Source organism: Lemur catta, chromosome 11 (assembly GCF_020740605.2).
Source record: "Lemur catta isolate mLemCat1 chromosome 11, mLemCat1.pri, whole genome shotgun sequence".
NCBI lineage: Eukaryota > Metazoa > Chordata > Mammalia > Primates > Lemuridae > Lemur > Lemur catta.
Window position 1 is genome coordinate 36,343,267 of NC_059138.1, and position 121,474 is coordinate 36,464,740.

Below are 121,474 nucleotides of genomic sequence, written 5' to 3' on the forward strand. Positions count from 1 at the left end.
GCTTATTAAAATGCCGAGCACTCTACACGGCAATGTATATACATCATTCCCATCCAACACTCTCACCAATCCCGTGAGGCAGCACCGCTTTTCTTTCCAAAGACCACACAGCTGTAGAAGAGATCTAGCATATGATCTCAAGTGTGTCTGACTCTAAAATACAAGCTCTTTCTCCCTTTAAATGATTTCTCTTTGAATCTAAACTACAGAAAATTAAAATCTGATGTCCAAAACAGGAGAAGAGTAGGCCTATGGATCTGTCCAGTTGTGAAAGACTAATATTTAAAAATGAAAATCAGGCTATTGTTTTTAAAGGCCAGGAGACTCTCAGTCAAAAGGCTATGAAAAGGAAAGACATAGAAGTCTCTGGACATGTGAGTTTAGAGCTGTCTACCTACGCTTGGCCCCACATTTATGTAAGAGCAGAGACCCACATCTTTCTCTTTGAGGATGTTAGCATGTAGAGCACAGCATGAGGACAGCCAATTTCCGAGAATCATCCCAGCTCATGAGGCTGCCAGGTGCTCTGGAAGGCAGAGCCAAAGCCTCCTCAGCTTTCTCCAGACTTGCAAGTTGCTTCATAAAGTCCCTAAACCTTGTTAGGACTGGTTAGAGGTTGTCATGGGTATGTCATGATTATTATTTTCTATAGAGATGGGAAGGACACAATGAGAATGTGAAAGTCATGCCCACCTGGCTACCAGCTCTGCTCTGTGGAGCGTGATCATAGCAGACAATGTCTCTGGGATCTCAGCTTTCTACCCTGCTCACCCACGCTCTGTCTTCCTTCTGTCTTGTGTGGACAAAGAAAGGAAGAAGAGAGGCCAATTTCTGAGGTCGGGATTTGCTCCTCTGCATCTAGTTATTCCAAAAGAGAATGAATTCTTCCATCAAGTAATTTTTACATCTTTGGGCAGACAGCTAATGTCCATTGTTTCGGGAGGACTGGAAGAATGCAAACAGTGATCTCTGCACCAAGGCACTTTCCCTTCAGAGCAATTAGAGAACTAGGTGATTTTTCTGCCCAACAATTAGAGATCTAGGACCATGCCATGGTAGTATAAAGACTATAATTACAAAGAAGGATGTCAGTATGGGCTAAAATAGAAGAGTCCCAGCAGAGGGCCTTGAAAAATGAATGGAATTTGGAAAGGAAATGGAAGGAAAGAGAATATGGTAGACAGAATAATGGTCCCCAAAGATGTCCATAGCCTAATTAACCCCTGGAACCTGTGAATATGTTATGTTATATGGTAAAAATGACTTTGCAAATATGACTAAGAATCTTGAGATGGGGATATTATCCTGGTGGGCCCAATAGAATCACAAGGCTCCCTGTAAGAGGGAGGCAGAAGGAACAGCATTAGTAATAAGAGATGTAACGATGGAAGCAAGAGGTTTGAGTGACACAGAAAGAAGCAACAGAATTTGAGAAGCCTCTAGATGCTGAACAAGGCAAGGAAATGTAATCTCTCCTCAGAGCCTCTGCAAAAAAACAGGTCAGCTGACCCTTGACTTGAGCTTTATGAGACTGATTCCAAACTTCTACCTTCGTAACTGTAAAATAATAAATGTGTGTTGTTTTAGGCCACTGTGTGTGATGATTTGTTACAGCAGCAATAGGAAACTAATACACTAGGGAGCATTCCATTAGAAAAAGCAACAAGGTCAACAAAACCAAAAGGTGTGAATTCTAAGTGATAACAGTCCCATAATCCCACTACTGGGGTTAGGAAGAAGAAAGAGGAAAAGTGTGACACCATGCTGTTAGGTTGCTAGTGCTGCCATAGCAAAGTACCCGCAAACTGCGTGGCTCACACAGCAGGATTTTATTGTCTCACAGTTCTCAAGCCCAGAAGTCCAAGATCAAGGTGTCAGCAGGGCCACGCTTCCTCTGAAGGCACTAGGGAAGGATCTGTCCCAGGCCTCTCTCCTAGCTTCTGGTTCCTTGGCTTGCGGCAGCATCTCTCCAATCCTCACATGATTTTCTCCCTATGTGCATGTCTCTGTGTTTCCAAATTTCCCCTTTTCATCAGAATACCAGTCATATTGGATTAGGGGCCCACTCTGCTCCAGCATGATCTCATCGTAACTTTAATTACATCTGCAATGATCCCATTCTTAAATAAGGTCACATTCTGAAGTCCTGGAGGTTGGGACTTCCACATATGAATTTGGAATAAGGGGTAGAGGACAAAATTCAACCCATAACACAGGGGTAAATGGGAATCTAATTCTCCCAATGCCATTATCTCCTGTAGTTTCCCTGATATACCAGATGTAGGAAGGTTGCAAAGGGACCAGAAAGAAGGTCACTGCCTTTGAGAAATTGACATTTGTGCGTAGGCCTATAGTAGGTGGAGGTGGCGTAAGACTCCACACAGTTTCAGGTCTGGAACCAGAGAGTTCCTAGGTCATCCAAGTGATGACAAGTCCTCTAGAAAGACAAGGCCAGAGAGCCACACCTGAAGACTGAGGAAGAGAATCAGCAGGTTCAGGAAAGAGTCTACGCCAGTTTGGGGGGCACTTATAACAGTGCAATGCTGAGCTCCTTAAAAGTACTTAGAGTTTTCCACAAGTCTTGTTCCTAACCACATTTTCATTCTCTAAGCTGTTTTGGTGACCTAAATCCCTCATTGATACTTGAACATTGCTCCTTGGCTTTCCTCACCAAGAGTACCTTCTGGAAGTGGAAATGCAGAGCAGCACAAAGAGCTACCAGAAAAAAAAAACTGGACTACAGAGGGTATTCAGCTCAAACATATTGAGCAATACAGGATGCCACAGGACTGAGGGCAAAGTTTCTTGGCATGCCAAGAAGGACAAAGCAGAAAAACCAAAGAATTAATGGAGACAGAAAGATAAGCAGGAGCCCCTTTGAAACTCATGGAAGAGAGGATAGGTGGAAAACAATGACAAACATACAACCGAGAGTTGTGCAATTTGCCCATTCCTGCCCAAGTCGGGACGTCAGTGAAAACTGGCCAGTCTTCTGGGACTGTTTAAACCCGCGCTCCCCGCCAGGCACAGCCCACCTTCCCAGAGCACGGTCACTGTGTTAAGTCCCAACACACTGGTCCCCACTATTTCTATTCCCACCGCTTCTTGGCTATATCATTTCACTTCTGAGGAATTAAAGGAAATATTGATTTATGTCATTTTATCTTAAAAATAGGTTGATAGACAGCCAGTTGTTAAATACCTATTCAGAATACTGTGCTATGCAAATACCCTTGCAACCCTGTACAAGATGAAACATTCATCCAGCAAATACTGAGTGCCCATTATGTGCCAGACATTATCTCAGGCACTGGGGAAGCAGGGGTGAGCAAGACACAGTCTGTGTCCTGGAGGGATTCATAGACAAGGTGCGGAGGTATAAGAGGCAACTGCTACAGTCGATGGACGCACAGGGCATTATGTGCACCAGAAGGGGAACCCCAGCCTGGGCTGCAAAGATAGTGTCCAGGAGGCAGTGCTGAGACTCAGCGGCATTAAGTAGATCATGAGTTAACAAACTTTTTCCATAAAAGGCCAGACATAAATATTTTTGGCTTTGCATGTGATTTGGTCTCTTACAATGACTGGGCTCTGCTATTGTAGTGTAGACAATGCAGCTGTAGACAACAGGTAAACAAAGTAATATGAGACACACGGGCACATTGAGGAATGCCAAACAGATGTTAAAGTTTAATATTTTTAAAAGGTAAAATCCTGACTTTCATACATATATAAAACAAACATGTGCCAAAGATTTTATTCAATTCATTAATTAATGAGGGAACCAGGAAAATGTTATAACCAAATCAAAGGAGTATTTTTTTAAAAACATACATACAGAGGCCATCAGAAATGCTAAAGTCAATTGGCTGATATCTATATGTATTGCTATCTATACACAAATAATCAGTTGCATCTCTACAGGGCACAATTTGCATTTCCATGACAAGAACATTTGCATTACTATCAATATCCTAAGACTTATGGAGTTGTAAAATAGCTCAAAGACAGTGAAAGACAGAGATAAACAGGAAGGATGCACTATACAAGCTACCCAGTAATCTTTTTCTTCATCTCAAAGACTTTCACAATTTTTCCTGGCACAGTTCAGCATGACAGGACTAAAGGCCTCTGGGAGGGTTGGTTCTGCCACTCATACCTAATAGGCCCCGAACACCTGGGCTTTACTACACCTCCCCTGCTTCCTTGCTGTATCAGTTCATTTCAAGACAATTAAAAGAAATGTTGATATCTGTGCGATCATGGGCAAGTTATTTAACTTCTTTGTGCTTCTGTGTCCTCATCTATAAAATGAGAATAATTTAGTACCTACCTCACAAGATTGATGTGGGAATTAAACTATTTAGTACACTTCATTCTCCTATAAAACATTCCCATTTCCCCGGATTCCCTGAAGCCTTCAAGTGTGCTGGTGTGACTCTGTCACAAAGCCACCACACCAAAGAATGAAAGAAACATGGCCATCCACCCTGAGCTGTTAGAGTGGCAAAGATGAAAGGTGGCTGTGGGCTAATGGGCTTTCGCTGAATTACTTAACTCCCTAGATTTTAGTTTCCTTATCTCTAGGTTAGAAGTATTGCATATAATTATCTCCGAAGTCCTTGCAGGGTCTCACATTCTATGACTGTGTTAACAATTTTTGCACAGTAATGATACAGCTTTTACACATTTATCAACAACTTTAGAATCTGGCACATTTTAGCACTTTCCTGTAAATATGGAAACGCATTTTTAAATTCTTACAGGAATTATAAAAACAAATCAATGCACTTGAGTGCCCTACTCTCTCCTAAATGCCATGCGAGCTCCGTCTACCTCAGTCTCTGTAACTGGAGCACACCAAGGTAGCTTCTGAGGTGACAATGCCAGGGTAACGTCAGGCCCAGGCCACTGTAGGATGTGTGGGTCCTCTCATCCTTCTCTGTTAGGGGAGGAACTGCGAAAGTAGGTTATAAGAGAAACCAAATGGTAGATCCCTGGGGGTTCTCGCCAGGTGCCAATGGGCTGTCTGCCGGGGGTCGCTCTGAGGTCACCCAAGGGGGTTGGCAGCAGTCCTGTCAGGGAGGGTTCTGCCGTTTCCTCCCTGCCCGAGGACTTTGTAGGCAGGCCCATGCCCACCTGTGCTTTCAGAGGTTGGGCAGCTTGTGGCAGCTCCCTTAAGCACCATGATCTTAGCTTCATTCAGGTTCACTGAATCTTATTAAAGGCTGATTAGCTGTTCCAACGTCCTCTTCGCCTGACTAATCCCCCACACATCCTGTCCAGACTTGCTAGGCTCCTTGTGCCTAGTGAAGACTCCTTAGCCCTCATCCCTGGTGAAATCCCCCTGACTCGGGCAATCTCCCTGACTGAGGGCCAGTCTCTTTGGGTGCAGTGTCCTCGGCCCTGCAGTGAGGTGGGCCACCAAGAAGGAAAGGCAGGCAAAGCCACCGCCAGAGAAAGCTCATTAAGCTGTTCTGGGTTAAAATGAGGCTCCACCATGGAGTTTCTTCCCAGGCTGCCTTCCGAGGAAATACCCCGTCCCACGCCACGAGATGAAACATTCACTTCTCTCCAACTCAGCTTTAGTTCAACTGAAGGCATTAAACTGTTTACGTACGACAAATGGAGTTTGACATGTAAGTTATACCTAATGGAATTTGCCAGTTTTGAAGGTTCTGTGAGCAAAGAAATGAAGGTAGGACTCCACGCTTCTGACTTTGGGCACTTGCTCCTGCTCTTCAGCCCATCCTCTCTCTGTTTCTGGGAGAAGAGCGAGTCAGCAAGAACAAGAGAACAAGGGGAAGGAGAGATCTAGAAAGATATTCACCAAAAAATTCTAGGCTTTCAGTTGATTTTTGCTTCTTCATTTGTTTTTATGTTTTATTTAGGATAAATGAGCATATATTTTTCAGGAAAAACAATAAAGCTATTTTCATTTTGGAAAAGAAAAATGAGCGATACCAAGACTTTATTTAAGAAGAGCTTTACTGAGACTGCTTCTCACCACTGTTCAATGGGCAAATTATTTTTCGGGAAAATATCTCCTGCCTGACAGCCTCCAGGCCTAGCCCCAATCCTAAGAGACAGTTGAGCCTTTCTGAGATGGAGGCGGATATAATAAGACATGGCATCAATTTACAGGCAATATCCTACAGCAACATATTCTTTCAATTGTTCGAAGGCAAACTTTTGAAATTCAAACAATGTTGGCACTTCAATTTTCATTATAAAACTGCAGATACATATATCAGGGGAAAAACAGTGAAGATATAATAAAATCACTCAAAAATGCAGCAAGCTTTTTAAATTTACATATCTCAAAAGGAAAAAACTTGTTATGGAATTTCAGTGTTTGAAATATTTTAAAATATAAACACATAGTGCCCAGAATTTATGTTTTGAACAACAATTGAAATATCTAAAGGAAAAAACAGTATTTGACTAACAAAACAGATCACAAACCCATTCATCGTACAAACTGAAAAGTCCCTAAATTTCACTCCCACTCCCTGCTGAAGTTTCTACCTACAAACCAAGTACTGCTCCTTGGTTTCCTATTACCTCATGCTTTATGGATGCTGCTGGTTTATATAAAGAAATAAAACAAGTTAGTTCAGTAAATATTGATTGCGAGCTTCCTTGATACTTAGCCCTAAAAAGGAAAAGACATGGTTCCTGCCTTCTAGGAGTTTGCTTTCTAGAATGTCAGAAGGGAGCAGACGGACCTGACCCGTAGGAAACAAAATTAAAAACAACGGTGGCATCAAGTTAAAACACAACAATAAATAAAAACACAAGCAACAGGTAAGAACCACTAAAAAAAAAATCTCTGAAAATGCTTAAAGGTCTGTAAAACTAATGTGGGAGGAATGTTTGTTGAATCTGTTCCTTGACTTGTAAATGTGGTGGAAAACTGCATGTCTTCTTTTGGCTCGGTTCACAGCTATGACTCTTCCACCAGGGGATTATCCTCCATGAGCCCTAGGAATCCTGCATGTGTCTTTTCAAGCAACCAGTAAACTTACCCACTGAAACCGCATAGATTTGAAATGGATATTTTAATATACTGACAGGTGAATACAATTTAAGACTCTTCCTTAGTTTCACTCCTATCCTATAAACCTACTTGGTAGAAGAATGGCTTTCCAAACCACTTAAACCTGCAGTTCCCTCAGGGTTATACTTGCCAAATCACAAGGTACACAGAAATGTGCAGGCCATTAAATGAACGGAGCCTTGAGAACCCAGAGGGAAGCAGATCGGGGTGGGGCCAGGGTCTGTCATTTCTAAGAAACAAGCCCCTCTACTTAAGCACATTTTATAGCTAAGCATCAAGGTGACTAAAAATGACCCCTGCGACATGAACTAGAAAATAAATAAATAAACAGGGAACAAAATGTCTCTGCGTTATCTATGGCAATTAAAATGGGTTTTAGAGAAAACGAGAACATTTGCTGTAAAATCGAGCTCTGTTTCCCTCTGTATGCAGAGTGTGCGCGTGCATGTGCTTGTTAGTCAAAACCTAAGGCAGGTAACTTCACAATCATCTTTTTGGCAGGTTTTGGAATAGCTCTCATCTTTCTTTTCCCCCTACTTTTAGGTGCCTCAGGGAGAACATTTTCTACTTAAATTGACTCTCACTTTCAGGTGTGTCTTCACACGCCCTGTTTGCTGCCTGAACCTCCAACACAGACTCTCGAGTCCCGGTGAGTCTTGCCTGCTGTCTCACTGGTAAATTAGAATTTTATGGATTAACTGAAGGTATCAGCAAGTTCAGAATTTGGGGGGTACATGGGGAGTCAGCATAGAGTAAAAAATACAGTATATAAGAGCATAGATTATAATTATTTTTACAGAATGATAATCAGATGACATGTGTACAGAAGATAATTGTAACACAAAACAGCATCCAATGGGAAAATTGATACTTAAGGCATAGTGAGTTACAGCCAACGATTTGAGCCTTTCTGTACCTTGAAGAAAGCTTCAAATGATGTAGTGTTGAAATGCACAATTTTAAGTTGTGTGCTCAGTGAATATGTATTTTTGTTATGGGGATACAGCTTGTGACAATTTAGAAAAGGCTCAAATTCTTTAGAACTATATTTTCAAAATATTTTTGTTACTATCCTAGATATTTATAAATATTAAGTTTTAAGAAAAATGTCTGCTGTAATTAAAAGTAAACTTTATCTCTGCATTCTGCATCCCTCATTGTGATGCAATTTAGGCAAAACAGTTGAAATCTCTAGTGATATAATCTCTAGTGAAAAAAAGTTAAACAAGAGAAAGTTAAATATAAGATTCCTATGAGAACTGTCGCTTTGGATGTATAAGATCACCCATATGAAGCATGCCAGAAAAAGTCTTAAAGATTAATATAAATATGTTAATTATAATTATCTGCTGTGTTACTGTACAATTTGCAGAAGAAAGGAACAGTAGTAGAAACGGGAGTGGAATGCATGCCTTTCTTGTGGATGGGCTTTTATCGAACACTATGTCCACCTGTGGGATCAGGAGCTGGGCAGTTTGGCATTATTTGCCCCTCATATTTGCATCTGTCCCATCCAAGTTGTTTTGGCAAAAAAAAAAAAAGAAAAAATAAAAAAACCTCTTTGACAAGATGTTGGACAGGGAGCAGGCTTCAAGTGAGGGCAAATAAAACAATGTTAGTGAACAACAGTCAGTAAATTAAATCAGTTAGAAATGCCAGAAAGTTATTGTTTAATATATTTTACTGTTTATTGCAATGCTTAACTCATTTTAAGACCAGTGTCAGCTAGCATCATTCATTAAACAATTACCAAAATGCATCCGGTGCCTTTGGAAATACTTTTATATACGCTTTTCATCCAAAGAAGGAATAATGTTACATTTATTAACCCCAATCACTTTTACATATATCACTCAAACTCGCCGATGAATCTAGCATGCAAAAAAATGTCATGTAGCTCTTGTGAGTTTCAAAATGTCAGCTCTGGTAAACCAACCAGAAAAGCCATACCAATTACATCTGCAGTTTGGTGAAGGAAGGGATTACCACAACCCCTGAAACTGGGCTATCTGTGCAGCTACAGGTTTTATAATGACTGGGTAGGTGATTTCAGATAACAGAACTTACAGAAGTTGCCAGACTCACTATGATACTTACCCAGTGTGAAGCTTACCTCACCAAAAATGGGAAATAAAAAACAGGGAGGAAGATTCGAGGTGAGCAATTTGAAGAAATGAAGGACGGGAAGATAAGGCACATGGCTAAGGGCACTGAAGCCACTTACAGAGTTTCTCAAGCTCCACACTATTGATATTTTGGGCTGGAAAATTCTTAGTTGTGGGGACAGGGACTGTCCATTGCATTGCAGCATATTTATTGTGGCAGCGTCTCTGGCCTCTACCCACTGGAAGCCAGTAGCATCCCTCTCTTCTACTGTGACAGCCAAAAATTTCTGCAGACATTACCAGATGTTCTCTGCTCACCCCAGCACCACAGCCTGGACCTGCAGTGTCTGACTGAGGAGTTGTCAGGCCACGCAGACAATTATGAACCTGCTGCAGAGTGGGTTCTCATTAAGTGTTAGCTGCCATCCCTAGGAGCAGCAGTAGCTCTGAGCTTTACAGTACAAAGGAATTACCTAGGACCGTGGTTCTCAAACTTGAGCATTTATCAGACTCACCGGTAGGGCATGTGAAAGCAGAGTGCTGAGCCTGTCCCCAGAATTTGTTAATCACTAGGTCCTGAGCTGGGGCCCAATCACTGGCATGTCCAACAAGTTCCCAGGTGATGCTGCTGGTCTGGTAGGGTGACCAACCTTCTGGCTTTGCCCAGGACCGAGGGAGATGCCGGGACCTGAGAACTTGCAGTGCTAAAACCAGAAAAGTCCCAGGCAAACTGAGATGAACTGGTCACCTTATTAAGTCCAGGGACCACACTTTGAGAACCATGGTTTAAGGAGATAAGATCAAATGGGCTTAATAAGAATTTAGATTTGAAGGGTGAGAAAAAGAGGAATCAAGGGTGACCTTCATGTTTCTGGCCTGAGCAAGTTGGTCCATGGTTATACAGCGGGTCTCAAATTTTGCTGCCCACTGGAATCATCTACAATCTTTAAAAATACTGATGCCAGGACCTTACTCCAAGATATTCTAATTTCATTGGTATGGAATGTGACCCAGGCAGCAGGATTTTTAAAAGCTCCCCAGGTGACATTAATGTGCAACAAAGTTTCAAAACCAATGGGTTTGCCCTTGTTTTAGAATGGAATCCAGGAGGGGTGGGGGGCAAATTAATGAGCTTTAGGTGTCCGTGAGCCTTCAGTGGTTCTCAGCTCTGGCTGCTATGAGAATCTGGAGAGCATTTTAACATGTTGATATCGGGGCCCCACCCCAGAGATTCTGATTTAATTAGTCTGGGTTGTACCTGAGCGTTGGTGGTTTTAAAATCTCCCCAGGTACATACAATGGAATATTATCCAGTCTTAAAAAGGAAAGAAATTCTGACAAATGCTACAATATGGATGAACCTTGAGAACATTATGCTAAGTTAAATAAGCCAGTCACAAAAGGACAAATAGTGTATGATTCCACTTATGTGAGGTACTTGGAGTAGTCAAATCCACAGAGACAAAGTAGAATGGTGGCTGCCAGGGGCTGGGGGGAGGGAGACATGAGGACTTGTTGAATGGATACAAAGTTTCAGTGCTTGGATTCAAATTGCTCATAGAGAATGGACCTCCCTAAGGCTCCATCCCCCTGTAGGTCTTCACAAGGTTTTGTATATGATCATTGGTCCAGGATTACAGACTTTCTAACAGGTAGAGCTCGCTTTCAGATGCAGATTCTGCAGGAAGACTGTTTCTCAGTGAGTCATTTTCTTATGACATTGGACTTCCGAAATGAACCCCAGGCTATGTAAAGAGCTTGAATCACAGAATGGGAAATTTGCCTAAAATGAGGCATTTCAAAATACCCTAAAAAGACTTCACGGAGAGGCTGCCATTTGGGTATAGGAGGGTGGCATCTCAAGGCAAAGGAAACAACCTTTGTGAGGAGCATTCAGAAAGCAGCACCTGGAGCGCTCAGACTGAAAAACAATGGATGTGAGAGTGGAGGGGTTAGGAATGTGGAACTAGAAGGATAAACAAAGGATTTCCCAGGAAAAGCCTTGAAGAATAGAATGTCAAAAATATTCTCACCTGAAAATATAGGAAAAATATTTTTTTATACTTCTTACTATCCAAATAAAAAATTAAAATAATGATGAGGCATAATTTTTTCTTTTATTAATGGACAAAGATTTAAAAATTCATAATATTGACAAGGGCTCGTGTCAACTGTTGTTCCCATTAGACTGTTGTGAGAGTGTAAATTAGGACAAACTGTTTGCATGGCAATTGGAAAGTGACATCAAGACCTTTATATAGGCCGGGCAAAGTGGCTCACGCCTGTAATCCTAGCACTCTGGGAGGCCGAGGCGGGAGGATCACTTGAGCTCAGCAGTTCGAGACCAGCCTGAGCAAGAGTGAGACTGTCTCTACTAAAAATAGAAAGAAATTATTGAAACAACTAAAAATAGAAAAAAAATTATCCGGGCATGGTGGCACATGCCTGTAGTCCCAGCTACTTGGGAAGCTGAGGCAGGAGGATGGCTTGAGCCCAGGAGTTTGAGTTTGCTGTAAGTTAGGCTGATGCCACGGCACTCTGGCCAGGAAAGAGAGTGAGACTCTGTCTCAAAAAAAAAAAACAAAACCTTTATATATGCATACACATTTATACATGTAGTATGTGTATTTGTGTATATGCATATATGTACATGTATGGATATATATACTCTTTGTATACACATGAATGCCTGTGCGCGCACACACACACACACACATATATACTCTTTGGTCCATTGTTTCCACTCCATTTAATATATCCTAGGGAATAATTAAGAATATAAACAAGATTTAGCAGAAATATTTATAATATTAGAAACAAAGTATACATCAACCAATAGGGAATTCATTAGATAAATTCAGTTTCCTACAATCAGAGGAATACTGTGTAGTAATTAAAAGGACGGGTGCAGGAAAGAAGTTCACCTTCTTTCCTCCCTATGCGCTGAGGTGCATATATACTCCCATCTCCACCAGAGCACCCCAACAACAGTGACTGTGGGATGGAGGGAGGCGGCTCTCTCGAGGGCATGACCAAATCTACAAAGGGGAGAGACACGGGTTTAATACTGATTTTAAAAAAATTTGTTGGTACAGAAGGATGTCTGGGATGTATTGATTGAAACAAGAAAACTGTGATATTATTTTTTTTAATTATTTATATGCAAGGAAAGAAAGTATGGAAGAACATACAGCAAGATATTAATTGCTTTCCTCTGGGTGGTAATACTATAGGTGATGCTTTTCTTCATTTTGCCTGTGTGAATTTTCTACTTTTTCTACAATGAGTATGTATTAACTGTAATTTTTTAGAAAAAAAATTTCTAAGTAAGAATGGGCAAAAAAAAAAAAATAGGTTAAAATTAAAATACGCAAAGGAGAGTATATTTTTTCATCTTATTTCCCACAAGTTATTGAATCCTGTCACTTCAAAAAATAGCAACATTAATAGTAAACAAATATTTGTTAAAATTTTATGCACTCTTATTTTTTAAGGAAATGCACATTGTAGGTATTTTATATCTCAAAAGCGTTTAAGAACCATTAGACAAGTTTGAGGGCTTTTAAATAATATGTGATGCCGGCAATTATTGATTCTGTCAGTTACTGACTTTAACCTTTTTTTAATCTAGAAGAATTGAATTTAATCATTTCCTGACAAAAGAATGCAATTTCAACTGACCCTTTTTTTACACCTTGGTAAGTATTAGTTGTCTAAATCCATTTCCTGTTTGTATTGAATTGTCCTAAAATATTCAGTAGGGATAGTTTTTAAACACATCCAAACTTCTTTCTTCTATACTGCTATATATTTGCATAGCTATTTTGTTGTGTAATTGTGTTAAGCAGTTGTAAAATTCCATTTAAACGTGTTTAGTTTCCACATGCACCTATTTCTATCACTCTTTAATGGAATGTCATCAGCAGATAAGTCTAGTAAGGTACTAAAGAATGGAGAGAATAGTTTCAGATTCTTCATACACAAATATAACGCATTTAATTTTTTAAAATAGCTCTGCTTTGAAGGTAATATTTGTCCCAGTGATGAGGTCTTATGAGGAATTGATAGGCAAAATACCCTCTTCTAAGTAAGGAGCAGCTCTGAGCTAAAAGGCCAAATTCTCCATGCTTCTGCTGTTTTTAATAAGCTAAGAATTATTTGCATTAATCATAGAAAAGATGTTTCCAACAATTACTCTCTTTGATCTGAGTTTTCTGTATTTATAACAGCCCTGCCTTTGGTTACTGAGTGCTAACTAAATTGCTTAGAATCTTCTCTTCAAAAGTTTGTGCTGAACTTCTTCACAGTAGCAAACTTTCAGAATCTTGCCTTTTAATTTTGCGATTTCCCAACCCTGAGGTAATTTTCCAGTTAGATCTACTGCTAACGGGGGAAAGATCAGCTCCAGATCGTAAGAGTTCATTTGTTCTCTGTTGAAAATTCTCTGCGTTGGAGAGGTGTGAGCCACCGCCCAGAGGGAGCAGAGACTCATGTTCATAACTCCACACCCCAGGACTGGGAGGCTTAGATCTGGCCTCAAATGGTCATAAAAGAGTGATGTTGAACTATTAATACACCTGCCTTGGATGTTCTCTTTCAAACTAAACAAGGATCCAAAGTCAGAAAGATCCACTGAGGATGACTCCCTCTTTTTCCAAGCCTCTATGTTGAATACCTTACTCACATATTGCAGAAGTTCTAAGCCACTAAGAACCCTCCTCAGATAGGGGATCTTTCTCTCTGGAGGGAAAATCTTCTAAACAAAATTAGCTTAGGTAGAAAAGGCTTCACTGTAATCAATCCTGTATTTCTTAAACCTAAGCTTACCCTGACCTAAACCAGATCTCTAGGGTAGCTTATGGTCAAATTCCCAACCAAGCTAACCACACATCACCAGCTTGGGCACTTTCCCATTGGTAGTTTGAACATCAGCATTTATATAGATACTGGAGCCTATTTAAACACTTCGTTTTGCATTCTGACTGAGGAAGATGAGAAAGAATCGTAAAAGGTGTATTGGCCCACAGGTTTGGGGAACTTAATGCCAAATGCAAACTTTATCTAACATGCATTCTTCATACTTTTTCTCACCCGTAAGAACTAAACGTGTGTGAAAACATCAATGTTTGTGTATATTCACATCCTCTAAGCTTGATGTGAACTCTAAAGTATGAGAAAACATCTCATGTGTTTAAGAAAATTATATCAATATGCAAGATTACTAAATAAATTATATGATAATAGTTCTACAAAATGATTCTTTACAGAAATTTTCTTTAAATGACCAGATCTCCTAAATTCATTTTAAATATCATTCTATCTTCATGTTGTATGTCATTTTTGAGAAATGCATTGATTGTGAAAAGATATAAACATCTTTATTCTCTGAATCAATTCCAACCTATCGCTAATGTTACTTGGCATTTGAAAGCTTCAGCCCAGGAAAGATACTGCTGAGTCTATGTTCAGGCATGACACTTTATTTATGTTTCTAGCCACTTTTTGCCAAGTATTTTAGAAAAGAAGTTCATATTTATACCTATAATATTACAGGAATAATAGTTCAATTTCCCTAAGTCCTGGAATACTTTTTCTGAAAAGTATACAACTGATCAAAACAAGTTAGGCCAAGTCAGGTTATAAAAACATGTGAAATCTCTAAGGCAACAACTCCAATAAAAGAATTCAGGATGGAACTTGTCTAAAAGAATAAACAAATCCCTGGAAGGGAAGTCTTAGTTAATCCACATATAGCATCAGCAGAATTGTTACACCTGACCTTGCTTTTAAAAAAACCTTTGTCTACTGAAGTCTAAATTTCTGAATAGTTATTTATCTCACATGCCAATTCCAGAAAATAAAAGGAGATGTGGATTTGGGTTGCTGGGGGAATTAAAAAATTCATGTTAACCAATCTAGGATCATTTATTATACCACAAAAAAATAAGTGTATGATGGAGCTTTCTTCACATATCTATCTCAAAGAAAGAGAAAGAAACGTTTTGCTTTTGATTTAGAATAAAAATCTTTACAATGAGGTTGAAGATAGAAAATTTCCTGTTCAAACTGACGTTTGGTAACTTGTGGGGGTAGAGACATTATGTATGATATTCTTAGCTGTAGAATTTATGATCTATACATGTTTCATGCCTGATGATGATCACAAAATGACCAGATTAATACAATAGTTCATATGAATAATATGTACATAAAAGAAAGAACATGATTTTTCAATAGCCATATCGGCTATTTTGGGAATCAAGTTGAAGGAAAGAAATTCATTAAATGTAAAACAAGTCATGAAAAAAATTTATTTATTTATATTTTTACAATTGAGAAAACTGAGGAGAAACCGAGCTTATTTCACAGTATGGTAATTATTTTTATATTATAGGCCCATCTGTCTACTGAAATAAGGGCTTGGCATAAATTTTCATGTCTTTTCATGTCTCAAGGATAAAGTATATAAAAACTGCTGGAACATGCCACGTGTGTATTTTGAGAGTGTGAGATTTACTTGGTCCATCCAGAGGCTAATGGGGTGATTATGGGGTGGGGGAGAGAGGATTGTTTGTTTCACTTTTTATTTTGAGATCATTGTAAGTTCATATGCAGTTGTTTGAAATAATACAGAGAGAGAGACATACACCTTTCACCCAGTCTCCCTCAGTGGTAACATGTTGTGTAACTATAGTACAACATCACAACCGGGAAATCGACATTGATACAGTCCACTGATCTTACTCAGATTTCACCAGTTATGTGTGTACTCATATGAGTGTGTATTTAATTCCATGCAGTTTTATCACCGTAGAGATTCGTGTGACCATCACCACAGTCAACATACAGAACAGTTCCATCACTTCAAGGATCCCTAATACTACCCTTTTATCTGCCTTCCTAAGCCCTGACAACTCCTAATCTGTCCTCCATCTCTATAATTTTGTTATTCAAGAATGTGATGTAAATGGAATTATGCAGTACATAGCCTTTTACACTCAGCGTTATTCTTTTGGGATCCATGCAAGTTGTTGCATGTGTCTGTGATCCACTCCTTTTTATTGCTAAGTGCTATTCCATGGTACAGAGGTACCACACTTTGTTTAACCCTTTACCCAGTGAAGGACATCTGGGTTGATCCCAGTTTTTGGCTATTACAAATAAAGGTGCTGTGGATGTTCAAATACAGGTTTTTGTGTGAACATAAGTTGTAATTCGTCTGGGATAAATACCCTAGAATGTAATTGGTGAGTTGTATGATAAGCACACACTTAGTTTCATAAGAAACTACCATACTCTTCCCCAGGGTGCCTATACCATTGTACGGTCCTGCCAGCGATGTATGAGGGATCCAGTTTTTTTCACACCCTCTCTAGCATTTGGTGTTATTCCTATTTTTTATCTGAGCCATTCTGATAGGTGTGTGATGATATCTCATTGTGATAAAACTCAAAAGTTTTTAGTTTTAATAAGGTCCAATTTTCTAGTTTCTCCTTTTATGAATCATGGTTTCATTGTCAATTTTAAAAATCCTTCCTTCACCTAATCCTAAGTCCCAAAGATTTTCTCCTGTGTTTTATAGGAGTTCTATAGATTTATAGTTTTATATTATACCCTTAAGTCCATGATTCATTTTGAATTAATATTTATTAATTATCTTGAGGTGTGAGGTTTTTATTGCAGTTCATTTTTTGCCTATTATGTCCAATTGCTCCAGCACTATCCATTGAAAAAGCTTTCCCTTCTCTACTGAATTGCCTTTGCACCTCAAAATTCAGTTGGGCATTTTTATGTAGTTCTATTTCTGGGTTCTCTATTCTATTCCATTGATCTATGTGTCCGTTCCTCCACCAATATCACACTCGCTTGTTTATTTACTCATATATAGTAAGCCTCCATATTGGGCAGGGCTATTTCTTCCCCTTTATTCTTTTTCAAAGTGTTTTAGCTATTACAGGTCCTGTGCCTTTACATCCAGAGGCTATTTTATTTCCACAAAATTACCTTGCTTGTAATTTGAGTTATAATCAAGAGAAAACCAGTGCCTACATTTGGCCTCCAGAATCAAACAGGATTCTAACCCTTTAATTGAATTAACAATGAAACTACACTGTCCTGTTCAAATACACATTTTAAAAGAAGAAATACAACCATTTCTATAAATAGCTATCCACAAATATTATAGTTGACTCTCATTATACATGCATTTAAATTTGTATGTGTTCACTTCAAACTTTAACCCCCAGTAAGATTCCACTTCATTCTATTCAGTCTTCTCAACAATTAACATATATTAATACATTATCGTTTACCAAACTGTAATACCTACCATGAGGAAACAAACCCTGCAGGCAAGAAGTAGCTCAGGTAACCCTACTCACCCCATGAGCACATATAGCAATTTAACAGTTACCTTAACTCAGCATGATTCGAATGCTCACCCCTTTGCACGTAGCTTTTCCTTCGTTCCCTTCCTTTATCTGACTTGATGGTTCTCAAACACTATGTTGAGGATTATGGTTAGGATTTGTGCGTACAAAGCCATGTATCCTGTGCTATATAGGCAATTTCCGAATTTTTTCAAAGTAATTTGATTACATATGACTTATACCTTAAATCAATTCCTGAGATTTAACTTTAAAACCAATCTTCAAGTAAGACATAGTGACCCCCTCACTTCCAGAATCACAGGATTTTTCAGGCTGGAAGACACTTAAATAAAATTGAGTTCAGGATTTCCCAAAGTGTTTTACTAGTATTGTACAAAATGTTAATCTGATTTGAATAAAAAAATGCCTTGCATAGTGAAATAAATTTGGGAAATACTAGATTAAGCAACTTTAAAGAGAATTACTTTTTATTTTGTTTTTTTTTTTCCATGAAAGTGTTTCTCAGGGACTTTAATATTGCTGGTGTCCACTGTAAATACCCAAGAAAGGGATGTAGGGTGCAGCATCTCCCACATCCTTTTCTGATGGAGAATCCTGCTGATCTCGAGTTCAGTTCATCACATTTTGGAAGAATTTATCTTTAGTGCAAATCCATATTTTGAAAAAACAGACTCAAAAAGTTATTATACCTAATCCCACCCAGTAAGCAAAGTTGGGGCTGTTCGTCATATATTAATAAACTTAAAAGTCTAATACATCTTCAGCCAGGGTTAAATAAATATATAAATGTCCAAATACTGTTATTAGCTGTGCCTAACTATACCTAGGTATTTACCAACCTCTGCATTCTGAGTCACTCAATAATTGAACCTGAATTTGTGTGTAAGGGTTTTATTTCAGACTTGAGTGAAGCGGTATTTTCCTAATTCAGTGTAAATCTTTCCTGAGAGTCAAAGACTTTAGAAATGTACGATGATGGAACTATGGTTTAGATTCTTCCAGAGGACTTGATATCAAAAGGATTTATTGCTGGTGTTTTCATCCTTTGTCTCTAGTAAGAGATATGTTTGCCTGAATGTTTATAAATGACTTACAACCTGTCCAGATTCTCTGCTTAGAGCTTCTGATTCTTTTTGCCATTATATCAAATTTTTTTAAAAAGAGGAAGTAATAAAATGGATACCCTATGGTTGTAATTTTTTCCAATTAATGGAAACTGGCTTCTAAATCACATAAGTTCTCTTCCACCCCTTCTCTATCTCATATCTAGGATTTATTTTGTTTTATATTATTTACTACTATTACTACTACTATTTAGCAATAGTTTAGGAAGCCAACATTTTTATATGCTTATAATATACTTCTCATTTCTCCAAAGAACTTACCCCTTCTCCAGAACTTAAAATTTTAAAACAAATAGAATTTCTAAAACAATTTTTAAACAGAGACTTAAGGATGCTATCTCAGAGGCTACACATGAAAAGTGAAGTAGAGAATTGAGGTGACAATTTAGATAGTATTGCCCCTGCAATAATAATCTTCTCACACTTGTGACCAAATGCCTTCATGGCAGATCAGTTGCACAGCATGTTTTGAGGCAGGATAAGTGTGCTATACAGACTAGAACACAATCTCTCACTGTACCCAATGGAGCAGGATTGTTCGTTTGAGTATCTGAACCCAACAATTCAGGTTATAAAGGAGCTTGATTGAATTTATATATTTTAAGAGAAAGTTATTTCCCAAGCATTTCTTAAATTCTCCAACTTATTTTGTTGGAATTGGTGTAACAGGCAGGATTTGGTCTCTCCCTCCTCATACCTATGTATTAGTTTCTGTTATTTGCCCTAAAATGACACACAAAGAATTCCCAGTAAATCGAAGCTGTCTCAAATTAGGTTTCCTCAAAGCAGAGCCTGAGACAGGGATTTGTGTGCAAGTGATTTTTTGAGGAAGTATTCTCAGGAGTACGGGAGTGAGGAAATGGAGACAAGTGGGGTTCTAGCTGGAGTCAAGCTTCAACCTTCAACCAATGCCGCGAGGAGATTCTGAGCATGAATCATACCATGGAGTTGATCCCAGTCTGAGGCAGTGGCGCCAGCCCTTTGAACCTGTATCCATCAGTCATTGGCTACAGGCTGCCCCAGGAGGGGACAGGGGACGCCGAGGGTGTAACCTCCCAGGCTAGGAGATGTCCATCAGGCTGAGGCACCAACGACATCCACAACCAGGGCCTTAAAGATCAACAGAACCAGTATTTAAAATAAACTGACTGTTAACTTTCTAGTTTAACCAGTTCTTCTTTCTGTCTGTGCTCCCTTTAGACTGCCTTCTGTGTAACTGTTTGTGTTGTGTTCAAGGGTGGCTCAGTTTCTCGAAGGCTCAAGATGACTGCAGCGGGGGTGCCTGTCATCCTACCGCCGGCAATCTCCTCGTGGGCCGTAACAGGCAGCTTACAGCTTCTTCCACCTGCGGGCTGAACGGAGCCCAGAAATACTGCATCCTCAGTTACCTGGAGGTGGGTTGGCTCTTTGTTTACTTGCTGGAACATTATTTAATCAATGATGCAGATTTTTCCAAGTACATTGGGGGCTACTCAGACAACATTAAAGGAGACAATACTCCTTCCTGAACAATGGAGACACAGGGGCAATTGTCCCTGGGTACCCCAGGGGGATTGGTACCAGGACCCTTCTCTCCATACTAAAATCCATGGATGCTCTCAAGTCCCTGATCTACAATGGCACAGTATTTGCGTATAACCTGGTTGAATCTGAAGACATGAAACTAACTGGGGAGCCAACTGTGATATAATTCAAAGTCCAGGAAACCTTGGGCTTTTCAGGTTTTTTTCCTCCCCAAGTACTGGCAGTAGAACAAGCATCCAAGGTCATCTGAGTAGTATACCTACGGAAAACCCTGAAGCAATGACACCAACCCCTTAAATGAGAGGATGTGCAGGAAGGAAGCTGGACATAAGCCCAACATTAGTGGCCCAGGCTTTTCCATGTATTGTTCATTTAAGGCAACCTGTTTAGGTCTCTGGGAAATGCTTTGTATTCTAATTGGTTTCTAGTAAAAGATGATGATTAAATAAGTGGACACAATACTTGGGTGCTTAGCACTATTCTAAGTTTGGGAAGTACTTGTGCAAGAAAGCAAATTCTCCACGTGTGCAAGGAAATTACATGGTGGAAGTTCTGCTCAATTCTAGGCCACATGGGATGGATGCTCTTTAAATGATTTTACAGAGTCCAGGTCCTCTGGACAAAGAAGTAGTTCTCAACTCTAACATTTGAAACTCTCCAACACTAACATCACCCATCTTGTTTTCAACCACTGACATTTGCTTACTGTTGTCAAGAGCCAACATAGTCTGACAATAATGAAAAATTGGCGTTCCTATGTCTCAAAGTTATGGCACCAAAAAGAGAAGTAAATCCAACTGCAGAGGCTTCTTTTGTCTATAGAATGAGAGAAATATTAGAAAGCTTAGAGCTAGAAAACAACCTCAAAATGTTTCAGGCTGACAAAGTATTACAGGTGGGGCTACAATCACTAGTCTAGATAAACATTCATGCAGCATGAAGGATGATTTTTTTTCCCCATCCAATGTCTAAGAAACATTTTCTTCAGAAGCTTCCAGTCAACACTGACCTATGTGTTGCCCAAGCTGGAACTCCCACATCTAGTGGCCACAACTAAGCACCAGCCCCATCAAAGCCTATGCTTCTAAAATGTTTTCAGAAAAATGGCCCGTAAGCCATTTTTGGCTTATGCATTTTACCCAATAATTAAGCTAAGCAATAATTAAGTTAAGCATTTTACCCAAGAATGTCCATAGTATGATTGGAAATACTTTGAAGATTTGACGTCATTTGACAGAAGCACAAGGCTTCTGCTACTCATTTAGAGCAGTTCTGGGGCTAGCCTTACCCCTATGCAGAACTGACCCAGCATCCATCAGGCCTTCATTTTCAAAGGACATTTTGATTTTCTTTAACAACCAGGCCTACGATGACCAGCGCTTCTAAAATGCACTGATTATATGGATCTCTTGAAGGGTTGGATCGCTTTGACAGACTCTAGCTGAAATGATTATTAAAACTATCAGCCGGGCGAGGTGGCTCATGCCTGTAATCCTAGCACTCTGGGAGGCCAAGGAAGGTGGATCGTTTGAGCTCAGGAGTTCAAGGCCAGCCTGAGCAAGAACAAGACCCCGTCCCTACTAAAGAAATAGAAAGAAATTAGCTGGACAACTAAAAATGTATAGAAAAAATTAGCCAGCCATGGTGGCGCATGCCTGTAGTCCCAGGTACCCGGGAGGCTGAGGCAGAAGGATCGCTTGAGCCCAGGAGTTTGAGGTTTCTGTGAGCTAGGCTGACACCACGGTACTCTAGCCCAGGCAACAGAGTGAGACTCTGTCTCAAAAAAAAAAAAAAAAAAAAACTATCATGCATTCATTTCACAAATTTTACTGAGCACCTACTATGTGCCAGGTACTATTGTAGGTAATATGATGCAGCAATAAACAAATCCAAGTCCCTGCCCTCATTCAGCTTCACTTATAATTATGGAGACAGACAAAAAACCAACAACTATATCATGTGGTCTGGAGTAGTGATGAGGGCTTAGGAAATACGTAAAGCAGGGCAAAGGATAGAGCATGGCAGAGGGGAATGGGGTAGGAGATAGTGACATTTTTACATAGGATAGTCAGGGAATGTCCTTTTGAGATGAAGTCATTTAAACAGAGACCTGAAAGAAGGGAAGGAGCAAGAAATGAGAATATTTGGGAGATTGAATAGCTTGTGCCAAGACTCTAAGGCAGAAAGTTTCTTGGTGTGCTCGAAAAATAGCAAGAAGCGAGTGTAGCTAGAGCCAAGAGGGAAGGAAGCCAGGTGGACGTAAAGGCAAAGAGGTGGCCCTGCTCAGATCATGCCAGGCATTGGAAGCCACGGTAAGGACATGCAATGAAACTATGTGCGCTTTATCCCCACCAGCTGAGTACCTATCCTATTGAAGGTAGTTTCCAGCATGGAAGATTATAATGAACAGCCCCATCTCCTGGAAACTTTGCAAAAAAACTCCTTCAGAGTCCCACAAGGATTAGCCAGAAATAACTATGCAGGCCACTGACAATGCTTTGGAAATCTTTGTAAAGCCCCTTAGGAGTTTTAAGGACAGCTGCAAATGGACACATGAAATTAAACAAGCTCAAAGGCTAGTCTTTGCTGTTGTAACCTGCGAAAATCCATGCTAAGCAAAACTAGTTCCTCTAAGAGACTAAAAGTTCTTAATTGTAAATTGGAAAAGATAAGAGAGTGGGCCTCTTTATTGTGAGTCTGTTGAAATCTTTTCCTAAGTACACACATATAATATAAAGGCTTTGGTCATGGAAGCTTTTCTACCAAAAATTATCTGGAAAATCTGAGGAAAAAAGATGATAGTTGCAGATAACTTAGTGGCCAACTGTTTCATTAATTTCATGCCAGATTATCCTTTTTTGGGTAAAGGAATCAGTTCTAACTCAAAAAGTGCATCCTAATTATCTGTCTGCAGTTTAAATTAACTTCCAGGTCATCTACCTCTTATATGAGAAGAAATTAATTTCACATAAATTTGCATTTTTGCCCTGAATGTATAAATTCATAAAATTTCTAGGTCATATTTTAATTTAGTTATTATATTTAGGCATCTATTGATGGAAAAATTGATGTCTTGTTATTTCCTCTGCTTTTTATTTTTAGCCAGCTTCAAAGACAAATATAGTAAGCACAGCTTGTTTTTAATTTAGATCAACAATAAGTAATTATAATTCTTTATTTTTAATTTTAACGATGGTGTTTTCCAGGAGGAACAAAAGTGCTTCATCTGTGACTCCAGATTTCCATATGATTGGTACACCCAACCCAACAGCCACACCATTGACAATGTCATTGCAAGTTTTGAACCAGACAGAGAAAAGACATGGTGGCAATCTGAAAATGGTATAATTTAAGTTCCTTCACAGCTTTTTATTTCTTAATATTTTAATAAGGCATCTTCCTCTCTGTGTGTGTCTTAATAATATCACAATAAGGTATTACACTGGACTGGAACAGTATCCACCAAAAATGTAGAGCCTAACATAAGAATGAAATTTATTTTCTTTTAAACAAAAAAAAATATTTTCCTCTACAGGAAAATCAAAGTGTATTTTAAGCACATAACTCAGAATGTTTCACTCTTTCCATGTGAGGGAGAAAATATCTCTGCATCCTTTCATTCTTTGTGATAAATAAGAAATTTTATGAAGTGTTGGTAAATTAAGCCTAATACAAAACACACTGATGTAAACTGAATGAATAATACCAGGGGAGGGCTGAAAGTTAGCACCATGTGCCTTTTCCTTCTCCAACACATGAAGGGAAAGAGGAAAAGAACATTCTGCTTCTTACTGCAAGCCAAAGATTTCAATATAAAATTTGAATCGAAAGGATAGTTGGCTCCTGACTGAAGTTCTTTCCTTCCTGGATGTGAGCCCTTCTCTGTTCATGAGCAGTTGTGACCCGCACTGGCCCTGACCATCCGTCCACATTTCCTGGGCGCCTGCCCTGAGCGTGGGCCTGATCAGGGATCCCGCATGTGCCAGCGCCAGCCGTGGGCCATACGTGCCCAAACGCACGTCCCCGCAGGCTGGGCTTTCCCAGTGTGTGTGCTCACCCCAGTGGCCCCGCTGCAGCACGGGCCTGGAACCCCTTCAGTTTCCTTAACCCCCACACAATGACTCCGTTCACCACGTCTCTACCACTGTGGGCTAAAATCTCTCCTCTCTTCAGACTCCGAACCACATTTCCCTCAGGGGATCCGAGACCGTGACAAGAGTGGGAAGAGTCATGATATACAAGGTAGCTTAGGGCAAGTACAGCATGAGGCCGTTTTTTCAATGTCATCCACTTGACACGTGATCGATCGGTGTCTACTAAATGCCATTTCATTTTGGGTCCTAGTTATTGATCTGTAGCTGGACTCCCCTTAATGAGCGGGAAGTGGTTGTCACCGCAGTCACCTCTCCTCGTGATGAGTGCCGCCTTGTTTTTTAACAGCTGCTTCGACCCCCACGTCCAGCGTCTGTTCCACATCTCCTCGCAAAGGGAGTGTGCCTCTGTCCAGGCTGATTTCATAGAACAGGGGTTCTCAGCCAAGCACCTTAGAGAGGGAAAGTAGATCCCCTTCTAGAAAGGGTGGAGAGGCCTTGATGTGAAGCCTGGAATGCGGCCGCCCTCTCAGCAGAAACGCTGCCCCGAGCCTTCCACCCTGGAACTCTCAGCTAAAACCAAGTTCACTGAGGTCCCGACGCTGCTGTCCAGAGCCACACCGTCCAACACCGTGGCTACTGGGCACTTGACACGTGGCCCATCTAGATTGAGATAGCCTGCAAGTGTAAAACATCCCAAGTTTCTAAGACTTAGTTTGGGGGGAAAATGTATAATAAAGAATTACTAATTTTTAAAATATTGATTACATGTTGAAATGCTAACTTTTAAATATATCGGTTTAAGTATATTATGAAAAATAAATATACCTGTTTCTTTTTACTATTTTAAATGTGGCTTCCAGAACATTTAAAATGACATACGTGACTCCTATTTCTGTCGGGCAGTGCTGTTCTAGAGAGACCGAAGCGTCCATCGAGTCTGGGTTGGGCTCCCCGATCTCTAGATGGATTGGGGCTAACTAGCTCAGTGCAAAGTCCTGCCCGGGGTACTTCTGCCGTCTCCTCAGCCACAGAGGAGCCCACAGATCCCCACTCCAAGCTTTGTCGTTTTCCAAGCGACAATAAAATGCTAGTTCAAATGATGGTTAGCAGCTGTTGAAAGAAAGGGATGTGTTAATTTTTACTGAGCTCTGGCTTGCTAGCTCATGTTTGTGTATAGTCAAGATTTGAGTACAAGGAAATGAACCCTCTCTTTGCACTGATGGGAAATGTCTCTGAACTCTCTTGGTAGTATGTAATGCTGCCACACAGTGGCCATGGTGTTGCCACCAAAATGTGGATGTGGGCACAGTCGGTAAAAATAATCCCATTAAAAAGTGGGCAAAAGACATGAACAGAAGCTTTTCAAAAGAAAATAGACAAAAGGCCAATAAACATATGAAAAAATGCTCAATGTCACTCATCATCAGGGAAATGCAAATTAAAACCACAATGAGATATCACCTTACCCCAGTCAGAATGGCTTTTATTAAAGCCCAGAAACGACAGATGCTGGCATGGATGCAGAGAGAAAGGAATGCCTCTACACTGTTGGTGGGACTGCAAATTGGTACAACCTCGATGGAAAACAGTATGGAGATTCCTCAGAGAACTAAAAGTAGACCTACCATTCTATCCAACATTCCCACTACTGGCTATCTACCCAAAGGAAAAGAAGTCTTTCTATCAAAAAGCCACCTGCACCTGAGTGTTTACTGCAGCACAATTCACAATTGCAGAGATGTGGAATCAACCCAAATGCCCATGGATTTGTGGATGGATGAACAAAATATGGTATACGTATACTATAGAATAATACTCAGCCTCGAAGAAGGATGAATTAAGGCCTTTTGCAACAATTTGGATGGAACTGGAGACCATTATCCTAACTGAAGTATCTACAGAATGGAAAAACAAACACCACATATACTCACTAGTCAACTGGAACCAACCAGTGAGCCCACATGTGCACAGAGGGAAGTAAATAAACTCAGCAGAAATCAAGCAGGGAAGAGGGAGGAGGAGGGGATGGATGAAAACCTACCTAACAGGTACAGTGAACTCTATCTGGCTGATGGGCACACCTATAGCATTACAAAAATGATCTATGTAACCAAAAACATTTGTACTCCCTTAATATTTTGAAGTTAAAAAAAAACCAACCCATACTGCTCTCACATAGATCTGCTGGGCTTAGAGTGGCATGGGATACCACTTCAACAGATTGGGGAAGAGTGTTGGTCACCAGCCATGTGACTTCAAAGGGACTTCATTATAGACAAGCCACAGTGGGGGACTCACAAGAGAAACAGAGGTCTCTCAAAATCACTGATTTTCTTCTTTCTGCATTTTTCTTTAGGTCTTGATCGTGTCAGCATCAGATTGGACCTAGAGGCGTTATTTCAGTTTAGTCACCTTATCTTGACCTTTAAGGTACAGATATGTAGGCTGCTGCCCTTCTCCTCTCTAGATGCTCAGTGTCCACCTGGAATTTCACTTCCTTCGCAATAAACAAAAAGCAGAATAAATTCAGACTGAGTTTTATCATCTAGGTTTTTGTTCTTAAATGAAAAGAAAACCACGCTGGTTAATCAGTGACTATATGATTAATGAAAATAAATCTTAGAAGACACAGAGAAAAGGAAAACTCCAAGTACAGGGGTGATAGTGACCATGAGAACTAGAAAGGTAATTTTCAGGAAAAAAGGGCAAGAACTGGAAATTATTTAGGGAAATATGGAAAGATTGTGATCACGAGGGGGAAGAAAAATTAAAGAGCCTTTACTAAGGTTAGTCAGATGCCAGAGCAAATCATTGTACTGTAGTCTATCTTTAATCATTCATCAAAATTTTAATTTTGATGTCAGGCCTAATGCTAGTTTTGGTAATAAAAAAAATGAATAGAAAAGGAAAAAACACTCTTTGCCCCCAAAGAACTCACAATCTAGTCATGGGTACAAACATATAAGTAGAAAATTATAATACAAAGTGATAAGTGCAAAAATAAAGGTGTGATTAGAATGCTGGGGAATTTAAACAAGGCTCTTAAGAGGCTAAATCTGCTCTGGAGAATCAGAATAAACTTCATGGATGGGTTTTGAAGGATTTGTAAGTTTGCTAGAGGAAAAGTATTCTAGGCAAAGAGAACTACAACAAATTGCTGTAAATATTAATTACATAGCTTTTCGGTTTGTATGTCATCTTTCTTCAATTAATAATTCACATAGCCATAAACAGTTTAAAAATGAAATTAGATTACAGGGACAAAGTATGTACTCGTAAATACGTGCCCACTTATTGGAAAAAGATTCGGTGTATTTATTGTATAGTAGATTTTAAAAGACACACATAAAGTTTTAAAAAAATAGAATATGTAAATATTCAATCTGAAGTAGATAAAATCTGCCTTAGAGAAACATTTCAACTTTTACTCATTTTTTTCACAGACATTTAGGCCTGCTGCAATGTTAGTTGAACGTTCCCAAGACTATGGACACACCTGGAAAGTGTTCAAATATTTCGCAAAAGATTGTGCTACTTCCTTTCCCAACATCACATCTGGCCAGGCCCATGGAGTGGGAGACCTTGTTTGTGACTCCAAATACTCGGATATTGAACCCTCAACTGGTGGTGAGGTAGCATTTCCTTACTTGTATTTATTTTACTTAAACTGTTAAAAATAAGATTAGCTTAAATGAAAAAAATTTATTAATGTTTACTGGAATGTAACTTGAGCTGTTGGCTTCTTAAAAATGAAAGTGTCTAAATTGAAATGAGTCCTGAATAAGAAATAATAAACACATTATTAGGAATAATCCTATACAAGAGTGCCTAGCTAAAGGTAAGCTGGCGCTAAAATTTAAACTGGGCACCATGGCTCAGGACACCCCGAGGAAGGAACGCCCATTTCTAACCCTTGCAGAGGAGCCCTGCAGGCCAGCAGCAGCCCTGCCTTAGCTATCTCATTCTTGCGCTCTGTAAACCTGCAGTCCCCAACCAGTCTGCAGCTAGTTAGGGACTTGGCCACAGAGCTCCACTGCCCCTCTCCCCGGCCCCGCCCTGTCAGTGGCAAAATTGTCTTCCATGAAACTTAGGAAGGGGGCAGGGATGCACAGGAGGAGGTGAGAAGCAAGCAGCTTCATCTGTATTGACAACTGCTCCCCGTCACTCGTATCACCTTCTGAGCTGCCTCCCCTCCCCCCACATCCCGTGGAAAAATTGTCTTCCATGAAACCGGTCCCTTGTGCCAAAAAGGTTGGGGACCACTGCTGTAAACCACCACCCTAGAGGAATCTGCCAGGAACATCCCTCCGTGCAAGGCTGAGGACTGGCAGAGGGGCAGGGTGGGTGTGGGGTTGTGGGGGAAGGTACCATTTTATCAGGTAGAGCAGAAAGAATGGGTGACAGAAGGCAGCTCCAGAATTCTCTGCCAGATCCAAATTGATAATGGCTTACTGGTCCATCACTCCATCCCATCCCAGCCCAGGTGCCCTCTTTACCAGTCCTATTACCATTTCCGTCTATTTCTGCTTGTGCATAAACAGCCAAAAATGACTGATTAGTAACTTTTATTTGTACAAATGTATGGGGTACAATTGCAATTTTGTTACATGTATAGATTGTGTATTGGTGAAGACAGGGCTTTTAGGGTATCCGTCACCGGAATAGCATACATTGTACACATTAAGTCATTTCTCCCCATCCACCCCCCTCTCACTCTGATTAATTACTTATATTCATTTTTGTTCTCAGTACTTTCATTCATATGGTAACCCAAATGATAATCTGTATCCTATACCAAATGAGACCCAATGGCTCAGCCTTCTTGTAAGGTCAGGATCGCTGCTTTAAGACTGCATTTGACAATTATGTTTTGGGATAATATACTATAAATTACCTACATTTGTTTTACAGGTTGTTTTTAAAGTTTTGGATCCTAGCTTTGAAATTGAAAACCCTTACAGCCCCTACATCCAAGGTATGAATTCCCTTATATTTTTCACATTAACTCCTTTTTAAAAATTTTGTGTTTGGCATACTCCTTGTAATTGTGTTTCTTTTAAAAAAAACTTTTTAATTTTATTTTTAATTGATATATAACAATTTTACATATTTATGGGGTACATAGTGATGTTCCAATACATGTAATGTGTATTGATAACATCAGGGTAATTAGCATATCCATCATCTCAGAATTTATCATTTCTTTGTGTTGGAAACATTCACTATCCTCCTTCCAGCTATTTGAAACTATATAACATATTATTAACTATAGTCATCCTACAGTGGTAGAGAACACTTGAGCTTATTGCTCCTATCTAACCGTAATTTTATATACTTTACCAATCTCTTTCTGTCCCTCCCTTCCCCCTTCCATTCCCAGCCCCTAATTTCCTCTGTTCCACTTTTTACTTCTATGAGATCCACTTTTTTTTAGTTTCCACATATGAGTGAGAGGATGTGGTGTTTAACTTTCTGTTCCTGGCTTATTTTGCTTGACATAATGTCTTCCAGTTCCATCCATGTTGCCACAAATGGTAGGATTTCATTCTTTTTTTATAGATGAATAGTAATCCATTGTGTATATATACCACATTTTCTTTATCCATTCATCTGTTGTTGAAACACCTAGGTTGATTCCATATCTTGGCTATTGTGAACAGTACTGCAATAAACATGGAGGTGCAGATGCCTCTTCAATATACTGATTTTCTTTCCTTTGGATAAATGCCCAGTGGTGGGATTGTTGGCTCATATGGTAGTTTTTTGAAGAACCTCCATACTGTTCTCCATAGCGGCAGTACTAGTTTGCATTCCCACTGTAGGAGTGTCCCCATTCCTCTACCATACTCCAGCACTCTTGCCTCCACACTCCAGTCAAATCTTAGGTGTTTATTCATTGCTTTGGTCCCTTCTTGTGCACCTGGCATCTCTAGTCAGCCATCTTGCTCTGTAATTGCATGTCTATAGGCATTGAGGGGCTATCTGTCAAGGAGGGTGCCTTGAACTGACACAGCTGGTGTGCACTTTGATTCATTATTTTCATTATTTTCCTTTGTGTAGACCTTGTGACATTGACAAACCTGAGGATAAACTTTACCAAACTCCATACCCTTGGGGATACTGTGCTTGGAAGGAGGCAAAATGATTCCCTTGATAAATACTACTATGCTCTGTACGAGATGGTTGTTCAAGGAAGCTGCTTTTGCAATGGCCATGCCAGTGAATGTGGCCCTACGCAGCAGATGCGGGGAGATGTGTTCAGCCCTCCTGAAATGGTGAGTTATGAACCCAAAAAGCAGTTGGCTCTCTGCCTGCCTTTCACTGTCCTGGTGCTAAGTGTAGATCAGATACTCTATGTGGAGATCAGAGAACCAGAGTGCCAGCTTTGCGTTGAAGCAGGTGTCATTCAACCTAGCCCGGCAGGCCAGTGGCCTTCCAGTTCCTCTAGACAGAGGTCCTTCTGGATTCTGCCTCATATGAACATCATTGAACTCCTGAGCAGAATTTATAATTTATGATTTCAAGATAGTCTACTTTGCCTTCTTTTTGCTTGTTTTGTAGAGAATAGAAATTTGTCAAGGAGGAACTATAATTCCACATTCATTCTCTTGCAAAAATTTACTGAAGGCCCATTGTGTGCGAGGTCCTGTGGTCAATGCTAAGGTGTTTCAGCGATATCTGATATTGTAAAAATGGTCAATCCAAGTAACATTTTTACACTATGAATGTCTGTGTTTTAATACTATAGATCTCTCTCATTTTGAGGAATAGCCTTAAAAGATTAGTGTAGTAGAAGAATTGTATTTTTATGCAGAGCCCCAAGATGTGTCTACTAAAAAAATTTAAACTACTTATTAGGTGTAATGATATAAGGCTTGGTGTTGAGGCTATTGGACCTTCCCACTCCACAGCCTTTCACTGGACATAGAGCTTCTCTCTTTGAATGTGGGCCATTTAGAGCATTTTGTGAGAATCCAAAAGAATCACATGCCTTTCTTCAGCTTCCTTCCCCTCTCTAACTACCTGTTTTCCCGTATGTTCCTAAACCACCCCTGACACCCCCCACCCACACAAACCCCCCCACCCCATCCTGTCCCTCATTTTACCAAGGGCTGCAATGTGCTGCCCTGGAACTAGAATTCAGAAATGCCAAAAAAATATGTTGTCACTGAATATATCAAACTTTTAAAAATTTAAAAGCTAGTTAAGTAAATAATAGAAGATAATCAAGGTTGGTATTGTAACTTACACATGGGAAACTAAGAATGAGAGAGGCCCCGTGGCCCTGGTATTTCATTTTCCATTTGAAGAACCCCAACATCTTCAAAGATAAGCCCTCTTTGAATTCTCTTTTTCCTTACTGCACAATGCAGGTCCATGGTCGGTGTGTCTGTCAGCACAATACAGATGGTCCAAACTGTGAGAGATGCAAGGACTTCTTCCAGGACGCTCCTTGGAGGCCAGCTGCAGGACAGCAGGACAACACTTGCAGACGTGGGTGAAAATAAGTTCTCTGCATAAACTGAGTGTAAACTTATCTCAAAGAACACTTAATGCATTTTTGTGGGGCTGCAGGCACCAAAGTAGTGAAGCTATGGCGCCCAACTCCACCGCTTCCTAGTGTGATACCCTGATATCTCTCACATGGGGGAATCACCAACTTCTCAAATTCTCACACCACAAATTAACTTTCATTTTAAGAATGAAGCGGTATGAATGTTGCGTGGCACCCTGCAAGAAGAGGGACAGAGCCATGGAATGGCAATGGCAATGGGGACCGTGCAACTCCAAGAATTTGGTGAACACTAGATTTGGTGCAGAAATCTCTGCCGCCTTCCTGAATAACCACACATTCCACAAACACGACCTTAAACCCATCTGTAGGATAATACTAGAAATAAGGTCCAGGATTGAGTTTGACAGGCTATTGTATTTTTAAATTAAATATTTAGGTGAACAAGATGTTTTCATTTTGAGTAATATGTTTGCTGCCTCTGAATTTTTGATGAACTTCCAAGCAAACTTGTTATTCTTCCCAGTCTTGGGAAAAATAGGATTTAAGGGAATGAAAGGTCTCTAGAAGAGCTCTAATGAAAAACCCCATCTGTGAGAGTCACAGTAAAGGAGACCAAGCAAGATGCAGCCTGGCCCTTGCTGGGAAAAAACCAACAAGACAAAGAGCATAGACATAGAGCAGACGTTACCATGAAGACAAACAAATGTCTCCAGACAGACTGCCTCCCCCTCAGTCCTCTGGCTGACCCCAGATGAGAGAAGAGTGACCTGCAGCTCTTGCTGCTCTTCTGCCCTATGGAAGGAGAGAGGCCGGGTGGCCTCAGCTCTGACATCTTATCTGAGAATCTCAGAGCATGCAGAATATTGCAGTAAATTCTGACAAAGCATAGGTCGGTAGAAGTATTCTTTATTACGAGACCCTACCATAAATACTGCACTCTACGGCTTCTAGAGCACCTAAATGGTTTTTTGTTGTTGTCCACTGGATTTTTAAAAACTACCTATTAAACGTTTCAGGAACACATTTTATATAAAACACACGAGCAGACTCAAGGCGCTAAAAAGACCCTCTGTGTACTTGGTGCGTGTACACAGAGCGGCGGGAGGTGGCGGAGGACGAGCAGGTCCGTGGCCAGCGGCCCTGAGGCCGGGGCACAGCTCTCGGTGACTCTCCTCTCCTCTCGCAGCGTGTAGCTGTAACGGCCACTCCGACCGCTGTCACTTCGACATGGCCGCGTACCTGGCGAGCGGCGGCCGCAGCGGGGGCGTGTGCGAGGACTGCAGGCACCACACCGAGGGCCAGCACTGCGACCGCTGCAGGCCGCTCTTCTACAGGGACCCCCGCAGGGCCGTCTCCCATCCCTACGCGTGCGTCCGTAAGTCCCGCCGCGACCCTGTCCGCTGTCACAGCTGGGTCTCCCTCAGCCGCCAGCCCGCGCTGCTTAACAGCACCTCCAAACTTCCCGGGGGAGTGGGGGATTGCTTAACAGCACCTCCAAACTTCCCGGGGGAGTGGGGGATTGCTTAACAGCACCTCCAAACTTCCCGGGGGAGTGGGGGATTGCAAACTCTTCCGCTGTCAGAGCTCTTCCCGCAGACCAGCTGATCCACATCCTCCACGTCCATCCCGCTAGTGTGGCAGGAGGGGCTGATGCGGGGGAATCGGGAAATCGTTCTGGATTCCACCAGGATGCCACGGACATCCTGAGTATCCTGGAAGTCAGCCCAGAGAAGTGATTAAAGTAGTGAGATTGGCTAACACATTTGAGTGAGGGGACGTATTTACCTTACAATCAATCAATCAACCTTTAAAAATCTTTTACCTTTAATCTCAACTTTTAAAAATGAAATATTCTAACCGTATACAAAATAATAGAGAACAATATGATAAACACCCTTATATCCACCACCAGCTTTGTTCAAACTTAATATCTTAGGACTTTCTTTAACAAAGTAAGACAGGCACTGTTGATGTAGCCGGTGTACCTCTGTCCCTACTCTCTTTGCTAGAGGTAAAAGCTCTCGTGTATTAGGTATTTATCATTACTGTGCTTGTTTTTACACTTTCACATATGTTTTTATTCAAAACATTATATGTTGGCATGTTTTCAAACTTCAGATAAATGATACATGTTGTATATATCCTTCAGCAACTTGGGTATTTCATGCAACTTTATATTTTTGAGATTTTTCCATATCAGGTAGCCCTAATTCTTCCACTTAAATTTCTATATAGAATTCCTTTCTATAAACATGACAAAATTTATTTGTCTATTTTTCTTCTGATGCTACAATAAACATTCTTATATATGTGACCTTAGGGCACATGTGCAAAAACTGTCCCTAAGAGACATACCTAGGAGAATAATTTCTAGGCCATGGGGTATGGATTTCTTTAAACTGATTAGATAATACTGAATTGTTCCCTAAGTGGGCATGCTGATTACCACTCACACCAATAGTGTTTGAGAGTTCCTGTGGCTCTATATCCTTGCTAACACTTGGTTTTCTCAAACTTCAATTTTTGCTAATTTTGGTTTTATTACGTTTTCATTTTTGTCAATGAAATGGTATCTCATTGGCTTAATTTGCATTTCCATGCAGGACTGGGACTAGAGTGAGGCGAGGAAAATCCTTGGGTCCCACGATTTAAGGACTCATTCACTTTCAGGGTCATGGAAGTGCAAAGCTGACACTTGCCACTTGCACCAACCTGAGAGTGAGTCCCTTCTTAAATTTTGTGCCTTGGGCATCTTGCTAGCTCACTCTCATCCTATCACTGCTGTACATTATTGCCCAGATAAATACTCCAATCTAATTTCAAATACCCAGAGTCAGTAACTGGGTCTGAGATTGTATTCTACTTGCAAAACTAAGACGTTAGCCTGTTATTGTTTCATGGATACTGGCAGAAGATGTGAAACTCCTGGGCCAAAAATAAAAGACTTTATAACATATGGCATACCAAGCAACAAGATCATTGTATTGTCCTGGGTTCCCATGTCCCCAAGTCCCATAGGAGGCAACACAACGTATACCATGTGGATACTGCACACTTAGTGATTTTACATCACAGTTGGAGAACACTGAGCTTGGAGGGTTCGTTGATTGCTTTATAGCAAGTGGAAGCCAGCCTGCTTTTTGTCTGGGGGAAGATGCTACCTCATGTCTCAAGGTTGCTTGCTGCAAAGACAACCCTGAGAAATGGCCTGGGGAAAGATCAGGCAGGGCCTTTCACAGTCGGCACCCAGCAGCCATGGAGGACTGCTCCTCCCTGTACCAGGATCCGGCCTCTTAGGCTGTATCATCAATGTAATGTTAAGGTGGAGTGGGAGGGTGTCTGCTATAAAAAAACGTAACTTCAAATTTCATATAATCATGACACACAAAATGAAGTCTTATACAAAAGTAATTCAGTAACCATCTGAATACATTCAGTGTCCTGGATTCCAAACTTTAAATGATCACAATATAGAAAAAGCATCAATGAGGTGTTTTTGCTCAGATTATTTAGTGGATATCTCATTTCATAAAATTTATCTTACATGACTTGTTCAAAATTGATATTAAGAACTGTATTCTCAGAAAATATGTTTCTTTAGAGCAATTTCCTGTCTTCCAATTTTTACCAGAATCTGTAATCATACACACCTTCTGTTCTTTTTTGGTTGTTTTTGTTTATTTGTTTGTTTGTTAGAGACAGGATCTTGCTCTGTTGCCCAGGCTGGAGTGCAGTGGTGCGATCATAGCTCACTGCAATCTCAGATTCCTGGGCCTTGGTCTCCCCAGTAGGTGGAACTATAGATACATGCTACCATGCCCAGATAATTTTTTTTTTTTATTTATTTTTTGTAGAGACAGGGTCTTGATATTTTGCTCAGGCTGCTCTTCAACCCCTTGCCTCAAGCCATCCTCCCACCTCCGCCTCCCAAAGTGTTAAAATTACAGGCATAAGCCACCACTCATTGGCCAACACCTTTTATTGTTTTAAAAGCTCTGAATTTACAAAAGAAGTTGAAATTGCTCTCTTGGGTAGAGTCAGGAAAACATGGTGTTTTGAAACAGATAATCTAGGAATCTGGAAAGAGATTTTGAAATAATAAACCAAATATTTTGAACAAATCAGCCAGTCTTTTTCCTTAAGAACAACTTAGTATTAAGTTGACAGTGCTTTTGAAAGAAACCAAGGAAAGAAAACTTGTACACCTGATATGAAATTAAGAAGTCATTCTAGAAAATAAAAAAAAAGAGAAAAAAACAAAAACAAAAGAAGATTAAAAAAAGAAAAAAAAGTCATTCTTTGTAAACAAGGAATTTTTCCATAAAAGGCAGATGAGGAGCTTACAACAAACTCTGGTCACCAGACTCCCCAGTTTCCTCCAGGTTACCTAAGCACGTGTTTATGTCTCTGTATACAGATGATGTGTATTAAGAAGATTGACTAGCATTCTCATATAAATTGTCCCTAAGTTGTCCTTGTTTAAACCTAAATATTTACATAAACAGATTCCAGGCATAAGAGTTGACTAATTTGGGGTTTTCTACAATTAACACAGTTAAATTTGATACAGAAAAACAAAGATTTGGTAGACTCAACCACTGATAATAAAGTTGGCTGGAACTAAATTATGTGACAGCAAGAGGTTTTATTGGACTTCTAAAGGCTGTGACACAGGTTTTATTGGACTTCTGAAGGCCTTACGTAAGTTTACTTTTACTTATTTCCAAGTAAAGTTACTATCTACCCTCTCACATCCCTTTCCCAGAGGATACTTCTGTGCATAATTAAATTATACTCTGGGACTCAATACTGATCCTTTGGAATATCTCCAAAATAAAGCTAAGCTTTTTCCTTTTGGCAGCTTCTAAAATGAATCCAGCTTATTCCCTTCTTTCTAGAAGCAACTGGATTTAATTAAAAGAAAATTGTGGTTTTTCTAAACTAAACAGAATCCAATGCTGTTTTTCCATAGTAAGATTTTATCACCAGTCACAAACCAGTAACAAGCAATTGAAACTTGAAAGATTCTGTCAGACAGCTAAGCCTGTTTGCTTCCGTGACTCCAAACAACTGGTTAGACTGGATTTTTTCCACTAAACTCGCTAACCTAAATGGCTGTTATATTGACATAGACTTGAGAGTTTTTTTAGTAATCCAAAGCAAACGTGTATAAATGTGAACATGATTGTTCCTTAGAATCAGGATATTAATTTTTTATGTTTATTGCATTTCTTAAAAGCAGAATCCCTTGGAAACACAGGACACAAAGGTACAAGAGACCCGGGTGGCCATCTAATGCCCACGAGCACACTTGTCCTCTATGCCAAAGCCACAAGTGCCATTTCAGCGTCTACCGGATACCTCCAATGATGAGGGGCTCACTGCCGTATTGGGCAGCCCTCACTGTTACAGAGTTCTTCCTCATCCTCAATCACTTGCTACTTGTTGTGACTTCTACACTCTAGTCCTTGTCCTACCCTCTGGAATTAGTCATACTATCAGCATTCTTTTTCATATGACATACCTTCCTTGAGATGTTCACATTTCTACTTTTAAAAAAAATGGGGTTGCTACTTTTGTTGCTCCTCTGCTACAGGTGACTGTTCATTCCATTTTTCAGAATCTCTTCACCCAAGCTTTTATCCCAGCAGCAGATTTCCAAAAAGAGAACAAGGACATGAATACCTCTTATTGTTCCCTCCCTTTCTTTCTTACAGGTGTTCCTTCCAGGAAGAATCAAAAAGAATGTCACTTTTCCTGGTGACATGTTTTTCTGTGGTAGAGAAGGAAAGACTTCCCTTTTAACTATGTTTCAGAGCTTTGGTAGACATTTTCTGTGATTTCTCTTTCTTTCTCACATCCCTTGTAATGATACAAATATGTCATTACAACATCCCACTCTTGTCTCTTAGCCTTATTTTCACCTTTAGAGTTGTTTTCTTTTGTTCAATCTATTTTTAGGTGAAATTTATACCAAAATTAACCATTTTAAAATGAACAATTCACTGGCACAATGTCATGCAACCACCACCTCTATCTCGTTCCAAAACATTTCGTCATCCCCAAAAGAATCATTCTATTCCTAACATCCAGTTTTCATAATAGAAGTCTTCCTCTGGTCCTCTGACTTTTGAATCATTTGAAAGTCTTTTAAGATATAGATGTGTGGAATTATTCAACATTTTCCAAGGCCAGAGATCTGGGATACATTTCCAAACAGCTGGTCTAATTATTTAAACATACTTAATTATTTAAACAAAGTAAGATAGTTATAGTGTGGGTAAAATGCTATGCTTATATTTCAGGATTCCCACGATTTGCAACTAACTGAGACAATACATGTCTGTGTTCCCAGCTTGTGAATGTGACCCTGATGGGACCGTATCTGGTGGCATTTGTGTGAGCCACTCTGACCCTGCAGTGGGATCTGTGGCTGGCCAATGCCTGTGTAAGGAGAACGTGGAAGGAGCCAACTGCGACCAGTGCAAGCCCAACCACTATGGCTTAAGCGCCTCCGACCCCCTGGGCTGTCAGCGTAAGTCCACAGGGGCTGGGCCGCCAACCACGACACATTTTAAAAGCTGGGGTTGTCTCTGTCAGCCCATAGAATTGGGTAATTGTAAATACATAAGAGTCCCCTGCCAGCCTTTGGGTTTTAAAAAGTGATACAGTAACTTCTACAAGTTTTAGGAACTTAGTGGAGAACTTTGTTCCTTGGTTTGCTGAGTTTATCATAAACGTCCGGCAGGGGCTGTTCACATTTCTCCCCCTGGAACAAACAGGGAAAGTGTCAAGAATTGTAATGCCAAGTTGTGAAACCTTTAGAAAAATGGCCCCCACTAGGACTCTACATACAAATTCATTAAATTGTATTATACATTTCTGCAAGATTGATGTCTTCTTAGGCAATTTTCAAGTGGTGGTTTCTTTTCTTTTTATTTTTTTAATTATTTTTTCTCTTTCTTCTCACACCCCTCCTAGTATTGGTCCATGTGTTGTCTGACAAAGAAAAGAAATAAGTTAAAGAGCCAAGGGGAGGGGAAGGCTGGAGGGGAAATAGAAAAAAAAACCTCAGCAGTTTTCTGAGGCCAAATGGGCAGACCCTTGGCTATAGGATCACAGAAGTTCATAGCTGCTTGGGGCCTCATGGAGCTGCAGATTCCTCAGGGAATCTGAGTAAATAATTCCATCTGGTCACAGGATCATGCTCCATATGTTTGCCTGTGTAAGGAAGTATGGATTATTTGCATGTTTAGAGAGCATCAGGCTGAATCTTTCTGTAATAAAATGTTCTTCTTGGTTTGGTGGCAAAATGAAATATCATGAGAATGAATAATACAGTTAAACCGATTTCCCATCACACCTTTCAACACTCCACACATCTTCCTTGTTCGCTGACTAACCCGATGTCCTCCAAGAACAGGCTAACATTATTTTGTTTTGTTTGTGTTTGTAACAGCTCTCTTGAGATATAATTCATGTACCATACAATTAACCCTTTAAAGTATACAATTCAATGATTTTGAGTATATTAAAAGTTTTGTAACTATCACCGCGATCAATTTTAGAACATTTTTCTCACCACAGAAAAGAAACCCCACTTCCGGGTATAAACCCCAAAGAACTGAAAGCAGGGTTTTGAAGAGAGATTTGTACACCCATATCCATAGCAGCAGCATTCACAATGGCCAAAAAGTGGAAGTGACCAAGTGTCCACTGATGGGTGCTAGATAAGCAAAATGTGGTCCATATACACAATGAGATATTATTCAGTCTTGAAGGAAATTCTGACATATGCTTCAACATGGATGACCCTGAAGGATATTATGCTAAGTGAAAGAAGCCAGTCACAAAAAGACAGATGCTATATAATTCCACTTGTTTGAGGTACCTAAAGTAGTCAAAATCATAGAGAGAGAAAGTAGAATGGTGGTTGCCAGGGCTTGGAGGAAAGAGGAATGGGGAGTTATTGTTTAATGAGCACAGTTTCAGTTGTGCAAGATGAAAAGAATTTCAGAGATTGCTTGCACAACATGTGAATGTACTTAACACAACTGAACTGTATACTTAAAAATGATTAAGATGATAAATTCTATTTTTTTTTAATTTTATTTTAAACCCCATACCCTTTTAGCTACCACCTCCCTATATCCCATTCTTCCAGCCCTAGGCAAACACTACTCTACTTTTCTGTCACTATAGATTTTCCTATTATGGACATTTCATACAAATAGAATCCTATAAGGTCTTTTGAGACTGGCGTGTTTCAATTAACATAATGTTCTAGAGGTTCGTCTGCGTGGTAGTTTATATCAGTACTTCATTTTTTATTGTTGAATAATATTCCATTGCATAGATATATCACATTTCATTTGTTCACTCATCAGTTGATGGACATTTGAGCTGTGTCCATGAACACTGGTTTTCCTGCAGGAGAAGGAAATACCCTGCTCTAGTAGCATAGCTTCTTAGACTTCACAATGCAAGCAGGACTCAGAGGAGAAAAAGGAGGGGGAGAATAAAGAGAAAAAGTTAACAAGGTAGTAAGAGAGAAAAGAGAAAGGGGAATGATAGATGCATCTGCCAGAAAAGAAGCCGTTGATAATAACTGTGACACTCAGAAATTCTTGCTCCGGAGTCACACGACCTGGTCAGCATCACTCAGGATAACTGTGCCAGTACTCCAGCTTGCACAACTTGCTACTTACTTGTCTCCTCCTAATTGCCATCCAGCAGAACTAAATCAGGCTCTGGAAGGGTCTGACACAGGATTTCCTGTGCAAGGTTATCGGCAGTACCATAATCATGCAGCCAGGCAGACAACGAACCTGGCAGGGCAGGCTGTTCTGTGTTATTGTGGCCATGCTTTTTGTGTGGTATGAGCTATTAGGGGAATTGACAAGAGCGGAGGAATTAAGAATGAGAATAGCTGTGTATGCTGTGCTTTCAGCCTGCAACTGTAACCCCCTTGGAAGTCTGCCACTCTCGACCTGTGATGTGGATACAGGCCAATGCTTGTGCCGGTCATATGCCACTGGACCACGCTGCGATGAATGCGCTGTACGTATTTGCCTACAATTTTGCTTTTATAAAGTGATGCAGAGTTCTGTGGCCATTGCATAGAAGAGACTTGGCCTTGTTAACCTCTTTCCTTGTCCTATTGTATTTCAATACTTCTGTGGTATGAGTATTTAACTACAGAAATAGGCAAACGTCAGCCTCCCCCGACCCCTGCAGAGAGCTGGCTATTAAACATTTACCAGCACAGCACTGATTTGGACTGAACCAACCCAGGCACAGATGTCAATGGGCCTACCCATTGTTTCCTGAAAGTGCCAAGCAGTAAAACAGAAGAGCATTCATCTGCCCACTTTTTTGGCCCACCAGACCATGAGGCCTTTCTTCTGTCTGTTGTACACAATCCCTACCTTTCCCTGCTTAAAAAATATTTTGGATGAGCTCTTTAAAAAAAAAAAAAAAAAACAGCAACTGAGGTTTAAATGTATTTCAGATTCCTGTGGGAAATAAACTCTTGGATTTCTCACAGACTTCACTAAACACACGAGCATGTATGTTCTAAAATTAGTAAAATGAAACCATTTTACTCCAAAAGAAATATGTCATGCAATGGGGGAGCTCAAACCCAACTCTCTTCTTTGTTCTCCAATCTTGGCAGCCCACCATGACATTTTAGAAAGGAAAAACAAAACAAAAAAAAACTTAACCTAATAAAAGAACAGTGACCTTGATGTGTCTGAAGAAATGTAGCTGATAAATAAGAAACATATGCCTATGAGGACATCGTTTTGTGCTAATAGTTTAAGTCATTTTAGTAAAAACAGGTTGGGACAGAGAAGGTGGGGAACAGAAGTAAGGAAGGACAAATGAAGAAGGGGCTCTGTGTGAGACAGGTCAGGGATGGAATAGTTTTACATAAAAGAGGCAGGTTGACCACACCAATCTCTGTCACACAAAGAAGGGTGCATAGTTGGTCACAGGATCAACAAAGATACCAAGTCAGAAAATTCCAGACAAACCTTCAGCTCAGGCTGACTTTTTTCACTGGCTGGCTAACTGTTATGTGTGCAATGCAGACTCAGTTTTACCTGCAGGAGGGAAATAGCTGGGCAGGGGCCGCCCCATGGGGAACTGTCCATCCCAGCTAAGCCCGGGCACCCACGAGGTGCTCCAGATCCACGTGCATCCGATGCTGTCCTGGGTCTGGCCTGAGGTGGCCAACAGGACAGCAGACTGTGCGTGGCCTGGAGGGAGTTTTCACAGTCACATCCTGAGGGAAGCAGTTTATGTGCCTTTTTTTTTTTTTTTTTTTCTCTTAAACTGAGGTTTGGTTTTGGGAGAAAAATCAAAAGTCCTTTGTTTCATTGTGTCCAAAGACATCAATGTTTAATGTTTAAAATCTTTCTGAGTAAAATCAAGCATAGAATTTTGTCAAGATAACAAAAGGATATGCATACTTAACAAGACCATTTCAAATAAGAGTCTTGTGCTGACTAAAATCTAAATTTTATCAGAGCAAGTTAAATGAAGATTTGAAGGGGAAGTATTTTTCTGAGCATTCTATGCTAAATGTTATCAGACTTGAAAAATAGCTGTTTGTATCTCAGCAGCTATTTACATTGAATAACGGTCAAGATGTTGCAGTGATGAAAAAGTCTTCAACAACAGAGCTGACTCTCTCAGACGGGTTCACATTGTGCCAAACAACTGACTCTTAGAAGCAAATGACTCTACTAAATGGTGATATTAGTATATCTCCAAATCAGCTTGATTGATTTTTCTACCTCCAAACTCTTCAGAATTGTGTACATAAAATACCCGGAGATTGTTCTGGTAAGGGGACCTATCAGTTTTATTAAAGCACTTGCAGATAGGCTGGTAGAAGAACTTCTCCAGGAAGGACTCAGTGACCCAGCTTGAGCATAAACTGATGCTGTTAGAGGAATCGTGTGGATTCCATGGCATTTCCACTGGACCCGATACATGGACAACCTGCCTGTTCCCTTTACTTCAAGTCCTGGAGCTGGGAGATGAGTCCACGGAGATCATTCACCAAGTGTGCAGTCAAGGAAGGCTGCTCTGTGATTGTTCAGGTTGTTTAGCTATGTGCTCTGTGGCAATTGCATTGTAGTGATTATCATATTACACCACAGAGCCCCAAGTATCTTTACAGCTGGAATCAACTGGCCCTTTTTTTCTCTGCAGGTTGGATACTGGGGCCTGGGAAATCATGTCCACGGATGTTCTCCCTGTGACTGTGACACTGGAGGTGCTTATTCTAACATGTAAGTCAGTAAAGTGAGTGATGAAATTCTATAGAAATAGTCCCTATTTTCACATAAAAGCACATTTTATTCTAATACGCTCATAGTCACAGGTGAAGAATTTTATTCCACGACAAGCAAAGATCTCGAGGTGTTAACCACAACTGCACTGATTTCTTTTACTTCAGATATTTCCAAGGGTGAGGTAGACAATCTTCCTGCCTGGGTATCCCACGAGCTGCTGGGATAGATACCTGGACACACGTGACTTGACCTGCCGAAAACACCAGCTTTTTGCCACCCTGTAAAGTGAGGCCCTAATGCTCTCGTTTCCCAGTTTTTAAAGCAGAACCAGAGAGCCACCGAGGAAAGAAGTGGCTGCCTGGATTCGTGTTCAAGACCAGTGTTGTTGAGCCCGTGGCTGCTCCGCATCCGCCCACAGGACTATTGATGGATCCATTCCAAGAATTGGTCCAAACTCGGGGGGCATTAGCCCAGCACCCCCACACCCTCATTTTACACTCACCTCCCTGTACGTTTTTTCGTGCTGAATTGTTTTTCCCTCAGGTGCTCACCCAAGGATGGGCAGTGTGAGTGCCGCCCACACATCGTTGGCCGCAGCTGCACCGAACCAGCCCCTGGGTACTTCTTTGCTCCTTTGCGTTTCTATCTCTATGAGGCGGAGGAAGCCACGCCGCTCCAAGGACTTGCGCCTTTGGTGCGTATTTCATTGACTCTCTGCAGACTTCATTTGATGGCACGTCAGTGAATACAGACAGCAACACTCGAGATCGTGGTTAAAATACCTAGAAAAGAGTGCTTTTGCCCACAGATGCAGATCACAGTAGAGTTTGTTGTATCTTGCAACTGCAGGTTATATAAATACTTGAGGGAAAAGTGTGTTTTGTCTCTTAGTATCCCAGTTCTGGCACAGAGCCTGGTGTATATATGTGACTTGGACCAAATTGTGATGAAAGAGTTTAGTCTTGCCCTTTCAGTGCAACCATCAGATAAAATAGATAAAATGTTGTTTTTTAGAGACAGGGTCCCGCTCTGGTGCCTAGGCTGGAGTGCAGCGTTATGATCATAGCTCACTGCAGCCTAGAATTCCTGGGCTTCAAGTGATCCTCCCACCTCAGCCTCCCTAGTAGCTGGGACTACAGGCACACGCCACCACGCCCAGCTAATTTGTTAATTTTTTGTAGAGATGGAGGTCTTGCTATGTTGCCCAGGCTGTTCTTTAACTCCTGGCCTCAAGTGATCCTCCCACTTTGGCCTCCCAAAGTGCTAAGATTATAGGCCTGAGCCACTGTGCCTGGCCCTAAAATAGGTCTATTGAGCATCTACTTTTCTGTCTTCCCCATGACACTCTAAGCTATAAAGGAGGGAGTGGAATGTGTATGGCATTCATCATTGTTGCACTAGTGCCTAACACAGTGTGCCTGACACGTAGTAGGAGCTTTATGGATATTTGCTAATGAATGAATGAATAAAGTATATAAGGTAGGTTCTCAAGAGTGTGACTCCAGCCACAGACAGGAATATGCAAAGGAAATATAAGTCAAGGTAAAGGTCTTTAAGGAGAGAAAGCACATGGAAATCTGTTCTAAAGACAGGATTTGGATAGATAAAGAAAACAGGGAAACCCATTCCAGGTTTCTATGACCAAGTTGCTCCTGGAATCTCTTTCCTGTCTGGGCACTGTTGGTGGGAAGGAATGAAAATAGGAGGCTTGGAATTTGCTCTTTTACTGATTGGAATTGAGGCAAGAGCATGCGACTTTCACTGTCCCTACTTAGACGTACACCTGTGGTGGGTGGAATCAAAATGAAGCAATCCTAAGTCCGGATTCTTCTTCATGGTCTTTAATATTGCATCTTTATGATGGTGGCCAAAAAGATAACTTTTGTAAAGAAACATTGGTAGTTATATCTTAAGCCATAACTAGTTCCCATTTTTTAGATAAGAAAATACAAAAAAACCCCATAATTTTCTAAAACAGAAGAACTGTTACTTAACATGTATTCAGTATAGCTGTGTGGGGCAGCACCCACCCACAGCACACACTGAATAAATGTTTATCCTGTTATCAATTAAACAGGATAGTATTGAGAACGCTAACACAGCTCTGAACCAGGGCTTATGAGTAGAGTGTCTGTAACAACGTTGGTTTCATTTGTTAGCAGGTCATGTCCCTCATGACATGAATCCTTATTACTCCCTCCATAGCTTAAAGAAAAATATCGAGGATACAGAATAGCTTTAAAGGGCAAGTTAAACATTCTTAAAAGATTGGAGAGTAATGCCTATGACAAAAGAAAGGAAATTCAAGGTGGGATTGATATTGGATGCTTAAAAGGCAATACTGTGAATAATTTCCTCCTCTGCTAAAGACATTATCTTTAATTGTATTAGAAAAGATGTAGGAACTATTTAATTATTTGCACATTCATTTAACAATTTTTGGTATGCTTTCGATGCTATCACTGCTGTTGTTGTATTATGATTTCATTTATTTACTGCTCTGTGATTCACACTTTATATACATTATCTCATTTAACTCTCCAAACAACCTAAGTATTATCATTCCTAATTTCCAGATGAGGGAAAACGTTAGCAAGGTTAAGTAATTTGCCCAAAGTCATATACCTGGTGGATAGTGGTGGTGGGGAGAGTGGTCCCGGATTGAAATCCAGGTGCACCTGGTTTCAAAACTCTTACCCTTGTTCCAGGCTAAGGACAGTATAGCAAAGGATTAGTTAGGGTCCCTGGTCCAGGGAGTTTTTACTATAGCTAGTACATTTACATAGCTCAAGATGGCAGAGGATGGGCCGTGCCATATGACAAGGAGAGTCAATAAGTGTGTTAGGATTTCAGAGCCAGGAGTGATGCCTTATAAATGGGCTTAACACAAAGGTAGAATAATGTAGCCAGAGACTTGAAAACAGCATGATTGCGATTGGTGAAATAGATGAGAAGACAGTCTAGCCAAAGTCTTAAAAATAACAGCTCAGAAGAGAAACAATACAAGTATATTCACAGTTAGAGCAGGGAGTTTACATAGGGAAGAAGTATTGGAAAATAAAATTACACTCTCCTACTCAGGAGGCTAAATTTTATTCTTTGGGCAATGAGAACTCATTGAAGCTTTCTGAGCAAGAAAATGGAATGATGTCAAGAAGACTGTTCTCAGTGTTCATGCAAACTTAATCTAACAGAAGTGAAGCCCAGGTTGGAGGGAAGAGCCGTCTGCAATAGTCTAGACGGGAACAGATAAGGATCTAAGTGAAGTGGTAGCAGAGAGAAGAGAAAGGTTGCAGATGGAAACAGGAAGGAACATAAAACCAAGACTGCATCTTATGAATAATTGTTTTAATACTCTAATTGGAGAACAAAGAAGAATTACAATTAACTTCCCTGGTGGCTCTTCCAAAAGCAGTGTATACCTTTGCTACTGAAAATGCAGTCTGCTGACCAGCAATATTGAATCACCTGGGAGCTCATTAGAAGCTCAGACCTACCTTTAGGCTACTGAATCAGGCCTGCATTTTAACAAGAGCCCCAGGTGATTCCTGTGCAGTTGGGGAAGCACTGGTTTACTTTCTTACAGGAACAACTTGTAGAGGAAATGTGGTTTAAAGTCACAACAAGCTAATATTGATTGAATTTAAGATAGTATAGAATTTAATGTAGTACAGTATAAATGCCAATTCCATAGTATATATTTTCTACATAGTATCAGTGAAATAGTTTATAATTTTGTGTTACAAGATGAACACAGTGGTGGAAGAAAGGGACACAGGGACATAATCCTAGAACGGCCCATCCAAAGGGTCCTCACCAGAGAGGCCTGGGAGCTGCGCAGAGAGCATGGCTGAGGGGCAGAATAGTAAATGCTGAAATAAACCAGGTTGCTGAAGCAGGCTGCAGCTGTCCTCCAGGCTGCACGCTCATGACAAACAACCAGGGTGCCTGTAAAATTAAAAATCTTTTCTATAAAACCAACAGTATTTCCATTGACCGGGGAGATACCAATATCCAGGATGCAGTGAAAACTGGGAAACGGAACAACTGGAGATTTTCACTGGGTTGGCAACTGAGTGACTAAGGGAAAGATAAAAAAGAAAATCCCATAAAAACCAGTGTTTTAAGGAAATCAGAGTTGCATGAATGCGATTTCCCTCTCATTTAGTTTGGCTGGTGGAATTTGGCTATCCTGAAAGCACCTCTCATGTGAACTTGTAAAACCAAAATCTACAAACAGAACTGGGCTGGAGAAAGTTACACTGTCTGCTAATTTTTTGAATTTCTATGCCATGTCTGTTGTTGGTTTTCTTCAACTTCCTTCTTGACATCTAACATTTAAACATGGCATTTATACTTTTTTAAACATCACAAAACCAGTATGTAAGAATTGAATGTTTTCCCAGTTTAGGATTTTACTAGGATACTTTAAAAAGAAAACCCAACGTACAGTCTTAGGACCACCAAAAATTTCCCCATTTTCACAAAAAAAACAAAAAATTATAAATTGTCTGCATTACTTCTTCCAATGAGAATCATGATTACCTGGAATTGATACTTTTGATGGTTATATTTTAACTGTCTTTTCTTTTTAAGATATTAGCAACAGCTTGGCCTAAATGTGATGTGTATTTCCAGCAACAAGGAAATGATTTCATAATTGACAAAGGAAACATAATACTGAAGAGAAACCAGAAGCAAAGCCTACATGCTGGCGAGCAGAGTGAGGTAAACCATTTATTAATGGCTGCCGTGACACGCCATGATGAATAACACACTTAGAGCCTGCCTGGCCTGTGTGAGCGCTCACAGTAAGCTCTTGTTACCCTCATGAACAGAAATGGAGGGGAGGAAGAGCCAGCTCAGAGTAATTAGAGCCTCTGGGGAAAACGTCAATAGCTTTAATTCTTTTCAAAACGAAAATTTCTAGAAAGCTGGGCTCTGCAGGGTTGGTGAGTCAGGCGCTGGGAATTCACAATTTCTAGTCATTTTAGTGAGGAGAGGTAAAGTGCTGAGCAATGGCCCCACTACTAACTGGAGAAGAAAAGATAAGCTGATGGCCAGTGGGATGATGCTGTGGCCATGCCTTGGACTCCAAGGCAGTTGAGGTTGGTCAGTACTGGTGTCAGTGCCAGAATGATGCCACCTCCCCAAGGCCTGGCTCCCAATGGCTTCAGGAGCCCAAGGAGTCCTGAAGACCTTGTGACCATCGAACTATTATTCATGCAAAGTAGTGACTGCCGTAGGCCTGTTTGTTCATTGGTCCATTGCTTCATTTATCAGTTGCGCTGAGATCTTTATTGAGCATTCCCTGGTATATATGCACAAATGGCTGTGCTGGAGCAGTGAGTGAAAGCACACCTGGTTGTCTTGTTCACAAACCCAGCACCTGAAACAGTTCCTTACACATAAGAGACCTTCCTGAGTGAGTGAAATGGTTGAATGAATGAAAACAGAAACACTGGCCTGCCCTTAAGCTTGTTGTGGAGGAAATGAGTCCTATTCACACACATCTACTGCATGGCAGGGCGGGTTAAGCATCATAAAAGAGCCACATATAACGTGACATGGACCTCAGATGAAGGAGAAGTACCTCCAACTGAGAGGGTCAGAGTTCCTGCTGCATGGTCCGCACACACCCATCATCATGGCTGTGCTCTTTCTTGTCCTTGTTTCTGTGGCCACGCCACATCCCTGTTCCCACGCCACCTCCCCATGAAGGCTTCTCTGACTTTCTAGGCTGGAAGTAGCTCTATTCAAGCTGAACTCCACCTAAGAGAGCACATTGGGGAATGGGTCACTATTGACTTCCTCTTATCCCTGTGGCACGGATCAATGATCCTCAAATTTGACTGTGTATAAATATCACCTGAGAATTTGTTTAAAATGTAGATTCCAGGGCCTGAGCCTGGAGATGCCACATCAAGGAATCTGAGCCTGGCTAAGAAATGTACACGTTTGCTGAGCATCCCAAGATGATCTGATACAAGTGGTTCATGACAGCACTTTGAGGAACCCTGCTCTAACACTACATGCTCTCCTAACTCTTGCCTGAAATCTCCACCTGTGTGTTATCTATTTGTAAAACTTCAACTCATCCCTTACGATTCAATTCGGACTTATCTTTCTCTGACATTCCCTACCCTGACATCTGGACATCATTCATTGTTTCCATCTCTGGGGTCCTGTAGAGCAGTAATATTCAAACTGCAAGTCATTCCAGTCAGTAAGTAGGCCATGGAATCAGTTTAGTGGGTCTGTTTAGTACAACAGAAGGAAACATAATAAGGTCATATTTTGTGTGAATTTTTTTTCCAGTTTTATATAAATGTGTGCACACACATGTGTGAGTGTGTACTGAGTCAGTGTCTTAGGCTGAGTTTCTCAAAGCAGATTACAACAGGGATTCAGGTGCATGTGTTTTATTGAGGGAGTGCATATCAGGAACAAGCTGTGGTGGCATGAGGGAGATAGGCTAGGAAATGAGGAAAGGTGAGGCAAGGATGAGGGCTGGGGTAGAGTCTAGCTTTGGGCGCCATCTTCCAGGGAAGCTCCAAAGCTTAAATTGCACCGCAGAGTTGTCCCCCACTGAGGCACAAGGGCCGGCCTGCTGTGTTCCCTGTCAGCCAGTCATTGGTTGTGTGCTGCCAAGGCAGATGTGGGTGACCTCCCAGGCGAGGTGGCTCTTGTTGACCAAGGGCAAACCTCAAGAGAAGGGGGAAGTTGTGAGCCTTAGCAGCCAACAGTCCCAGGAGCTGGCAGATGGTTGCCCTGGCCCAGTAACGGGGACCCGGCTGCAGACCAACAGCATCTACTAACGCTCACTCCTTTCACACTCAGACCCACCTACAGGGCCCCTCTTCAAAAATCAGGAAAAGAGATATTGAAACCACTATAATATAAAGCTTTTTGCTTTCTTTCATGGTCTTTCTCTCAACCTGCCATAGTATTTTATTATTTGCTGATTTAATGTCATTCTGTATAAAATAGAAAAAAATTTAAATTATTAGCATGAATTTTACTCTGCATCTTTATATCATGCAATGCCTATTATAACTGCAAACTTAAGAGTATTGGAATCACTGAAATTACCAAATTTGTATTCCTATCCACATTGTCAACTTGTAGTCACACATACATATGTTTTTTGTTCTTACCAGAACACTAGGAAGCCTGCAAAAAACTAAATCCACTGTTTTTATTTCACTTCTTGCTATGTGTTCTATCAACACTTTACCTTCAGCCTACTGATGAGTACAGAAGGGTTGAAAGGAAAAGAAACTGTGGGTTGCCTTATCTTTCTCTTTCCTTTTTGTCATCGTTCTCAGAAGAAGTAGTTGGCTAATACAGGGAAGTCACATGAATAAAAAAGGATGCAGTAGGGGGCCTTGGTGTTTCATGTTTCTTAGAATGCCTTTGCCTTTTTTCTGCATTCCAGGCAAGTTCTTGTTCTAACAGAAAGCTTGGCTTCTTGGAGCTGTTGATACCCCTGCTTAGACACACACATACCCCTCTTTTGGTCTCACTGAACCATCGCGCATAGTAAGTCCTCTAGAATTCTGTGTCCATGGGCCATTGTGTGTGCTATATGTAATGGGGCCACAAGGAAGCAGACATATGTGCGTATCTCTTCTGCTTATGTGCACATGCCATTGTCCCAAGAGACTTCACTTATAGAGCAAGTTCAAAGGAAAAGTATTAATTATTTCAGGAGAGTAGCAACAAGGCATTAAACCAAGCATAGAGCCCTTTTGAGTATGGGGTGCCGGGCAACTTTGCGGGTTGCGCGGCCATGCAGCTGGCCCTGTGCATTTTCTTCTTATATTAAATTCACTGCATGCAGGCATAGCTTCTCCAGGATTCTGACTGGTCGTAAGTCCTGGGGAAGTTTACAAAAGGACATTAGTAGGACAAATTATAGCCTCTAGCTGCTATAGTTGGTACCAAGGCTACAATTGATACTGTCTCCCTCCCACCTCTCCACCCATTCTAGATTCTTCTTATTCTCAACTAGCACTTCTGGGTGAGATGACTCATCTCAGGGTTTGGAGCCCCTGCTTACCATACCCTTATCAGGCCACAGGTATAAGAGATGCCCCAGTGGATCCGTCTATGCCATAAATATTCCTCATGTCCACCCATCAGTTATGGTATTTCCTTCCTGTGATTGCTGGTCTCCTGGCATGAGTAGCCCAAGTGACCAGCAGCCATGACTTTAAGGTTAGTGGAACTCTTTGTCCTCATCCAAGAATCAAGACCTCTAGATCCACAGAGCCTGATGTTGCAATGACAAGAAGCCCAAATTCCCATGGTCACTGGGAGTGTTGGTGGGCATGGCTGATCCTACTTGGTTCCCAAACCCATGTGTTCTACCTGCTGGGACACAGCATCACATAAAGGTCATGGATTTAAGGAATACATAACATCCTGAAGAATGCTGCCCCATCTCACAGGGTGCCATTTCTAAGCTAGTGAAGCTGATGTGTCAGCTGCATCTTTAAGGGGCCCCATTCCATTACCTTTTCAGGTCAGCATCTTCTGGGTGGTATGGTTTGTGTAGGAGCAGTGGATCCTAAACTCACATGACCACTGCTGAACTACTTCCATGCAAAGTGGGTCCCTTGTGCAGAGGAGATGTTATGTTTTCCTACCTTTGTGAATTAGACACTCTGAACCCTCAAAGTAGTGCCCACCAAGGCCACAGAGTGTTGATTCTCCCTGTGGGAGACCACAGAACACCACCTTGGGCAAAGGGACCCACTTCACTAGCCCTCAACATAGGGGATTAGTGTGATATTTTGTAGAATATCTGGATGGTTCGGATCCTTTTAGGCTCTGTTGTGACAGAGAGAAGGAGCATTAACATAGCCCTGGAACAAGACTGTGAACGCTCGGTATTGCCAATCCCAAATAAATACAAACTCCTGCTGTTTCTTTTTCCTTATAGGTATGGAAAAGAATACATTTTTGCACATCAATATCTGTACAGCATGTACCATAGGCTGTATTAATCTGCCTAGTGAAGATACTCCATCTAGCACAACAACTCCTAGTGGGGCTACAATTTGGTTAAATTTGTGGTAATTCACTTCCATCTACCAGTCATCCACCGATTTTTTCAGGAACAAGACTGGTGAATTAAAGGGGCATATGATGGGAACCACCCGTTCCCACTTTAAGTCTTGAGAGTGGCACTTTGAGGATGCCCCTGATTTGCAATATTGCTTTTTATGTACTATTGTGGCTTGGGGGTGGGTAGGTTGGGGGCTCATTTCGCAGGCTTTGACTTGGCTTTTCTTACTATAAAAGCTCTTACCCTACAGGTCAAAGAACCAATGTCAACTAAAAAGCAGGTCCATTCCAATTATATATTCAGGAATTTGAGTAAATTATCAATAGGTGGCTCTGTAAATCCAATGAACTCACTATGAAAGGGACCTGGGCCAGCACTCCATTTATTCCCTGACCCACATATGCCCTATTCTAACAGGGCACTCTGGTGGCACTTTGGGTACCTGGTTATCAGCATCAACTCATATCCTGTATCCACTAACACTGAAAGATATGAGTCTGTCTCCTTCCCCAATAGACAGTTAGTTACTCAAGTAAATAACCGTAGATCTCTTTGGAGAATGAGTAAGAGAATCACACTTGCTGTGATGTTGAAGAGCCCTTCCTCACTGGGACCTGGCCTCTTATTCAGTTAGGGGGTTCTGGGTCTGAGAAGTGGCTCTAATCTAGAAACTTGGCAAAAGATCATGTCTTTCCATGGTGCAGCTGACCTCAGCCTTCTGCTGATTCATGCTTGCCCACTTGTGATTATATACATTAAACAATACTTTTGTTTACTGATCATCGATCTTGCTCCTAGGAACACCATGTTCTATTAACCATCTCCAAAGAAGATTCCTGTGGGTCAGTCCCCCTTATCTCTCATTCTAGCCTTGCTGCCCAGTATAATAATTATACCCATCTTGCTTTCAAGAGTTCAGTACTACTTCCCAGATTTTGATGGTCTAGTGAATACCCAGCTTCTCAGTAATGCTGGTGGTCCCCTCCAGTTCATTCCTGCTGTCTTGGTAGATGGAGTATCCTGTGCTCCTCTCCCACCAGGAACATGTTAGCTGGTGGGTTTTCTGGTCTTGTACCTGAGATCCATTCTAGCATCCCAACTTCTTTGAGCCTTGTATCCACTCTACAACCTGCTACAGCAGTTCTGGTATTTCCACTTTATTTCTTCTGGGCCATGACTGTTGGCAAGCTTCCAATACTTACTCAAGTAACATATCAGATCCATCTCCCAGGGCCCTTGTGAGGCTACTAAATCTTACAGCACAGGTGGCCCCAAATTTACAAACTCCCCCTTATGCAGTTTCATATTCTGCTCCTCGGGATCCATACCCAGCCATTCCCTCCCAGTTGCTAATGGTACATGTTAGCCAGATCCCACAGCTCCTTTGGTTATAATCCCTTTCAAAGGTCCAGTACTTTCCCACTCTGACATGCAGAGACTTGACCCTAATTATTGGGCAAGTGGTCAGGTGGGGAGCACAGGCAGATCCTGAGGAAGGCATGCATTTTCTTATAAGCCTCTTGCATCCTTGGAGGCTTCTACATTGTCTGCAATGTGGTAGAAGTAGAATGGTGGCTCTGTTTTCCAATACGAGCAAGCGGGTTCCATCTGTAGTCTAAGAGTGCTGAGGAGAACCTGAGGCTCAAGGTTCTCATGTGTATCAACCCATGTCTCCCACTGCCTCCCTGTGAGGAAGCATGCCTCTGTTCCCACACTACAGCCCTATGGAGCCTTCTCTGACTCTATGCTGGAAGTAGCTCTCCTCAATCTGAAGTCCACCTGAAAGGGAAGAGCAGGGTATGAGTCACTATACCCCTCCCCTTATCCCAGTGGCACAGATCAGTGATCTTCAGATCTCACTGTGCATAAGCATTACCTGGGGAGTTTTAAAATGCAGATTCTATTGCCTGACCCTGGAGATGCTAAATCAGAGAATCTGGGCCTGGCCAAGAAATCTGCATGTTTGCATAGGTAATTTAGCTAGGCTGATACTTTGGCCTTCTCTGAAGTTCTGCAACTCTTACAGCTAAGTCTCATGACTAGTCTTCAGGTCTTCCTGCCCTTAAGGAGATGAGCATCTCTTTAATGAGCATGTCCCCAAACAGGCCCTCTGATTCTCATACTTTGCTTTAAGTTGGTGATTGATTATCCTGAGCCTGTCATTTTCTCTCATCAAAGACATTCAACAACAGCCACTCATTTCCACAGTCCTTATAATTACTATGTCTTGCATATCTTTCAATGCCAGAGATACTGCTCAAGTCAGTATTTCCTCCACTTCCCCTTTTATCTTATACCAATTCTCCACAGGTGACAGTTTTAGCAATCACACCACTACTGCATGCCAGGGATCGTCAGTACATGTTGCATACCGGGGTCCTCACTGCCAGCTGAACAGTAAATTATCCACCTCCAGAATTGCATCTTAGGATCTACTTTTAGGTAAACTGGTATCAACTGTTTCAGGTCAGGTGCCCTAGAAGCAGAGCCTAAGATGAGATTCAGCTGCATGTGATTTATTAAGAAAGTGTTCTTCAGGAATACTCTTTAAGACAGTGAAGGAAACAAGACAGAAAAAAAGGGCAGAGTAAGAAGTGGTCTCGGGCAAAATAAATCTTGGATTAATACTCAGAGGACCTCAGGAGCATAAACTGCAGTCCAAGTCGTCCTGCCCTTTGAGACAACATGGCCAGCCGTTTATACTCTTGTATCAGTTAGTTATTGGCTGTGAGTTCTCTGAGGGATGGGTGTGCAGGTTGGGGAGATGTGAGAGAGCAGTTCTCCAGAGCAAGGGTCAACTGTGAACTGCTAGCAGCCACACGCACAGCAACTAGGGGGTAGGTGCACCAACCAGGTAACAGGGACCTGGGATGGGAATGTAGAGTGTCTACTGCAATTTTGATGGTATGTCTTAACTGTCTGAAAAACATAAGGATGACTTTACATATGCCTGTCTATTAAAATCAAATGTGGTAGAACAGTTGCTTATTTACATTGCTCTCTTTACTGCAAGATTCTAAACTCCTCTATGGCAGGGGCTCCATCCTATTTATCTTTGCATTCCTAATTCAGAGGCTGGCACTTAATTGTTACTAAACAAACATCAAATGAAGAACAGTTTGGTGGGGATCACAAAGCAACTTGAACTCCAGGCTAAGGTACTCGAGCACTATTCTATTGGAAGTTAGAAAGAGTTTGAATTGCTTTGTTGGCAGAGGTATGTATTCATAATATGTATTGGACCAGGGAGAGAGAGGAGAGCAGAGCCAAGAGACTGTTGCAGCAGCAAAGGCAAAAGAAAGAAGAGGAGGAATTTGAGCGGAGGCTGTTGAGGGTGGAGAGGCAGATGCAAAAGTAATTAAAGAGGTATTATCTACAGGGTCCAGATGGCCTCAGGCTGACGTCCAGTATAGAGACCATCAGGGATTCTCATCAATCAAGTGTGTTAGGAGGTTTGTACTTATATGCCCCCAAGCAGATAGAAGAGGAGCATTTCTCCCGTGTTTGCATAGGAGAAATAGCTAGAAAATAAATCCGTGTGGGTTTTCTCATTGTCATGCATGATTATGCAAAATCTGTAAAGTAGGCCTGGGACTATTCTTTTCCTTCCATATTTTGGCCAGAACTCCACAATTGTATCTGAGGACACCCAAGGTCAGTGTGGGTTTTGCTCAGTTCATTAATACATGGGGTATTTAAAATTAAAGTGGCTTCTAGTGACACTGCTTTCCAATCAGTCATTCTATACAGTAACGTATGTTCCAAAGCTGCAGTTTCAGCACATTGTTCTCAGCTGGATTCTGGACCATATCCTGGTTGGAATAATTTATCCGCGACTCACATGAATCATATACACACCAGGAAATATGGGGAGGAGGGTAGTGGTTTTTTTTGGTTTGGGGGTGGTTTGTTTTGTTTTGTTTTCCTGCATTCTTCTAGGCCTTGGCTGTAGGCAAAGCTATTTACATTCCTCTCCCATTTTAGAGCTTGGTGACTTTTGGCCAGGGGCCTGCTGTTCACACTGTTTTACGAGAGCCAGTTCCTGGGAACCCTGTCACATGGACTGGACCCGGCTTTGCCAGGCTTCTCCCTGGGGCTGGCTTGAGATTTGCTGTCAGCAACATTCCCTTTCCTGTGGACTTCACTGTTGCCATCCGCTATGAAGCCCAGGTATCCTTGAACTGCAAGTTCTTTGACGGTCAAAACTGACCGAAAGGAATTCTCAAACTAAATGTTTTCATTTCAGCCTTGCTAGAAAAAGTTCATCATAAAATGATGTGCAAAAAGTAGAACATCTGGAGAGCATTACAAACCAAAGGGTTTCCTAGAGATATTGAAGCAACACAGTGAGCCGTATGCACACGTTCTTGATCCCAGGGAGAGAAGCTAAAACTGGAGTTATTATGTATATTTAAGGTACCAGGTTTACGGAAGTGGTGACTGAATATTTGTATAAGAACAATAAACAACTAAAATAACATGAATCCTGTCCTCCTGGGACTTTTCTTCCAAAAATTTAATAAACCAACACATGTATGGAGACTCACAGACGACGCAGCAGAGACATTTACTTGCATTTGGATCCTGCCCTGCAACAGGAGAAAGACTAAAAGCAGACACCCCCGCCCCCCACCTCCCACTCCCACCTCCCGCCTGTCGAGAAACATCTAAGACAGACCAGAAACCAAATTAGAAAAATACTTGATCTAGAGCAGTGGTTCCTAACCTTTTCTTTGGTCATCTGAAACCTACCAACCATCTCCCTTGAAAAATATTTTCCACAGCTGGAGGTGGGTGTGGTCTTAGAGGCTCTGAAGGCCTGCTAGAGACCATATTTGCAATTCTGCATATAACATAATTCTCTATTTCTCACTTACAAATGAAAGCCAAGGGAGCTTAATGTACTTTGACTTGGTGAATATAAGAAAGCCATTAAAAAAGAAAAAATAGATTAATTTATCCATGGAGACAGTATATCCCTGACAACTTTAAAAAGCTTTTCCAAATTGTAAGGCATCCAGAATATAGCTAATTTACATATTTCTCTATGTGTGTATGTGTGTGTGTATATATATCATATATATATATCTTTCATATATATATATATCCCTTAGTGAATGATGCCAAATCATTATTATTTGTTCTGCAATCTCAGACATGATGAATTAATCAACTCTTTGGGAGACGGAGGTTGAAAATTTAGACCTATCAGGAGGGTTAGGGTATTTCCAGGCCCATGAGTATAGCTATACCCAGAAACAATGTTCTTTCTGCCTGGATCACAATTCAGACACGAGAGTTGGGCCCAGGAGCAAACCTCTAAGACCGCTTTCAACTCCAAAGCTCTATTTTCCAAGTAGCATGTGGGTTGCAAATTCAGTTTATGTCCTATCCATTAGGTATATATGAATGAGTGTAAAATAGTTTCCTGCACCCTCATCATGATGTGCTTTCGTGTCGTGCCTGTCTAGTCTGCAGCTGACTGGGCTGTCCAGCTCGTGGTGAACCCCCCCGGAGGGCACGAGTACTGCACACGCAGGAATCCACAGCCAAAGCCTCCATCTTTTGCCTTACCAGCAGCTGCCAGGTATGCTTGGGACCTGACCTCAGACATTGAAAGTTTCTTGGGATTTCATTCCTGAATCAATAATTTGTATCTGGGAACTAAGTGGAAAAGAAGTGTTGAAGGAGACTATAACATTTATTATGCACTTACTGTGTGCTGCACTGTATCTTCATAACTTGGTGAGGTAGATTTTGTCTTCATCAGGTGAAGAAGAAATTGAGAAGAAGCATACTTAAATGACTTGCCCGAGACTCATTACTAGTGTGTAGCAGAACCAGGATCCCAACCCAGATAGCCTGACTCTAAATCCGGAATGTTCCTTTTCCAGTCCCCCAAATGGAAATGTGAAAAAGTAAAATGTTACAAGAATAAGAACAAAATATTCAGCTTGAGTAGTCTTAACAGCTGAGAGTCTATGAGGTTAAAAGCTACTAATTTTGAGGCCACTCACTGTGCCTCATCAGAGATTTGTGGCAAAACAAAACAGAGACCCTGTTGGTAACAGTGTGACAGATAGAATGAAGGATATCTATTCCATCCTTTCCCTAGAGCTGTCATGACAACCCATGGCCAATAGTTTCTAAGACTTTGCTATTTGTCACAATCCTGTGGAAGAGCCACTAAGGATCTACGTGTGAATTCACCACCCAGCCAACCCACCTGTGCTGGTCTTGACCTAGACCTGGCCTTAGCCCCACAGTGGTGCCCACTTCACAGCACAGGGGGAACGCTACCAGGTACTATGGCCACTCAGGTAATATAATTGGTCTTTTGTCACTGAATTTTTGCTTTATTTCTCTTAATACAGAATCATGCTCCTTCCTACACCCATCTGTTTAGAACCAGATGTACAATATTCCATCGATGTCTATTTTTCCCAGCCTTTGGAAGGAGAATCCCACATTCATTCACACATCCTGGTTGATTCTGTAAGTATCACAGAGCTTTGTGGATGCTTCGTTCTCAGCTGAGCACCGTTATAATTCTGCTTTTAGACTCCCTGGTGAAATGTTTCTGGAAAACTATAAATGCATTTGCTTAATTATAAAAGTTATCTAATAGTAATTACAAATCTTATATAACAGTATGTCCCAGTAATGGTTTTAAGTGTTTTACATATTATTTAATTTTCACAGTGACCCTGTGAGATAGCTACTATCATGATTTTACAGGTGATAGATCTGAGGCGCAGGGTCACGGGGCTGGTGAGTCAGGAATGAGAACCACACTGCCTGGTTCCAGATCCCTTCTCTGAGCCATTGCAACATGCTGGCATTATAGAGCGTTTAGGGTAGAAATCCAATCACTTAAATTGTTATCATTTTGTAAGTTCCCATTGTGTACATCCTATGCTTTCATATCATTGTAATCAGCGTGCCCATAAAATTATGTATATGGATTTTTTCACTTCACATTTTATCATGAGCATTTTCTTATGGTGCTTATGTAGTCTTCTGATCACTTTTAGGAACTGTGCAAAATATTTCCTAAGTGACTTCTTTCAGCATCTTTCCCCAGAGTTGGGCCATAAGCATTCCTTCCAAACCTCACTCTGGGCAGCCCTTCAGACCCAGGCTTGTCCCTGGGCAGAGTTGGGGCATTCAGTACATTGACTTAACTTATTCATCTATTACTCTATTCGTTGTTGTGTAAGTTGCTTCTGTTTTTTACTACCATGTATATTTGATACATATTTTTAAAATATTTTTAAATGTATTCCTTACTTAAGGTTTTATGACTCTTGAAATAATTTGTCAAAATGTTTTCTAGAAAGCATTCCCCAGTTAATTTTCAGGATCACCAGAAAAGTATGAAAGTACCAGTTTCATCCCACCTTCAACAGAATTGTATAGAATTTTGGGGGGATTATTAAAAGGTAACTTCATGGATAAAAATCAAATTTCTTTGTTAAAATTGCATTTTTGAATATTTGTGAGAATCTCTAATATCATGACTTAATTGGGAAACCGTAGCCCCACAAAGTTTTATTGGAATATGGCCAGGCCTGTGTGCTTACATATGGCTGCTTTCAAGCTAAAACGCAGAGTTAAAAATTTGCACAGAGACCTTATGGCCACATTTTAGCAGGCAACCTTAAGCAAAGGTGGTCTACATCCTGCACATGGAGGGCTGTGGAAGAGTTGAGGTGAGGTTCTTCCATATTATGGCAGAAGTGAAGTAGGAAGCAGAAACAAACTCTTCAATGGGAAATTTAAACTATCATGATTTCCCTATGCGTATAATTCGTCTTCTCTACTGAGCAGCTTTAAATAGAACTGCACTCAAGAACCAACAAGTGAGTTGCAAAAGGAAGCAAATCAAATCCAACAGGTTTAATTTAGGGGAAAAAATGCTAAAAGTTGGGAACTTAGGCAAAGTAAAGAAAGGTTCACAGTGCAGAACATAGTGAAATTAGTGAAGAAACCGATGAAGTCCTAGGTCATTAAGGGATGTTATAATAATAATGAAACTCAAATGTATAAGAACCAACATACCTCTCATTTTAAATCCATATCCCAAATATTTTTAAACTTTGAAAATTCCAAAGATTATCACTTGATGCTATATTAAATGCATCTGTACAAATTATCCATTCATCGCCTATTCACTGAGTGGACACGGGCCAGGCTGTGTGGTCCTGTGGTATGAAATTTGGTTCTTGTCCTCAAAGAATTCTCAGCCTGATACAGAAGACAGACATGTAAATAAAATCATTACAACGATGTTTGATAGAGGCAATAAGTGAATTTGAACTTAAGTTTTAAATATATCCATTTGATCAGTTTTCAAGCGATCATTCATTCCCTTACATATAGCTATGGAAAACCCTGAAGCCTGGATAAAAATTGAGGGAGCAATCTGATCTTTGCAAACTGTCAGAAACCTCAGAACAGGCCCTAGACCCCTGTTTTAGGTCAGATTCCCTAAGAACAGAAGCTGAGATTCAGGTGCATGTGATTTATTGAGGGTGTGTTCCTGGGAGAAGAGGAGTGAGGGAAATCAGAGAGGACGGGAGAAGGAAGGATGTCTTACTGCAGCATGGCTTCAGTCTGACCTCACAGGAGCTCGGGAGCAGGGTTTGCACCACAAAGTTGAACCCACCTGGAGGCAGAGGGGTGGGCCTATATGCACTGAAGTCATTGGCTACAGGGTCATCACCACCATCACCTGCACCCCCACCCCCCACCCAGTGAGTATATAAACTGGATCCGGTGTCTGAGTGAAGTTTTCTGAAGGGGACAGCTGTGAGCCTTTTAGGAGCCAATGCCACAGCAGCTGGAGGATGGATACACCATCCTGCCATAGAGGATCCAAGCCGGGCACCTCCAGTGTCCACTGTAGTCCCCAACCCAAAATGTCCAGCAGGAGAAAGTCATTGCACATTTCATTATTACAGACCGTTGTGATTAATGCCACACCACCGCTTTGGCTGCTCTGGGAAATAAGACACTCGACTGCTTGGGTCTTGGCCCTTTCAAAGTTCATTCTCCTCTGCAGCCAGATTAACATTTGCATCTAAGACCGGAGTATATGACCAAGAAGACCAAATGAAACCTATGTTCAAACACCAGCACTCCTTTTGCACAAATGCCTTTTGTTTGACAAGCATAGTGAGGCAGCTGAAATTTGTTTTTAGTTGTCCAGATTACATGCTATGTGCTTCTATAAAACTGTGTTTAGAGTCAAAAGTATATTAGGCATTCTAGAATATAAAACTGCCATTCTTCTTTTGAAACTGGAATGGACTGCACTTGGTAAACATAAAGTACTTAGAAGTTTCTAGGAGAATAAATGAGTCATGCATTACAAAATCCTATAGCTGACAGGGACTCTTGTCAACTGGTCCATCTGCTGAGTTCCAGGAATGGCCGGCTCCAAACCGGCTCAGACCAATAGCTGTAAATAATCTCTGGTTGGCTGCCCTTGTCCCCAGCCCTAGCCCATCTGGCTTTTTTCTTCTCTTCTCACTTGGTTTGTGTTTGGAGAATGCACTCCTTTTAGTATCAAGTTAAAGATACAATAGTAGAAATGTAAATATTCTTCTTTATTGAGCAAATTTTTATGAAGCACTTAGTATAAATTAGATTTGGTAGTAGGCATAGATGTTAACAAGACATGCACCATCCCTGCCGCCCTGGGGCTCACTCTCTGAAGGGGGGATGCAGACAAGCAGGTGGTGACAGTGTGGGGTGCGAGGTCCTGGGAGTAGTGGCAGGGACTGACCCAAAAAGCTCAGTGTGACTCGTGCAATGGTTCTCAGCCTCATCTGCCCCAACCTCCCCTTTTGATTACAAATATTTTCTAACATTCTTTACTACCCTGAAATGAAATTCATAGCCTACCTGTACCTATAACTTCCAAATAATATCAATGTAAGGTGCTAATATTAATACAGAGGAAAAATCAAAAGTAATAAATAAATCATCTGGACTTCAGTATGTATATGGACAGGCTTGGAAACACCAGAAGATATAATGAAGTAGGAAGATGCTCGTAGATGTCGAATCACTATCTATGAGACAGCCATGAAAGCAGCTGTGTTATAAACATGTTTACATGTTAAAAAAAAAAAATAGGCTCCCAGCTCAGACCATTAGGAACAGGATTTTCTCCTTCATGGATGTTCAGTGAAACATTCAAACGCTGTTGGGGACATTCTGTTTCGTGAGAATGTCTCACATTTCTGACTCCCACCTGCTAAATGCCAGTACTGAACACCACCCAATCACTGTGACAACTAAAGCCACCTCCACGAATTTCCAAAATGCTCCCAAGGGGGGAGGTGCCTCCCATATTAAGAACCAGGGACCTAAGAGGATGGGAGCGGGGAGAGGAGAGCATCCTCTCGGTTTAGATTTTATCCTGAGGCAATGGGAAGCCGCGGAAAAGTTTTACGATGGGGATTATCTGAACAAACTGCATTTAAAAAGATCACCGTGACTGTGGTGTAGAAAACTGATTGGGAGTGCAAGAGTGGAGGCTGGGACATCTGTGGGGCTGCCACTGTGGTAACGCAGGTGGCCTGAATTCGGGAAGCAGCAGGGGAACAAAGCAATAAATGCCTCCTAGATACATCTTAGAGGCTGTGACTGATTTGCTGCGGGTGGGGTGTGGGTTAGGTGGCAAGTGCTGATGGCCAGGAGGCAGGTGTCAAAGATGACCACCTTCAGTTATCTCCACTGAGCAGCTCAGCAGAGGGTGGCACAGAAAGGAAAGCGGGTTTCGGGCATGTTTGGTTTGCAGAGCCTGTGGGACAGCCAGCAGGCAGTTAGCTCAGTGCAGATCCAGAGTGCACCACGAAGATGGAGTCGTAAATTCCACCTACACATGGCAGCACGGTGTTGCCAGGGTCCCCTAGGAGGTAGTTGTGGAGTAAGAAGGGGGCTGATGAGAGAACCCTGAGGGACCCCAACATTCAGGGATGGGTTAGGGCAGAGGTACTGTATCATCGTGAAGAGTGAGGGGAGAGGAGGCAGCAGGAAATAATGTTTCAAGAAATGTGGCTGTCCCCTCTGGGAGGCCGAGGCGGGTGGATCGCTCGAGGTCAGGAGTTCGAGACCATCCTGAGCGAGACCCCGTCTCTACTAAAAATAGAAAGAAATTATCTGGACAGCTAAAAATATATGTAGAAAAAATTAGCTGGGCATGGTGGCACATGCCTGTAGTCCCAGCTACTCGGGAGGCTGAGGCAGAAGGATCGCTTAAGCCCAGGAGTTGGAGGTTGCTGTGAGCTAGGCTGACGCCACAGCACTCACTCTAGCCCAGGCAACAAAGCGACACTCTGTCTCAAAAAAAAAAAAAAAAAGAAAGAAATGTGGCTGTCCAGGGGCAGAGACGGGGGCAGTAACAGGAGGAATGTATGAGATCAAGGAGGTGATTTTGCAGATGCGAGAGACTTAAGCCCATTTAAATGTCAGTCAAGAGGCAGAGAGCAAAGAAGAAAGCATTGGGCACAGAAGGGTTTCCGGAGGGCAGAGGAGAAGCAGTGGGGACAGCTCTTCCACTTAAGCACTAAGAGCCCGGGACAGGTGGTAATTCCTGTGAGACTGGAGTCTGGGGCCAGGAAGTAGGAGGCACCAGTCCCTTTGCTGGGGTCTATTTTCTCTATGAAGTAAGAGGGAACGACATGTGCGGAGAGTGCAGGGAGAACGGGGTGAGAGGCTGGAGGAGCAGGGGGCACTGTGAATATGGCCGACCCTTCAACAACGTGGGGGTAAGGGGGGCCAGCCCCTGCCCGCAGTTGAAAATCCATGTATAACTTTTGACTTCCCCCAAATGTAACTCCTAATAGCCTATTGTTGATCAGAAGCCTTACCAATAAGTTAAAACAGTTGATTAACACATATTTTGCATGTTATGTGTGTTTATATACTGTATTCTTACAATAAAATAAGCTAGAGAAGAGAAAATGTTATTAAGAAAATCATAAGGAAGAGAAAATGTATTTACTCTTCATTTAGTGGAAATGAATCATCATAAAGGTCTTCATCCTCATCATCTTCACGCTGAGTAGGCTGAGGAGGAGGAGGAAGAAGAGGGGTTGGTCTTGCTGTCTCGGAGTGGCAGAGGCAGAAGAAAATCTGCCTACAATTGGACCTGCACAGTTCAATCCTGTGCTGTTCAAGGGTCAACTGAAGTCATCTAGGGTTGAAATTGCGCCAGCTTGGAGTGTCAGAGGACACTTAGGGAAAGACTGGGGAGGGCTGAAGCAAAGAGCCATGGAAACTAGCTTCAGGATGGACAAAGCAAAAGGACGACCAGGGGAGATTTATCTGTGCTGCCAGGTTCATCCTCACTTGACCTGCCAAATTAAAACCTATTTTCTACGCTATTTGTAACACCAGGTATTCAAAATGACGAACTTGATGTGGTCAATATGCTTTACCAACACATTCTGTATTGTATCTTCCAAAGCCATTAATAAGCATTTTAAGTAGTATTAGGTCATGACGTAGATAAACTCTTCTTAAAACATATACCTGGACAGCTTTTCTTCACATAGGTATTAAACTCTAGATGATTTTTATTTGAGAATAAGCTTATAACAATGCATTTGTTGCCACAGTAGCTGCGTGGTCTAAGCCAGCAATTCCAAAAGTGCACCTGTGAAATATTGGTTTCATGGGGTGTTAGAAAGTACTATTTGGATATAGGATCAAGTGGTTAAATAGGTGTAGAAACACTAAGTTTAAAAAATATCTTTCTTGCAGGACATTTCAGAGCCTTTCATATGCTGATCTATGCTGTGAAGCTCCAAGAGACCAGTTTAGTTGGATGTAGAACACTACTGTTTACATGTTGAGAATTTTGTGAAATTAGAGTTCCACAGTAACACTGTGGGATGCAGTGTCTAAGCCTTAATTTCTTAATTTATCAGAAGCCTAATTAAAAGTCTTTCAAAGCTAAGACAAATTTATTAGCAAGTAAAAAATATAATAATAATGATAATAAAAAGATAAAGGCTGCTTGTATTTTCTTTGCCATAAGTCAATTAATATAAATCTTTAAAGATTTCTCAAATAAATTGAAAATCGTAAAACTCTACAGTCCTAAGCAATTTAAAGGATTAGACTGAGTCTCCTTTGGACCATTATTCTCACAGATCTATTTTTTTATATAACTAGAATCTTGAACAGCAGATAGTTTTGAACATAATTCTTCTTTTCTCATTATTTCAAAAGCTTGGCCTTATTCCCCAAATCAATTCATTGGAGAATTTCTGCAGCAAGCAGGACTTAGATGAGTATCAGCTGCACAACTGTGTTGAAATTGCCTCAGAAATGGGACCTCAAGTGCTCCCCGGTGCGTGTGAAAGGCTTATGGTCAGCATGTCTGCCAAGCTACACAATGGCGCGGTGGGTGAGTAGCTGCTTAACGGGCTCTGCGGAAGCACTGATATCTGTACAAATGCTTTTTGGAATGTGTGTAAATCGATTTAGTTTAGTATCCATGCCAAACAACAACCAAAATGTCCATCACCCAACAATTAGCTACGCAGAGCGGTGTGCTGGTATGTTGGAATCATAGTGCGCGGTTTGGTAAATGTATAAAAGAGCAGCCCTGCAGTAACATTGGAATGCTAGATTGTTGGAATGATGGTCCTAAAATATTCATTCGAATCCTACAATTTGGGGGCTGGAAGGAGCTCTAAACAACTTCTTTCATCCAAAAATCTTCATTTAATTAATGAAAGTGTTAACATTAGGTTCCCAAATCATTATGTTACTTGCCCATTTCACTTAACTATAAAGAAAGGTTTCTCATCCTTAGCACTATTGAGATTTTGAGCTGGATAATTCTTTGTCGTGGGGGCCTGCCCTATGCACTATAGGGTGTTTAGCAGCAACCCTATCTATCTGATACTGGTATCACCCTACCCAAGTTGTGACATCCAAAAATGTCTCCAAACTTTGTCAAATGTCCCCAAGGAGCCAAAATTGTCCCTCAGTTGAGAAGCACTGCTACAAAGTGACAGCCACAATGACAGCCTAGGCTTCCTGAGTTCCAGGCAAATGCTTTGTCCATTAGGACAGAGCTATGAAGTCAGGGTGCCATCCACCTCATGAAATATATGGAATAAGGGAAATCAAAAACTAGGAGGTATACTTCAGCACCAGTGCAGAACCTCAGGAATTGAAGTAATAATATCAACAGTAATAATTACATTAGAATAATTAATTCTCTTAAACAATTTATTTTAAGCCTTTTATTAATTTGTTAAGTAATGTTTATTAAGCACTCGACAAGCCAAACATTGTTGTAAGTGCTTCACAGACCATATTCCCTTTGCTCCATGCAGCAATCCCGTGAGGTAGAGCCTATGTTATCCCCATTTAGAAGTGGAGGGAGCAGAGGATTAGAGAGGTCTCAAATGAAGGAGAAGTGAACTAACAAGGCAAGGTACTTCACTGCCACTTCCTTCACCTCTACCTCTCTGCGTTTGTTCCCTGCAGCCTGCAAGTGTCACCCCCAGGGCTCGGTTGGGTCCAGCTGCAGCCGACTTGGAGGCCAGTGCCAGTGTAAACCTGGTGCGACTGGGCGCTGCTGTGACAGGTGCTCAACTGGAAGCTACGGTTTGGGGCAGCATGGCTGTCATTGTACGTAGCAAAAAACACAAGGGGAAACACACTTGCTCACAACCTTGACATTTTGAAGGCAGGCAAAGCGATGTGGGGAGTTGTAAAGGGGGGGGATTGGAAATTTGACCACGTTATTCAGATTGTCTATCTACATAGATAAAATATACTGAAATTTTTTCTACCATACTTCATTCATCCATTCATCACTGGGCACCAACTGTGTATAGAGCTCTATTAGGAACCGTGAGTAATGAACAAAACACAGTCCATGCTTCTATAAGTTTGCAGTCTGTACCAAATGGATGGCAGTGCAGGTAAAATGTGGGGACGCCATGAAGGGGGTTGGCTGTGCACACCCAGCTTTATGATCGAGCACGTAAGCCCAGCGGCTGGAAAGGCTAAAATAACAATGAGATTGGGAAGTCAAGAAATGGACAACACTGTCACCACAGGTAAGACCTGCCCCACTGAGGATATTGCCCTTTCTGATGCTAGGGTTGCAGACAGCCTTGGAACTCATTTTGCAAGCCACGCATTGATAAGGACTTAGGGGGGGCTTCATCCATGGTTGATAATTCAACAGAGTATATAGTTCTCTGTTCACAGTGTAAACCGCTAGTGAAAATACTGTTTCCCACGGAAACCTACCTTAAGAATCATGAAAACCTACGGGTAGGTTCATTTCTCTTTCAGGTGGGGGAGCTTATCTTTTCAGTCCTGATTCAGAGAGATGGTCCCCGTCCTCGGCATTGCCTGGGCATGGCTGCCCACCCCGCGAACGGCACCCAGGCCCATCATTATTTCCTCTTTTCTTTTTCAAAAAAGTTACAAGGTGCTTAAGACACACAAAGCCATCTGCACAAAAGAACAAACATTTCCTCCCCATATGCCCCTATCAAATAAACAGGCACCGCATTTTTGTCCAGGGAAGATTGGCTCTAGGGATTCAACACTTTATCAGAAAAGGATTGAGCCTCTACTATTTCGTCTAGGAAAAAGAACAGTCTGCCCATCTTGAGAAGGGTTCTTACGTTTTTTTATAGTCTCGAAGTTATACTTTGACTCCTAAGATATATGGAAGTTTCAGTTGTTAAAAGCATGTTTCTAGTTCAGCTCCTCGGCATAAACAACAAATGTTCATAAGGCCCAATTGTTCACAACATGCTGTTTATTAAGTGAATCAATGAATTGTTATTTAACTGACATTTACCTGGGACTCATATGCCAGGCTCTGTTCTAAGCACTTTACAGGCTCACTGTATTCCCCTGGCTTGGGACAGGGACACAAAATCAGAACTGTGACTCCTCAGTACCACACCACTTGCCCACGCCCAACACCTCTCTTTGCCTTATCCAGCATGTCACTGCCATCCTCAAGGATCGAAGAACACGGTATGTGACCAAATAACAGGACAGTGCCTTTGCCATGGAGAGGTGGCCGGCCGCCGCTGTGATCGGTGCCTGGCGGGCTACTTTGGATTTCCCAACTGCCGCCCTTGCCCTTGTAATGGGTTTGCTGAACTTTGTGATCCAGAGACAGGATCATGCTTCAATTGCAGAGGCTTTACAACTGGAAGAAACTGTGAAAGGTATGAAGTTCGTATGCACTTTAATGTTTCAGTTTTTAAATTTTTGTTCTGATCTCACAATGGAGGCCCGCTGAGTAGAGACTTAGCAGTATTCAAGCGTATAAGGACTGCGATGGGTGGGGGAGATCATTGTTCCATCGTCCTTTAAAATCATTTTGTGAACCAGAAAATGTCGGATTACAGCAATAATACACATTGACCTGGCAAATTGCTTCTTATGTTCCTCAAATGTGACATGTAAATCAAGTGCTATTATATTGAGTTTAATGACTATACCTTGAGACTTTCAATATAAAACAGAAAGTCCTTTTACAGAGCAAATGAGCACCTTCTAAAATACTGAGTTTTGAGAGTTGCACTGTCCTAAAGCATAGCAAATCCACATTGATGTGAACATGTGAGCTTTTCCTGTGAACATTTTGGTAAAAGGAAATTGCCTTGACAGGTGCATGGATGGTTACTATGGACATCCTTCTTCAGGACAGCCCTGTCATCCTTGCCTGTGTCCAGATGTTCCCTCAAGCAATCAGTATTTTGCCCATTCCTGTTATCAGAATCCTTGGAGCTCAGATGTAGTCTGCAATTGTCTTCAAGGTTATGTAGGTATGCGGTATAATTTATGATGGGTTTTTTTCCTTCTGTCCCACACTGCAATCTGAAAAATGATCACACGTTCATAATTTATCTGCCCTGGACAAACGAGTGGTATAAAATATTAAGAAGACACAATTTGCTAATTTGCTGAACAGAGAATTTGAATGGCTCAAAAACCAATGACAATTAAAAACTCCACTGAGCAATACCTGTTTTTAAATAATGTTATGGAAAACTGACCAAATGAGATCAAGTCAAATGAATTTATTTAATATAAAATTATCACATGTTAAGTAAGATATGTAATGAGATTTTGCATGTTATATGTGCTTGTTATATATGCTTGTGCAAGTTATATAAACTTATGCATAGTTTCAGCTTATAACATACTATGTAATCACATATATATCTTAACATGTGATAATTTTATTTTAAATAAGTTAAAGCAATTAAAAATTAGAAATTTAATTAGCCAAATGCTTTCTTTGTATAATTCTAAGCAATCAATTTGATATTTCAGAGAGATATCATAATTTTTTCAGATGTCTTAAAGCACTCATTTGGGCAGTGTACAGACATTGCATAAGTCTTAACTCAAAATTTGTATCTATTGCTCAATCCAAAATTTTACTTTAAAGAGTTTAAGCATGAGTGTGAATGTATAATGAAAACAAGAAAAAAACTTACGGAGTCTATTTGGTTTAATCATACAGAGAACATATGGCACTATTATTTTCTTCAATGAAAATTACCATCATAATAATAAATTACAGGACTGATTTTCTCCTTTTTTGTTACATCTAAGGTTACACATGGCTCTAGTTAATTCTTACCTCTTCTCTTGTAGCCACTTCTCCGTGGTTGGTTAGTTTTTAAGAACTGAAACCATGTTTGGGCTACAAGAGCATTTCCAAGTGGGAGGAACTAAAATGTGGAGAGTGGACCCACAGGCTGATTACCTAAACTACTGCAGTTACCTCTTGGTAGGAAGGGGTCACGAGTGTTGGAGGGAAAGATGCTTCTCCACACTCCGCTTACGAGAAACACCCCCCAGGGAGCGTATGCCCAGAGGACTGCTCTAGCTCATCTTCACTTCTAGACACGTATCTCAGGCGATTGCTATTTGGGACTTTCCTTTCAAGGCTGCTGCATTTTAACCATAGTTCAGCCCTAGGATGGAGTGGGTGTTGGGCTGCTACAGGGTGACCAGGGGAGGAGATTACCTTTGGGGCACACAGGGGTGACTCTGAGTATATAAGGACCTAGAAATCTGTGCCCACAGCTCCACAGGTTTTGAAGAAAGATTAGAATTCATTCTTCACCATAGGCTTTTTAGCTCTGAATGAATAATAATGAAAATGAATGTGTTAATCTAGAACAATTTTCCTTATTCACCCCAAGTGTGTGACTTCTCATTATTCCCAGAGAAGCCCAATAATTTCCTATTTACATCAATCTCTCCCCTCCCCCAATACTCAGACCTCACCCCATTCCCTTTTCCTCCCCGCTTCTTCCAGGTATTCAGTGTGGAGAATGCTCTACCGGTTTCTATGGAAATCCAAAAATTTCAGGAGCACCTTGCCGGCCTTGTGCCTGCAACAACAATATAGATGTAACTGATCCGGAGTCCTGCAGCCGGGTGACAGGGGAGTGCCTTAGGTGCCTGCACAACACTCAGGGCCCAAACTGCCAGCTCTGCAGACCAGGTTACTTCGGATCAGCCCTCAATCAGACCTGCAGAAGTAAGTCTGCAAAGCTCCCAGGGGGGAAATGTGTCTGAGTGGCACCTTATAAGAGTGGTGTCACCTCTCCCATGCTCAATTCAGTTAGCCAATCCCAGCAAGCAAAAGCAGCACCCACTGGGTCATTGGGCTGTTGCGCTAAACTCCTCAGCAAAAATCAGTACCGTGCTACAGCTGGTATTCTCAGGTGCAGCCACAATGTACTCACTGGTGTTATTAGTTTGCCTTTTGTGACTGTTGCTTATAACAGCTGAAAGCATTGTTTCTCAGAGCGTGGTCCACCTGTGCCAGAAGCATCTGGAAGCTGGGGGGGAGGGGGCGGGTCCCCCAAGAATGAACATGTAGATTCCTGAACTGTACTTCAGACCCACTGAGTCAGAATCTCTGGGAGTGAGGACCAGGAATCTGCACTGTGACAAGGTTATCAAGTGACTTTAATGTATAAATATGAGAATCACTGATGTAGAAGAAGACAAAGGTTTGATTCTATGATAAAGAAACAGGGGAAATAAACTGCTCATTTTCAGAAGATATTTTCAGTGAACTATTTCAGTTCACCCAAGTCAATTTAGTAAACCATTGCTTTCAAATCATTTAAATAAATGGAACTTTGATGAGTGGCATGAGGGAAAAATGAGACTTTTCGTCATCCTAACTGTGAGTTCTTGGCACATGGTAAATTGAACTATATGAACTTGCTGCTTGAGGAGATCAGAAACCATTGAATAGGTTTAGCCTACTTAGATTCTTTGATAAATCCTCTATTATTATAAGCATACTATTATAAGGTGTTTCTTTTTGGAGCCCTTTGGAGAAAGGATACATCCAGGTCTAGAAAGCTGTTCATACAGTTTGTTAAATGCAAGTGTTATTATCGAATTTATCTCTAATGATGGCTTCATCATCCCAGGATGCTCCTGCCGTCCTTCCGGTGTGAATCCAGCTGAGTGTCCCCCTGGTGGGGGAGCTTGTCTCTGTGATACTGTCACTGGCAGATGCCCTTGTCTGCCAAATGTCACCGGCCTGGCCTGTGACCATTGTGCTGATGGATACTGGAATCTGGTCCCTGGAAGAGGATGTCAGTCATGCAACTGTGACCCTCAGAACTCCCAGAGTAGCCACTGTGACCAGGCAAGACACTTTAAAACTTACTAGTGCACTCAGAGTGAGAACTGATAGTGAGACATGGTTTCCAAGTGTGTAAGGAATGTTTTCTCTATGTGTGATTGTTCATTACGGTTTATACACAGGATTGGCCTTATAGGGGATAGAGTCAGCATTTATCCAGAAATGAAAGCACCAAAAAAGGATAATGAGGCTCTCAAAGTTAAGCTTTGCCTGCTTCCCTTTTCCCTAGGCCTCTCTGTGATTGGGGAAGTCAGAATTTATACACAGTGAAACACAGATGCAACTTTCCTCTTCACTATGTCATACATCAATCAGAGAGAGGACCCGAGAGTTAGATCATTAATCAGAAATGATTATTAATCAGAATTAAAACAAATAGGTGCCTTCAGAGCCCACAATTCCATTTATAAAAATTCCCTATAGTTCATCGATTGCTTTACATGTGGGTAAAATGTCTTTGCTTCCAGACCAACATCAGTGCAAACTAGTGTACCGGGAGCAAATCTTCAATGTTTCATATACAGTTAGTGCTACTTAAAACTGCACATGTGATTTTCACTCAGTAAAACAATGAACACAGAATTTTTTAATGGTTATAACTATTTATTTGTGGAAAAACTGTTTGTTAATATGCTTAGTTCATTGTTGTTTTGGTTTCCGTCTTTTGGCTTAAGGAATCAATTCTTTGAAACAATTTTCCCATTAATAGAGCTTGGGGGCAAAGGGTAAAACAATGACAAGAAATTTTAGAAAAGGTCAAATCTACAATATAGGGATCAGGGTTTAACTGGAATCAAAATGCTAATTTAAGAAACTGGAGTCTTTTCAATTAGTAAGCATGGCTCACCTCCAATTTCAGCTCCACTGTTCAACTTATGATTCAAAGGTCAAATCTTGCACAAGTAAACTTTGCAAAGTAGTTCTTATATAGAGAATGTGTTTTCCCTTCTCTTCATTTTCTTTCTCTCCAACTCCCCCCCCCACCAACCCATACAAACACACCACACCCTTTCTTAAATAAACTTTTTATTTTAGAACAAGTTCATAAGTTGTATAGATAGAACAAGGAAAATATACCCCATATCCAGTTTCTCCTACTATTAACATCTTATATTGGAATGATATGTTGTCACAATTAATGACCCAATATTGATGCATTATCATTAACTTCTTAATTTATTCAGATTTCCTTAGTTTTCACTTAATGTCCTTTTTCTGTTCTAAGACCCCATCCAAAATGCATTACATTTAGTTATCTTATCTCCTTGGGCTCCTTTTGGCTGGGACAGTTTCTCAGACTTTCCTTGTTTTTGATGACCTTGATAGTTTTGAGGAATATTTTGTAGAATGTCCCTCAATTCAAATTTATCTGATATTTTTTTCATGAGTAGACTGGGGTTATGGGTTTTGAGAAGAAGACCAGAGAGGTAAGGTGACATTCCTATCACATCATGTCAAGGTTACATATTATTAACATGATGTCACTATTGATGTGAATCTTGGCCTCCTGCCTAAGTAGTGTTTATCAGGTCCTTATATTGTACAGTGAGTCTTTTTCCTACTTTCTAGACTGTACTCTATGGAAGGAAGTCCCTATGTACAACCCATAGTTAAGGAGTAGGGAGTTATGCTCTACCTGCTTGAGGGCAGAGTATCTCCATGAGTCATTGGAATTCTTCTGCACTAAAATCTGTCTGTTGTCCCCCATTCATTCAACCATTTATTTATATCAGTATGGACTCAGGGATATTTATACCATACTTTTGGTTATAGTCCAATACTACTCTTTGTTGTTGTCCAGACTGTTTCAGCTTTGATCATTGGAAACTCTTCTAATCAGCCCCTGTGTCCCTTTGACATAGGCCAATATTGTAGGGTTTTTAAGAGCACTTCCTTACTTTCTGGTACTACAAAAGGCTCTTGGCTCATCTTATATATTCCCTGCCCCAGTCCTAGAATCAGCCATTTCTCTAAGCAGTGCTAGTTCCTTTCCTGGAGGATGGTGTTAGGAACCAAGCTCTGGGCACTGGATGACCGTGCCTGTTTCCTGTGCTCCCTTGCACTCCCCACACCTGCAGCCACCAAGCATGGAATAAACTGGTAGATCTCTATGTGATTGCTTGGCTTCCTAATTCCTGTTGGACTTCTGATGCTCTTGATATCACTACCTGCTTCTTAGACCTACCGGGAAGTGTACTTGTAGCAGCATTCAGTGAAGACCACAGTTCGGGAGTAGCCTACTTCTGAAAGTCAAATGGCATTGATTTAACCAAAAAGCCTCTCATAACAAGGATACTTTGGGTTATTTGGTCCATAGGGGATCCCTCGGGGAAGGTTGCTCTCTACAATCAGGAAACACTTTCATTGTAGTTCAGAGAAGACATGCAGACATTTACATTCCCAGCTGTTTAAACAACTACTGATAAATGTCTCTGTGTCAGCCAGAAGGTGGTCCCTGGTGCATTCCCACAGAGAGATCCAAACATGCTGGTCAACATTTTCAACAGTTTAGATGGAGTTGGAGAAACATGCTTCTCAAATTTACAGATATTGGAAAGCTGTCAGCTAATATGATAAAGACAGAACAAGAGGCAAGATATCCTACAAGCTATCATGTAGGCTGGGAACAAGAAGATGCAGTGTTAACAGGGTAAAAGTAAAGTTTTGCAATTGGGGTTTTTTAATCCCTTACATAAATATAGGGTGGGAGTAATAATTTGGCACCAGCTGTTGTGAAAAACGTCTGAGGACTTTCATTGTGTGCAGACTTCCAGGGAGCCAGCAGTGTGGCAGGGCTGCCAAACAGGCAATGCCTGGGCAGGCTGGAGCAGGGGAGTGCCATGGTCACGTTCAGGACAGTTATTGTCCCGTTATCTACTCTACTGGCCAGACAGTGCCAGGGCTGTTGTTGTCATTTCTGAGCACCACATTTTAAACATTATTGACAAAGTAGTATGTGTCCAAAGGAAGACAACAAGGATGATGGGTAGAACCATACTATTCTGTTATGAAGGCTTGAAGGAATTAGCGGTGATCTACCTGAAGAAGAGAAGCAAAGGCAAGTTGAGGTGGCCATTTCTAGTTGTGAGAAGAGGAAGACTTCCTGTTTTGTCCAATTCCTTAAGACAGAACTCAGGACAATGGCAACAAGTTACAAGGAGGCAGATTCTGCATCAATATAAGAAAGCACCGCCCAGCAATCAAGGATACTCCGCAATATGACAGGCCCCAGCCCAACAAGCTCTCCATAAGTCCCTATGTTTGAGCAAATCTTGCAAGAACTCCAAAGATGGATAAGACTTGGTAGACCCAGCCACTTTATGAATCCAGCTACTTATTCACTGGAAACATGGAGTTGTTGTTTAAGCAGAATTGGCCGGGTATTATTTAGGACTGTGACAATCGTGATTTATTTTGTATTTTTTCCTGTATTTATTTTGTATTTTTCAACCTCCTCAGTTTTCAGAAAAGCTGGTCAGGAATCCAGTTGGGAAGGTAAAGGAAAGTTCAGCCTTCTCCCCAAAACACAGTTAAATAGCTGTCATTAAGCAATTAGGTCTAAAGTACAAAAAAGATGTTGCTTTCTTTTTGAGCAAAACACAAGTCCAGTTGGTAGAAACTACATTGTACATTCCATAATGAAAACATTACTTGCCAAATTAATTGCTGAATGTTAGACCAGGTCTTTGGCCTCTCTCTCTTATGGGGGAACTCCCATAACCATAGAGGAAAAGAATGTGGCCCATTTCCCATCATGTGTTTTGTTTTCATCTACATCTGTGTATGTTTTCCAGTTTGGGGCCACCTGTCCCTGAACAGCTGGAAGCAGGCGGTATATTCAAGAGCCCTAAGCCAAAACACATCATTAACTCCTGATCCTTGGTATTGTCGGGGGTGGTTGCTGGCCATGGGAATCAGACTTCCTCCGCCTTTGCACAGCTGTATGTTCTAAATCACTGGAGGCAAAACTGATTCCTATTAAAATGCATCCTGTTTTTCAATCACAAAGCTTGTCAATTTCTCACCCGTGACTGTTCTCACAGCTTACAGGCCAGTGTCCCTGTAAATTAGGCTATGGCGGGAAACGTTGCAGTGAGTGCGAGGAAGACCATTACGGTGATCCGCGGGGGCGATGCCTGCGTGAGTATTGGGAATTGTAAAACCACACGCGTACGGTCAGCCTGGCCCTGCCACGGGCACGCCACCAACCAGCTGAATTTTAAGTGTTTTTATTTGGTGGTTACTTTTTAACAATGTGGACTTAGAAAATTCACAAAGTCTAATCCTAGTTTTGAAAATAATATTGTTGTAGCCCTATAAAAAAGATGATTTTTCTCCTATATTAAAGTTTTTAGTCTATATTAAATTTGTGGCCTATATTGAAATTTGTAGCCTATATTGAAATTTGTAACCTATATTAAAATTCCTCAAAGTCATTACAATGAAACAAACTTCTAAGGAGGTTTTGCCAATTTTCTGTTATTTGGAAGCATATTGAGTAAAATGACTAACCCAGGTGGAGGTCAGGCTGAGAGATAGATCATAGGAAGCCAGAAAGGAGATGTGTCCTCAGAGCGACTCCCAAGATTCTGGGTGTGTCGAGTATTCCCTTATTCATTTATTCAAGTACTCGTAGAATGCCAACTGGGAGCTCTAGACAGTGAACAAGAAAGGCAAGGCCCGTCCTCTTGGAGTTTGCATTCTGGTGCCTTTCATTCCACTAGTTGTAGGATGTAGAGAGCCGTCCAGTGGAACTTTCTGCAGTGATACAAATGCTCTGCATCCTCGCTGTCCAATGCAGGAGCCACTAGCCACACGTAGGTAGCTACGGAGCACTTGGGATGTGGTAGAGCAGCTAAGAAACGGAATTATTTGTTTAATTTAATTCATTTAAATGTAAATAACCACATGCGGTCAGTGACTACCATATTGGACAGCACAAATTTAGAGTCTGGGTTGGTTCTAAGAGGCAGGATGTTTGAATCTTCATTTAAAGTCACCTTCTAGAGGAACTCAATCCAAAGAAATGTCAAATGTGACAGTCTTATCATAGTGGTCACCCCTACATAGCCCACCCATGGTAGCTCCTTCCTCTTCTCCATTCCCTTATAAATGTGCTCTTGTACCTAAATAATATTGCCTTTATTCCCATGCCCCATTCAAATACCCTTTCTCAATGACTTACTCTAGGCCTCACTTACACAGTTTTCTAAGCGGAATTCCTACTTTAAAAACCAGGGAGGAATTGTGGCTCTTGGAAAATCGTCTTAGAGAGCCTCATTCCATGTCCCACTAATATTTCAATAATCTTATTTCATAAAAATGCTTTTTCATCTTTTATAGTGAAGCAGTAGAGGAAACTGCAAATGGTCATCTCAGGCCACAGACCCACCAAAGCTCCTGGGAAAAGCCACTAATGAGGGAGAAGCTTGGCCTCCAGCTGGTGAAGTGACATAATGCTGCCCCCAAGGGGTTCCTGCTGAGGCCTCTGGACCACGGCTGGATGTGCCAGGCAGATGGTATCTAGTTCAGGAGCCTAGTGTGTGCTAATCAGTTCTTATTTGTAACCGGCATTATTTTTACTCGGGCTGTCAAATGCATTTTTAAATCACTTGTTCCTTGTAGTTTGTCCAAAGATGTAGGCTAGTGGTTCCTTAACCTTTTAGAAATTTCGGTAACATCAATAGATCTCCCCATCCTCCACCCGTGGGATTAATCAGAAACTTACTCAAATAAAGTGCTGTGTGACATCAGTTAATTTTTTTTTAATTAAGACAAAATGAATTTAATTTTCTCCCTATTTTTGAGAATGAAACAATTTTCCTTACATAATAGAAAACAACATGGTTCTGTACACCCAGGCTGGATTTTACTCAAAAAAAATGTGGTCAAGGGACTTCTCAGAGAGTCTATGACATGCCTGAATCACCCCTGGAGGCAGTGGCAGCAGAGTTATTACTGTGCTGTCCACGATTAAATCCATGCTTCCCACTCAAATAGATGAAAAACCCATATGTATACATTCACACAATAAAAATGACATCTAATATTTCCCATACAGAAACCATGAACTGGTTTGTAAGTGGAACACAGAGAGGCATGCTGTATCATATCTGGCCATTGCACAGATCTCTGAAACTATTGGTTTTAAATGTTCACCTTAGAAATGTGAGTTGGAAAGATTCTCAGGAGAGGGGAAAGGACTTTATTCTTGAGCCAGTCATAAGCAAAAGACCCAGTGACATTCTCTGCTCCTTCACTCTCTTCCTTTTACAGCATGCGACTGCAACAGGGCAGGTGCCCAGAAGCCCATCTGTGACCCAGACACAGGCAGGTGCCGCTGCCGCGAGGGTGTCAGCGGCCAGCGATGTGATCGCTGTGCCCCAGGTCATGGCCAGGAATTCCCTACTTGTCTTCGATGTCACTTGTGCTTTGATCAGTGGAACCACAACATTTCTTCCCTCTCCAAAGCTGTGCAAGGGTTAATTAGGCTGGCTGCTACCATGGAAGATAAAAGAGAGCCCCTGCCAGTCTGTGAGGCAGACTTCAAAGGCCTCAGAGAGAACATGTCTGAAATAGAAAGGATTTTGAAACATCCTGTTTTCTCATCTGGGAAATTCTTAAAAGTCAAGGATTATCATGACTTCGTTAGGTAAGATTTGTGCTCAAGTAATAGATAGCCAAATTCCTGATTTACCTTAACTCCTACTGACCTTTAACATCGTCAGCCTTCAATGTAGAAATGTAGCTATGGTGACTTTAGGGAACTGATAGTTTTTCAGTTATTAGCCAGGCTAGTAATCATGTTTAACTGCCTTTTTCTTACCTAGTTAGTATTACATGTGATTTTTCCAGATGCCATTAATTATAACAAAAAGGCAATCATTAAGAGGTTAATTGGGAAGCCCAAAGCCAGCAGAGCTGCAAGATATGAAATTAGAAATAGTTTTAAAAACAAACAATATATTTTTTTCAATGATGTACCCAGGGAAAATTTGCCCAATCTTCCCAAATTCTTCAGTTGTTTAGAAGTCCATACATTAATGTGAAGTCTTATAACAAGTGTGGTAATTCCTTCAAAATGCAAGATTATTTTTATCGTATATTACTGAATCCTTTTTTCATTCATCAACCATTCCTTGAGATTATGTTGGTTGCTCTGGGCCCAAGGTCAGCAAACTACAGCCCACAGGTCAAATCTAACCATGGTACCTGGTTTCATAAATAAAATTTCACTGGAACATAACCACCATGCCCATTATTCACATTTCCCCTGTGGCTGGTCTCCCTCTACAATGCCAGAGTAGAGCAGTTAGGGTAGAGACACTATGACTCCCCAGGCAAAGTTTGCCAACCTGCTCTGGGCAAAACCACATGAATTGAGTATAGTTTCTACCCTCATAAAAGCACATAATCCACTATGAAACCCCTAAAAGTGTGGTTATATTAGCAAAATAGCCCTCCTCCCCAGTAAAAGTTCCTGGATTAATGAATAGTTACAGCTGCAGAGTTTTACATCATACATAACACAAGTATAAATATAAGGCCCAGTCATTATCTATAGGCAAATATCCCAGAAAGGTATAACAATGTATGCATCATAAACACAGTGGCAGGGCCCAGGGAGGTCATGGGGCCAGGTCAAACTGGCAGGTGAGAACAGGCACATCCATACCCGTCTAAAGACTTTCGTACTGCAGGATTTGGGCCCTGTGTTACCAGATCTCCCCACTTTTCAAGAGATGTCAAACATCCAGATTTTTATGGAAATATCCCCACTTTAAAATGCAGGCTGCTAACCCAACAGCACCTGTAACATGCCCAAAGAAAACATGTCTGAGGGTGAGCTTTGGCCCGTGGACCACTGGTGTGTGGTTACAGATATTAGGAAAATGACAGACAAAGTGGCACCAAGAAAGCAGAATGAGCCAGTCCACAGTGGACCCTCTGGACAAAGAGACTGCAGGAGGGAGAGAGCCAGAGGGAAGAGAGCAAGAGAAGAGTCGTCCCCAGGCCAGGCCTGCAGTGATGAGCCCACAGAAACCAAGATGCCCGTTCCCTCCTGGGGCACCTGCTGGACTCCTGCTTCTCTTTAGCAGCCGCCCCAGCACCACCTCCTCCCTGAAGCCTGCCCTGACCTCCTCAGAGAAAGGCTTGTGTCCTCTTCTCCACCTTCCCACCTCTTTGTGCTCCTTGGCCACTGCCTCACTGGGGGGGCACCCCACGGAAGGGGCTGCCTTCTCCGTTGCTTGTCCACTCCAGGCCTGGTGTAGTTATATAGTAAACATTGCTGGATAAATTACAAGTCAAAGGGGGAATGGGAGGCCCCCGACCCTGGAGCTTCATGAGCATAAATTCAGAAGTCAAACCACCTGTCTCTGAATTTACTTGGGCAAATTAGTTTCTCCAACTTCAGTTTCTTCATCAAAAAAGGGGATCGAGTCTCTATTTCGTAGGACCCTTGTGAGAACTACTCAAGACAAGTCTCCTAGCGTAGTGTCTGGCACATAGTGCTTCAGGAGTACCAATCATAACAGTATTAATAATTATTTTTATTATTGTTATTTGTATTAGCCTAAAGAATTGTAGTCCTGACAGTTGGACCCTGAAGGAAAAGTCTATAAATTAGAAAGGAGAGTTATCACAGAAAACAGTAGGAAGTATTAACAGTATTGCCAAGATAAATTAGTTCCATGAATTAGTATTATAACTTCCCTCAACTGTACCCTTCTAGATTTGCACCCAATTTGCCCATTGTGAGGGGTATGGTATATTCATTATTCTCTTGAGCCAACTATATGTGCTGAACCCAGCAAATTGAAGCAGGACAAAGTATGCCCCATCCAAGAAAGTGATGAGGGAAAAAGACACACCCAAGGAAACACTCACCAGCAAGAAAACTTCCTTGTCACTCATGAAAACTGAAATTTAAGACCCTGTATAGAAGTAGTGCTAAAAAGAACCTTGCTCAATGCAGATTTATTCTAAATGACGAACCGAGTTTACCCCAGGCTGGGTAAGGGCTTCAGTTTTATCATGTGTTGCAAACTGAATGTAGACCAGCTCTCTTAATTGACTTAAATGAACCATGTCTGAATACATGTTTTGAAACCCAAAACGAAGACAGAGCATAAACAGTTGAAATGGAAAGATTTGTAAACCTCTATTCTACTAGACCTTGTATGCTGGTCATATTCTAAGTGAATGTTGAAATATTCCAGGAGGCTAAATTAAGAGGAAAGAGATGAGCCATAAGTAGAATTATAGGTTGTCAAATGAAAAATTAGAGGATGGATGGGAATCCCTTCTAATTGAGAATACCTAATAATGAGGGCACTTTTTGTGGCATGTTTTTTCCACCAATATATCAAATGTAATACAAGCTTAACCACATTTACCCTCATTTTCTCCGACAGAAAACAAATCATGCAGCTAAATGAACAGTTCAAAGCGGTGTACGAATTTCAAGACCTGAAGGAAACAATAGTAAGAATGAAGAATGAGGCAGACCTCTTATTTAAAGACCTTCAGGAAGAAATTGATTTACAATCCATTGTCCTTAATGCAAGCATCATGGGTAAGGGGAAAAAAATGCATTTTCAACTGTTTTTGCATGAAGTTTGATGGAATCCATAGTGCATTCCGTTAGTGAGTCATCCCGTGCTTACCACATACTGCCTGCACACTTCAGAGCATGCAAACACACCCATTAAAGGTGTTACTTGTTTGTGGATATTTCAACTTTTTAAGCATTGCAAAGCCTGGAGAGCATTTGCTCAAAACAACAAGTAAAGCTAACAATGTCTGATACTAAACATATACAAACACCCCATGTGATCTTCTAGTTCCAAACCCACGTGAGGGGTTTCGAGTAATCAGCAACTTAGAGATTCTAATTTGGCCACAGGCAAATGAGAGAGACAGATGTTTCTATGCCTTCCTGGGTATAAACTGTTGGATTTCCAATAACCATAAATGCAAAGGACTATGGGGCAAAAGGGAATTATTAAACACATTTCTCATAAGAACATTGTAGGGATTGGAGTCATGTAACACACTATGGGCCCTTAATTCACATTGCATAGTTCTTAAAACTGAATGTGAGCCATGCTAAAGCTAAATTTCAACTTGGCAGAGAAATGGAACTCTAAAGCAAAACTTTGATTAGCTCATCCCCTGTTTAAGAAGACATCCCTATTTTATTTGGAAGTGGACAACCTGTTCCTACCAAGAGAGGCAACACTGAGTCTATTTTACACCTAACCCATCTAATTGAAAGGTAAAGGGAAAATACACATGAACCCATGTCAAGACAAAAATATTGGCAGCTTTTCCTTATCCGATGTGCACACTCCTGGTTTTCATCTGATGTTAACCAAAAAAAGAAAAAACAATAGAAGGCAATTAGGAATACCTAATTGCTCTACAGGAATGCCTAAATAAATCCTCACCTGGAAGAGAGTACCCACTGAAAGAACTCAAAATCCATCAGAGGTCACCGCAAGCCAGGTAGAATAAAGTAAAATTGCCCCTATGCTAGTCCTCTCAAATTTGCAGTCCAACAGCTGTTACTGAGTTTTTCTCAGTGCCTGGCATTGTGCAGTAGTAATAGGGAGATGAATAATCCAGTATAATGGGGGAGATAAAAATATAAACAACCCCAAACAGCACTAAGATTGTGTTAGAGCATCTTTAAGCTGCCTCGAAAACAGAGCAGCAAGAACCGAATTCTTCCTGGTTTATTAGGAAAGGCTTCAGGGAGTAAGTGGCAGTTGAATAGGGCTTCACAGGATGGAGATACATTTGCCAGATCAATAAAAGCTGAAAATTATCCTAAGCAACAGGAACATTTTTTATGATAAATGAAAAACATGATATATTAAGAATATAGGCCGGGTGCGGTGGCTCACGCCTATAATCCTAGCACTCTGGGAGGCCGAGGTGGGAGGATCGCTTGAGCTCAGGAGTTCAAGACCAGCCTCAGCAAGAGCGAGACACCTGTCTCTACTAAAAATAGAAAGAAATTAGCCAGACAACTAAAAACAGAAAAAATTAGCTGGGCATGGTGACACATGCCTATAGTCCCAGCTACTTAGGAGGCTGAGGAAGGAGGATTGCTTGAGCCCAGGAGTTTGAGGTTGCTATGAGCTAGGCTGATGCCACAGCACTCTAGCTCGGGCAACAGAGCAAGATTCTGTCTCAAAAAATTAAAAAAAAAGAGAATATGATAGCGTAACATCCAGGAAAGTTTAAAAAGATAAGGTGTGGCTGTCTCATGTCCGAATTGTGGTAATATAGGGACCCTAAGCTTCTGGTTCCTAAAATATGGAGTTATAGTTTAAAGGCCTAATATGTTATAATTTACATTAAAACATACCATATTACTTTCATAAATTTGTATTTTAATACAAACAGAAAATACAGAGAAGTGCTTAAGAACACAGGCTCTAGAGTCAAACTACCTGGGTTGAAATTCTGGTTTTATCTCTTATTATCAGAGAGATCTCAGACAAATAACTTACTTCAGCAGAGCCTTAGTTTCCTTATTTGTAAAATGAAGTTCATACTAATGTGCATTTCACACTTTTTTGTGAAGATTAAGGAAGAAAACTGATGGGAAGTACAGTATAGGCGCATGGAAAGCACTCAGTCAGTTGCTGTTAGCTATTGTTCTTCCTCCTCAATGTCAGGTGTCAGCAAACTACAGCAGGAGGGCACATCCTGCCCACAGCCTGTTTTTGTAAATACTGTTTTGTTGGAACACAATCTCACATCTTTATTTCCACGCTGTCTGTAGCTGCTTTCGCTCTACATGGCAGAGGTGAGTAGTAACAAACACTAACGCCAGAGAAGCCTAAAACATTAATTCTCTGGCCTTTGCTGAAAAAGTTTATAAACTCCTGCTCTATAGAGTTAAGTGAACTTAGTTGGTTTATCATATTTGAATTTATATAGGTATTCATAATACCTTAAATTTGCAGAATATTTTACAGAGTATTTTCATATTATCTCAATTCTCACATATTATCACCAATTTACAAAATCTAGATTAACTGATTTGCTCAAGGACATATCCAGGCAGTAAAGGGTGAAGCCAAGACTCACCTCATTATCTGTGGACTTAAATCACAATGATCTGTATCTATTACATCTAATCTTTCTCCATTATATACAAATTCAAGGAAGAGGATGTTGAAATTTTGTAGCAATCACTGAGATCAAGACAGTAGCCAAACTGTGGAACGATTTCCTTGATAGTTAATATATAATTTCATTTGTTTTCACAAAATTTACCTTACCTCAATTTGTGTTGATGTAGACTCCTCAGAAAACATCAAGAAGTATCATCACATATCATCATCTGCTGAAAAGAAAACTAATGAAACTAGTTCCATCATAAATAACTCTGAAAATACCAGGAATGACTCACTTACCATCTTAGATATACTAATATCAAAAGGAAACTTGTCATTGGAAAAATTAAAGCAGATTAAGATACCAGGTATCCAAATATTAAATGAAAAGGTAAATATTCATGATATTATAATATAATAAAAGTGTTTGTGGTTTCTACTTGGTATATAGACCTCTTCAATTGTATTTGCCTATCTTATATTTTTTATTTCTTTTATATTTATATTTTATAAATATAAAAATAGATGTGTATATATGTTCTGTTATATACCATATAAATAATAATATATAAATTTTTTATTTCTTAAGTCGAGGTTTGATCAAAATCAAAGAGTAAAGATTTCAGTTTGATTTGATTATTTTCTATTATTTACTGTTTCCAAAATGGTACAGATTACGGACATTTGCTCCTCTTTGCCTCATTATCAGTAAAAGGTAATTTCTATTTTAAAAGAATAAAAATGAAATTTACATGGAACCCCTAAACATTTAACTGCTTTTCAAAAAAGCTATAAATATAAAAATGACATGTGATGGGAAGAATGAGGTCAGGGAAAAAAAAGAAAAATGACAGATTGGCACAATAATGATAAATGAGTTAGATACGTGTTACCCCAGAAACATTCAATGGATCATGCCTGTGTACCAAGCATGAACGCCTATTAAAGAAACACATATGAATAAAGCAGTGCTCTGCCTCAATGAGCCCACGTGGCATTAGAAAAAACTCTGCCCACCAGTTGCTTTTTAACATGACTCATTTCTCCCATAAGGTGTGCGGAGCTCTAGGCAACTTGCCGTGTGCACTCTCGCCCTGTGGTGGCGCCCTGTGCGCGGGCACTGAGGGGCACAGGCGATGCGGTGGTCCCGGCTGCCAGGGCTCCCTGACCCTCTCAGGGAACGCTCTCCAAAAAGCCCAGGAAGCAGAATCCATGATTCATAATCTGGACAACTGGGTTAGTGGGTTGAAGAATCAGGTAAATGTCTTCTCTTGCTTTATTTTTAAAGTTACAGCAATAAAGAAACAGACTGAAATTTATAAAATTGCCATTTAACTTGATAATTCTAGATATTAGATGTTCTTATGCCTGGAAATATAGGATAAAATATAGATAGGGATATAAATGTAGATTTAGAAATAGATTTCGAATAGATGTGTGTATATATGTACACCGTTGACCCTTGAACAACACAGGGGTTAGGGGTACCAGCCCCCCCACACAGTCAAAAATCCATGTGTAAATTTTGACTCCCCAAAACTTAACTACTGTTGACCGGAAGCCTAACTAATAACTTAAAAACAGTTGATGAACATATATTTTGCATGTTCTATGTATTATATACAGTATTCTTACAATAAAGTAAGCTAGAGAAGAGAAAATGTTATTAAGAAAATCATAAGGAAGTGAAAATATATTTACTATTCATTTAGTGGAAATGAATCATGATAAAGGTTTTCATCCTCATCATCTTTACATTGAGGAGGCTGAGGAGGAGGAGGAAGAGGAGGGGTTGGTCTTGCTGTCTCAGGGGTGGCAGAGGCAGCGGAGGTGGAGGAGGTGGGAGGGGAGGCAGAATAGGCAGGCACACTTACTTGGTGTAACTTTTATTGAAAAAGATCCACGTATAAGTGGACCTGTGCAGTTCAAAGCCAGTTGTTCAAGGGTCAGGTGTGAGTGTGTGTGTGTGTGTGTGTGTGTGTGTGTGTGTCTAAAGAGAAAGAGAAGAGAAAGAACTCAAAGTACATTATTGTCGGTTATATACTTGTGTGGACATGTTTTTTCTACAGCAAACACTACATAGAAATGTCAAGATGCCTAGCCTGGAAGGTTTGAGAACTAGAGATCTCTCAAAGCAAAGAATAATTTTTCATAAAATCAGGGTATATTTGAAATTCTACATGTACAAATTGTAATGTTAGAATTTAATTTTAGAAAATAGTTTAATAAAAATATACCCCTATGCTTTGAATTCTTCCTGTGTTGATAGACATGGTAAAGTTGTTTTAATATTTAACTACCTTATAATTGAATCTATAATAATTTGAAATAATTGCATTTACTTTTCACTTATTTTATAAATGAATATTATTTTTAATTACCTAGTTGTCTTTAGGTTTTTTTGAGAATGCATTGCAGTCTTTGGTTTTGAAAACAAGATAATGACATTATCCCCAATCTGTTCCTTTTTTGACAACACGCGTAGAACCTCTGACAAAGAAGAAAAAACTTTTAAAGAGCTGAATTTTTTACCCATATATGTTGAATATTATATAAGTCAGCATTCTTGTTTGCAAGCAGTAGAAGCCAACTCCTGAGCAAAAAGGAAATATATGCAAAGACATCCGAGTCTCAGAGTCAAGAGAAGTATAGAGGGCCATGTTTGGGAATGAGTGAGAGCCATAGCCAAGACACACACATAACCCCCGTGCCCCTGTGTCCTTGTCCACTGCCTGAAGAGTCCAAGTTCTGGAGCAAGCATCTGATTAGCCAAGCTGAAGAATATCCCTACACATAACAAATATTGAAAATTACTTACATAGTCACAATTCTGTATTTTTCACATATAAGCAATTCTTCATTGCTTTAGCAAATATTCCTTGAGTACCTCCTATGTGCCAGGCATTGATCTAGAAGTTGAGACTACAGCAGTGAACATAACAAATGCAAATCCTGGGCTTACATCCCAGTGGTTAAAACAGTCCTTAATTGTTTAATGTAATTTTAAACTATTATATTGTCCCTTCTCAAAGAAAAAGAAATAGAAATCTCACCCCATTAACATGAGTCCTGATTGCCACTTGATTATATTATTAAGTTAACAATAGCGTTAAGTTATTGGTGTTAAAAGATAACCCATGAAATCCATATTAGCAGAATCTGGTTCAATCAGCACATCAATGGAGAACTGGAAAAGGCTGAGAGGGGTTGTCACGTTGATAAAATGGTGTGCTAGTTCCCTCTTGATTAGGAGGGGGAAGAGTGCCAGAAGAGATTGTGAGAGAATTCTTAGGAGTCACTTGTGACAGAAGATGGATTGCAGAGAGATGTTTTAAGAGTGAAGTAATTTAGCGATCTCTTTCTTTCTGAATATGGTATCAACTAATCTACACTGAGATTTCATCCGTATCACTTGGTGCTTTCCTGCCTAGCATATTTATTTCTGGGACTCTCATTTTACTGCTATCCATTTTAAAGTTAAAAAAGTTCTAGATAATTAAGGATCAACTCAAAAAAATTAAGGTACACATTTTTAGTCATGTAAATACCTCTTTTTTGTTTTATCATTTGCCAAATGACTATAATTTAAATCCTTTTTCACAAAATCTCTATGGCTCAAATTAAGCAAGCTCCTTTTGTGGGGAAATAAAGGGAGGGTTTTTTTTTCCTAATTATGTTTGACCCTAATTAGCCCTACTTCTGTCACAATTAATTTGTTCAAGAAAGCTCAGCTTGTTGGCAATATTGTCCTATTGCTTTCTGGGTTTTTTTCCCTTTCTCTCTAATTTGTTGGAATCCCAAGAAAAAGTCCAGGACCTTTCTCAAATCACACAATGAAGAATTTGCACTTCTAGGTTGCTAGCCTATTAGTCCTATCATTCCTCCACTAAGTGTACAAAGTGTTTAGAATTTATCTTTGTAGCCCACTCTCAGTTCAAGTTCATTTATTAAGAGGAGGAATGCTTTCCTGTTAGCTTTCAAAGGAAGTACATTACTTGAATTTGAGGAATGTTTAGAAGAGTAACTGTTTTAGCTTATAGAAAAGAAAATGCTGTCAACCCATTAAAAATGATGACCAGAGCAAGTAAGTAGTCCTAAGTAATTTCTATGCAAGTTTTGGTATTATAAAATGCTAAACCCTCATTAAAACAAGATTTGTATGTTACATTTATGTTAGAAAAATTCATCAGTACTAGGTAAATATTGTTTTCAAATAATAATTTTGACCACTAACAATGTTCTAAAAGGTAAATTCATGCTATTAAGAAAATGTGATAATGAAAACAAATAATAATCACCTCATGAAAGAGTCCTTTAAAATGAATCTATGGTTTAGCTAGACTTCCATTTACATTTTAGTGACAGTTTTATTTGGCCCAGATAAGTAATTAAACATCATAGAACATACCTAATTGTAGTATATTTTTTTCATTGTTGTTTCTTTCTTATTCCAGATCAAAAATATAAGTAAACTGGCAGAAGTCTCCAAAAACAATGCCTTACAGCTAAGTGAGAAAGTGGGAAATATAAAAAACCAAAGTGAATCTGAAAGAGAAAAAATGAGTCTTTTCATCAAAAAAGTGAAAAACTTTTTATTAGGTAATTAAATATACATATATTAGGACTAGTTTTGTTTCTTCCCTTTTTTAAATGTACACTCAAACATCATAACCAATTCCAAATTATATTAATTGGAAATGACATGCCTAAATCAAGAAAATGATGTACCCTTTGGTTTTAAATTTCTTAATGAGAATAATCTCAAAATACCAACAGTGTGCCAAAAAATTATGGCTCTCTGTATAAATTCAATTTGCTAATAAATCCTAGAATTTAATTAAAATTCCAAACACATAAACTTTGTGTTTAAAATTATTTTATTATTTTTTAAAAAAGGAAAATTCAATGTTATGACTATATTAGATTCCCAAACCTCAGGGTCAGTAACTGTCTTTGCTGACAGAGATGACATGAGATCAAAATATACCAAATTTTTGTTAGTTTATCAAATTCTATAGTGAGATAGTATCTAAAAACTTGATTATTAACTGTTATTGACTATTATTCAAGTCTTCTTTTGTTGGCTCTCTGTGACTGACCAAAAGAAACTATTGGATTCATTATTCATTGTGCCTTATTTTGGGAGAGGTTTGTTTTAAACTCCAGAGAATTATTAAAGATAAAAATCAAATATCGTAGCTGGAAATTGACCTGAAACCTCACTCTCTGCAAATAATGTAGTTTGGATACAACATTATATGGAATTTACCTTAAAAGGCTTTCTTTTCTATAACCATCTTCCAGATTCAATAAATGTAACACTCTCCATGTGAATTACTTGACAATTGGAGCATCCATTACAATCTTTACAATCACTTCACTAATCTATTTAATATACATAAGAGATCCCTATGGCCAGGTATTTTTTCTATCTCAGTGTTGCTAGAAATTGTAGTGGCAGCATCTAGTGCTGATTTTCAAGATTAAAAATTAGGCAGAAATTACCTTTGACCAAAATAATCAGTAAAAGTGAATTGGCGGTGTGTGTGGAAATCAGTCTACCGGATATTTTGTTTGTTTATTTGAAAGCAAATTTTCAGTGAGTTAGCTAGATGAATTGGTATTGACTGGCCCCAGATCCAGGAACTGGTTGGATTGAGAAATACTTTAACTATTTCCATAGATACAAGTCAATCCAGGCACCAAACAAAAACAAAATCAAAATTGCCAAATGAGTTGCATGAAAACAGTGAAATATGGTCATGGTGGAATAGGGTCTATATAAGCTGCTTTCTACCTCATTTACTGGATCATAGAGCTTGTCCTCTTATTATTATTCATCATTACTGAATACATTTCTGATAAAAACTTTAATTAACCTGAAGAATTGAAAAATCTGTGTCCAGATTGTTATTACTAAAGGCATAGAGAATGATTATAATAATATTGCTACAACTAGGCATAGAGAAAAATTCTTTTCCATACAAGAAACTTTACAGCTCAGGGTCCCAAGAGCTGGTGACCAGGAAGCTTGTCATGCCTTGCAGTATCCTTCACCCACCCCTTGCTTCTCCTCTTTTCCTGGCTGTAAAGCTCAAATAAAAGTATCATTATATTGGATGATGTCCATACTATTCAGCTCTTCTTTGACCATCTTAATATTTTCCTTGAAATCTGAATGCCTTATTAACAAAGGTATGTGTCACTTCTCCTGAATGTTCTGTATATAAAAATTTGAATCAATAATCTCATAATAAATCCCAAAAACATTTAATGAATTAAATTCAGTTTTCACTAGAGCTTTTTTAAATTAAAAAGCTACTATTTCTTTCAAGAGCCAACACCCTGATTCTGTTTAAAATATGGTTTTACTTTACTCACAAAAAATTCTTGTTATATTGTTTCAAAAACATTATAGAAAGTAAAATATTCTGTTTATATTAAGCAAAATAGCTAAAACAAAAATGACTACAAAAAGATATATACTCGTGTCATGTCACTCAAATGCTGAAAACATTCTATGGCTCCCACTGTCTCTATAACAAAGCCTAGTTTCTTGGCCTCAAGTTCAGGGACTGGTGTGATCTGCTTCCAGCCTTTCCAGACTTGAACTCCTCCCATTCAGACACACCACTCTCCTGCCAAGAGTGAGCCACGCACTGTTTCTTGCACCACACTGAGCTTTTGCTTCTGTGACTCCCTCAGCTTAGAATGCCTCTTATCCCTCCCCACACCTTACAGTCTCCATAAATTGAATCTATCCTCCATGGCCCAGTTTAAATGCCTTCTTAAAGTCTTTTCTGAAGTATTTTCCCCTTCCTCTGAACCCCACAACATTTTGCCTTACGTTTATCACTTCCGTTCTTATATGGTTAAGATTTGAATACAATGACTTATAGTTCCCCACTTGATGGTAAACCCCATGAGGATAAGATCCAAGTCTAGCTCAAGTCCAGCTTTCCCTGTGCGACTTTGCATTGTGCCTCATATAGAATGCGTGTTCAGTAAGTAAAGTGACAAATGGCCATTGCTCCAAACCCTAGCAATCCATCTTGTACTTCAGTTTTCAACAGGGGCCAATTTTGTTTTACTGAAAAACAGGGGATAGAGGCATTTAAAAGTTTCTTTATAATATGTTATTCACATGGTACTTCACTCTGTATTGTTTCAATCCTATCTCAAAGTAGGCCTTTGAGTAGTAGCATCAGGTATTAGTTATCCAATTATACAGATGAGCAAAAACTGAGCCTTTTTAATGTCATAGAAAATCAGAATCAAGCTTTGTTGGACTTCAAATCCAGTGCTTCCTCACCATGTCATTCATTGTGTTTAAATTGTAATGACAGACATCTAAACATTTTAATTGCTTTTGAGTCTGTACTTTTCATAAATAATTCTTAGGATGACATTTTGTAGAACATACATAATGTTCCAAGTCTTTAGTTTTTCATTTTTCCAACAAGTGTTCAGCACTACACAAGCAGCATTTCTTCCACAGAGAAGGGACAGTTGAGGATGAAGAAGAATCTATGGGACATGTACAATCTAATCCCTATATTCTAGGGACACATAATCAAATGCAAGTGCATTTGACTTAGAGTTCGTTGTGGTTATAAGGTACAGTGTGTGTTAAGGGGACATGATTACCTGAAACCCACCTTCTTATTTAAGAGGAAAATGTGCCTCCAGAAGACATAGAGAAGGTTGCAAACGGTGTACTTGACATCCAGCTACCAGGAATATCACAAAATCTCACCCATGAACTTGACAAAATGCGGAAACTTATGCAGCTCTGTGAGGACTACAGGACAGATGAGAACAGGCTAAATAAAGCAGCAGATGGAGCCCAAAAGCTTTTGGTGAAGGCCAAAGTAGCTGAGTAAGTACAGTATTAATATTCTTATCTTGCTGTAACAGACCATCTGCTAAAAGGCCATCTGAAAAATATTTGCCTAGGGAACTATAATGTTCAAATGAAATTACCTCCCGGTGGTTCAGTATCCAAATTGAGGGCTAGGCTGTCTTTGGAGGTGCCCCAGGAAGCTGGGCAACTGGGTGACAGTGTGCAGGGACCCTCGCTTCCTGTTTCCCTTTGATTCGAAGTGCCTTTCCCATGATCCAATACCTCTTTATAACAGGGCACATCAATAAATGCCATATACTAATTATATGACAATATTTTAACAGGTGGTTGAAATACTGGTGTATCTTCCCTTCTTTACCTATTTTTGGTACTTTCCAAATAACAAGTACTATAATAAGCAGCACTTTGAAAATCCAAATTTAAAAAAAAACTATAGTAAAAAGATATGATGATGGGAAGTAGAAAAAATGGACACTAGTGCCCCAGGAATAATATGAGACTAAAATTATATACATGGTGTACAGTTAAAACTCTTGCCTCCTTCTGCCCTGCTGTCTTAGCCTAGCAAAAAGGAAAAGCCACCTTGATGTTTTTATGGGCAAGGGGTGCTGTGGGTCAGGGTTACGGGGTCAGCTGGGTGGGGGTAACAGCAACACCCACTGTCGTTGCTGGAGGCTCAGCAGAGTGGAGACCTGAGCCACCCTGGCTGTCTCGCCATTCACGTACACAAATGAAGCGTGCTGGACTCATCTGAAAGTCCAACCTTTCCAGGTTTAATTTTTTTTTTTTTTTTTTTTGAAACAGAGTCTCGCTCTGTTGCCCGGACTAGAGTGCCATGGCATCAGCCTAGCTCACAGCAACCTCCAACTCCTGGGCTTAAGCGATCCTTCTGCCTCAGCCTCTCGAATAGCTGGGACTACAGGCGTGCGCCACCATGCCCGGCTAATTTTTCTATATATATATATAGATATAGATATAGACATATATCATATATATATATATATATATTTAGCTGTCCATATAATTTCTTTCTATTTTTAGTAGAGACGGGGTCTCGCTCTTGCTCAGGCTGGTCTCGAACTCCTGACCTCGAGCGATCCTTCTGCCTCGGCCTCCCAGAGTGCAGGTTTAATATTTAAAACCAGGAAGATTAAATAACTGCAGTACAATCACACACAGCAATTAAAAATGATGTTGATGAAAGATTTTTAACATGTAGATTCTTACAGTGTAATATGCTTTTTCAAAGCAGGTAACAGATTTTACATGGAAGAGAATCTCAGTCGTGAAAAGAAACAATTTTGTAAGACAAAAATGCTAGAACAGGCCAATATCTTAAAGGGGGCAGGATTACTGGTAAACTTCCCATTTTACGTTTTTTTTCTTTTTTTGGTACTTTCTAAGTTTGATATAATAAGCACTACACTGAAAATACAAAGGGAAAAAAGAATACAGTAAAAAGATGTGGTGGTAGGGAATAGTAGGTGCCCCAGGAATGCTGGAATGTTACAGAAATGAAATGCTTGGCAGGGGGTTGTGTTGTGAGCAGGGAAGGCTCCTCAAGTTTCGAAAGAGAAAAGGAGATCACCAAAGGGAGGAGAGGATGGGCTGGGTGGAGAAGGGAATAATTTTGCAATTTAGCTAGTTCTGCTCTGGGCACAAGCATTTCTAATGATGCTTCTGCAAAGGTCTGTCTAATATTTCACTCCCTCAGAACATTCTTCTCCAGGTGGTTTTGAGCCCATAGATCTAGGTATCTGGTGAATGTTGACTTGAGGTGAGTTCATGCCTGCAAAATAGACTGTATCTCTTGGAATGCTTGTGATTTTAACCTCTGATGAGGCCCATGAGTGGCTGGAATGTTAGTGAAGCTTAAATAACCCTGAATAAACACAGCCTGAAAATGCAGGGCCTTTAGCCCACGGTCTGCTCTCAGTGGGCCTCTCGGCTCTCCCACCCCCACCTCCCCACACTCCAATAAGGGTTTGGAGAGTGTCACTTACATTTTAGAAATTAGGAAAACAAAATTGGCTGAGAATAGTTTATGTATGCAAAGCTTGACAGTTACACCCCGCAAACCTCCCTGCTTATGACAAATGAAGGAAAAATAAGACCTATATCCTTAATTTCCATATCCAGTGAAATCTGTATCTACGGGGTATGCATGTGTATGTATGTATGTGTTTTTATTGGCATTTAAATATAACTATCTCAAAGACTGCAGCACTTTCTCTTGCTTACGAGTAATATAAATTTATAAATAATTCAGCAAGGTTTTTAGTTGAGGCGAATAAACTCTCTCAAAGTGAAAGAAATGAATAATTGTATATTTATCTAATGTGGTATGCTAATATCTCACCTTAGGAAAGCAGCAAATGCTCTATTAAATCTTGACAAAACGTTGAACAAGTTGCAACAAGCTCACATCACTCAAGGACGGGCAAACTCGACCATCACACAGCTGACTGCAGAGATAACAAAAATAAGAAAGAATGTGCTGCAGGTATTTCTCTATCTTCCTGGAAACCAACCCGAAACAGGTTTTGAGGGTGGAAACAGCACAGTAGTTTTTATGTATGCCAATGTCATGCTTGCCTTGCCTGTCTGATGGGATTACTTTGAGGATAAAATAAGGTTTTGGTAGTATTGTGCATTTAACTAATGTTCTGCATTAATGTTAGCAGTATTGTTACATTAATGTCGGCAGCATTATGCATTTAATTAATGCCCTACAGAGCCCTCTCTAGCGTCACTTCATTGATAATGACCATCTCTGGGGTCAAACCAAGCCAGGTGCTACCACCAGCTTGTAAATGAGGAAACTGAGACTCAGAGAGTTTAAGTGATTGCTTAAGGTCACACAGCTAGTTAATGATAGGTATGAGGCCAGAGCTCATTCCTTCTGACACCAGGGAAAGGAAGAGAGTTTTAAAAGCCCACAAACCAAAGAAAAACAGAGCAATTATTGCAAGGTTTTGTAACTAAATTTGCATGCAATCCCATCAGAGTATCCTAAAACTAAAAGAACGTCTCACCCAAAAGAACATGTTGCATCCAGAGTTCGATGGGAGCAAGACCCTGGATTGACCCACGTGGCGGACCAGGGAGAGGAAGGCTGGAGTTGGAGGGCAGAGCAGGCCCTAATCCCATGGTGTGAGGTCTGTTCCTCCAAGGCTCCTTCCTGTCATAGCCGCTTCCTTACAGCTTGTGAGTTACTCAGCCTCTGTTCTTCAGCTGTGTTTTATAGATTTACTACATGCATCTCGAGAAGAAAACCAGAAAGCAACAGAGCAGGAAGTAGTGCACCAGGAAATGAAAGGGTTGTCAGTACAGGGTAGCAAAAAAAGAAGCCCCCCCCCCCCTCGCTTTTCCCCTTCTGGGCATATACTCTAGAACAAGGGTTAGCAAAATACAGCCAAAGGCCATGTTGTCCACGCTGCTTTTGCAGTATAATGGCACAGAGTTGAATGGTTGCAACAGAGACTGTATGAACCAGACCATGAAGTGTAAAATATTTACTATCTGGCCCATTACAGAAAAGTTTGCAGGCTCCTGCTCTAGGAATACTCTCCTATGTGCCATAAGGCATAGGAAGGGACTTCCATTTCTAAAAATATGGTAGACCAATACCCTAGGGAACCCTCCTATTAGGAAAAAAAATCTAAAAATGTTAGATAGGATATTTAATTTAAGTGCAGAGCTGAATTAGTAAGAAACTTAGCGTATCCTCAGAGGCCAAAAATGACAGGAAAGCATGAATGCAGAGGTAATTAAACACTAATCTGACAGCAGGGAGAGGGCATCTGCCAAACCCTGGTGCCTTAGAGCTTGGGGTTTTAATGGTCACCATGCATGACAGACAGAAATCAAAGCCCATGCAGGGAGGGAACAAGATCCCTGCATAGAGCTGGGACTCCAAAAGGCAAAACCCTCAGTGAAATGTTAAACACTCTCTCTCTCTCTCTCTCTCTCTCTCTCTCTCTCTCTCTCTCTCTCTCTCTCTCTCTGTCACACACACACACACACACACACACACACACACACACACACACACAGAGCCAATAGAGAAAATTGCCTCTGGGTTGGAGAGTAAAGTCTCCACTAAGATTTGCTAACCACAAACTGGCTCTTATACAAATGTGGGGCTAGAATTCACACTACCTGGGTGGCCCCCAAAACCCAAGTTAAAGCTGTCATTTGAAATGGTCCTGGCTTGGTAGTGCTCCCAGATGCCTGACAGAGGAAAAATCCCCTCCAAAGGAATGACCTTAAACACTAGCCTTTAAGAAGATCCCCCAAACACATAAAGAAACACATTACCTTAAACAAGAGTCTTTAGAAATAATGAACAACAGGTATTACCATTATTGGATATAGAATATAAAATACGAATGTTTATTAGGTTTAAGAAAATCCAAAAAGGTATGAAAGCATGATCAATGAACAAGAGACAAGAGCTAACAAATAATTAATTAGATTTGAAATATATTTAAGCAGGACTTCTAGGTATGATAAATATAGTCATTGAAATAAGAAACAAGCATAAAATATTACTATTTGTAAGGGAAAAAATTAGAATCCACCTGAACTACCTGGAGAATAAAAAAATAAATTGTATATTCTAACAATAGAATACCTTAAATTGGTAAAAATCAATGAACTAAAGCTACAGAAATTAAATGGCCTGCAAAAGCATGATTTTGACCTTAAAAAAACAGATTGCAGAAATATACAATAGGATATCACCTTTTATAGAAGTTGAAAAATAAATACCACATTGTTAGGAACACTGCATAGGCTATAGTAAAAAGCCTACAGAAACACATGGAATGACAAATACTAGATTCAAGATAGTGGTTGCCTTTGGGGGAAGAGAGAGAAGATATGATGGGGAGTGATACATCGAAGCCCTTAGCTCATTGTCAATGCTTTATTCTTAAACTGGCTGATGGCTACATGGATATTTGTCAGGTTTTTTCAGACCATTTTGTATGTCTCAAATATTTTATTGTAACATTTTTTAATACATGCAACAGAAAAAGCGAAGGCATTATTTCCCTTTACACCCAGCTTATATCATTTATTTTCTTGTTTCATAAAGAAATTTTCCCTTTCTGGTCTTTAAATCAACAACAGGCTGAAAACCAAGCCAAGGACATGAAGAACGCGCTGGACTTAGCCAAGCAGCCGTCAGAGCTGGAGGACGGACTTTCCCTGCTGTGGACCAAGTTGCAAAGGAACGAAGACCAAGCTGTCAGTGTGACAGCTCAGGGCGAATCCGCCCACAGCCAGGCTGGGCGCGTTGAGCAGGTCGTTAGTCCTACTACTGCCACCAAGAGCAGACAGACTGTGCTTCTGTGAAAGAGAAATCTTTTACCCCAGATTTTTGTGCCACTTCTCAGCATTTCCTTTTGTGCTGGTCTGTGATTCAGTGGTGTATGTTCAAGGGATCCTGACACACAAAGGATCTTCTGTAGTAGGAGCCCGTCTCTGTAGCTGACAGAAGTCCCTGGCCAAGTCATGCTGGAGTGTGTCCTCCCCCATCTGCCCATCCTAGTGTTCTTAGTGGTGTCCTGGTCAAATAGTCCATAAATCAAATTTGCCCTGAACTTCCAAACTTTCCCAATGTGTGTTGTTTGTCTATATTGTATGTATTTGCCCTTTACTCCAATTCAATCACATAACATATAAAGAAAACAATAAATGAAAGTCACCTGCCAAAGAGAATAGATCAAGTTACCAAAAGCAGAGGGAGTTAATTAAACAGTTGTGGAAAGTGGCCTGTTAATTTAGGTTGCTGAAAGAAGCTATCAACTCATTTGCTTAACAAGACGTCTTTTGGTTGGTCTCATAATATAGTAGCTTAAACAAAAGAAAAATGTTACTGTTTTTACAATTGGTCTATTCCCTTGCTTTCAATTCCTAATGTACTGAGTATATTTCCAGTGACTTCAGAGTTGAGAACGTTTTCTGTAGAACAGAGATTGAGAAAGGTACTTTCTACTCACTCTCTTCCCATCTCCATATTTCGTTCCCAGCTCTGGCCTTTATTCAACTACTTAACCTTCCAACTTTTCAACTACACAGGCTAATCCAAAGATTTCTATTCTATTTCCAAGGGAGATCTACTTCCCTTCATGCCCCCTTTCTATCTTATTTCTGTCTTACCTTTTTGCCAACCAAATAAGGTATCCTTGCTGCTTCTGTATCTTCATCACTCACTCTGGGCTTCATTTCAATGTGCAACTGATCGACCCAAGCGAACCAAAGATTTGTCAAGGACACGATTAGATCATTTCTGTCTTCTGTATCTCCCATCATAACATAGTGCAAAACAAGCAATTGATGCTTCATAAATGGTTGCTTTGACATGCAGTAATGATTGACATTTTGTAACAAAGGAGTTTTATTTTTAATTGATGCTGAGATACTTTCTTTCAACCTGATAAAACATGCATGCAAACAAAAGCCCTGTTGGAAATATCAAAGTGAAACAAAAGCCCTGTTGGAAATATCAAAGTGACTCAAGCATATTGACTAGATTATGATTTCCTCTGTCTTCCTTTTATGAGTGGTATTAGAAAAATCATCATGCATATGTACATGCTTTATAAATATTTTCTGGTCATGGGAATGTTGCTCTCTTACAGGAGTTTGTTGAGCTGAAAAAACAATATGCTATTCTTCAACATAAAACAAGCGCTACAGGACTGACAAAGGAAACATTAGAAAAAGTTAAACAGCTAAAAAATGCTGCAGAAAAATTGGCTGAAGATACAGAGGACAAAATAAGAAGAATAACAGGTATCTATTCTTTAACCCACCCCACCAGTTTGACAATAACCTGATGCTTCTCTCCCTTCCTGGTAGAATTTATACCAATTTCAATTTATCATTAACACTGTTTAATTAACCACATAAGAGTCCACGGAGGAGAGAGAAGTAGGAATTGGTCTTGTGTTTTGGGGACTGTAAGTTAACAAGCCTCTTGCATGCATTTGCCTAGAAAGATGTTAATGAGCATCTGTCCAGCATTAAAACAAACTGAGGTTTCCTTTAGTCACCTTGAAATGCCCTTTTCCTAATTCAGTATTCTGTCTAAAGGTACAGTTTTGCTTGTCACCCTGGGGTACGACTGGCATGTAGTATAGAGGCCAGGGATGTTGCTAAATGTCCTACAATGCACAGGACAGCTCCCCACAACAAACAGTTATCCTGCCCACAACGTCAACAGTGCCAGGACTGAGAAACTCTGTCCTAACTGACACTGCTTATTTTTCCTCTCATGTACATAACTCTTTTGGGGTCGGTATGATAGGGCACTAGGTCATCTAGCATAGATATTTGGATAGCAATCCAGAAGGAATCACATTCTGGACAAGGATTTTGATCAAAATGGACATTTTGATGCAAACAAAGTATAGAAAACATAAAATACATACAATAAGAAAGCTAATCAGAATATTTTTCCCACAATTGATATTTATGATTTTTCTTGGCAATGACGTTTTTAACTACCTCTAAATCACCAAGAAATATCAAATGGTGAGTGTATAGTTTTATTCTTGGTTGTATTTATTGTCTCCCAAAACTTTAATTATACTCATCAGAAATATAAGTAACTCTTAAATCTTAAAATAACCAAAACTCCTCAGTTATAAATGCTTCTTTTTTAGAAAATGAGTCTTTGGCTTTACAACCACTTATATCATCACTATGAAATGAAAAAAATGAATTGCAACATTAATATGGGCCAGAGACAGGAAAAAGACATACCAAACTGCTAACATTAGTTACCTCTGGGGAGGCAAGGAAACAAAGAGGAAACCACTTCTGTGTACATTTGTATAATTGTTTCAAAAGCAGCCGGCGTATGGGTAATTTTTTTTTTCATTTTTAAGTATTTTCCTTAAAATTTTTAAAAGGAAAGTCTAGGATAGATGGAATTGTTTTTTTACCTTACACTCCATAGACAATACTGTGAAAATCAGTTTCTATTATTTCAGACCCTGGTCCTTACTACAGGAGCAAAAACTTGGGGAGAGTATTTCTGTCCTGTGTTTTATGTCAGAGTCAAGATTGTTTCCACTGATCCCCATTGACTAAAACTTTTATAGTTCTTAAAATTAGATTGGCAGCCAGCCCCCCCCTCATGGAACTTTGGGTCCATTGGGTCACAGCAAGAGACAGAAAGTGTACTCAGACATAATTCTGAATAATGTATTTATAAATGTACTTGTCTCAATTATCTATTTACTGCATAGAAAACCACTTCAAAATTTAATGGCTTGAAACAACAGCCATTCTTATTTTGCTGTGGGTTGCCTGGGTGGTTCTTCTGCGGGCCTTGCCCGGGCTACTCAAGCAGCTTCGTTCGGCTGATGGTCTGCCGGGGCTGGGCTGGGCTGAGCTGCTGGCGTGCTCTCTCCGCGGTCTGGTGGCTGCCTTACAGCCTGGTGGTTTCAGGGTTCCCCAAGAGTGACAAGAGAAGATGCCAGGTCTTGAGGTCCTGCAACATCATTTCTTCTACTTTCTATTGGTCAAAATCAGCCCAGGTTCAGGGGCACAGGGGTGGAAAGAAGGGAAGTAGATTCTACTTCTTGATGGGAGGAACTACAAAGAATGCACAAGAATTAGGGGAACCAGCTGCGGGTGTGTAGAGCGTACCAGGTGACTAGCAACAGTCAGAAGCCATTAGCATCCTAGGCCTGAAGGGACGGGGAAGCAGGAATGTTACCAGAGCCCTGTGAACACTGCCCCGTCAGGGAAGAGGCCACCCTGCAGGAGCTGGAGCTCACATGCAAGAACTGCCAGAACCCGGTGCTGAACAGGGATGGGAACTGTGGTCTCTCCACCCTGTGGTCATGTGTCAGCACGTCCACTGGCCGAGTAGGAATGAAAGGCAGAGGTCAAGGCAGCCAGGAATGTCCTCCATGAAGTTTAGCTTTCCAGGACACAGAATAGGATGGAGAATGGGTCCGGTGGGGGAAATGAGAAGTAACCAGATGGATCATATTAACTTACCTGGTAGAAACACAGGGGTCTTTTTTCCTTTTAGTCCAAATATATTTCCAGTATTAAATCCCCTGTTCAATCCCAAATGCTATTTGAAAGTTTCTAGAACAGAACACATACCATCTTCCACGGCAGCTCTTTAGCCTTTGAACAGTCGTGACTACAGAAAGTTCTTTATATTCAGATAAATTCTTCCTTCATGGAGCTGGTCCTGCTGGCTTTCATTTTATTTCCTCAGGATGACAGAGGACGCTCCTTCCTAAGCTGCTCCTTTCCATATTTGAAAATAGCTATTGCACATGCCCTGAATCTTTTCTCCACGTGAAATATCATCAGTTAATTCAATATTTGTTCATAGGACAGTTTCAAGTTTCTTCAGCAATCTGGCTTTTTCCTCTAAACACATGTTAGTTTGACAGTTACTCCAAACCAACTCAGTACTCAGGTGTGATCTGACCAGGTGAAGTGGTCATTTACCTTCCTCCTTCTAGAAGTTCCACTTCTACCTAAGGTCTGAGTTTGTTTTAGAAAGGCCACCTCATACTGTTAACTGTAGGTCTCTACGCCTCTTCTATCCACTACTTATGGCCTCCTTGTTAAGGTTTAATAGAAATCCCCAGATATTTGTTGCATGAAGAATGACTAAATGAAGGCATGGATAGCTGGCTAAATGGATAGATTAACAGATCCATGGGTTGATGGATAAGAGTGAAGCCAAGAAAGGCATCACTTTGCTTTTACTGTTCAGAGACTTTAATATCAACAAGGAAGAAGAATGAAGAAATGAAAATGTCATTCTTTTTTTCTGAGAGATTGGAAAACACTGAAGTGAAGGATACATGTTTAGAAATGAAGTTAAAATAATAAGAACAAATCTTTGGAAATATAGCACTTCCCCAAATCCAATCAAGGCTGTTACTCGTCTTTTCATTTCTCATGAATTCTAATCAGCAACAGACTCACATTGATAAATGCCTTTAGATATAAAAATTTTTAGACCAAAAATATCAATTTGCTCTGTACATGTGAAAACCTTGAGAAGTCTGGTGAAAATAGATGTTTTATCTATGGAATCAAAACGCAAAACTAAATCTACCTTTAAGAGGCCCACAAATCCCTGTGCTTGGTATGATGCGGATATCCAGGAAGAATTGATCAAATGGAAACATATCATTTCTTACATTTTCTTCTTTCAGATTTAGAAAAGAAGATCCAAGATTTGAATCTAAGCAGACAAGAAAAAGCCGATCAACTGAAACAATTAGAAGATCAAGTTGTTGCCATTAAAAATGAAATTGTTGAACAAGAAAATAAATATGCTACCTGCTACAGTTAGGTAGAGTTAAAGTGCAAAAGATTGTGCCTTTGTTTCTAGGTTCTGATGAGCAAACTTGAGGAGCTGCACTGAACTTGTGAAATACCAATGGTCCACCTCTCCCACCTTCCCTTCCCCACCCCTCTCCTTACTACGCAGCTGCTCTGTGTGGCTGGAGGAGGAAACTGGGCCAGCAAAATGCCACTTCGGTGCCCCTTTATAATAGAGAAGGGGAAGTAAAGAGATTGTCTCTGGTTTCAGAAACCTTTCCTCTTGCCTTCCTTTCTCTTTCACAACTTAAAATAATTGGCTACACATGGAAGGTAAAAGTTTACATAAGTACTATATTTATGAATGATCACTTCAGTCAAGTGAACCTAAATGCTAACTAAATACCTCTAATACTAGGATGGAATATGGAATACAAATGGATGGCTTGCACTAGATTGTCCTATATTTTATATTTATTTCCATTTGCATTTATTTGTAAAACTATTATTCTCTTTGGGATAAAATGCATACAATTAAAAATGTAACTTGCTTTCACACCTGTTTTCCTATATGCTCATTCTCTCAACTAGAGGATTGTTTTCTGCAAATAACATTGAAACAGTATTCACATTCACTTGGTAAGTGGGAAAAAGGAAGGAAGGAAGGGAGGGGAGGAGGGAAGGACAGGAGGAGGGAGAGAAGGAAGGAAGGAAAGGAAGAAAAGAAGAAAGTATTCACAAAGATAATTATTGAACTACTTTTCATAATTTTCAGGCATATCTGCTATAAAATCTACTTATTTTTAAAAGACTAGCAATCATGTTCTTATTGTTTAGTATAAAAGATCAGATTGTCTCATTTCAGAATGAATGATTTTACATCAGCTTTTTTTGCACATGTGATTTATAATAGAGCACATTGCTTCTGTTTGCGAAAGCTGTCTTTCAGAGGGATTATTTTAAGAAATAATATACATCAACATTGATGTATGAAAGAGGAAGATCAGCTGGAGCTTTTCTATTAAGGACTGGCTCATAAAAAATGGATTTAAAAATTCAACAAAAGGGCTTTAGGATTACACATAAATAGAAAAATTCTTAAAAATTTAGGCCATTAAAGAAAATTGTGGGATTTATTTCCCAAGAGATCCTGGAGAATAGAAGGAAACTTTTCTACAGGAAGGACCACCCCAGAAATCTCTCTTGAAGGATACAATTGTAAAATTCCACACATCCAGCATTGAGATTTGCAAACCTCTACCAATGAACTGTGCATAAAATGATCCAGAGAGTCAAAAAAAAGACAGCTGTTGCAAAGTCTAAGTTCTTTACTCCAACGCTGGAGTGCAACACACTCCAGCTTCCCCATCAGGGACTGACTTTCAACTCTGTACAAATGATACACAATTTTACACACATGGTTTTTTGTTTGCAATAGCAATATTCAATTGTTCTTTTTTTTTCAGTGATCAGAGACTATGCAAGTAGTAGGCCAGGGGATGTGGGAAGAGATATTATCTGCTGACTGGGAGGACTGACTGGCTGTTGAGTTCTGGAGAGGCAGAAAAATCCCAGGAGTTAGAAAAGCACACTTACCTGGGAAATCAAGTGAAAAGGCAAGATAAACTCATCATCCCAGGAGACCCCCAGGCATTGTAGTTTGATGAGGTTAAAAAGTATGTGATGTACTTTGGAAAGATTTCAATTATATATGGTTATGCTTTCTAAACTTAATAAGCTTCAGTTATCTAAAAAAAAAAAAGTACATATGTGAAAAATCTCATTCCTCACTAATGTCAGATAAATCATGCTAACTTCTGTTACTTGCTGTATCAGGTGTCCAAGGGAAGGTTCAGTGAAATAGCGTGTCTTATACATCTCAAAATAATTTGACAACGTGTATCAAGATCTAAGACCCAGTAATTCTGCTGTTGAACCTGTATACTAAGAAAATAAAGATGAGAGGGGAAAACCTTTGTGGTCAATTCATTGCAGCACTCCTTATATTAACAACACAAAGAACCTAAAAACAATAAAAAGCCAATTAAATATTATGATTTTGCCAGTCTGAGTTCTTGGATGCACACACTGAAAACCAACAATAGCTTATTAAGCAGGAAAGGAATTTATTGAAAGAATATCTGATACCACACAACTGAAGAAATGGCTGGAGAAAATGTCACTAAGGACAACTATGCATCTGGGAATACTCCCAGGATCACACCTCAGTACACTCACTCAGGCTAGGATGCTGGTGCCAGACCCACTGGACATTCTCCACCATTCCAGGGACTTCCAACTGTCTCTGCATCTTGTGTCACTATTGCTCTGCGTCCCTTGTGGGAGTATCCAGTTGGCAAAGCCACTTCCCCTGCCCTGGCTGCCATCAAGTAAGTAGGAGAACATCTGCCCCTTTGGGCTTTGGTATTATGAGGGGAGTTTTGCCTTCACCTATCTTTGGAATCTTGGAGGCAAGGTAGGAAACATTTTGACGCCAGGCATCAAAAAAAACTACAGATTTAAAGTCCATCTCTGAGACTTCCAAATATCATAAGACATTCTTCATGCCATTTTCCCTTCTCAAACAAAAATAAATGCTTCCACCAAACAAAATGTAGCACCCAGCAAAATGAAAGCACACCCACCCTGTCTCCCAGGGAAACCAACCCAAAGTTTCATCACTTGGGTGCACCATTACAGTCCTGTCTGGATAGAGTGCAACTTACAATCAAACTGCACCACCACCAAACACCAAGTATAGAATAGCGGGGGAAGGAAGGGAGATAAAAAGGAAATGAAATATATTTGATAATTTAAAATATAAATATAGACAAAACATAGCATATTGAGAAATAGCTGGAGGCTGCAGACTTCATTTCTGTCACTCCTCAGGAGGCTATTGCTGAGATTTATCATCTCCCTGCACTCTACTTGGGCGTAGAGTGTGCTTACATCTTTCCCTGGACGTGGCAGTGCAAGGATTGTCGAGGTCCCAGGCACACCCCTCCCTGCTGCCACTGAGCACCAGCAGCTCTATTTGCCTTGAAGAGTCAGGATCAATTACACCAGCCAAAGTTACATACCACCACCCGGGTTTTTTTGGCTGTTTATCCTTTAGCTCGAGGATCCTGAACTAGCTGGGTATTGGTATGTATTCCAATTCAGTGGAACAACCGTTGTGTCATCTGGTAAAAACATACTTCCTTAGAGACCAGAGCCCAAAGTCACAGGTACAGAAAGTAAAATTTTGCCTGCGAGTTATCTGGATATAATCACAAGCAGTGTCCTGTGTATTTCCACTCTTGGTTTCAGATCCACGTGTTCTGACTGCAGGATGTTCCGTCATCTTTCACTGTAGAAGGCACAGCTCTGCCTCCCAGCTAAGAAAGAGGATTTGATGTGAGTAGCCAAAAAACAAAATAAGAATCAAAGTATATAAAGCACCTATACATACATAGTCAATTGATAATATGATTAGGTGATACATTTTAGTTCTTATTTATTTATTTATTTCAGCATATTAGGGGGGTACAAAAGTTTAGGTTACATTTATTGCCCTTCCCCACCCCCAGATCAGAGCTTCAAGCATGTCCATCCCCCAGACAGTGCGCATCACACTCATTATGTATGTATACACCCATCCCCTCCCCGCCACATCTGCCCGACACCTGATTAATGTTATTCCTAAATGTGCTCTTAGGTGATGATCAGTGAAACCAATTTGATGGTGAGTACATGTGGTGCTTATTTTTCCATTCTTAGGATACTTCACTTAGTAGAATGGGTTCCAACTCTATCCAGGAGAACATAAGAGATTCTATATCCCCATTATTTCTTATAGCTGAGTAATACTCCATGGTATACATATACCACATTTTATTAATCCACTCATGTATTGATGGGCACTTGGGTTGTTTCCACATCTTTGCAATTGTGAATTGTGCTGCTCATTTTAGTTGTTTATATGAAATATTTACATACATCAACCTACATATATTTTCTTTGTTATATTGTCCTACTAGGTTTATAATTTGAGCTGACTGGAAATCACATCTACCCAACACTGGGAGATCTGATAAGGTGTGTGAGGAACCAACGTGGCGAAGTTGAGATGGAAGGTAAGCATCTCAGAGCAGGGCAGTCGTAAGAGAGTCAAAGTTTGACCCTCAGAGGCCAGGTGAAAGCATTTGGAACCCAGCTAGTCATATCAGAAAATCAATATAAAGTTCAGGAAACAAGTCACCATGAGGTAGCTGGTGTGGCCCATTTAAGCAGACAATTCTATCTTTTCTCCCAGATTAGAAGCCAATTGCAGGTGAAGGGCAGCTCAGAGCCAGTAGGTGAAAACAATTAGGAAAAACACCCAGGTGGCACAATGAAGTAAGGAAATCCCAAGGCAGACCCTGGCAAAAATGCAAGAGCCTTTTGGGGGACAGGCTGGAAATTGCTGTCCAATATCCATTGTACTCCTTCTTCCTTTGGGGACCAGAACTCCTCTGTGTTTTAAACAGGCACATAGTGGCCTGCCTAGGACTATAGTTCCTCTCTTGCAGTTCAATATGACCATGTGACTAAGTTCTGGCTAACAGGATACAAGTGTAAGTATTTGTGTGCAACTTCCAGGGACCTTAAAAGGAAGCTGTTTGTGCTCTATAGTTGGTAGACTAATGGCCCCCAAAAGATATCCACGTCCTAATCTCCAGGATCTGTGACTACGTTATGTTATATGGCAAAGTGAAATTAAGTTTACAGATGGAATTAAGGTAGTAATCAGCTGACCCTGAGAAGGGGAGAGTATGCTGTTTTATCCAGGTGGACCCAGTGTAATCATCAAAAGGATCCTTAAAAATGGAAAGGGGCAGGGGCGGCAGCCTGGGAGGACTCAGCTCGGCATTGTTGGCTTTGATAGCAGAAGAGGGTTCGTGAGCCAAGAAAGGTAAGTGGCCCCTAGAAGCTGGGAAAAGCAAGGAAAGGGATTTTCCCCTAGGGCTTCCAGAAAGGAACATAGCCATGCCCAGTGAGACCTGCATCGGAACTTTAACCTGCAAAACTATGAGATAAATTTATGTCATTTTAAGCCACTAAGTCTGTGGTAATTTGTTACAGCAACTAATAGGAAACTAATACACCTTCCATTTGTGTTTGGCTTTTCTTCCTCTTCAGTTGGGCTGGAATATGGTGAGCCACCTATAACCACGTAGATGAGGATAACACTGGTGAAACAAGATAGAAGAAATGTAGGTCCCTGGCTGACTGGACCAGTCGGGGTCCCAGCAGGAAATGGGATGCACCTGGGGCAGTTTAGTAAGGGGGCTATTGCCAAAGATGTGAGCAGAGTGGGGGAAAGCCATAAAGGGTAGTGCAGCATCCCAGAACTGGCACCAGGCAGGGGTCATCGTCACCCTTGGCCTGAGGAGTAAGGTGAGGGGCTGACAACTGAAAGCTGAAAACAGACTGTGCAGGAGGGCCACTTAGCAGGAGCTGCAATCTTTGGGCGAGGGATGCAGCCAGCTGTGACAGCCCTGACATCACTCTCCTCCCTGCACAATCTCTTACTGATGCCTCCCATTGGCTACACCAACAGACTGGGTCAATGCTCCCATGTTAATCAGCCTCCAAAGGCACAGAGAAGGGGGCAAGTGTCATATGAAGAGGCCCAATGTCCTTGTGGGTTAGAGCTGTGAGTGCCTGGCTCCCTTGGACTACCTACCAGCTTAAACTTGTAAGGAAAGAAAAGCACACCTCTCACTTATGTCCCTGTGACTTTGGTCTCTCTTAAAACAGCTGAACCCACATCCTCACTGATATCTTTGGGGTACTAGAGGGCCCCAAACTGCTACAACAGTCCCCTCTGCCCAGCAGCATGGGGACAGTGGACTAAGGATCAAGTGATAAATGCAAAGCCTGGCTTGTCCCTTGCGTGATCTTAGGCGATTCACAGCCTGCCTGAATCTCATGTCCTCATTTCCTTCAGCTGTAAAATGCTGATAAATATACCTGGTCCACCTCCCAGGGTTATGAGCTGATTCCAGAGAAAGGGCTTTGAGAAGAGTTATGAAGTATTACAGAAATCCTTCAAGACATTATTACATCGTGAAAGTTACACCCGCATTCCCCTCTGAGCCATCATTCCCGTGGTCCCATCTGCCTTAAAAATCCTGCTTGCTCTCTCCACAAACCTAAGCTTTCCCCAAATCCCTGAAGGCTTCTCTCTAGCCTAACTCAAAGCTCTTTCTCTGACGTTCTAGCTTATATTGCCAGTGGCTGATGAACTTATGCACATTATCTAACCAGATAGTAAGTTTCATGAGGACGCAGAGCATGTATTCAGACACTGTTATGTTCTTTATAGAACTTAGCACAGTGTGGAGCACACTAAATACTTGTTCACTTATATATTTGTTCCATAAATTGACTCCAAATTGATGCAAGCCAGGCAGTCCTCAGACCATCACTAAATTAAAATTTTTTCAACCGTAATATGAAACCAGTTTGCCACATGATTCAGCCCCTTTAAAAAATGTAGTTGAGAACAAACCTTTACCTCAATATTTAGAGAAAAACTGTCAAATGGGAATGGAATATATGAAAAAGACAAAAACAAAACAAAACAAAAAACCTTTTCACCTCTCACATCTCTCACACTCTCAACTAACACTCTATAGCAACCATTAAAAATCCTCTCCTAGGCCGGGTGCAGTGGCTCTAGCCTGTAATCCTAGTGCTCTGTGGGGCCCAGGTGGGAGGACTGCTTGAGGTCAGGAGTTCGAGACCAGCCTGAACAAGAGCAAGATCACGTTTCTACCAAAAAAAAAAAAGGAAAACTAGCTGAGTTAGCTGAGTGTGGTAGCACACGCCTATAGTCCCAACTACTCAGGAGGCAGAGGCAAGAAGATCCCTTGAGCCCAGGAGTTTGAGGCTACAGCGAGCTATGATCACACCATTGCATGCTAGCCCTGGCAACAGAGCAAGATGCTCCAAAAAAAAGAAAAAAAAAAATCTCTCTTGAAACTCCTCCACCTAAAAAAAACTCCAAACCAAGCTCCCAACCCTTCATTCTCTGGCTTTCTTCTCTCTCACCTCAAATCTAGTCTCTTCCCTTTGCACTTTGTTGCTCTCCCTCTTCCCCTGCCATATATGTTTGAGTTTACAAGACTGTTGCTATTTTCCAAGTCTCCTGGCTATAAATTAGAGTGAGTCGCTCCTGATGAAAGTCAGGACCGCAGACAGGCAACAGCTACACTTCCCACGCAGAGCTCACTGAGCCAAAGAGAAGGATATCTCTTCCATTCAGTTAGACTTCGGCTAGGAAAATTGATTGCATTAAGTAGCTAAGCCAAAAAATTAAAGGACGCTTGAAAGCATATATAACTATAAAGGTTTATATGTACACATATGGGTTAACACAAAATTTATATAAATGCACATATATGTAGGCTTCTCAACAGTCCTTAGCCATTAAACAAATTAGTTTAATCGAACCCTCCTGTGTGCACACCCCACACATATATACCCACCCCTCTTCCTTCCCTTGTCCTTCCCCGAAAACAAGCTTAAATAGAACATTTTTTCAGTCTCCTTATGTTTCTACCAGAGTTCTTTCCCAGCCCTGATGCTGGTGCTTTGGAGCAGTGAAGAATTTTAGAACTTTGGTGACCAAAGATCTTACAGGTTTTTTTCCCTTATAAGCTTTAAGGCTTCTGGCAACAGAGCTACCTTCTTACAATTTACCAGAAGACGGTCCGTGTTCTGTTCTTTCATGTTTCCTGCCCTCACCCCTCTGGTTCTTGTCTCGCCTTGGGAGACAGCAAGAGAAGAAAAGGGGTTTTTTCTTCCTGCAAAATAAAGCAGCCTAAGCAGGAATTTTCTTAATACCTGCTCATCCATCAGCACCAAGCTTTGCTTTCTGGGGAATGGCTTGAACCTACATATAATCTTCAGCTTTACTCATTAAATGCTAAAAGTGGCCACTCTGGAAGGCTTCTATCTCCCTGACAACTGCCTCTGATTCAGCCTGCCAAATGCACAAGCTTTCAGGGACACAAAACAAGCTTACCACAACGTATATTAAACATATTTAATCAGAATGTGCAGAGTGAGCAGGGATATGAGGTATTTTCATAGCCCCATGAATTCTGTGACTTTAGCAGTCAAGTGTCTGGGATGCATAGCAGTATCTGACAGGGTCCCCCACACAGGCGTAGTTCCCTCTGATGACAAACACCAAAGGCGTGGGCGGGGGTGGTAGGAGGTTAGCTGCATTTTATCTTACATTCACTAGGTGGCAACAGATTGTGCTCTCCAGCCTTCCCACCATGGCACCAAGAATTAAAATCTAACCTTTAGTTCTGTTACTTCCTTACAGTGAAGACTTTGAAATATTTAGCCTACAAAATATTCAGTGTAAAAAAACTTAAAATCTACCAGCTGGAAGATATTACCTCTAATGTATTACCTGATGGGAAAAGGTAAAATAACTGTCAGAAAAGTACTAGATATAGCTGGGCAAATGTTTTTTAGAGACCCTAGATGCAGGCATGAGCTCTCACATGATTTTCTCCTAGATATTGCCTCTCATTCAGGAAAGAGGTTTAAGAAATTCTAAAATGCAAGAGATTTGAAAACTTCCCTAGTCCTGCTGTCCCCAAGCCCCAGGCTGAGAACCGGTACTGGTCTGTGGCCTATTAGGGACAGGGCCACAGAGCTCCGCCGCCGTCCCCCACCTCCAGTCCGTAGAAAAATTTTCTCCCATGAAACCGGTCCCTGGTGTCAAAAATGTTAGGGACTGCTGCCCTAGTCCCATCCCCTTATTTTCTGAAGACTACTAAGGTTAACTTAGCCAGGGCTGCACAGCTAGTTGGCAGAAATGCCAGGGCAAGCGTGATAGGAAATATACCCTGGGTCAATGCTTGCTCTATTGCACTCTTTCAAGGCAACTTTTTAAACTGGTATTAGGCTCTAGTAAATGATCCATCAAATACAGTGAACCATTTTCTTAAAATAACCAGTTTCTTTACATAAGTGACCTATAAGCTAAATATTTTGGACATGTGAAACATTTCACAGGAAATAATTCTTGAAAGAAAACAAAGGACAAAGTAGCTAACCAAATAGAAATACTTTCTTTGAAATGTTATTGTACACAAATGTATAATCTTTTGGGACTAGTATGTGTTTTGAAAGTACCCAACTAAGCAAACGTACAGTTGTAGCTATTAAACAAGTTCCATAGAATTATTTTAAGAGTCCTCAAAACTTTCTACGCTGTTTTTAAACTAGGGCTACACAAGTAAATAACAAAGTAAGGCAAATTATAGATATTAAGCTCTATGTTACAAAATGTATTTATTCAACAAAATTCATTTTTCTATATAGGAAAACAAAAAAAAAACTGACTACTAGAAGAATTGCTTGGTTGGGAACATTAGTTCTATACAACATACAACTAATTCCTAGGACTTTGTAATAACCCAAATGGAAATTCTGATTAATACCTCTGTTAAAGTGAATATCTAATTTAACTCAAACCTTTCTCTTGATTCTCTGTTTATTGACCCAATTAAAGATTTAACTTACTGTGAACTTTCTAGAAAGGATTAGAAATAGAAGTTAAATGGAGCCTGCAAATCTAACAGCCTAACCAGTGTTTGAGAATTCCAAAGATTCATACCATGGGAAGGAGCTCAAAGCTTGGAAAGCTGTATAAACATTTCCATATCTAAAGATTAACACTTGGATCTCTGTGACATTCAGGTTTAGCTCTGTGTTGGACATACTGCAGTGTGACTCATCTAGGGAAGGCAAAATATGAATGGAAAAGATCAAATATTCAGGATTAAGAGAACAATTGCTTTTACTTAGAAACAGAAAGTCTAACATTTTTTATAATACAAATCATTATTTTAAAAAATCACTCTATTTAGATATGATTGATTTAAAGGATAACTGTTTCCTTCTTAAAATCTCAGTTCTATAATTCTTCAGACTGCCATCATAGTCTATACAGCAGATATATAAGAATGTGTATAATTTTCTTCTTAAACTCAATTTTCTTTCAACCCATTGGTGGGGGACAATTCTAATACACAAGCAATTTGAAAGATTTAAATGTTTACATAAGCATATTTCTCTGTAAGGAAAAAAAACAACTTTCTCTGCTCTGAACACAGCTTACCATATTTTGATTGGAACTTTAGGAGCAAAGGAAGTGGTTAACAAAAATTAATCATGGCTACTATAACATTGCATTCAAACCCAAACCGACCATAATACTTCCTACTAAACTCAAACTCCGGTTTCTATAAAGTACCTGCATATTTTATGGAATATCACCAAGCTTGATTTATTTTTCTCAGTTTTATCTGGCCAGAAGACCCTTTCTTAGGAATATGAACATTGCCCAATCTCACTGCAGAGTCTATGAAAGTAAACTTCACTTCTAAATGTAAAAGGTCCTTTTTGAAAATACATCCACAGGAAACTCTTAATTTTGAAATGTTTTATTAGGACAAGGGCTATACATGTTCATTATAAAAAAATCAAAATATTTTGGGCTATACAGATGATTCCTGGGTGGCTCCTTTTATCCCTCAAGAATTATGTACATATGATGTACATACTTTTTATGCAATTGGAACCTACTGTTCCTCCCCCCCCACACTTATAGAAATAGGCTCCATCGTTTTAGGCAACCATTTGGTCTTGCATTACATGAGTCCAGCATAGTTATTTTAACTAATCTATCGATGGTCATTTGGATTATTTCCAGTTTTTCTATTATAAATAATATTATAAACATCTTTATATGTATATTTGGTATGTTTTCCCAATGAAAACCAAAGTTTTATATATATAAAATTTTAATATATATTTCAGATTTCCCTCCAGAAAGGTACAATTTTATCTTACCAATAATCATTTATGCTAGTGTCCTCATGAGCCTCACTACAGATGAGGTGACTAAGACCTGGGGACTTTGACTTAACATTTTATTATCATCACCTTGAGCCTCTGGCATGATTGTGGTCATGCAATCACTTCTTGGTAGTTTTCATGGTAGATCATACTCTGTTACAGTACAGAGAAGGTCACTGAATAAGTTTATGTGGAATTAATTTTTTATGTATTAATACTTTATGTATCTAAATCATAGCAAACTGCTCACTTTTCTGTTTTTCCCTCTGAATAAAGTGAAACATGCTATATGCTTTTTGAAGTACTACTGTATATTGGCTATGACTCATTCTGGCTAGAGAATTATCTGTGAATAATTCCTCCCCAGAAAGCATAATGGGCATAGTCCCAGGCATTTATTCTTTTGTCCCTGAATGCTCTTGGCAAGTATCTGACGAGCCCCTGCCAGGTGCCAGCTCTGTGCTCAGTGCTGGGGAAACTAAGATGTTCTCAAGGCACTTGCAGTGTAGTGCATGAGAAAAATATATTCATACACTAACCATTGATTTGTCTAATACTGCACACCTACAACGTGCTCTGCACTGTGCTAATGCTGGGGACACAACAGTGAGTATGAGGGGTGGGGTGCCTGGCCTCATGGCACATCCATTCTAGACCAATCTAGAAAGACCCTCTCCAGTAGGCATATGTCCAAGGCATATGTCCACCCCTGGGCAGCAGGGGTGAGAGGGTTCCACATATGACATGCTATCAGAGCTGGGCTTTGAACATAAGTAAAAGCTGGCTTGGCAGAGAAGGAGAAGGCATTCCAGATAGAAGGAACTGTAGGAGCCAAAAAACTGGTTTTGGGTTTTACGATTGTGAGGATTGTGAGTATATCCAGGGTGGGAAGGGGAGGCTGATAGGCAGAGAATGCAGAGACAAAGGAGATTATGTAGGGGCCAGATTTCAAAGAGCCCGTATGCTGATTAAGGCATCTGAACTTTGTACTTGTTTCACAGATAAGGAAACTGAGGCATACAGAGGTGATGTGATTTACCATGCTTCCACTTTAAGAGCTTGTGTTGTTTAGTAAATCCATTAGTGGCTATGAATGGATAGTGAATTTTAATTCCATAGACTTTTGAATTTGTATTTCAAAGAAAGAACCCAGACTTAACATTTATTGCCCACTTTCTTCAAAGTATAACAAATATTTATACTTCAAAATAGATTTTTGTTTAGAATTTCTGTTTTTCATCATACCAGTTATAGAAAAATATTATACATTCTTGTTTTTTAAAAAAAAAGGTAAGTCAAGAGTCCCCTTTAACCCCCACCTCATATACAGTCCCTATATCCTCCCCTGAAGTACCTACTGTTATCATTTGCTGTGCCTCCTTCTAGAACTTTATCATTTACATGTGTTTATATAAATATGTTTATAGAAATAGAAAATTATGTTCTTCCATCATCTTAAACTCTAACCCTTCTGTATTTTCCCAATAGCATTTACACTTGAGATAACCCTGGTCTTCTCTACATGTGGACTATATACCATTAGTATACTACAGTGCTTGGCACGTAATAGCTGCTCAAGAATTGTTTGCTAAAGAATGAAAGTTATGTTGCTGATAAGGCTTAAGGTAGATAGGGTGGAGCTGCCAAAGTCAAAGGTCAAGCAAATAATGGTGACTATCCCCACCTGGATTAAAAAGTCCTTTGGGTAGATGACTGGATTGTCAGCCCCTTATTTCACGATTTCCAAACAGAAATCATTTAGTCCTAGAGTCTCACTAGACTGGAGGCTAATAGCAGCATGTCATTAGCCATTCTGCAGAGAACAAACACATCCTACAACATCTTTGCCTGGCAAACAGCCCGATATTTGAAACAGCACTAATCCTGGAGTGAGACCTAGTGCTGACTTGTTTCTGATGTGATAAAAACGCAGCACTCAGCTCTGGGTGGGCTGGCCTTCATAAATCTGATTAGCAGCCTGGGTAGCAGCAAGCGCAGCAGCCACGATGAAATAAATGCTCTCTTTCCAGAAGAGCAGGCTTTTTCTTTTAGAGGAACTGCAGTTGTAGAATTAATTCATCTAGAAGGCCAAGGGCATTACAGTTGGGAGAGAGGCAGCAAGACCATTGCTACTTGAGAGGAGATGGCTTTCACTAGCATTTCCATCACTTCTGACATGGGCAAAGATCCATGTCTTCCCAGGGTAAAAATATTGGATTGGGAATTAGCATCTAGTCTCGGTTCCAGCCATTAATAACAGTAGCGGAGTGTTTAACTTGCTAATTAAATCCAGTTTCCTGGATCACCCTAGGTAATAATTAACCACCCAGAACTATGAAATAGTACAATCTACTCTCTTGCTGCAAACCTATCACCTTGAGCCTCGGTACAAACATATTGTCTGAACCTTAATAGGTTTAAAATATAAGTTAAACAAGAAGCACCTTTTCATTCAATGAGCACTTCCTAAGTACCAACTATGTGCCAAGCACAGAGCTAGGAATTTACGGGGTGGGGACTTCAGGGGCTCACCAGGAGCTGGACTTGACCTTTCAAATAGAGAAAGAATCCGGATTTTTTTTTTTTTAATGCAGAGTTAAAGAAGACTAAAAAACATTGGAACAAAATCCTTTATTCTCCTGCCTTTACTGAATTTCAGCATCCTTACAAAGCTGGGATAACAGCACCATCAGCTAAAATAAAATTTTCAAAATCTTTAAAATACAATTTTAGGTGGATTGCTATAAGATGACCTGAGTTTTAATTAAGAAAAGTGTGTCTCAAATTTAATAAGTATCAACCACTGAGTGTCAACTGCCTATTCAATTTGACATCAGTGTTTTTCAATAAATAGGGTGATTCACTCATGAGTGAAGGTAAAGATATAATATGTCAGAAAAATGAAGCTTGGGTTCATGACTATTATTCAAGTCTTAAAGTGCTTAATTGACTGTATTTAAGTTAATCCTGCTATGAATCTGATAAAAGAGCTGTCCCTAGGCTCCCTAGCCCTTCCTCAGACATTAATCTCTCTCCTACTCATTTTTAAAGAGCCAGGTTAGCAACCTGGTGCTAAAATCCATAAACAAAGAATAAATAGTGAGCTGAAAAAACTTGCCCCAGTTAGGCATTCCTGTTAAATATAGATTAGAACTTTTAAAAAACGGTTTGAAATTCATGGGCATAGATGAGTCGACATAAAGTGCCACCCTATCTCCCATCGGGCCTTGCAGGCTACCTTCTTGGGAGGTGACATGCTATGAATATGCAGTCTTGCAGAAAGCCTGGAAAAGCCTGAATGAGGCTTTCTTGTGCCTATTTTAGTGAATATCATAAAACATGCAAATATAGATTTGGATACTATCATTTGTAACATCTTTTTTGAGACATTTAAGAATAGGCAAATGACTATTTTTAAAAGTGTTGATAAAGACCTGCCTGCTTCGGTCAATATAAACTAGATTATGTTGCAGTTAAAAAAAAAAAAAGCCTCCCAATTGTCAGACTAAAGACAAGAAAGGTTTATATCTCTCTTGTGCTATCTGTCTAGAAAAATTTATTGGCTCAGGTAACATGCGCTGACTTCAGGCACAGCTGGATTAAGATACTCCATGGTCAGCTGGGCACAGTGGCTCATGCTTGTAATCATAACACTTTGGGAGACTGAGATGGGAGTTCAAGACCAGCCTGAGCAAGAGTTGAGACCCTGTTTTTACTAAAAAATAGAAAAACTAGCTGGGTGTGGTGAGGTATGCCTGTGGTCCCAGCTACTTGGGAGGCTGAGGCAGGAGGATCACTTGAACCCAAGAGTTTAAGGTTGCTGTGAGCTAGACTGACGCCATGACGCCCTAGCCTGGGCAACAGAGCAAGACTCTGTCTCAATAAATAAATAAGAAAGAAAGAAAGATGTTCCATGGTAGTCCTGAAGGGCCCATCCTTCTGCTTCCCTCGGTTTTGCTTTTTTTGTGTGTTGGCTCCAGTCTCAGGCAGCTTCTCCCAGTTCCAGGCTGACATCACATAATTCCAAGTCCAGGGGGAAAGAGAGGGTTTTTTGTTTTGTTTTGTTTTTTCCTCAGGAATTCCAACAGAAATCCCAAAGTCACCCTAGCTGTAAAATCTGAGTTGCGTCCCCATCTCTGAACCAGTCACTGGAAAGAGGGAGATGGAGATGCAGAGAACATCCTGGCGCTTATGGAGGGATTAGCCTTGTCCAAATCATGTGGGCTGCAAATGTGAGACAACCAGTCCCTCTAGGAAAATCCAAGTGGTGTTACCAGATGAAGGGAGAATGGACATTAACCCAAGCCCAAATAAGTTTCTATTAATATTATATGGCCCGAGACTTGAAATGTCTTGACTCCCTGCCAGATTCAAGCCCTGATGGTTTCCATATTATATAGGGTAGCAGTAATGACCTCTATATTCCCTTAACAGTTATAAAGAAACGTTATTCAATTTCATTTATTCATCTAAGTAGATATTGAATGTCTATAATATATTAGAAACTCTGCCACCTGATGGAAATACAAAGTCTAATAAAATACAGTCTCTGCCCTCAAAGAACTCCTGGGAGCAAGGCCTTTAAAACAAAACTACAATTTACTCTCCTACATATTAAAAAAGAGGTATGTACAAAGGACTGTATGACACTTGTCCTGAATTTTACTAGTCATTGAATTTACCTTTCTAGATTAATCCTGAATCTCGCAGGGTACACTGAAATCTAATTTTCAAAACAGCAAAAGTCTAGCATTTTTCATAAGAACAATGTTATGTAAACAGTTTCAGGACCTAAAGATCAGAGTCTAGAATGTAACGTCCTTGTTGTTTTACTATCAATCAGGATTTAAAATGAGACCCATAAGTGGCATTCTAAAACTGTATGAAAGTGACGGTGACCTTGAAAATGGTTCTTGTTTTGTTTTTTTTTTAATGAAAATAATAAATGCCTTAGGGAGACAACTGTCACACATTCTTTGAGACGGAACAGCCAACAATTTGCAATCCCTTCTGTCATTCAAAACGCTGCAGAACTCTCCAGGAAAGACGGCCTTATGCTGAAACAGGTAGTGCCAGGAAAGGACAAGAGGGCTGTGTCATTAGGCAGAGTGTAGCCCCGGACAGGCTTACAGACAAAAGACATTCATTCCTCCTGAACTCGCAACATTTTCAGAAATCAGAGGAAATTGTATGAAATAGATAAGAAGAACTTGTTCCTCAGTGAAATTTGGAAGTATTCCTAAAATAAACTCAAGTGGTGGTATTTATTTTTCTCCTTGACTAGAAATTCATATTAAGGTAGACAGAAAGTGGGCATTTAAGATTTCAGGATGTTTTTAAACATGGAGACTAGTCTTTATTTACTAGCATTCAAGAAACATTTATTGAGCACCTGTGAGTTGCCTCACGTTGTGCTAGACAATGTTAATGCAAAAATGAATGTTACACAATACTTGTCTGTTTACTGGGGGAGATAAGGACATAAACAAATAGTTATGGCATTATGTCATATACGCTACAACAGGCTTCTACAAGGTACTAGAGGAAAGGCTCACATAGAAGTCATGTTTAAGTGGAGTCTTCAGAGATGCATAGTAGTTCATTAAATTGACAAGGTCAAGGAGGGCCCACGTAGCAGAGAGAAAGTCATGAAGGTACAGAGTGTGTCATGTAGGGGGAAAGAGCAGAGAGAAGCCATTGAAGGTTTTAAAACAAGGGAATTACATGATCAAGGCTGTGTCTCTAAAAAATCCTTCTGAGAGGCTTAGACTGGGGAGGGGAGAGTCTGGAAGTAGGAACACCGGCCAGGGGGCTGCTGCAGGCATTCAGCCAGATGCAAGGAGCAGCTGAATACCAGGGCAGGACAATGAGGTTGGAGCAAGGGGACACGACAGTTAGTTGCCAGGAAAGTAGAAATGGCAGGACCTGGTGATAGGGGAGGAGGTGAATGTCCATGATTCTCAGGCTGGGCTGGCTTAATGGGCATGTGACTTGTGCAGTTGCACAGCCACCTCACCTTACCCCTACCCAGGGAGTCCCACTCGAGATTTGGGGCACGCTCTGTCATTGTCTTTACATTGTTGATAGAGAGGCTCTACATCTGCATCCTGCTAATCATGTAGCCAGTCTTGTTCCCAGGGTTCTCTCTTGAGCTAAGGGTTGGATCACGGTGCCAATAATTGAAATGGGAAACAGAAGAAAGAACATATTTTGTTCTATGAGGGGTGGGTGGAGAGATGAGCTTAGTTTTCAAAACATGAATTTCATAGGTCATCAAAGTAGGAAATTCAATGGCCTGGTAGAAATTGGACCAAATTCTGAGCAAGGTACAAGTCAGAGATATAGACTGGGGTGGGGACACTAAGACCAAGTGGTAGAGCCCCTGGATGTGGGTAAGAGTGTGTAGAGGGAAAAGAAGACAGTGACGATCCTTTAAAGCACTGATGTTTAAGGCATCAGAGGGGCAAGGGACATGGAAAAGGGGCAAAGTCCTGCGGGAAAATCTTGGATTGTATCCTGGAAGCCAAGGAGAGAGGAGTCGCAAGGAGGGTGATCATCTGACACTTATGCCACAAAGAGATTCAAATAAGATCACAGGAGGAAAATGTCCTTTGCATTTGGCAGTTAGAAAGTCAGTGGTGATTATCAAGAACAAAGGCGAAGATGGAAGCCATAGTGCAAGGGGTGAGGGAGAAACTGGGAGAAAGCAGAGAATGTGAGTGTAAACCATCCTTGTAAGAATCTGTGCTAGAAGTCAAGGGAGGAAAAGAATAAAGTAGAGGGTGTGTGGGATAAAGAGATTTGTTTTGTTTTTACTTAAGATAGGAGGAGATCAAGCAGGTTTGTATGTGAGCGCATTGGTTGTAGTAGAGGAGAGGAGGGTACACTTCTAAGAGTGAAGTACAAAAGAGAAAGATGGGAAAGGAGGTAGATAAACTCACAGATGGAGTGGTCAGAAGGTGAGTGTTATACACACTCCCCTCCCCACACAAACCCAGGCAAATTGTTAAAAAACCTAATTCTCTCAGTAGTGTTCAATTTCCCACAGAGTGAGGAGCGCAGGCAGGCTTTTGAACAGTACTGAAGGTGAATGACGCCGACCAAGGACACAAGTAGCAAGGAGGGCTCAGCTGCTGTGAGAGCAGAGGCCAGTCTGGAGAAAGAGCAAGAGCTGAAAGATGCTTGTGATTTGTGTGGATGAAAACCTGTAATGTGAAACTTTGGTCCAGGGTATTAAAAGCTCAATAAGGAGTAAAGAGATTTGCCTTTTGATATTTTACTTTTAATTAAGCTCTGAAGATTCTGCATTGCATACTATACCCTCAGAACAGCACAGGCTTTCCTCAGTGCTCTCTGGGCTGCCCAGCCAGCAGGAGGACCCCAAGTCTCGGGAGAGGCAAATCTCCCCCGGCTGCAGCAGGGCAAGTGCTGATTTGGTAAATCATTAATGCCTCATCAACACCTGAGGCTCCTGAAGCCCTCACATGGGTGGACGTTTATAAACTCGTGGGGCAGCTTACTCTGTGGTCTAATGATTAAACGTCCCCGGGCCCTATTTCATTGCAGCTAAGTTAAAAACTGACCAGCTACCCACTTGCACCCTTCTCCCTGAGGTGACTGGAAAACAAGCAAAGTCTCCTGACCGAACCAACTATGCTCCCCTCATTCCAGACACATTTGCCCAGAGCACGACTAAAGAAAGCTCAAGTTTGCCTCCATCCATTGCTGAGTGCAGCAGAATCGGGCTAATTCACAGAAAGGGTGGTGGGATCCAGGCAACAACCTCTTCTTCTCCAATCCCCAGAAGATGGCGAACTCCTGTTTAACCGGCCAGGTGACACGCTGTGCTGTCAGAGACCCTTGATTAGAGGCCCCCTCCCCACCTCGGCCTTTGCATCCTGTGGAGAAGCGCGCGCATGAGAGAGAGATCTCCCCCTTGGGGGCTCCCCCTTCCACGGTGAGGTGGAAAAGGGAGTCACGCACAATAGTGTCATTCGAGAAGTTACCTGAATAAAGCCATCGTCTGGATTCAGGTGGGAAGTAGATTTTTTTTTAAAAAAACAACTAGATGGCTAATTCAATGCCGAGACCACCTGGGTAGCTGGGACTACAGGTAGGTCCTGAATAAAATGTGTGCACAAAGCGTGCGTAGTGACCAGCGGTTTCCGTCCTTCGTAGGAAGGCGTTGCACGTGTCGCGCTCATCCCAGGCTCTTTGATACTGGGGCGCGGGGTTCCCTTTCTAACGAACAAGCGCGACAGGTCGACCCTCTTTCTAAAGGGTTAACCCGCCTTCCCCGAGCGCTCCAGCGAGAGTTTGTAGCCTGGAGCACCTTACGGTGACTCACTGCT

General features: G+C 40.6%; 1 protein-coding gene across 2 annotated transcripts; it reads left to right on the top strand.

Moving 5' to 3' along the window:
• The first annotated feature begins 7,654 nt into the window (after positions 1 to 7,654).
• On the top strand, positions 7,655 to 102,752 carry LAMB4 (laminin subunit beta 4). Of its 2 annotated transcripts, none has more exons than XM_045565432.1 (34): positions 7,655 to 7,709; positions 12,797 to 12,863; positions 19,916 to 20,073; positions 23,410 to 23,545; positions 26,654 to 26,727; positions 27,741 to 27,929; positions 29,209 to 29,272; positions 30,358 to 30,572; positions 31,671 to 31,791; positions 33,000 to 33,188; positions 38,169 to 38,348; positions 40,764 to 40,873; positions 43,037 to 43,116; positions 43,663 to 43,813; positions 56,177 to 56,362; positions 57,664 to 57,779; positions 58,567 to 58,687; positions 65,441 to 65,618; positions 66,713 to 66,856; positions 68,196 to 68,427; positions 68,873 to 69,030; positions 70,539 to 70,763; positions 71,674 to 71,894; positions 75,935 to 76,031; positions 78,168 to 78,543; positions 81,308 to 81,468; positions 84,211 to 84,416; positions 85,079 to 85,282; positions 88,480 to 88,624; positions 91,697 to 91,904; positions 94,254 to 94,392; positions 97,026 to 97,199; positions 98,540 to 98,693; positions 102,101 to 102,752. In XM_045565432.1, the coding sequence occupies exons 2-34, from the start codon at positions 12,830 to 12,832 to the stop codon at positions 102,238 to 102,240; spliced, it is 5,286 nt and encodes a 1,761-aa protein (XP_045421388.1). In that variant the 5' UTR covers positions 7,655 to 7,709; positions 12,797 to 12,829; the 3' UTR covers positions 102,241 to 102,752. The 2 variants fall into 2 exon arrangements, with proteins under 2 accessions (XP_045421388.1, XP_045421389.1); XM_045565433.1 differs by having other exon boundaries at positions 12,800 to 12,863.
• The last annotated feature ends 18,722 nt before the right edge of the window (positions 102,753 to 121,474 follow it).

Bases quoted from the DNA above. Each gene is read 5' to 3' on its own strand.
- LAMB4 (XM_045565432.1), top strand. From the start codon at position 12,830: ATGCAATTTCAACTGACCCTTTTTTTACACCTTG. The intron at 20,074-23,409 runs GTGGGTTGGCTC...GGTGTTTTCCAG, and splicing joins GCATCCTCAGTTACCTGGAG to GAGGAACAAAAGTGCTTCAT. The intron at 23,546-26,653 runs GTATAATTTAAG...ATTTTTCTTTAG, and splicing joins ATGGTGGCAATCTGAAAATG to GTCTTGATCGTGTCAGCATC.